The sequence below is a fragment of the Pagrus pagrus genome (assembly GCF_965226575.1).
Source record: "Pagrus pagrus genome assembly, chromosome: 11".
Classification (NCBI taxonomy): domain Eukaryota; kingdom Metazoa; phylum Chordata; class Actinopteri; order Spariformes; family Sparidae; genus Pagrus; species Pagrus pagrus.
The window spans coordinates 18,003,301-18,111,257 of record NC_140195.1 but is presented as its reverse complement, the minus strand read 5'-3'; the positions used below and the strand labels follow the sequence as shown (position 1 = coordinate 18,111,257).

Here is a 107,957-nt window from a genome sequence, read left to right as displayed (position 1 = left end):
CCTATTATTATTGTTATTGTTATTATTATTATTATTATTATTATTACTATTGGAAATAGAAGTAGTAGTAGTAGTAGTAGTAGTAATAGTGGTATTATCCAGTTAGCTGCCAAAAGTACTTTTAGGATAAAGAAATGTGTTAAGAAAAAAAAATGTTTAAAAAAACACATTTTCTAATCAGAAGTAGCCTTTTAACATATAAAAGATATTCATTATATTGTTAGGCCTTTGGCATATTAAGTGTTTCAGTCATATAAAAGAAAATGTAAAACTATTTTCAGAATATTGTGGGATGCAAGTTAGAGCTGCAAGTAAATTGTAAAATGTAAATGTTTTAGTAAGGATAGAGGAAGAGTCGTAATTTTTACAACGGGTTTTTATCTTCAGTTAATCTCAAAAGTTTGGATAATAAATAAATGACTTTACAATCAGGAAAAAAAAACCGCAACATCCGCATAAACTGCATTACCAACATGAAGCCAACTTCGCTCGGCTGCAGCCCGTCAGTAGGGAGGTCCTAATCTAGCATAGCAGCTGGGAGCATTTTACCACGTGACGTGAGAGATGTTAGAGAGCAGCCATCATCATTTCACCTAATTCATGAGCAGCCCGAAATGGTAAAAGGTAAGACGACAAGGAAACTGAAAACTACGATGGAGTAGGTGAAGACTGAATCCTCTCCGGGTCTCATCTTCTGCTTCACCGCCTCACAACTCAACCAGGTCTGTTCATCCCCTTCTCCCCTGTTTTCTGCTCATATGGTGGCTGCCGAAGTGCTTGTTTCGCTTTCTGTGTTTGTCTCTACATCACATTTACATATTTGATACAAAGAAAACAATATAAACAACACCCGTGACGAGGTGTCGTGTCCCAGACGTCCAGTTTAGAAGGAGAAACGAGTTGTTTGGCGCTTGTCTCCGCCGCTCATTAACATTAGCCATGTTTTGGTGCTGTTTAAGCTAACACGGTTTGAGCTGCTTGTTGTGTAACAAACGTTTCGAACGCGGCGGAGCTTCAGGTAAACGCCAACAACGGTCCAAACCAACGGTCACTAACGGGCCATTCACGCGCTGCCGCCGTCTGGGGGTCGCGCGTGGACGTTCCATGAGCCGGGAGCTCGCGGCTGTCTGGCCCACGAGAGCTCCTGTGAAGATCAGGCTGCTTTAACATCAGCTAGCATGACAAGCTATCATGGGTTAACTGACCAGAAGGCCCTCGTACACTTAGGTGTTGCTCATCTTAAACTACTGAACTCTAATAAAGCAGGAAGTCCATCTTACTTCCATATAAGTCAATATAAGTAACGTTTTTGTTTAAATTGTTTTAGCGAGGTGTTGATTTAACTTTCTGGTCATTCGGGAGGCTAAAATGTAGGCTACTATCGACTTGTAGCCCACATTGAGGTGTTTCTAATATTTGGTCTGTCCTCATTGATGTAAATGGGTTGTGCCCAGAAGTCATTTTAATATTTTTGTCCACCCAGTTAATATATTAAAGGTGCACTATGTAGTTTTGGGGATGACATTTTAACCAGAAGAGAGAGATTTTTTTGATTATACCCAAGCAAGCTAAATAAACAAACTCTTCATGACTGAATAAATGGAGTAAACAAACTGACCTTAAGGATAACACCATTTCATACTGTTTAACTTTGTTTATATTTGGCAGACCCTGCCACCTTTCTAGCTTCAAACAGTGTTCTGGGAATCTAATTTTCCCCTGAGAACAGCTGGTTCATTCAGTTATGGAAAAAAACAAATTTCTGAATTTGTATTATTACATCATTTATATTGTATGTCCTCTTCAAATCTACAAAATGCCTCTTTTAAAGATAGACCACAGTTCAGTAGAACTATAAACTGCACCCTTCAACAATCACTGATCATAAAGCCTTTGTGTGAGCTGGATTTATTGCAAAGCTGTTGTTTAGACTGCATAAGTTTCAGTTAGGTGTTCCTAATAAACTGGCAACTGGGTGTAGAGTACTGAATTGCGTCAACGAAAAGAAAAGTGCAAACTACAAAGACAATTCCACTAAACCCCATTTAAAAAAAACAAACTTCTGTTTTAATTTCATCGTAGGTCATAGAGAAGTCGAACACGGGCACTTTTCTACATAACACATGCAAGCTTTGTGTCCATACAATGGATGACTTTGTCTTTGGTAAACCTTGAGCTTTATGTACTCAGCAGGTCAACAAACAGGCTAGGGCTTAAGTTCAGGTGGGCCTGGTCTAAATTGGGCCTTACAATAGAGACAAGTGTTTCCTTGGCTCAGCAAATCCAGCGAGCCCTTCCTCTTGCATTTTAATAAGCTCCAAACCAATCCAGGGGCCCAGGAACCCCAACCAGGCCAGGCCAGGATCCAGCCCAAATATATCCCTCAACAAGCCACCTTTTATACTACTAATGGCTGTGTTTGTTTTGAAGTCCAAGGTAAATGTGGGAAGAACTTTTATTGTTCTGTTAGTTTTGATTCACTTGTGCATGTTGTGTGCATTGCAAGGTGGCCCGTTGCCATGGTGAGAGCGAATGGTAAACTCCTGGCTCGAAGCGTGTGCAAATTAACATGTTTCACTCTCCCTGAATGCTGGACAGGCATTGAAAAAGAGATTGTTTACATTCAGATGCTGGCCACCCGCTGCTAGCTTTTTCTTCCCTCCTGTTTTGCGATCACTGAAGAGACATGACCCATTTAAATGGTTGTTTACTTGCATTAGAAGAAGAGCCAAAGCACTTCTCAATGAACTCTTGTCTACAATTCAATTAGAGTGGCCTTCCCAGCAGCACAGTTTTTCCACATTACACAATGCTCTCTTCAGCCTAGCTGCGACACAGGCAGAAGTACGAAGACCAAAGAGCAACAGTGGTCACACCTGCGGCCACGAAAAGTCACATTATATGTCTTCATTTGGATTGTGGGGTATCAGACCAAATGGGGGTTTCACTATAAAAGAATGGCCTAAGTACGGACCTAAAGTAGTCCCATGGAATGTAAACCTTACCTATATGATGTTGTTTAACAGTTGGATTAAGATTCAGCCTCAGCTGTGGTCTGTTGTAATGAGTCTGCAAGGTAAAGCACAGCAGGTATTCATCAGGCTTTTATTGTCAAGTCTCTGCGTTCCTGAAACTGTTTCTGCCTCAGAGGAGCTGCGGTCCAGCAGTGTCTCCCTGAAACACGACAGAACGTTTTTTATTTCTTTAAGCCAGACGTTTTATTACTGCTTTTCCTGTTGCCCTCTGACTAGACAACCATATAATAAGAAATGGCTGGAGTTTTTTCCCCCCTCTTTTCTTCTCCTATTTTTGGCGATTGTGGGAATAGTAGCTGAGTAAACGTGTCAGCCCATGGGATCTACTTTTGTGCTGCTTAGCCCTGCTTTTCATGTTCATTAGCTTTAAAGAAACCAGCACCATAGAAGGAAATCACTTATAATTATAATATCCTCCTTCAGGTTTTATTTCACCTGTTTATTTTTATGACTTTGCCGTACATGATTAATTATGATTGTGTACACACACCAGGAAAAACAGTTCTCTCCTCTGCCAGGATGCCAAGCACAAATTGGCAAGATAATGTTATCATGAATTCAAGGACTGTGTCCGCTTTAACAAGAAAAGCTGGAGAGGAAGAAATGGGTAAATTCGAGGACAGCTAATCAAATAAGATTTTAATGTCCTTCATGTTTGTGCACCCTTGTCCTAAATGAGTCACGTACCTAAAGGAGGACATAATAACATGAGTGTTTACCATTTACACACGTAGAGCTCTAAACACTGTACAGAAATTAGTCTTTTATAAACTGCATCTTATGTCTAATTTTGATTTCTGTATCCATGGATCAGGTACATTCAAATTAATTTGAAAAGGTATCACTGACATGTTTTACAACCTCTTTCAGGTCTACACGGCAAGACTGGTCTTAACTATTTTTAGTTGCTTACTCGGTATGTCCATTGTCTGGGAGTGCACATCTGTGAAATTATAATCATGCAAATGTAATTTGTCCTGGTTAATTAAAGCTAAGCACAGACAGATCATGGTTTTTACTCTAAGTGCATAGAGTTGGATTACTCAGGAAAACAGAATTAATTCAAACGTAATGCTTTAAAAATAAAAAAATAAAATCATCAAGGCACAGTTCAAAAAATGTTTGTTGTGCCCCTCAGTTGTTAAATTTAAAGATTTAAGCAGGCACTTTCCAAAGGTGTGCTTGCTAACATTGTAAGGCATATGAATGAGCAATGGTGTATTAATAAATTCTCCTATCAAGGTTTACAGTGGGGTCCAAAAGTCTGAGACCATATTGAAAATCTCGTTTTTTTCTAGTTTTGAGAATTCAGAAAGTAAATGAAAGTGTTGTACTTAAAGCTTTCTCAGCGTCAAATCATGACTAGACTAAAGGTTTCTAAGTGTGCATTGCATGTAAATCTAAACATTGTATTTGCAGATCCTGAATCAGTTGTATCAAAGGTACGATCAGACAGATCCAAAGTGACCGCACCATCAGAAAATCAATCCATCAAGCTTAGTTGCTTGAGAGATAGAAAAGTAACGTCATCACACACATGTTGGACTCCAATCGGTAAAAGTCCTGTCAAAAGAAGGCAGTCGTGTGTCTCGGAGGATGAGTAGCAGTTTTCAACACACTTCTCAGTAGGGGAAACAAGGCTAAACAGCAGAAATACACAGTGCATGACTTAAAAAAGTCCTTTTACTGATGTATCCAAGTTTGAGATTTATGGCAGTAACAGAAGACTGTATGTACGGAGATGAACAGGAGAGGGAATCATAAAACGGTATTTCAAACCCACAATGAAACATGGTGGTGGGAATATTCAAGTCTGGGGCTGTTTTGCCGACTCTGGAGTTGGACACCTGCACAGAATTGACTCCATCCTGACAAAGGAGCAGTACCGCTCCATTCATCAGAGACATGCTACGACCTCTGGCTTGTTTCTTTTGTGGAGAAGGATTCTACTGCAGCAGGATAATCACCCCAGACACACCTCAAAGCTTTGACAGAACTACCTGAAGACCAAGAAGACTGACATAGGCTTTCCTCCAGTCACCTGACCGAAACCCCACTGAACATTTATGGAGGCACTTAAGAAGCTTGAGTCATCAACATGAATCATCAGGTTTTACACAAACTTGTGGAGTCCATGCCAGCTCGAGTGCATGCTGTCATTACAGCAAGAGGGCAACATGCCAAATACTCAGTTTTGTTAATTCATGGACATTTTTCAAAGATTCAACTTTTTAACCCAGTTTGTTACACTGATATTATCATTTAAAAATATATATATATTTTAAACATGTGCAAAGTATCTTGACTATTGGTCTCAGATTTTTGGACCCAGTTGACCCACTGTACGATACAATATACTTTACAGTAAGTTACAGTAAAATAAAGTACATAAAACAAAACAGCACCAGGTGTGTCTGTCACAACAATAAATTGCACATAAATATTGCACATACCTCATGGTAAATCACTGTATGTGATTTGATAATGCAGTATTGAGATCTAATACATTTTCAAGAAGGTAGATTGAGGAAATGTCTACAGATCAAATAACCAGACAGGAAGCATGATCTGATATTGCAGTGTTGGGGCTGTTCCTGGAACATCATTATGAATGTTGCTCTGGGGCCGTCATTGAAACCGACCAATCATGTTTTCGTTATGTCATAGCTTGGCAACTTAGGGAAACGGACCAAATGCACAAATGGGGAAGTTGTCCTTACAAACAGCAACAGAAACCTGTAAAGTGAGTCTCATACAGTATATAATCCACTCAACTATGACAATTTGCTTCAGATATGCCTTAAGTCACTGTTTCACAAGTTGAAATGATGTTCCAGGATAAACACCAACATGAGTCACAAAGCTCTGACATCAGAGCAGTGTGATTAGCCAGTTCAAATGATAGTCCTTGAATATTAACTATAATGTTATAGAAACAACATAGCGATATAAGGTACACCGGACAGGAATGTCTGTTTTTGGCTTATCCAGCAAATTCAATACCGGAGGAAAACTATCAAAGTACTTAATCACGTTGATGCAAAAATATTTTCATAGTCAACATTGGCTAAAATTGTCCAATACAACCAGATAAATTACAGCTATGGCTTCCATGGTACAAACAGTGTCTTACACAATCCGAGCTCATCAAATTTCTTTTGTCAAATGGTACATACTGTCTTCCCAACCCTAGTTATCAGTGTGTTTCAAAGTCTGTGTGTACACAGCAGCTAAAACCTGTCAGACGTCTATTCTCTGTAAGTAGTCCAATCCATTATATATATCCTTTCAATCTAGCAAATGGATCTATGATTGTTGGGTGGCAGAAACTTGTTGGTCTTGTCTTTCTTGGTTGACTTGACGTTATAGTGAACTTGCTGGGAGTGAAAACAAGGCCATACAGTCCTGTTTACTGACTGACTGCTTCAGACTTTAGATGAACTTTAGATGATAATGGCTCAAATCAGGCCATGGTCAGCAGATGCATGTTTTCCTGCTGTTGTGCAATGATAATGTTATCAGTGTCAACTGGTATTTAGGTTTACATCTCGGATATCTCAGGTCAAGAGACACTGCCCTCTTTATGTTTTATACACTAAGCATCACATGAGAACAAAGCCACTTTTGAGGTCGCTTAACAGCCCTGCAGCTTATATCAGTTGTTGTCCAATGATCACCTGATGAATAAAGTTAAAACATTTAGGCTGTTTCCCATTAAATGTAAACTAACATTTCCAACAAATGCTGTTTGATGCAATTACAGCTGATGTAGCTTTTGTCACCATCAAAGGGCACTGTGCTATGATAAGGATGGTCTTACAATGGGCCTTTTGTTTAACTTTGTTGGATCTGATGTTCACATTTCCTGGTCCAAACAGAAAGATGGCTAATTAGATTAGTTAATAATGAACTTGTTTGTCTGATCTTCTTTCATCTCCTCTGCTCTCTCCAGGCAGGCCTCAAGCAACACCTGGTCTGACCTTTGCTGTCTGCATCCAGTGACACAGGAGCACAAACCTGCCTCTTTGGTTGCAGGAGCACAGTGGAGGAGAAGGTCTCAAGCTGATCACTCCCCCCATTTGTCTTTGAGGAGGGGGGAGGAGGAAGAAGGAGCTGCCATAACCACCCAGAGCATGGGGCAAAAAGTCCCAGGGGGCATAAAAACCATTGATATGCGGGATCCGGCGTTCAGCCCCCTGAAGCTGGAGCTACAGGCCCTGAGTCACACCAAGCCGTCTCGACTGGATCTGCTGCTGGACATGCCACCTGCCAGCATAGACGTCCAGGTCCAACACTCGTGGAACAACGACGACCGCTCCCTCAACATCTTTGTCAAGGACGACAACAAGCTGGTGTTTCACAGGCACCCCGTGGCGCAGAGCACGGACGCCATCCGGGGGCGTGTTGGCTACACAAGGGGATTGCATGTGTGGGAGATCAGCTGGGCTATGCGTCAGAGGGGCACGCATGCTGTGGTTGGGGTGGCTACGAGTGATGCCCCGCTACACTCGGTGGGCTACACAGCTTTGGTAGGAAGCAACGCTGAGTCCTGGGGCTGGGACTTGTGCAGGAGTAAACTCTACCACGACGGCAAGAATCACCCAGGAAAGAGCTACCCGGCCTTCCTCGAGCCAGACGACACCTTCATAATACCAGACTCCCTCTTAGTCGTCTTGGACATGGACGAGGGGACTCTGGGTTATATAGTGGATGGACATTATCTAGGGGTGGCGTTCAGAGGACTTAAGGGCAGGAAGCTGTACCCAGTGGTGAGCGCCGTGTGGGGACACTGTGAAATACGAATCCGGTACATAAATGGACTTGATCGTAAGTGCAAACTTTAAATACTACCGTCATTCTTTCCTGTTATGAGTGACAGCGTTTTTGTCATATCTTGCGTACAGTTCGTACAAACCAGATGCATTTATTGATGCAATAAATAGGTGTGACAGTTCAGGGTTTGTCATGTTAGTTCAGACAGGGGTTACTGTAGGGCAGCTTTACTGACTCTGACTTACATCAGTGTGGCTACGTCGCTGGTTATTATGTAAAGCAGTACATGTGATGGCATGACAGTATTTGTATTCTTGCCTTGCAGTTCGGATAAGATATACATTAATATTTAACTATCACTGAATAACCTGAGAAGACTCTCACTGTGCCTTTGTTTTTAAACTTGACTGGGGCGCCTTCATTATAGATGTTAATGTTTATAACTTTCAAAACAGCCAAACAAGCTGAATGTTTTTCCCCCAGATGAATGTTAAAACGGATTCCAATTGAATTAATGCCAATTAATCCATGTTGATAGGGTCATGAGCTATAAATCAAGGGAACATAGGTGCTTATCAAAACATGCTGTACTCCCCACATGTCCCAAGTGCTCTGTGCTCATTAGATTTTTATGCTCAGTTCAGAGCCCTCGACCTAGTTTAGGCCTGTGCAAAAGAAGCGAGCTGCAGATGCAGCGATATGCATAAAAGCTAGGTACAGCTGGAAGTAGAGGGGAAATCCCAGATCCTATACACTGACGTTAAAGCCAGTTTGTCTCATATGTAGTTAATCTTGTGGCTGTTTGGATCCAGTATGCAGTGCTGGCACTGAAACTGAAGGATATGGCTAGTAAAATTAAACAGTTTTTTTTTTTTTCCTGCTTTTTCTGACCCAGTTTTTATATTGACATAAAGTCAGCTACTGTTAAGAACCCGGGCTGAACAAAATCTGCCTGTAGCACATATTGAAAACAGTCAAATATAAAAATTAGGCACTGAACACTTCTGAGTCTTGTTTATTCTTTGATCAGATATTTTCTGGTTTAAATTACAAATTTTATGAATGTTGTACAGCATTTAGTTTTTATATAGTGATTTAAATATATGGGTTCTTAAATTCAAAGACATTTTTTACTTTGTTGAATTAAAGAGGGTTTGTAGACAACTTCTATATACCTCTAAGGGTTCAAAAAGCATTGTTTTGGTATAGATAATGAAACTTGGGTATTGTATTTGGTATTGTATTGGTGCTACAGTTAGTGTGTATCTAGTGTATCAATAGTGTACCAAAAAATGATGTAATGTAGAGAACAAACTCCATAGATTACATGGTAGGGTAGGCCTGGGCGATAAACCGAAAATTTACCGATACCGAAATTTACGACGATAACCGACGTCATTTTGCCCATGTCGGTATATTCGGTGTGTAAAAAAAAAAAAAAAAAAAAAAAAAAAAGTCGTTTTTGTCTTGTTTGGCTGTGTGTGTGTAGGTAGGCTACCGGTATATTCATGTGTAACTGTTGCCAAAATGCAACCTCGGCTTATTTTGTGAATGAACACGAGTCAAACCTTTGTGTAAAAAACATAATTACGACGAAAAAGCCACTTTTAAGATTCACCGTAGTTTCGTTTCCAGGTCAAACTCATTTACAATGGAGGTGCACGGGTCAACTTTTCTGTAGCATTAAAATCGCTATTTTTAAAACGCTAAGAAGACTCGACACAACATGAAACTTTGCTCGTAGTATCACCAGGGTCTCTACACATGAACACGAGCATTGAGAACATCGTTTGTGGACACAAAGTTTGCTAAAAAGAAGGTTTTTGAACAACTCACGTTAGCTTAGCCGTCCTGCCAGTCGAGATGCGTCGATCCCCGATGTAACATGGAGCTTTCTCCTTCATGTTACGCCGCACTCAGGGATCGACGCATCGCGACTGGCAGGACTGCTACTGCTAATGCTAACGTGAGTTGTTCAAAAACCTTCTTTTTAGCAAACTTTGTGTCCACAAACGATGTTCTCAATGCTCGTCTTCAGGTGTAGGGACCCTGGTGATACTACGAGCAAAGTTTCATGTTGTGTCGAGTCTTTTTAGTGTTTTAAAAATAGCGATTTTGATGCTACAGAAAAGTTGACCCGTGCACCACCATTGTAAATGAGTTTGACCTGGAAACAGTTTGTGTACTTATCGCTCATTTATCGTTATCGAGGTGAGTTGCTCAATATATCGTGATATTGATTTGAGGCCATATCGCCCAGCCCTATGGTAGGGTAAAACTTCAGGTAAACTACAGACATTTGGAGTCGAAAGGAGAGATCCACTGCCATACCCAGATGTGTTCATACCACCTCTGGGAATTGGAGCCTGACCGATACTTGATTTGTGGAGCCGACGCAGATAACTATATTAGATAGTAAGAAATTCTGATATCGGTATGTCGGCAGATATAAACACATGCATTTTAGGCAAACTGTTGTGACAAAGATAATGGTGGCAGGATCTTTTACAGTTTAACCACAAACCTAATTGTCTAAAATGACACCGGTGTACTGAAACGGTAAACTTCACTGGAAATTAAATTGATATGAATTACCCCAGGTATCATATTCTGCATTATAATCTCTAAAAAATAGTTTTCCTATCAGACAACATATATGCTGATAAGAAATATCTGTGAAAGGCCAATATTGGTCAACAAAAATATATTGCTCAGGCTCTTTTGAGAATTTTTGCCATTTCATTACATCAGAGTGGATTTCACACCAGTATGAAACTCCTCCTTGAATATCCCTCCTGATGGAGCCTGCATACTCTTGATCAAAGCTTTTCACAGTTCTTTCCTATGCTTCACAGCACAAAATGGCCCAAATTTTGAATATTAAATTGACTAATGGCATCATGGATGGAGGCCAAAAGTTGCCAACTCCTGCTCACTGTCTCACTTGCAAAAAAACATTTATTTGCAATGTTTTGGTGCTATACCTTCATCAGGCAAATTGTTTTGTTTTTTATCATGCAAGCCTGCAACCAGTCACACTCCTGACATGAAATATAAAAAGATGGATAACCTCTATGAAAGGGATCATCCCATATATGACATGGAGGCAGAGAAGCAAAAATAACATACACCATATTAAGCATAAATGTAGACATAAAAAGGTAAAACCATATTAAGTGGATGCTGAAAGTCCCAAAATCTGACAAGATATATGACAGACGGCAACAATAGATAAATAATAAACTTAATACTAAATACAAGGTCTGACAAAAAACATGTTTTGTAACAGGATGGTGCCAAAAATGATTTGAGAATATTTTGGTCAACTGTTGTCAGACACATAAAATGACTTGATGGCCCACACACATTATGTTCTCCATAACAATAGAGAATAAAGATTATAAACCTATTTCCATCTTTATAGCAGGTCACTCCCCTCCATGCTCTCTGTATTTTACGCTAGTGTCTGTTCATTTAAGGCCTCTCAGACTTGAGTTAAAGCTTGATATTTACACAGTCCTGTGATGAGATTCAGCCATTGCTCACGCCTCTCCTCCCTCCTGTCTTCCCCTCCAGCTGAACCCCTCTCTCTGATGGACCTGTGTAGGCGTTCGGTGAGAGTGGCGTTAGGAAGAGACCGCCTGAGTGAAATCCATAGACTGCCCCTGCCGGCCTCTCTCAAGAACTACCTGCTCTACCAATGACGGCGCTGACAGTCACAACACACACTCAGCACACCCTCCTCTCTCGCTCTGTCTCTCTCTCACTCTGTCTCTCTCTCTCTCTCTCTTTGTCTCTCTCTCTCATGTTTCTCTGGGATCTTTCTTGGGTTGAACCCGTCTGACAACATTGCTCAAGCCTCCAGGACTGAGTCAGCCTTCAACAAGTATGCTTCTGTGTCAGTGGCTGGACTCCTATTGAGTTTCTTATCCTGTTTTTATGACTCTTTGCAAATTGTACTCTCTAACTTTATAAAATCAGGAATCACTGAGCACTATGCACATGCTGATCCAGACGATGCCCCGACAGTCACCATGTCGGTGTACCTCCTCCAGTTTGTAAGTTAATGTGGTGGCATGTGCGGTCAGTATCTCTGCTGTGACCTCCAGACTCTGTGAATCATGAATTTCTAGCTTGTAGCATTTTAATTTAAAATATTGGTTGCGCTAAAACAAAAGTTTGTGTTCGAAATTAAACTTTGAGCATTGGTGCAGAAGTGCACTGTTAGTATGTGTCCACCAGGTGGCAGCATACACATGTCAAACTGAGAATTATAACACGGCATCCTAGTAGCTTTTAGAAATGAGGTTTTTAAATGGATAATAAATACACAGCACAGACAGGAGATGCTGACCACTCCACAGTGAGCCTGTAGTGCAGTGAGGGTGAATGCACTGTGAGGCAGCTGAAGAGCAGCTCTGATCACTCACTGCACTATCAGGTTTCTCTGCAAGTATGGAAATGCACCCCATTACTTACCATCAAGGCATCCGACAGGAACATCATCAGCAGAAATTTTAATGGAAAGTTAATGTCACTGTGATTATTTGTAGCATGCATCTGCAGGAAATCTTTCTCAATACAATCACAACATCTTTTTTTTTTTTTTTTTTTTTTTAATCTTCGCTGTCACTCCTGCTTTCTGTAGTGCAGTAGTTTTCACCCACATGCTGTCAGGGCCCAAGAGTGCTGTTTTTTTTGTTGTTTGTTTTTAATTCTACCAGTTTCTCCATCAGCTGATTTCACTGGTTTGCACATATTCAGAGAATGGACACTAACCAATGAAACAGCCACTGAAGTGAAAGAAAACCTGCTACTCTTGGGTCTCACTGGCACATAGCTGAGAACCATTGATGTAGTGTTTGTGTTTTATAACATGTAAGGGGGGAAAAAAGGAGGTTCAGCGTTGTGCCTGAATCCGCAAACCTTAGATTAAAGGCACCGTAATGACCGAAAAAGACAATCCACAAAGTGCTGCACAAATGTAATAAAAGAAGGTCAGATTGCCATCGTATTGTCAAATGCCATATCATAGACCTGTCGACTCTAGTATTTTTAAATGTGCAGACGTGGTCCTTAGTCAGCAGGACGCTCTGTGCCACACCTTACTTTTCCTTGCTTGCGGCTTCCATTTTATTTGTATTCCTTGTTGTAGATTTGTTTGTAAGTATCTATTAAAGTTTATTTCAAAGTATATTTTGTGTATTGCTCATTGTACTGTAATCTACTGTGAAAACTGAGTGTTAAAGTACAACTTCAGGTTGAGTCAGTTAAAATAGCTAAATGTTTATTTATGTACTTACAAGGGGAGAATGTAAAACAAAATATATATGATGTTAGATGACAAGTCTGTTCTGTACACTGTTGACTTACAGGAGTTTTCACTTATTTTGCTTGATTGGACCTTTTCTCAGGACGGTGTGGGTGTGTGGACAGATTGTGCTTCACTAACATCTCACTCTGCTGTAAGTCTTCACGCTGAAGACATTTTGACGTGCCACAGTAGCAAAAGACGAGTGTAAAAAAAACTAAAATAATAATGGCTGAAATCCATTTAACTACTGTGGTTCCAGGTCCATGTGTTGGTCTTGCTTGTTTATTGGCTTACGGGGACTTTGAATATACACACAACAAAAATATAAATGCAACACTTTTGTTTTTGCTCCCATTTTTCACAAGTTGAAGTTAAAGATCCAAGACTTTTTTTATGCACACAAAATAATGACTTCTGACAGATTTGAAGCACAATTATATATTTTCTTAATGCAGACTTTTCATCCGCCTGACAGGTGTTGCAAATCAAGATGCTGATTAAATGGAATGATCAGTGCACAGGTGTGTCACAATAAAAGCCCACTCTAATGTGCAGTTTTATCTTGGGAAACATTTATAAGGCATTGCAGTATAGATTATTTTGGCAAACTAGAAGAGCTTAATAACATGGACTTTTAACATTTTTGCTTGAAATTTGAAAAATAATTATTTTTTACCTTAACGTGTGATAAATGGGAGCAAAAACAAAGCTGTTGCTTTTATTGTTTTGTGGAGTGTAACGGGGCCATTGTTAATGATATAAGTAACACCTGTGCATTTCCCACTGTGACATGTCAACATGTCTGCTGTGATAAGGCCAGTTCAGTACATTCAGTTCAAACAGTACATGGAGACTGGTGATCTCACTCAACCTGATCAGAGGTCCGATCAGCTAAAATGATTGATAACACCTGCGTGGATGTTCAGTGCCTTTTAACGTCTCATTGAATGGCAATTCAAAGTGCTTTACAGAAGGAATACAAGGGATTAAGACAATATAAGACATGCTAAAAGGGAAAAATAGATTTAAATGAAATGGAAGATGAACATGCATCATAATAGAATTAAATAATCAGGAAGAGTACAGAATATAATTTAGTGATCTGAATAAATAGTCCTAAATCAAACTGAATTAATCAAAGGCAGGGCCAAGTCATGAGCCTTGATCTGAGAGAACTGAGAGATGGAGCAGATCTCATGTTTTCTGGGAGATGGCTCCATGTTAGTGGAGCATAAATACTGAATACTCTGGGGAGAGAAATCCGCCTTGTCCCTGACGATGTGAGAGCTCTATGTGGTTCATAACAAAGCAAGAGATTAGAAGTAGTATAGAATTAAGAGTTGCCTGAAGAGAGGAGTGAAAGTGAAAACCATGGTAAACCAGGAATCTTCCAGCTGTGGGGGTGAAAGAGGAACCACCCCCACCCCCGCTGCATGAGTCTCCAACTACAGTTTGATACAGAAACTGAGACAAAGGATTAGGGGCTGCAGTGAATGTGAACTGAATGGGCTAATCAGACCATACAGAGTCAATGGAGAATATTAGTAAACAGAAACTCAATGGCCCCTAACTCTCTGTCCATCGATAGCACACGACTCTCTTAATGTTGTTTCAAGAACTACTTCTTCTCTGAAAGTCAGTTTAAGACTGCTGGGAAATGTCATGTGTTATAAATCAGGGGGAGACTACAAAAGTAAGTAAAACATGCAATCACTGTATTTTAAGACGTGTTTATAGTCGTCTAAAATGTGTAAATGTGGCTCATTTAGCGCTTGGCTAAACACAAACACCCTCTGTCACACCATATGTCTTCCTTTAGCTTGCTGCCTCTATTTTATTTGTAGTCTTTATAGTGTTTTTTTAATGTAAATGATACAATTATGATATAGTTATATTGTGCGCACAGTTTAATCAACACCTTAGTATTTTAAAGCCTGTATCTTGCAGGAATATTATGGTGCAGTGAGTTACACTGAGTTGCAAGGAGACAAAAAAAAACAGTTTCAAAGCTTTCAAATTAGCATGAATTTATTTTCAGTGAATGTTGCTACTTCAAAAATACATAAAGATTTGGATCCAGAGCGAATATTATACAAGCAGGTTTAGACTGAAATGCTGTTGTAGGAAAGGCAATCAAGTTTAATGCTCCTGAAATGAAATGAATTTATGTGTACATGAACCAAACACAGGGAAGCCAGTACTGAGGGGGGCAGGGAGTGTTGGGAGGGGCACAGGGAGGATTTCAGCCTGTTTGCATCAGTCTCCAACTACTGAAACAGTTTCACTGATACAAAGACCTTTTAATCCTCGCATCAGTTTATCTTTTTACATAAGGCACAGGATTAGCTTCAGCTATATTTACGTATGTACACATATATACAAGCACACACACACACACACACACACACACATATGTCATGTTCAGCAGCTGATTCAAAGAACCCCAGAGAGACTTCCGACCAAACAACCCCGCTGGGACCTAAACTGCACCTGCAACCTAACAACGGCATCAGTGCGAAAACAAAAACAACACTATAATGACTGAATAACACAAAAAGATGTGAAACAGAGGGACAGGAAATCAGACTAAATACAGCTGATGGAGAGAAAGACAAAAACATGACAGGATGTGTGAATTTCTCGTCCACAGATGCAGATCTGTAAGAAACCGTCCTGCAGCTGTGAGTTTCATGTTTGGTCACTTGGTGTCAGCATTTCCAACTCCTACAGCAGTGAAGGTCATCCAGTCTCATGGTTGAGCACAAAATGAAGCCCAGTGTCACTAACTGAGTAGAAGGAGTTTACAGATCCTTTACTTCAGTAAAAAATACCAATACAACAATGCAGAAATACTCTATTATATTAGTATTATAATATAGTTTTATAAACCAACACTTAAAACTTGAGAAAAAGCTAAAGTATCAAAGTTGTTATTACCAGAGATGTAATGTAACTCAGTACATTTACTCAAGTACTCTACTTAAGTACAAGTTTGAGGTTCTTCTACTTCACTGGATCCAATAATTAAAATATATGTGTAATTTGACTTTTACTTTTGATATTTAAGTACGTTTATTGCCAAAAAAATACTTTTGGTACTTAAGTACATTTAAAAGCAGATACTTTGAGACTTTTACTTGAGTAATATTTTTATGGGTGACTTTCACTTTTACCAAAGTAATATTTAAACACAATATCTTAGCTTCTACTCAAGTATGAGTTTTAGTTAAATATTAACGACATTGGTTCACACTGATGCATCAATGTGTGAGCAGCTGTTGTAGCTGGTCTTGGTGGAGGTAGCGAGTGTCATGAGTTGATTAAAGGGCCAGGAAAGAAGAAGAAACAAAGTTTTGCTACATAAAATTTTATTCATTTTTAAAGAATTTTGCTTATTTTGTTAAAGAACATATTGAATTTAAGTCTTTGAGCCTCAGTTAGGCTATTTAAACGAAACCATTTGAAAAGTTTAGAGGGGAAATATTTCCCTGATTAAACTGCAAACATCTGAATTGTGACAAAGAACTCCAACCAGACACTGTTTTCACTGTTTAGTCTTTAACAATATAGTATATTTTGTAAACTTTCATATATTTTTATGGAAAATCTTAATCTGAGATCAGAGCTATAATGTAAATGAATGTAATGGAGTAAAAAGTACAATATTTCCTGATGAAATGTAATAAATGCTCACGTAAAGTCACTTAAAATAGAACAGCACTTGAGTAAATTCACTTGGTTATTTTTAACCACAGCTGACAATAGTAGAAATGCTTGCAGTTGTTTTGTTGAACTCATCTCAGAGGTCAGTTCAGTTGCAAAAGCTTTAATTAGACCGTTCATGTTGGCAAAAGGAGTCATACAGAGAGATCCAAACTTCGTTATGTAATAATTGACACGCACTCTGCCACTTCAAAGTAAAAAACAAAGTTTTACACCGACTGGAATGAATTAAACTCTTCATGAAAGAACAAAACAAGATGTTCTCCAGCATATTTTGTTGAAGTGTAAACTGTCAACAAGAAAATGGCTTCGGACAGGAGGAAAAGCAGGTTCAGCTGTTTGGAGAGGATGTTTTGACACAATGACACAGACGTTATTGTTCAGACATACAGACAAACAAGGTGCTGTGAAGGTTGTTGAGAAACTTTCAGCGGGTTCAAAGTCAGGATTTTCGCAGGGTGACAGCAGGAGTTACATACCAACTTTTATGACACGCCTCATTGGTTGGTCCCATTGGACAGAACATAGTGTAACATCACATGTCCTCTGCGGCTCAGTTAATAGGTCATGGAGTGATATTTAGTCTCCTGTTCTAACCAAGGTCTTTTTTGTTATGTGATCTATCTGATGAAAAACAGGAAGTAGTTTGTCTGTTTTTATCTCACAATGTCCATTTTTTATCAGTGAGGAAGAAATCCCAGGAGCTACAATCACAGCAAGATATCATAAATATTACATAAATGGTCCGAGATATGCAACAAAATGTGCAACTGTGGAAAGTGATGACTTTTGCAGGATGTTTTTACAACAACATTTGAAAAACAAGCCAGTCAGAGGGATAATTGACCAATCAGACCTCAAAATAAGAAATAAATACTTTATAAAAATGTACGTTTTACTCACTACATTTATTTGATGACTTATATTGCGAATAACTTTGTAGATTGCACGCTACATCAGAGCCAAAGGAGCCCATTTATTTAATTATTCATTATTATTATTATTAATATTATTATCATTAATAGTAGTAGTAGTAGTAGTAGTAGTTATTCTATTTGCAATCAGATGAGAAACAAAAACACCTATCGGGATAACTAAATAATCAGTCAGGCTGTTAATCTGTCGACCTAGTATACCTACAGTATATACATACAGGTAAATATATGTATAATTTAATTTTACGTTGTTTTAAAGTACTATTATTGCCAGAAAACTACTTTTGGTACTTAAGAATATCAGATACTTCAAATACTATTTATATGGATGACTTTCACTTGTATCAAAGTAGTATTTTTTACCCAATGTTTAAAAAATAATATTGTGTTTGGTTTACTTTTGTTTTCTCGCAGGCACTTTTTGTTTTGTTTTGCTTTTCAACAATAAGTGTAGCTCTAGGCATGTTTTTTTTTTATTGCTTTCATGCTTTTATATTCTCACGTATGTGTGCTGCATGGATTACAAACCAAGTGTCGATCTCATACTGAATCCGGTGAGGGTCAGGTGCAGCTCAGGAGTTCAGACTGTTGCTGCCCGGTTGTTTTTGGATCTTTGTTTCTTGTAATAATTGTGCAACAGCACCAAAAGGGGCAAGACGCAAGGTGGCGAGCACATGTTCCTACGTCACAGACAACACCCCCGGCCGGCCCACTGACGTAAATGCGAGCGGCTCTTCAGGTCACCCTGCAGCTCGGCCCACTCCACCGCTGACAGCTCCAACAAGCTGGTAGAGAGACAGAAACACTGCAGCACACTGGGATCATAAACGCGGCGCTCTGCTCTGCTCTTTCTTTCCGTTTTTACAGAGATACAACCCGAGTATGGTGGCTGTTTGAAAAAAGAGAAGGATGGCACAGAAAGACACGCTGCTGCATCTGTTCGCTGGGGGGTAAGTCACATTAATGCCAGCTGGATTAACGTTATTAATAGCCTAAAGGTTAATTTAACACGAAGAGGGCGACACTGGGTTTGTACTTTTGAAAAGCCTGTGTGAAACCTAATAGAATTTACTCGTACGTGTCTTTAGCACTGAGAGCCGCTAGCCCGCATGCTAACGGATATCCAAACGCAAGCTAGCTCGTGTTAGCACAGCATCTTCTTATCTAATATAGTCAGCTAGCTAGACATCTGTTTCTTTCACTGTTTCTCCACCAGCTTATTTGCTGTGATGTGAAATGACAATGTGAACAATATGGCTAACACGTGTAGTAACTTTTTCTGTCTTGAATTATTAACCCAGCTAACGTTGTCGTGGACAATGAGCCACCCGGCAACATCTTTTATATGCACTGAGCGTAGCGTTACATCCGTGCGGAAGTTCGCCCATTAATACCCCAAAAGCTACCGTTAGCTAGTAAGTTATCACTGCTAATTGTTTTAAATCGAAAGGTCGTATTCATACTGCCAGTGACATCGTTTTGTTTTAGATGATACTCTTAAAACTGAACCTATATCGTGTAACCGAACTCGAGACTGTTAGCGGTTAGCTATGTCCCGTGGCGCAGACCCCGGTGTTACGTAACACTGAACCTAACGATGTACCTTGCCAGCAATGATAGCTTCATGCTAGCGATGCCAACCGCTCAATAACCACCTGGCTGACAAAAAAAGACATTTGTAAATATGCAGCACTGTGATATAACGAGCTGAATGCCCCCAACACCCCCAGTTGATGTAAAGGTCACATCTAAACAACACTGGCTTGTTAAAAATGACGCCATTTTACCCTTGAAGTGTCATAATGAGTCTTCAATTTCAATTCTGTTAATCAATTTAGCTCTAAATTAAGATTGTTTTAAATGCTAACTGAGTCAGATGTATGGGGAGTAGGTTGATCACTTAGTTTTTAGTTTAACTCTAGCTTTCTGAGTCGTGACACGCAGGCAGTCTCAAAACATGAGCTATGACCCTATAGAGGGAAGTGTATGTTTACCTCTCCAGTTACTCAGCAAACCAGCTGAGCTTGTATGTCAGCCTTTGTTAGACTGTTACTTAACATACCTGTAATTTTCAGGGGCCAACTCTCTTGTACTCATTGCCCCGGGTTTCTTATCTCTGGTGTCAGTGATCAGTGGTCATGGCCACAACAACTCCAAAGCACATTATTACAACATTGTCCATCAGATGAAATGTGGAAAACTTCATTCAAATACATCCAAGTATATTTTCTTCTGTCACAGACAAACAGGTGAGGTAGGTGACTGATGATCAGTGAACGGACAATTAGGTTGGGTGCTAAATCAGCTAAGATGTTTGACTCTGTCCTCTAGACACGGGACACTACAGAGGCTTAGTATAATCAGTGTTCCAGACTTTTAAGCGCATAGCGGACAAGGTAGTGGATGCAACTAATAAAGGATGTACCAGTGAGAACTAAAGCTATGAATTGCTTTTGCTAAAATTGGAAAAAGTGCATCTTTTTTGGGGGGTGCAATTAGAGCGTCTGGGACAGAGCTGTGCAGCAGATGTGTTGGGTTGACTCCTGAGTATTTTTACTACAGCACAAGAGACCGGTCTTTGACCATAATTGTTCATAGCCTTTGGCCAGTAGCTCCTAAGCTGTGTTATGATGGAAAAATCCCTCTCTACAGTCAAAGGTGATATGAGTAACCTTGCAAAAAATAGAACCACAGTACTCCAAAGAAGTGAGCCTTCTATTGCAGCTTTAAGAACATGTATTTGGTGAGACGTTGCCTTTTCTGTTTGCCCACAATCCTAATTTTTGTGTGATCAATTTGCAGATGTAGTGGCACAGTGGGAGCCATCGTGACCTGCCCCCTGGAGGTGTTGAAGACGCGGTTGCAGTCCTCTGGCGTCACGCTAAGACCCGTCTTCCAGGTTCAGCTCGGCACCCTAAGCGGCACCGGGGTTATCCGACCGGGGACTGTTACACCTGGGCTGCTGCAGGTCCTACGGTAAGATGTGTGTTTATGTGGGCTGTCCTTCAGGGCATCTGTGGTTTTTTTTTAATGCAAAGCAAAAGAACAAAATGTTCCTTACAGATGATGCACAGTTTATCAGACTACCCTGTTGGGAGGGGCATAACTGTCAGTTTGTGGGTTTTGTTCTTACATAATGACAGCCTACAGAGTTTTACTGAAGTGTTGACAGAACAAATTTGTCAAAACAAAATTTTTTGTTAGGAGTAGTTGTATAAAGTCCTGCGCAGTTCTTGTGCTTTAGTCCTTGAAAGTACATCAGCGAGCCTTTCATTTGCATTTTGTCTTCGTAGTCTTGAAATGAATGTCTCTAATCCTGTCTTACATAAAAGCGAGGATTAAGCGCACAGTATCCTGGTGGTATTTAGTGACTTTAACCAGCTGTTTGTGACGACATATAACATGTTTTTCTTCCAGGCTTTATTATATGCATAACATGTTTTGGTGTCTGTAAAAACAGAGCGTGTAAGACTCTGGTTAGGTGAGGGAAGACTACAGGCAGGCTCAGTGTGCCAAAAGGAAGAGAAAGTGTTATGCAACATTGACTGGGGACGCAGACTGGTCTGGACTAGTGTCTGCTGTGTCTTTAAATGAAAACAGTTACACTGCCTGCGGAGAATGTTCTGACATTGGAGAACAATATTTCCTTGTTAATTAAGGTCTTATGCCTGTATTGCAACTTACTTTGGCTGATACAGATAGATGTTTCAGAGCTGCTTGAGAGCTGTCTTTGCATTTACAGGTTTTAAACTAAAATAAATCTTTTCTGGACCTTTTTAAAGGTTGAGTTTGGGTGCTACTTTGACACGAAAAGAGGTCATTCATTCTTGTATTTTTAAACTCATTATTGTATTAGAGGAGGTGTTGGGTATCATTGAGAGAGCAGTGCAATGCCTGAAGACTGCTTGAGAGATGAGGTTTGCATTACAGAAACCAACACAGAATGCAGTTGTACCCTCCCCCCTCTGCTTTGCCCCTGGCAGACCAGACTGTCATCTGGAGAATGGGTTAAAATATTCTGTGGGGATGTGGCTGACGTGACAAGTCATGCACTGCCTTGGCTCAGTGTACACAACTTATGCAAAGCCAAGTCAAGTGAACAAGACTGGTGTAACACCATACTCATTACCCTAATAGACTTGGGGACATCCTACAAAGACCTTTGCTGTAAAATATGTGGACCCAGCTAAACATGTACAATGGTGGTGTACATGAATAAATCTGTAAATTTGTTAGTGTTTTTTTTTTTAAATAATCAATGGCTGTTTTAAATTTTGTTTTAGATCAATCCTTGAAAAAGAGGGACCAAGATCACTTTTCCGTGGCCTGGGGCCGAACCTCGTTGGCGTCGCCCCCTCAAGGTACAGTGAAAACAGTGTGCACATGTTTTAGTGGCTCAGTTGTGTCTATGTTGTCCATCCTCTCATTATCCTAACCCGTAGCAGTTATGCTTAACAAAGTCCTGGATCTATGTTGCAATCTCTGTGTTAATGATACCTCCCTGTTGGTGTACAGGTTAGTGATAACACACAAAGAAATGTCTCTGTATCCAAAAACAATGAACAGAGCAGAGGTCAGGTAGGGATTGATTGCTACGTTTTTTTTTTAAGGGCTGATAAACAAGCCGTAAAAATGAAAATCTTTTTCTCAAAAAATTAATTTCAATCAACCACTGTTTATACTGGAGATCATTCACGGCAGCCCTCATTTACAAACACATTGAGTCTGACAAAACAAAGAAAGAATTACAAGGAGAAATCCTAACAAAGTAAGAAGCCAAAGTAATCCTACTATATTAAAAAAAATATTGTATGTAATATTGTCATGTTACGGTTGAAATAATGTGAATGGTAACACAATACAGTTTTTTTCAATAATTACAACCAGTGATTGAATGTAACTAAGTACAATTTTGAAATACTTGAGTATTTTCATTTTCTGCTGCTTATATTTCCACTCCATGCAAGTATTGTACTTTTTACTCCACTACATTTATTGGATAACTTTGGTTACTAGTTGCTTTGCCAATTCAGATTACTCACTGTTGATAGGCTAATGCTCATGGCAGATGGTATTGTGGGTGGGACATTAAGTGAGAAAGAGAGAGGCTGCTGTAACAGAACCAAGGCAGCACATTTTTACATGTATTTTCTGGCAATCGGACGCAAAATAAACCATTCTGATAATCATAGAAAATGCTAGATATTGATGCCTAGAATTGGCCATACTGAGACGGTCACAAAGTGAAGCAGACTGATGATTTCTCAGGCTACTAACACAGGAGGAGGCTGTGTTTATATTTCACTTTAATGCTTGAAGGCATTAACTTACTGTATAAACAGGAAGCTGTTGTCATTGCAACAACTTCCGAGCGCACCTCCCTAGCCTCAGAGCTTTTTGAGTCGGCTTTTATGTTTTTGTAGACCACAACATTTGTCAACGTGCGCAGGCATCTGTATTTGTGTTTAATTCATTCTTTTCTTAACACAAGACAAATAAAGGAACTGTGTTCATGAGGTTTGAGTTTCAACAGCTTGGTAATAATTGATCTGTTTTATTTGTGTGAAACCTTTAGACCAAGTCATAATGAAAGTTCAGTTTTATCTTGATTTTATGTCAATGTCATCTTGTTCCATTCTTGGTATCAATAAATGATCAGTACTTTGCCCTGTTCCCTCAGGGTGTATAATCTTTGAAGTTAACTCTTCCGTGTAACTGTAAAATGAACAGTACTAATGCTTTTCCCACCAAATGTTGAGTAGACTTTGAGACTGAAAAAGGACACCGGTTGCATTTATTCCCCATGGTTAATGAGTAGCTGCAGCATGATCCTCTGCTCAGTAATTCCGCTGCCCCTCCGTTTCACTGGCCAACTTGGACCGGCTCACATTCAGAGCAGCTCTGTGGGCATCTGTGGTGCTTATTCAGCCCATTCTGGTGCAGTGACAGTTTGTTCCAGAAGCCGAGTGGAGAGAGCAGGGCAGCGGGGAAACAGACTGCTCTGGATACACTGTCAAAGGGCAACACCAGTCCAAATGAATCATTTACATAATTGCCCAGCTGTTATAAAACCACAGTCCCATTTATGCACTTTGTGTCATAATCTTTACACCTGCCTCTGTAGAGTTCTCACCAGTCTGTTCTCTGTGTTTCAGAGCCATTTACTTTGCTGCATACTCGAAATCCAAAGAGATGTTCAATGGGCTGTTTGTCCCTAATTGTGGACTGGTGCACATGTCCTCTGCTGGTGTTGCAGGTGAGCAATCAATCAAGAGCCCTGAAAAAATATGATGTCTTATGATTAGATGTTCTGTCTAACCTGTGGATGAAATAACACAATGCCAACATGAACCTTTTTTGAAGCCTATAAAATGAACATTAAATTCTTCATATAGATCATATTCATTCAATGAAGTAGAAGTATTTTTCAGATGTTTATGCTGTGTGATCCTGCTGTAATTCCTGTCAGTAAATTTGAGTGGAAAAACACTTTAATCCAAGATGTGGTTTGAGTTACATTGAGGGGATGAAATGGATCTTATGTCACTCTAAAGTGTAAAACTGAATGTGCCTCCTCAGCTTTCGTTACTAACTCTCTGATGAACCCCATCTGGATGGTCAAGACCAGGATGCAGCTGGAGAGAAAGTATGTACACTCGTAATTTCACTTGCCTTCTGTGTACTTAGATTTTTTAGTGCAGGACTGACCATAGGATGAGTAGGATTTGTTAAGACAAAGTCGGCCCCTCCTCCTGCCCTCAGCACTGATACGTTATTGGCTCAGGGCTACACACCCACTGCCCAAAGGTCAATGCTCAGAAATGTCTCAAACAGGAAAATAATAAAATAAAATTGTTGTTTTTTCTAATCCTACTCATTCTGCCTTTAAGATATGTGTAAAACAATCTGACTTATTTTAGGGACTTCTAGGGCAGGTGAGAATGTACACCGTATAATATGACCTTTTAACTGAGGCCCCCTTCACGGCACTGTCCTTGGGTTATGCAGTGCGTGAGACTGAGCGTGTGACCTGGCGCCATAAATACACAGTGCTGACGCAGTGTCCCGCGCACGAAAGAAGAGTCTATATTTACATTAGCGAGTACAGAGCAGTAGTATCATGTGGGGTCACAGGAACAAGTCTTTCCACCCCTGTGTTGAACACATATCCTGCAGCAGCACAACATGGTGGCTTTACAAATGAGAGGGAAAAAGATAGTAGTTAATCATCCAACCCTACAAGGAAACTGTAGGATTTTACGCGGTTCCTTACAGGAATGACCGTTCACTATTGCTTAGACAATAAACAGAAAATGAACAGGTTCACAAGTGTGATTTTGTGACTAATGAGCCCCACTTGTTTGACCTTTCAGAGCCCGAGGAGAGAAGAAGATGAATGCACTGCAGTGTGCTCGCTACGTTTACAGAATGGAAGGAGTTCGAGGCTTCTACAGAGGCCTGACTGCATCTTATGCTGGGATCTCGGAGACCATGATCTGCTTCCTCATCTACGAGACACTGAAGAAAAACCTCGCCAAGAACCAGTTCAACTCCCTGAACGGTGAAAATGAGAAAAAAAGAGCTTCGGACTTCCTGAGTCTGATGTTGGCAGCTGCTGTTTCAAAGGGTTGTGCGTCCTGCATAGCCTACCCACACGGTAAACACTTTTCTATTTGTTTGTCTCTTCCAACAAAACAACCTTCTGTCAGGAAAAAGTATTTATTTAAATGAGTAACCCTTTTTTTCTTCTTGTCTTTTCTCCACAGAGGTCATTCGGACGAGGCTGCGCGAGGAGGGCAGCAAGTACAAGTATTTCTTCCAGACAGGGAGGTTAATAGCAGTGGAAGAAGGCTATGCAGCTTTTTATAGAGGACTCATTCCACAGCTAATTAGACAAATCCCTAACACAGCCATCGTCCTCTCCACATATGAACTCATTGTCCATCTGCTGGGAGACTCCAAGTAAAGAAACACTTCAAAGTCAGGATTTTCCTGGCAAACGATGGACACCACAGAAGACCCAGGACACACTGGGCAAAAGACTTTTGAAAATGTAGCACATACATTCACTTAATGTGGTGCCACAGAGACTGTATCGTGGAACTGAAGCAGGTTTTACTGTTATCCAAAGAGCTAAATGCATTATTTTATTTAAGCTTGTCGTTAGGAGTTTATCACAATAACTCAAGAAGCAGTGGAACTTTTATTAAACTCCAAAATCTGTGAAAAAGGTCATCTTCTTGGAGGACTTGTGTTAAGTTATTTTCTGTTTTGTTATTTTATGACAGTGTTTGTTTTCTTTTATCAGTGGTAAATGTACCAACGCACACAGATGACTGTGCAGGTTGACTCATTTAGATAATGATGGGTTAGTGCTGTTCCTTGCAATGTAATGACCACACGGATCATTTTGAGATTTCTGTTTCACAATGTGCTGGTTTTGAAGATTTGAATTACAGAGAGATTTATCATATTTTCATTAATATATATATATATCTAAACATATATATATGATTACAGGCTTATCTGTATGTTTCCTTTGTGAAAAAGACTGTCACCTTTTACAATATAATGAGAACTCGGATGCTTATTTGACCAGTGGCTCAATAAAATGCATCAAGAAATGACATTGGTGGTGGACGTGAACACTAAAAGATGATTCTACTAAAAGAGGAATTTACCTTTACTGGTGTGTAAGCACGAGGTCGTTGCGCTGGAAAGATGGCTCAATAACTGACAAATCAAAGGATATGAAGGATTTCCTGGCAAATATTGCAATGAATTAATTTAATAATGACGTCAGGTGTTTTCTTATTGTTTTCTTCCAGGTGCTTAAAGTTGCTGAGAATGTTACTTTTTTCAGTAATACCTGCTTCACTTAGTCACACAAATCTGGAAACGGGTCTTCCACAGTTGTCTCCACAGATGCCTATAAAACATATTTAACCCTTTGACTTTTTCAACATGGCATCACAGAAATACTCAGCCATGATCACCATGAAGTGAAAGAAAATGTGAACATATTGGCACAGACATAAACTTAAGTAATCACTGTTTTTGTCAGTTTTTAATTGTACAGGCACATTTGGTGGCTCTACAGTCTAGGTTTGTATCAGTTTCACATGTAGACACTGCAATTTGTGCCTGCTCTTGTAAAACTGACCACAGTCATGTGGACTGCGAGTCGACAGTTTTTCCAGTCTTATGACGAATTGTGGATTGGATTGAGGTTTAGACTACAATTTGGCCATTTCCAAGCCTCTGGCTGACATGGAAAAAAACATTTTCTCAGTTTTTGAAGCAGGTTTTCAGGCTATTTTGCTGAATTCATTTAAAGAAAAGAGATAAAATAAGTACAGATAGATAAATATAGAAACTTAGAACTATAGAAACTGTATAAAATAAGAGCAATTAGACACACAAGGCACAATTACAGGCAATAGCAGTAGACATGCAGTGCTCTTTAACTAGAACAGAACAGTACAGTCTCAACAAAAAGTGACAGACTGTTTTCCCAGGCAGCTTCTAAAAGTTGCTCATTTATGTCCATGATAAACCACGAGTCATCGTGGACAAAAATGAGGAACTTTAAATGCAACCACATTTCCTTTCAATTCAAGAAGAAAACCCTGGACCACAGGAAAGTCTAGTCATCTATGACAGGAAAATAATATCCCTAGGAAGTGGTTACTTGATAACTCAGAACTGAATCAGCAAAAATGTGTCCTTTCTGTAGTGGTTTTAGTTGATTCATCCACATTTCCCTCTCCAGCTTCCAAGAACATGACGTAATGGTTCTCAGTGGGAGGAGTGCAGCAGGAGAATCGTGTGGGTGGTAAGTCTGTGAATGGTCTGTGAGGGTATTTGCGTCTACAATAGCGACGGAGTTGCGGGTCCCTTATTGACGCCTGTTCTTCCCACTCACTGCAAAATGTAAAGCCTACAACAGGCTGTAATACATCACCCTCTATAAAAATAGGAATTACTCGTTTTATTGGGGCTTATAAAATCATTTACTAATGCTTTATAGACAAGCTATAAGCATTTAAGAATGACTTGTTTCTCTTCCTTAGAATGGGTCGGCCTACTAGGCCTAAATGTTTTAATATGTCATCATTCCTCAGCTATAAATGTTGATAAAGACATTGATAAAATGTTATTACAGCAATCTATCTGTCTTTTTAGTAGGAAATTCCCTGTGTGTGCTTCCACAGAGTGTTTCCTTTATGATCCACGGGACAGGGATAGTAACAAAGTGTGGTTTTGGTACCAATAAAGCTGTAACCATGTATTGCGTACTATGTATTCAGGCCTTTATGACCCTGATTAACATATTAAAAAAACATTTTATGCCAAATTTAAGCAAAAGTATACTATAAATGTTAACAGAATTATTTATTAATGATTAATGATGACTTTGTTGCTGGTTTGTACATGAGGAAGTGACAAGTAATGCTTTTAATGTACATATGAAATATGATATTGTTCTAAGATAGACTTGAAAATATTATTGATCTTTAAGCATTAGTGAATGATTTATTATCCATCGGTAAAACAAGTGATGCTCTATACAGTTATTGTTGTGGTTCAATACCAACTGGCTCCATATTTGCAGTTGTGATCAGCGTATACTGGTAATCAAAGTGTAATACATTAGATAATGAGCTTGCTACAATATCCTGTGGTGGCCCCTAGTGGAGGAAATTGACAATGGTGGTATTTGAGTTTAATTTTGTGAAATGTTTGAATTAATTGTGTGGAATTTAAAAGATTAGATTAGACTAGATGAGATGTTTTATTGTCATTTGCACATGTACAGGTTAGTACAGGTACATTTGAATTCTTGTGTGTTTCTCTCAGAATCAGCTTGTGACAAGAAGGACAAGAAAAGGAAAGGCAATTGGAGGAGCGCATACACACACAAACGTAGAAAAATATATACATGTTAATAAAGTACACACTGAATTATATAAAAATACAAATAATTAAAAATACACAGTAAAAAATTGCAAAAACTATTAACTAGCTATTTAAAACTATTTCATAATTTTTAGAATATCATTTTTACGAAATTATTTCACTATTCAAATATTACAGAAGAGGATCTGTACGACAGAGATATGGGTGTTCCCGTGGACTAAGAGAGGCTGGGGTAAAAAAATAAAATTATTTTAAAAATTTAAAAATCAAATCAATTATTTGGGTTTGTTTTTAAATCAATATGCTTCACTGTAATTCATATTTTCACGTATAGATATTTACACTTATGGTTAGAATACGACATAATTGATTTAACTTGACTCATGAATGCTTTTCAGCTCTGTTTCTCTAACATAGGAGCACTATGTAGTTTTAAAGAAGAAGTTTAAATCAGAAGAGAAAGATCTCCATTGTCTGTTAATTGTTTATGCCTAAACAAACAAAACAAACAAACTCTCCGCTTTCATGACTGAATAAACAAACTGGCCTTAAAAGACAACATAAAGTTGGTGGACTGTCCCTTTAATTCAGGCATTAGATTCCTAAAGAAGTTGATTTGTGGGATAAATAAAGTGTCATATTTTAAAGTCCACCTCATCCAGTGACTGTAGGACCCAGGAGTTGTAGCTACGCCCCTGTCCCGAGCACTGACCCTCCATAATGGGCTTAAACGCAGCTCTGCGGCTGGTGGTGACCTCTGTCTGCCGCAGGGAGAACGACTCAGTGCCGGCGTACACTCCGGACTACTGACGTGAGTATGGCGGCCTGACGGCATTCCCAAACGCTGTCCCGACCACCCTCATGGACATTGTGACAGACCCCAGGACTCCTCAGCAGCCTCACTGTGTCTCTCATTCATCCATGCATTAACGTTAGCACTGCTCCGCTTTGGACAATGTCTTTAACCGACGTGACGTCACACTCACGCTGTAAGTTTCAGTCTCATCAAAGTTGCCTAGCTTAGCCGCTAGCTGTTACTTTAGTTAGCCGAGCCTTTGTAGCACACAAGCTAGCTAATGTCTTGTGCTGCCATTAGCTTTATCGGCTGTCAGCGTCATCACCACGACAACGGGCGTCCTTCGCACCCGGCCGTCTGATGGAAGGTGAGGGGGAACGATGCTGAGATTCCTCCATATCCTTTTAACAGGTAAGTCCAGGCTGCTATTAACGGGGAGCTAAGCTCGTTTGCCCGCTAACTAGCTTTGAGGCAGGACCAGCGAAGTAGCTTATGGTTCATGCTATTATGCAACGGGATAACTTAACCAGAAATGATTGAAGCTTCACTGGCACTGCTGCATTGGTCAGCTGCTGCGTTTTTCGGACTTCCGAGATGTTCGCTTGTAAAGTTAATTATGCAACAACTTAGCTCGTATGTTACCTCTAACAGTACCACTCAGCTGCCACTGTAGTGGGTTCACCTGGCTAAATAACAACAGTCTAACACAACAGCCCTATAATACTGCTTTCATAAAAGTTATAATGTTCTGTGTTTGTTTTAGAGAGCTATTGATTAAAATGTATTGGATATTTTAAAGGTGCATTATGTAGTTTCTAGAAAGATTTTTTATGCCTAAACGCACTAAATACACAAACTCTCTTTGTTTCTATGATTGAATAAAATGAATAAACTAACTGGCCTTAAAGGACAACACAATTTCATGCTGTTTTACTTTGTTTATATTTGGCGGACCCTGTTCTGGGGACCTTATTTTCTTCTGAGAACAGCTTGTTTATTCAGTTATGGGATATTCTGATATTGGGACATTGTTATTATCGGCTACATATTGGACTGTTGACTTCACAAGCTCAGCATCTACACACTCCAATGAAGTGGTGATATGCACCTTGGAAGTCCACCAATAAACAGAGAAGACTAGAGAGCCAAACATGTCATTCCAGGTGTGGATTTACAATATCAGAGGAAAACTACACAATTGTAATCTTCAACACATTATCCACAAAGGTACAGAGAGGAGGGAGTCTGAGTTTTAACACAAATGATCCATCGTTGCTCACTACATCTTAGCCTACAACAACGTCCTACCGTTTGGTTTGCATAAACAACAGAGTATGAACTTATTTTTTAAAATACAAAAATGTGAACTTATCTGTTATCGGCCATGAGAAGCAGGAAATTATTAGTTTTAGTATCGGCTGAGATCCATAACGTGCACCCCTAGTTTCAGCCAAAACTGCAGGACTGGTGTATTAGACTGCATTCATTTGGCTAGTCTTTGGTGTACCTAATAAATAAGCAGCTGATTGTAATACCTGTTCATTTTGATGGATTTGAATCTGTATTTATAATAATTCCATGTTTGTAATTTCCTCACAGGCCTGTCAGGTGTTCTGTGGGATGGAGTTGCTGCTTTTGGTAAGACTGGCATTGAAACAACCCTGCTGCATCCTCAGCCGTTCCTGCACTTTCTGTCTCTGAGTAGTTTTGTCTCTGATCCACAGGTGGAGTCAGACTAGTGGATGGGGAGAATAAGTGCTCTGGCAGAGTTGAGGTGCTCCGCCACGACCAGTGGGGGACTGTTTGCGACCATGGCTGGGACCTCCGGGAGGCTGACGTGGTGTGCCTGGAGCTGGGCTGCGGCTTAGCCGAAACTGCCCTTCATGGAGCAGTATTCGGTGCAGGCAAAGGAGAGATCTGGTTGCGGCATGTTCAATGCTCCGGACACGAGTCCAGTTTGACACGCTGTGCTGTTGTCCTTCACAGTAACTCCCACTGCACCCATGAGAATGATGCAGGGGTGAAATGCTCAGGTGAGACTGATCTCTGGTGAGGCATTTCATCTACCAAGGACTTCTGTGGGGTTGTTTCATAGAGGCTATTCTTGGTATGGATTAGTAAGACATACTGTTTTTTATTTTCAGGATACTCAAGTAAGCGATGAGTTCATTTGGATAACGCGGACACAAGTCTGTGGTTGATTGGATCTTTCACATTTCATGATTATCCTTTCTTTACTCACAGGTACCCTTTTAACGCCCACCCTCACCCTGCTGTCGCCTCACACTGTGTTCACTCCCGGCGAGGCTGTTCGCTTCAGCTGCAGCGTCCTGCTGGGTCATCACCTCAGTGACTTCCACCTGTACAAGCACGGAGTGTCCACGCCACTGGTTACACAGAGGGCGGACCAGACCCAGACCAGAGTGGAGCTGACGCTGACTGACATTGAGGCGTCTCACCAGGGCAGCTATAGTTGTAGGTACAGGATCAAAGGCGGTTTTCCTGCTGAGCTGCTCAGCTCTCCACCCAGCGACTCCATCAACATTACCGTTGGTGAGTCATAACTGCATTGTCTAACCTCTAATTTACTCTGTTGCAACAATGACGCTTCCCATGGCACATTGTTTTGGTATGTTTTGTTGTGCAATCCAGATTAAACATCTGCCTAAAACTCTGGGTGCTGGGTGTGTACCAATTTTAATTTCTCTGACGACGAGTATGGAAGTTTATTGCATTGTTCTTTTATTTATTAGTCCGTTTACTAGCTTGTCTGAACTGTCGCAGTTACACCTAAGATGACACCTTACACTGTCTCTTTATCATGAATGTTTTAAGAAGAAATTGGATACAGCATCAGTTAAAAAGCCTCATTCATTCACATAAAAGTTGCTTATTGGCGCATAGAGCCAAAACAGTTTGGCTGCCCGGGTATAACATTAACCTGATGTTCTACAGAACTTCCATATTGTAGGGCCTATAGAGCATGCACGTCAGAGACTTCCACTGGCCAGGCCTGCTGACTACAGTTTAACCCTGTGATAACAAGAATAGGGATACAATGGTTTAATTGTGCGGCTTTTCTAGCCTTTCCAAATGTTATCAGTAATATTAGATCAAATTCTGATTGTAAAATGAGTCATTTAGTGGGGGTTGTGATGCTCACAGTTGCTGCCACTTATTTCTCAATATAAGTTTCTAAGGAAAAGTCTTTGAGCCAGTGTGCGTCATATTATCACAATTACACAGTCTGCCAAATTGGCTTCAAAGCCCAGTGCACCTCATGGGAACTTTGTCTCTATGCACAAAGCATTCAGGCACATGATTGTGTGAATGTCACCTGTGTTTTAGCAGCAGTCAAGGCTCAACACACTATCACTGTATAATAGAAAAAAAAAAGGGAAGTGGTACGCTCAATGACTGTCTTTATATTATCAAACTCAAGAAAAACGCAGGTGCTCTTGAAGAAGAGAGTCAGCACATGAGAGTACAGAACAAACTTGGGGCACTCATGCGTGGAGCAGGAACAAAAATACTTGAATTAGGTTTAAAAGCCTTTATTCAAAACAGGGCTACTTACACATCAATCAAACACAACAAGGTCTTCATCAGCGTACAAAATGGTGGACAGAGATCACTGTATCACCGTCATTGTAGTTATGCACGTTAAATGGAAGACAAAATAGAAAGCGTACAAATGCACACTTCATCATGTTTGCCTGTGTAAAGTGGGAGTGAAGACTGAGTGGTTACAGTCTGTAGACATCTGGACTGATTAAAATAGAAACAGATCTGTTGCGCCAAACGTGTGTGACACAGAAGGCTGAAAACACAACTGAAAGGCTTCCTCTGTAGATATTTAATCAGCTGTATTTGCTCCAGAAGACTTATTTATTAATAAAGAAAAATCTAGTCAGCCCGACCACAAAGCCCATTTTATTGTAGAATACTGTGTAAAAAAAATGAATAGATTAATGGTTAGAGGGAAAATTGTAGTTTATGGCTCAGGCACACTAAAACCACATATTTTCAAGTGAGGTTTTCCAAAACTCTCCATCAATGTATAATAACCTATCTAATTCCTCTTTCATCACAGTGGAGCTCCTGACTCCCCAGCACTGGTACAACACGTCCACTGAGGCCCCGGCTGGTTCCGTCCTTAAAGGCCACAGTTTTAACATCACCTGCTCCACCCCGCAGCAGTACCCTGGGGGCTCCTTCCAGCTGCGTCTGATCCGCTCCAACGGCACAGTGCGTCAGTCCCTACCCGCCCTCGCCCCGTCCGTCACTTTCACCTTCCCCAACGCCCAGAGCTCCAATGAGGGCTACTACTACTGCCTGTATCGGGTCCAGCTGGGTGGACGCACCTTTGTCTCCAGAGAAAGCCAGCCCCTGCCTATAGCCATCAGAGGTGAAACAATGTTATAGAGACGGACAATAGATACATTTTCCATCTATGAAACGCCATCCTGTATGTAACTAACAGAAAACTCCTCTCCCCCTCAGATCCAGATCCATTACTGAGTCCAATGGTGATCAGCTGGCTTGTGTCTGGCCTGACATTTGTCGTAGCTGTCATCGTTATAATTATTGTAGCCAAGGTACTGTGTAACAAGGAGAAGAAGCCCACTGAACTGGAGCGAGAGACCAGAACCTGTACGTTTTTTCTTTCCACCAGAAGTGTTTTGAGAAAACAACCTGTATGTGTACCCAGAATAACAGATGTGCTTCTGTCTACAGGTGTGGACAACACTTATGTTGCCTTATCAATTAACAAGCTATGACTGGGTCTGAAGGAAACGGATAACTAAGGTAATGAAGGTCATTATTCTTACACATACAGCACTTATAACAGGATGTATGGTCAGGTATCAGAAACTAAAATGTAATGCTTTTAAAGAGCTTTTCTAGATATTTTAATTTTACGAAGACTTGGTATGAAGCCTTTCATTGGGCGCCTATTTCCCCTCCTCCTTCTGCCAGCTGCATGTATTGTTTCCATAATCCCCTTTGATACATACAACAACCTCCAAACAACAACAACAACAACAACAACAACAACCTCCTAACAACAACAACCTCCAAGCTAGCAAGGCAAGTTACTCTAAAATAACCTGCTTGCAAACTGCACAAATGTAAACAAGCTAGCAGTTGTTACTTTTTTCTTTCGAGAGGATTGAGGCATTTTAATGTCAGGGCTCACCTCCCCACATGCAAACCAAGTGTCCCCTGACACTGTTTTGCATTGGCACCGTCGCTGTTTCCTGAGTTAAGTACCACTTGAAACGATTGTGATTTGTTTAAAGACATGCAAACAAGCCAGAGAGTCTTTCTCCCCTTATACCAAAATGAGGATTGGTGCAGAAAGACCTTTCTCCAGCGCCGACACAGTACTGTGGAGATGGAGAGGTCTGGCTATGCGAGACTAGAGTGAGTTAGGTCCATCTACATTTTGCCAACAGCTAAGTGCATAATGAGATGAAGACCTCACAAATTCATATTTAAGACTACTTAATCATTTTAAGGCCTATTATTTCATTTTATATTTTCTTGTGCTTTCTTTGTGCCTTTCAGCCTTTTTGCTGACTTCTTTGGAGCATTTTCTGGTTGACCTTCTAGATACAGTTGTATTTATACTATAACCGACAGAGCCTCCTTGGCTACGCATAGTTCATTAGAGGTGATGAATATGTACCCAAACATGTACTAGAGATTATTTTGTAGACTAAAGGGTATTTTTTCTGTTAATCTGGGTCAAAAAAAGCCACATTAAATCTACTTGGATTTAATGCTGTGAAAGAATAAAACATGATAGGCACTGTAATATATTATTTATTTATTCTTCAACTGTGCAACTGAAGTGAAGCATTTTTTTTCTTCTTCCTCAAACATATAGAGGGCTCTTGCTGTGTCCATCATGGAATCACTCTACAGAGGATGTAACACAGAACCAAATGGCTCGGTCGGACAAGGCTCCACCTGGACCCAGTTCAGTCCAGTCTGGATAAGGCAGTTTTACAGTTTGGCTTTGAAGCCTTGTATTATGGTGAGATGTAAGGTAACGGCCACAGAAGACTGACAGACACTAAAAAGCTTTTTCCAGTTCAGAGTACTGGTTCAAGCTAGACTTCATTTCTTGGCTCCTGCCATGAGCCCACATGTATGGAGTGAAAACAAAGCTCAACTGGGGAAACTGTGACATGGGTTCCTCAGGTCTCCGTGTACATACATGCAGTTCAAATATATTGTTTTCTATTTATTACCACAGGCCGATCTAGCTTATTATGTACTTGCTTCAACAGATCAATGATCCTTAAAGGATTAGATGTTTTTTTTTGTATTTTAAGTCTAACACTACTATGCATCTTATGTCATTAACAACATGTACATTATTGCACTTAAACGTGTGTAAATATAAGCTGTAGTTGATTAAAATTCTGCTGTTGTTGGAGCTCCTGGGCTCAGTCAGTTTTGTTTGACAATATTACTGCATGTACTGAGGTTGATTTATAGCATTAGATCAAACTTCATAAAGGGAAAAAGCTGTTAAGAAAATGCATAACGTGGTTCATCTGTTTTATACCCTCAATTATTTAAACATTTCAAATCTTGCACTTGAATAAATAACACAAAGCTTCAAATGTTTACATTTTCAAATTCTTTTATAATCTCATTCATGAAACATCAATACAAAACAAACTCTACAGGATGTAAAAGTTGGATTAATGTTGTAAAAAAAAAAGTGATATCTCTGATTTGACTTTGCTGAAACAAAGCATAAACATGGAATTACAGCTTGTATAAACAGTGCAATTTTAGATTTTTACCCCAAGATAAAACGTTCCCCCAACTTCTTATTAAACACTGAAAGAACATGAACAATTTTATCCAAATTATGCCTAAAAAACACTGAGGCACTTGTATTACAGCTGGTCTGAAAACCATCCCAACTGTACTTTAAATTATTTCTGATAACTGAAAAAAGGAAGCATTGTTGTACTCCAAGATTATACAAACTTTAAATATTTGGTGATCTTCATATTAACAAAACAGATGAAATCATAGACAGACAATAGACGAGCTTTTTACCAGGTACTTTAACATTGACAAATTAAAACTTTGGGAAGCTAAATATATCTGTTGCAGTACCTTTTGATACAGGTCGATCAATACACACTGCGCCGTAAGCCTGACTGTCTTTTTTTGAGAGACAATTTTTAAAAAATAAAATCTGGTGAAAAAATAAATTCCTAATGGTTTCTCAAATTTACATTTTTGTTTTATTACACCTCAACAAAAATTTGCGTTGATGTGAAATTCTGTGTATTTTTGAGTGAGTCTTCCTTTTTAAAGCGGCATCATCTATCCTAGCAGTACTAAAACTTTGACATTTGTGTATTTTACATATAAGCAAAAGCAAGCAAAAAACCACAATTATAAACCACACACATATTGCATCAACCACAATTTTAGCAATGTCTTAAATAAAGGCATTAACCAAAATACATTCCTTGAATTAAAATGCATAACAAAGGATAGTGTAAACCCATATAAACTGAGCACAAAAGTAAAAGGATCAATTGATTCCTTTGAAGGATTCATTTGTCTCCATATTGGTAAAAACAATGTAGAGGAAGGCGGCCACCGCCAGGAAGAACACGAACTGAACCCACAGTGGGATGAGGCGAGACGACTTGGGAGTTTTCGGAGCATCTTGACCGGACTTCATGGGAGCTGATCTCAAAGAGTTTTTGTAAGTGGTGGGCGTGTCGTACATGTAGGGCCTGGAAAGGAAGTAAGAGGAATTATGTTACAGCGCATGATTTGAAATCTCAAAATTACTTGTTTTGACCAGTATTTTTTGTCACCAAACTGCTGTCAATACCATAACATATAGGCATATCAGGGACTTAATAAACAGGTAAACAAACAAAACAAATCTGGTTTAAAATTTTCATTTTTGGGTGAATTTATCCTCTGAGAAAAGAACTTGAGCAAATGTTCTTGGTTACATTCCACCACTTAATTCATTGCAGAATAGTTTCTCTAATTGTACTGATTTGATGTAGTTGAATAACACTTTGTTTTATTGGAGGTCTTCTTGTATGTGCAATAAAAGATTCTTAAAAAACACAAACTAACATCAATGTGACACTACTCGACCTTGTATAAACACACTTACTCATCAACCAAATCTTTTCCTCTGTATGCAGGCTTTGAGCTCGAGTAGCTTGAGTAGGACGTCCTGTAGAGAGAGAGATGAAACAGTACACATGAGATGGTTCTGTTTTACCCATCACCAACAACTAGTGCAAAGACTTGACAAATTAAGACTTACTGTTGATCATATTCCCTCTCAGACCAGTCTGGTCTTGACCTCATGTATGTCCCACTAGATAGACAAGAAAAAAGTCATTACTATATTTATGCTTGGTTATTTGATTTACTGAAATAGAAGAAAGGCAATGAATGTTTGGAGTTGATCAAGTTTTTATAAGAGAACTGACCTGTCTCCAGCACCATCACTCCTCACCTGCAAAATGTGAAGCAGTGATAATAAACAGTAAAACTTAAAACATTGCTGATATGAGCATTTCATACCTATTATGCCCAGTGGCTTTTACTGCGGCTGCATTTAATTTACATTTGCACTCAGATTAGAGAACAAATAAGAATTAAACCACATTTCATTCATCATATTATTAGTAGTTCATACAAAATGCCTTTTTTACCAACAGTCTTCATCAAATATTTATGTTTATTTCCTTGCCTTCAGGCAGCTAAGCAAAAATATATTGAAATATATATAAATATATATGGCTGGCATTAAATATGATGTACTATACAACACCCAACAAGTAGCGTAGCCTCAGACACACACATGCATAAGTTTCCTTGTGGAATGATGCCCACAAGACACAAGACTGACATGCATCTACCCCCAATATCATGAATGCTCTAGGTATGTTTACTCACAGAAACTAATTAAATAAAACATTTAAAAAAGCACAAAACACAACAAAGAAAACAGTATGAACGATACTTACAGGTGCTCTGTAAACATATGTGACCTCATCCTCTGAAATGAAAACACAAACAAAAGGCTAAATGTTAAGTAAGCGAACATTACTTTTACAATGTTTCTCACATTCATTCTTAATCTGGCAATAGACAAGTTTCAGTGTATCATTATTAAGTAAATGTTGATTGCAGAATGTAATGGACAGAGTAATTGATCATCTTATTAAATGTTGTGTTTTATGGTGTTTTATTACACTTTATGTTTGTACTGTACTTTACCTATTATGAGTTTTATGTATTTTAAAAGGCATTTGAACGGGCATTGTAAATAAGCTTTGGCCATAAATGCTGTAGTGTGTGGCAGGTCATGCTACATTTGTTTTGCTGGGTTTTATGTATTGATAAATATAATTCATATAACTTCATGATTTGTTTGTAACAATACTCTGGAGACTACTGGCAAAATGTTTTCAGTTATAAATATAGATTTTTAAAGACTTTTCCTCAAAGATGTCACTTTGTGTTGAAAAGCGGTGGGGACATAAGGGCTCAGATGAGAAATAAACATTTAATATAATGAGGGAATCCTTTTTAAAGCAGATTTCAAACTGATTATGCTTTCAAAGGGTGATGAGGTCATTTCAAATAGTGGCAGACATACCCAGCGTCCCTGGTGTAAATGTCATCTATGCCTTTAAAAGGACACTGAACAGATTTTCTATATTAAGATGCATTTCCTTGAAACGAGGAGTATTAACCACCCTGTGGAAACACATTTTAAGTGAACCACTTGTAACTGTAAACTCTGAGTACTGTGAGATTATAAACACTTGATTACACGGGCTGTGCATGCATCTGTCAGAGTCCAGTGTTAGTGTCCACTGTTGATCAGAGTGTGGATAAAAGGCAGGAGTAGAAGTGAAACTGACCCTCTTCTCTGTAGTAGGTCTTGTCAGGCGATGGTTTCACTCTTCTCTCCTTCTTGTCTTTGGCCATGGCCTCTTTCAGCTTCCTCTCATACAGATTTCTGGTGGAGCCTCGGTACAAAAACAGTCACACACAACGTAAATTGGAGAGACAATGAACACAAACAAATAAATAGAAATTCAACCATTACCACCAGTAAACTTGTTAACTCCACACTGGCGGGGGAGGCCTGTGAAGTTAGCTGCCGTGAGCGATGATTCAAAAACGGGCGCAAAGTGACCGTTGAGTCAGACCACTCACCGACTATAGGCCCGTGCTTTATCCCGTACTCATCGAGCAGCTCGCTGATTTCCTCCGGGGACATGCTGCTTAGTGAAGACATTGCTTTGTCTTGATTTAATCCTTGAGCTTTCTGTTTTGTGTTGTGTTGGTGCGGTCTGGCTTCTGCCAAGCTGTAGCGCTAGTTTCAGTTGCCAAAAAAGAAACAACAACCGTAACTCCTCCCACCGAGAGTGGCGTTCGTTTTGTGCAGGGACGTCCCGCTGTGGAGTCAACCAGCAGCTGAGAAGCATTGAGACGTTAAACCCCGCCCTCGGATCTTTGACCAGGTGTCAGGAACATTCGAACCTTCAGTGAAATGGTACATCATTTCCGCTTCCGCTTGCCATGTCCTTCTCTTTCTTTTTTCTTTCTAGAAATAAAGCAGCGCCATCAGCTGGACAATGATTTTAATGGCTAATAGCTGATATTTTACTTAAGTAAGAGTAGTAAGTAACAGTAGAGTATCTTCTCTAAGTGCTATATCGTAGGCAGCTGGATTTTTGTTAAAGAGGTAGAGTATCTATGTAGAAATACTCAACTACAAGTTAAAGTTATGCCATCACAATAGCACTTGAGTAAGTACAAACTCACTTTGCTCACATTATGAGTGTCATATTGTTTTTCATTTTTGAGAGTATTATTACTGATGTATAAACATGTAGCAACATTTAGGTCAATGTTGTACCTGGTCTGTGTACAACTAATTTTAACCACTTTACAGTTTAATCAGTAACCAGTGTTGTAAAAAGTGCCCAAAAGTCCTACTTGAGTAAAAGTAAAGATATTGTTTTAAAATGTTACTTTGATAAGAGTGAAAGTCATCCATAGGAATAGTAACGTTACTTAAAGTCATAAAGTATATGACATTAAATGTACTTTAACATCAAAAACACAAGTAAAAGGTTAATTATACACCATTTACATGTTTGTTGTTGCATGGTCTGGCTAATTATAGTATCTAATATTCAGCGTTTTCTGCCGATGAAGTCACCAATCTATATCATCTATGAAGTAGCAAGTAACTAAAGTTATAGAAAAAAATTTAAGTGGAATAATAAGTTCAATATTTGCGCTATAAGGGTACTGTAGTGGAAGTAAAGAGTAGTAGAAAATGGAAGTACAGTACTTGAGTAAATGTGTCCACAACATTTTAATTACACTTAGACCTATTTAATTTTTTTCTTTTTCTTATCTTTTTAATCTGTGTTTTTAAAAAAACAAAAACAATGGAATCACGACTGATATGGTTTAAACAAATATGTCAGCATCATTGTAAACAAAGATATATATTTATTAAGCACAAAATTGCGTATTACAGTTAACAGTGCACACGGTTGAATGTCCAGCACTTTACACTACATTTTTACACTACAATACTGTCATGTTGAATTTATCTTTTATTATAAGTAAGCAAGTGAACAAGTTTTTAAAGACCAAAACAAGGTTCTGCCCTAAAAGAATGAAGCTGGGCTGAGCCAGCCTGCTTGGTCTGTGGCCAACCAGAACATCAGCAGTCCCATCACCACCACCATACACATCTTCAGGGTCAGCTTCAGCATGTTGAGACACTGCAGGAACAAAGGACAGGACAGAGAGGTCAAATTAACCAAACAATTGAGGAACACATGAACAAAGTGAATGCTGAGTATAGACCAGTGTGTACACACTTTGTGTTTCCTGGTAATGATGTGTGTGTTGCTGAGATCTGGCACATTCTCTGGCACATCCTCTGTTAGCTGAAGATCAGGCAGATTCTCTGGTAGCTGAAGATCTGGCAGATCCTCTGGTAGCTGAAGATCAGGCAGATCCTCTGTTAGCTGAAGATCAGGCATATTCTCTGGTAGCTGAAGACTTGGGGGATCACAAACAGGTGTCATTTGTGTGGTGGCATCAGGCTCCCTCAGTTCCTGGGCAAAAGAAAAGCAATTGATTTAGTGTGAATTTAGGGTGCATGTGTGTTCCCCAGCCCAGTTACCAGAATAAAATGTTGCCATTTTAAGTTTTTGCAATATATAATAACAGATGACTTTTATCTTGAAAGGTGTGATTACAGCTGGGTGAGATGGCTGCCAAACTGGAGACCACTGTTCAAGATGGTGTTTCAACATTTGTAAGCATGAAATCTCTTTTTTGTGGCGCCCTTTTTGTGGTGACAAAACCAGGTATTTTACAGCAAAACACCATCTTTTCCCAACCCTAACCTAGTCTTTTTATGTGGCTAAACCTAACCAGCCCTTAAGCACAGTGTTGTCACAACATAAAATTGAAAAATGAAATGTAAAATGTCAACATATCTTTGGTTTGCAGAAACATACAGTGCCAACATTTACACTCCTACAAACCTCAGATGTTTCTGCAGAGCTCAGGTCCTCCTCCCCGTCTGTGGAGCTGCTCAGTGAATCTCTGTCACTGCTGAGAAAAGCAGACACAGTTATGTTTGGATCCATCACAGCTCAGCTTAAAGCCACTGTTCAAGAAAAAAACCAAAAGTTTGATAAACATTCGGCTTACCTGTCAGTTTCATAGCGAATGACTTGAGACAGTGGATCTGTACAAAACTGAACTTTTATCTGCCTTCCTATAAAGAAATGGAAATGGAGACAGAGTAATTGTGGTTGCATACAACACTGTTAAAGGTGATAACCTTCTCAGTCACTCACCCTCTCTTCCAGTCTCTCCGTCACTGTCATCATAAAACTCGTAGAAAGCCTTGATTCTCTCCTGCTCTTGCTCCCAGTTCCTCTCCTCTTCGTACTCGTCGTCTCCCAGCTGTCCCAGCTCGGAGATCCCAGAGGCTTCCAGTTCAGTGTTGAAGAAGAAGCCGTCATCCAGGGATCCCTGGTTGGAGGGGCTTGTGGCTTTTGCGTCCTCTCTCCGTACCGATGCGTAGGTGTTTTCTTCTTCTTCGGCAGGATGCTGAGTCACACGTGAAAGCAGTGTTTCCGCCTTGTCTGAATCCTCTGTGGTTAACAGCTCTTCAGACAGAAGGGTATCAGTTGTTGACATGTCGAGATTCCAGTTTATGTTGAAGTCTGTGCTGTCCTCAGCTGTGCTCCACCTGGCAAACACATCACTGATATCACCGTCCTCCAGTTGCTTGTTGTTTTCCAGATCTTGCAGACACATATTCTCTAAGGGTTCATCATCGCTCGTCTTTACTTGGACCTCATCCTCCTCACTCGAGCTGTAGGAATCACTCTCACCTGCATCATCACATCTCAATGTGTGCTCGACAATCTCTGTTTTCCCTCTGAACCTATCAGCATCCACCTCTAAATCTACACTGTACAGATACTCATCTCCCACCTCTTCATCGGTGTCCTCCTGCTTTACAATTGACTGGTGATCACTTTCTTGATTCTTTCCTCCATCCTCTAGATACTCATATGAAGAAAAGTCTGAGGGGTAGTCTGCAAAGCTCTCACCGGCCTCTTGGTGCTCCTCCCCTGAGAAATCCTTCATTTTCTCTACAAACTCCTCACTATCAACTTCAGCGATGAGATCCTGCAGGTTTTGATCTGAAATTTCTGGAAACTCCAGACTGGCTTTCGTTGGAGCGTCCCCGTAAGGATTTTCAACCTCCTGCTCCAGAACATTGTCTTCTTGTTCGATTTTCATGCCCTCACACTCAGAGTCAGATGAGTCCTCTTCCTTTTCTTCTTCCCTCTCTCGCTCGTCCTCTTCAATCCCGTCACCTTTTGTCATCATCTCGCTGCCACGTTCAGGGACTCGCTCAAAATAGGACACCTCCTCATCACTCTCGCTCTCACCTTGCTCCTCGTTTCTAACTTGAGTGTGTTCGGCACCCTCTGGGGCCAGAGGTTGTCCCTCAGCAAAGATTCTGTCCTCTTTATTACCATTGCAAAACTCGGCGCCGCAGTGGACCGACTTCAACAATTCCCCTGGTTTCTCTCCTGTTCCCGTATCCTCTTCATCCTCTCCAGAGACAGAACCTTCCTGTTCAGACTCTCCATCTGAGCTTGTGTAATCCTCCTCTGGTATTTTGAACCCACCGCCTTGAAAGTCCTCCTCACCAGACTGCTCGTCATCTACATTTTTAGACATGTATGTGTCTTTACTTTCCATGCTAGACAAAACTGCAGTTTGAGCACTTGCTTCCTGGTGCAGAGCCTCGTCTTCCTTTGTTGGTAAATTTTCATGAGAGAGGCCTAATTTGTCCTCCTCGAGGTTTTCATCAAAATTTAAATTCTCATACTCCAAATCTCCATCCGGGAATGACGGAGCAGTTGTTTCTGCAACAACATCAGCATTTGAAATTGAAATACTTTTGTAAATAGTTTTAAAAAAGTAAAAAAACAATCAACAAGACATAGTTCTTACCTGAAAATGCATCATTAAGTAGATCAGCAAAAGCTTGTTCCATCTTTGCAAACAATTCAAACAACTGCTTATAAAGTAGGAGCTAAATCAACACAGACTTGAATGCATTGCCACAGAACTTGTCTTCGTTCAGAAAGGAAGAGAACGCAGAGTACCTCTCATCTGTTGTCGCTGCGAGTGGCTTCCTGTCAGACAGACGGTGCATAAATTGCACATTAAAACTAAAAACATTTCATTGAACTAAGTGACTAAAGATGTCTGCATTACGTAAACTGACCGTAAAACTGAAGATAATCGAATAAAGGTGTTTAAAATGTGTCTCTAAAAGTAGAAATGACAAAAGTTATGTTTTGTGTTGCTGCAGGAACTTACCTTCTTGAGCTCATGAAATGATGTCAGCTTTGATGTGGTTTTGGTTTCAGATGCACAATAAAAAACTCCCGCAGTCGAACACGCAGTTCCTTCGTGCTGAAACAGCTCATGTTTATTGGTGTTTGAGTGCAGCGGCGCCGTTATAAAAGAACACTTGTTATCAGATAATGTTCTGTTGGGTAATTTGATTTATTTTAACAGCTAAAATTAAATAAAACTACAGTTAAAATCAAGGCACTCTTGTTTGTTGATGGTGGTCCTGAGGGGTCTTACAGCTCATTGCGGAGGAGGTAGCGGTGGTTGGGCTTCAGGTCAACTTCTACAGGAAAGTGATCACTCACCTCAAGAGCCTAAAGTGCCGTCGAGAGAACAGGATTAAAGTTCAGTTTAAAAGGTGAAAATACAGATGACTGGTCAATTTTGAGATGTCTTCTTTCAGACTAGTGATAAAAAACATCCAAAATACACATTAAAGTTCATTTTTACTTCAGATTTTTGTTCTGGACATTTCAGAAATAGAAATGCAAAAATATTGTTTGAATGCAAGTAATCAACTGGGGAAGTTTTATATATATTAGTCAAGATTTTTACCCTAATCACCATTTTCTGTTTAAAAATGTATGTACAATACATGCCATTAAAGGAGTCCCCATCTACTTCAGTTGTTTAGGAGAATGCTGCAACACTGTTTTGCTGTGAACCTCCAGAAACTTTTTGTTGACTACTAAACTTCTCCTGACTCACCATCAGCATGGGGGTGAGTAGATAATGACTGAATTTACATTAACGGTGAACTATTCCTTTAAAGGCTTTTTTCTCAAAACAGAGAGGTTTGTTGATACATCACTCAGAGCCTGATTTGTATAATGTTAGATACTTTTTTTGTACTTTAGAGTGATAAAAAGAGATATATAAAATTCCCTCTGTTGAATCTTTCGAGTTTAATATGTCAACAAAATCAAACAACAGTTCTGAACCTGGTTTCATCCATTGTTCAGATTTCTGCTCATGAAATGTATGCAAATTAGCACACATTTTAATTAGACAATGTCTTGTCTGCATATTTAAACATCTAAGAGTGAAAAATGCCCTATTGACCTGTCGCCCTTGAAACATATAAATGAGCTGAAGAAAGGTTTGTGTGTGACGTGTTCACCTCCTCCTCTGTGAGATGGAAGCTCTCTTTAAAGTTGAACGGTTGCGCTGAACCTGGCACTATGCAGGAGATAATCTCACGTCCATGGACAATGATCCTGTTTGAAAATGTAATAAAGCACTTATAATAATCATATCATGTTATTATAGAAAGTGTAAATGTTAGGTGATGGTTGAGAGCACTGACCTGTCATAGGCGCAGTGTGTCTTCTCACGGACAGTGGTGTCTTGCTCGTCTCCAATCAGCCACTGAAACTTGGGGTCACTCCTCAGGCGCACAGCTTTCCAGCCCTTGATGGTGACGTAGCTGCAGGCGGCGTTCAGGTCCCCCAAGATCATCACATTCTGGGTGAACCGAAAGGAAGCAAAAAAGGGAAGTTTGACGGATCAAAACTACTCATGGCTTCCGTCATAATGTGAAACCAACATGAGATAAATGACCAAAATGAGTAAAAATGGTTGAACCTACATCAGTCTTCCATTTCTTGTGAATTCCCTTGAAGACAGCGTACAGTTGGTCCATCTCCTTCATGGCGTTTCTGGGACACGTGTGCTGCCCGATCAGGACAAAATCCTTCACCACTTCAACGAAAAACAAGAATATATGACACATCCAAAATGAATGTGTTTGCATGCAGACTAGTGTTTTCCTGCCATTGGAACATAGATGCATATCTTTAGTGATATCCAGGTTTCTGTTTGTCCGTGCAAATGTCTCTTTTCTCCCTTCAGATCCACTCAGTGTCTTTCTTACTTGTGATGAACCCAGCTTTGTTTCTGGCTGTCTGACCTCTGCCGTGTTTACCATTCTGCTTGGTTTAGCTTTTTCATCTGATCATCATGTTTTTCAGTTTGAAAAAAGTCCGTATTTACCAAAGAATTCAAATAAATGAGTTTCGGTGTTTATCTGAAGTCCATTAGCCTGATCTAAACTGTGAAACTGCCCTCAGATCATAACTGGGGTACCAGTATGTACTGATGTCTAATTCCACTGATGCCTCATGATGTTTCACCGTACATGTCGTGGGGGAGTGAAAGCGAATGATGAAAGGCTCTCTGGAGAAAACATCTGTATCATTGGTCCCTTCAACGTCTTGTTTAGGATACTGATAGTGCTCTTTGACCCTCAGCACATTGTTCCTGGAGAGGACGAGAGAGGAAAAAGATGACATTAACCTAAGGATGTCGTGTGAATCTGAGCGGAAACAGCAAAGGGGTCATATTTGATTAAGCTACCTGTAAATGTAGACGTACTGCTCCTTGTAGGTTTTCCTCCCGAGCCTTTCGCTCTCCACGTAGGAGTATGAGTTGGATTTGTCATATCTGCTGACAAAGAATATAAGTTTAAATGTTGTTTTATTCCACTGGAGATTCACCAGATCCTTTAAATTTGAACCCATGGAAGCTTGTACCTGTTCAGATCCTTCACCAAAGCTCGTATTGCTTCTCCTTTAGAGTCTCGGACCTCCTGAATCAGACACAAGTCGCACCGAGAGAGAATCTCGGGAGCAAAAGAAGAAGGAAAAAGATCCGTCAGCCGTGTAGTATCACGTGGATGTTGCTCTACTTGTCGTGTTCACAGACATAAAAGTACCTTTAGTAGAATTCCCATGACCTTCTTGTTGTTCGCCTTCGATTCACCGAAGCTCTGAACATTGAAAGCGCAGATCTTCAGGGCAGCTGTGATGTTCAAGACAGACAACCCGACAACAAACAGCAGAACTGCAGTCCTCATCTTTGCAAAGGATTACCACCCTGTAAGGAAAGAAGAGTTTGGCAAGATCCTCTTTGTCACGTTGTGAAACACGCTACAAAGACCTCTTCGCTCCTCCACAGGCTCTTACCTTGAGTGCCAGTTTCACCAGGAGACTGACCCCGGCCCAGCAAAGATCCATCTCTTCAATGACCTGCCGTGTATTTGGGGAACATGCAGGTAAACGTGGGTGAAAGACAGGAGCTGCAGATCTGTGTGCTGGATGTGCTGCGTCAGTGCATGTTGAGAATGGAGCTTTATCTGGAACAGTTAAAATAACCACCGAATACAATGAACAATAGCACCCCACTCAGTGCTGCTCTGAGTGGGTTTTGTCTCTAAGTTTGAGTGTAATCAGACAATAGATGGTGCCATGGGTCATGTCTGTCAGTTTCATGAACATTTGTGCATCATTCTGCCATTTTAGCATCGACATGAGCAGCTGGTAGTTACCACAGAGCACCATCACATCGCTGAGAGAATCAGCGCTGACAGCTGGTGTTAACTGAGATGAGGGTGATTTTCAGAAATCTGCAGCGGAAATCATTTTTATTTATAACTCAGACTACAAAATCATCTTATTGTTTTCTTTTGCTCATGTAATGTTTGTAGACAATACGTTTTCTGTCACGAGCTTCGTAATCGATACAAGACAAACTGAAAAAAGTAATAAAGTGATACTGAAAACTTCTCCGTGGAGACCAGCAGCAGTTTGTCTGAGTCGTTTGTTATCTGATAAATGTTGGCACGCACTGTGAAAGTCTGCTTCGACTACTGTTGTGTCTGTTAAATGTGTCTGTCTCTCAGAGGACATGAACGTTTTTTAAGACAAATCCTGATATAAGCGAACAGAAACTGAAATAAAGGATACATCAAACATCTTTATTTAAAACTGCACAGCTCTTCATTGACACACTTCACAAAAGCGTATCCTGTTATAGTGCAATAACAGAAACAATGTTATGCTTTGTTAGAATGTAATAAAGTGCATTTATTGATTTAAGTACTTTTCTTCAATATTTCTATTTCCTGCTACTTTCTTCCACTCTAGTACGTTTCAGAGACAAATATTAAAGTCAGAACAAAATTCAGTACATTTATTTGACAGCATTTTTTTAAAAACTGAAACATATGATGAAATCTTTCAATATGTTGTGTTTTTTTAAGATTAAATAGTTTAAGCAGTTAAAATGTGTTCCAGCTCAACCAGATACAATATTAAAATGCTGCTTGTGGATAACTGTATGTACATGTGTTGATCAGTAATGATCAAACAATATTGTTTTATACTGATGTCAAACTCTGGAGAATAAGTGTTGGCCAGTGGATGTTGAAGGTAGATCCTCACTAATCAGTGATATCATTGTAAAGGTCAGACAGCAAGTGATGTCATCAGAGTCCCATGTTGTGTTTCCTTGTGTAAGATGCAATAAGATACATCAGAGAAACTGACTTCACTCTGGAGATCTCAGGTGTTTTACACTAAACTGAACCCAAAGCACAATAAAAACCAAGACTATAACCAGTGACACTTTAATTTAAACTGTCTGACCAAGAATTAAAACATGTTTTTCAAGAAAACTCGACAAACAGTATCACGTGTTAAAATAACAACATTTCTTTATTTTTTATAATATAAAACACTAATGGCTCTTTTATTGAGTGCTTAACTGCCAACAGAAAACAACTCACAAATATCTCATAGCACTGACATTAACTCCATTACAACAGCTGAAAATAATACTTTAATAATTTGAGGTGGTGCTTTCAACTAAAAATGCTGTTTACAGTACAAAGAATACTTCCTTTATGTATTATTATTATCAAATCACATTGTCTTAAAATCTCATTAACATCAGCCAACGTGTGAGCTGATAGTGCTTTAAACATGTTTTAAATATTATTTTTTTTACACTTGAACACAACATTAACTCACATCACACACACACTCCCAGAGTTCCTATGAAATGCAAATCTAATACAACATAAATAATATTCCTGATTGTCACATTGGTCTAAAACAGCCTGAATGTAGAGGAGAGGCCATTTCCATGAGATAGTCTTTGATGCGTGTCTCTATGTCTGAGTACAGGTCTTCAGCTTGCTCCCTGAAAGGAGGATACCACAGCCACAACATGGCAACCAGCGCCACGACGAGGAGGAGAAGGAAGAACATCCACACCTTCCACCAGGAGCCACGCGGTGTCTGAACAAGGAGGGGAGAAAGTCTCATTATACAGCTGCTGCAGTGATGTACATACAGGATGAGCAGCGAGTCAGAGTCTGATGATCACTGCAGCAAGAGGTCATAAAGGTGAAACACATAAAGGTACAAAAAGTGTAAAACTACTCATAACAACATCAGGACACCTCAGAGCACTTGAGCAGTGGAAGGTCAGATTCAAATTCCCCATGCAGACACACACACACACACACACACACACACACACACACACACACACACAGCTCACCGGTCTCCGCTGACGATGGCCAGCTTGCCGGAGCTCGTCTCTGCACTGCGACAGCCGGGCCTGGCTGGACTGACACTCCTGCTCCATGGCATGCAGCTCTGTCTGCAACTCCTCGCACTACGCACACACACACGTCCACAACATATGTAAAGAACACAAACTGTATGAAACCTTATTTTATCAAAAATCCATTTCCACTGATGTAAATCTTTAGAAATGCATTTTTTAAAGGTGTGTGTAAAGTCAGATGTGGCAGAATGTCCCTTTATGCCTAAAATGATCTCCAGAAATAAAGGCAGGTAATATTAAAAGCATCACTATGAATATTTCTGTATGTATTTGATAATCAATTAAAATACATTTGCAAAGGTAGAAAGTTGAAGTTGCCTTTAATTAAGATTTTTTGGCCACAAAATGGAGAAATAGATTTTTCCAAAAAATATGCCTGAAACACAAATGATTCACTAAAATATATTTCGACCTTTTGTTCATATTTTTAATGCATCTCTCACTATTTCTGTATATTTGATTTCTTACAATGCATCAGTCTCTGCACAACACGAAGTGAAGTGGGTCTCATCTTTACCAACAATTATTTTCATTGTCAATTAATCTTCTGATTATTTTCCGAATCCCAATGTGACGTCCTCAAATGTCTTGTTTTGTCCACAACAACTTAAAGATATTCAGTTCACTGTCATAAAAGGGGAAAGAAACCAGAAGATATTCACATCTAAGAGGAGAATATTGAATTTTTGTTTTTCTTGGATGAAGGACTAAAGGAAAATAGTTGGTAATTCATTTAATAGCTGATGGTTGATTGATTAATCATCGCAGCTCTAATCATCTTTGGCTTATCTAGTGTGGATTCATGTATATATTATTTTGTGAAACACGTCATTGTAACGATTAAACATGAAGATGTGAGTGTGCTGCAGTGTGCTGTGATAAATCCCCACTCTACCTCTCTCTCTTTGAGTCGGAGCTTCTCCTGAGTGTGACGGAGCTGTTCCTCCACCTGAGAGTCCCTCCTCACCGTCAGCTGTGGCTCTGCCTCCTCTGACACCAGACGCCCCTGCAGGATGAAGTCCTCGCTCTCATTGCTGCCATCTAGGAAACAGGAAGCAATCCGACAATTACTTCACACTGAACCTTTACAGATTCAGGAAAGCAAACCATGACTCTCGGGTCCGAGCGTCTTGCCTCTGAGGTGCTGGATTTCCTCTCTTAACATCTGGTTGTCTTCTTCCAGCAGGCAAGTGTTGTACTGTAGCTCCCTCCTCTCTTGTGTTAATGACACCACCTCCTCCCTCAGCTCAGCCTCTCTGGCATGGGACAGCTGCACAGGACACATATGTTACAAAACTTTTCATTAAAACCTCTGACCATCCAACATGGACACAGGCCTTACTGTACCTCCACTTGGCTGTGCAGCTGCTGCAGCTGTTCGTTGCTGAGGAGCTGGTTCTCCCTGAGTTGTCCAGACCTCAGCTTCAGCTCCTCATAAAGGCTCTGCCATCTCAGTGCCTCCGCCTTTGCTGTAATTAGCGCTTCCTGAAGACAAAAATAGCTTTTTTGGTAAATCAGCAGAAAAAATCTGCCACCAAATAATTCAGTGTTTGCTCCAAAGCTAGATTTCTCACCTTCATTGTCTCAGCCTTGGTGAGCGCCTCAGTTTTTTCCTGTGTAACCTTCTGCAGGGCGACCACAGCCTTCTCCTCATACACCAGCTTCTGCTTCTCCATCTGTATCATCAGCTTCTTCACTCCATCCTTGGGAAACTTCTATGGAGGACAAAACACTGCTGAGTTAGACCTACGAACACTTACCGGGTGAGTCGTTAACCAAAACCACAGTGAGCACACTGCACTATAACTGCCAGACAGGGTGAAAGTGTAGAGCAGGTTGTTTTTAGAAGAAAAACATTTTTGAGTTGTTGCAAAGAAATATAAAATAGACGAGATACTCCTTTAGCAGCAGCTGCTCTTCTTACCTGCAGACAGACTTGCAGCTGCGCCTCCAGAGCCTTTATCTTGTTTCTCAGCAGGTCTTCACTGCACCGAGCCTGTGTGGGTTAGAGAGGAAATGACTGACTGTCACGCTGTAACCTGCAGATGGAAAATGAATGCTTCATGTACCAAAATATGTGTCAGTGTGCTCTTTCACTGCCTGTGCTCACTGGTGCACAGAGGGAACTTGCAGCATGTGTGAGCCTCAAGAAAGAAATCACAATGTCCTGCATATCCGAGTGTGGAAAATAATATACAAGTTGCCAGATGGTAACATACCTGAGTGAGAGAGAATTTTCAGATGATAAGAATAAGATGATTTAAATGATAAGAAGCATTTAAACTTCTAGATCTTCAGCTGTTCAAACCCAAATAAAAAACAGTGTAAAAACAAAAAAAAGGGAAACACCAATATTTCTCTTTCATTCATTACAGCCAGAGAAGCAAAAAGAAAGCTAATGAGGATGCTCAGCACCTTTTACTGCTACTGACAACCACACCCTTCCTGTATAAGAATGGCAACTTGCACTCGTCCTATGCAGTAAAGGCTTGAGCGGAAGCAGGAAGCTTCAAACCACAGGGCCTTCCTGATGTAGCAGCTGCCACACTGCTGTGTTCAAGACTGTGACAGAGACATTTTCTGTTATATCAACCAGGCCACCAAAGCAAAATGAACAGCGCCAACATGACCTTTTAAAATGAGAAATAATGCATTTGGTATTTGGAAGATGTACTGCAAGACACTTGGGGTGTGTTTGATTTAAGTGAACAGCCTGTGCATACAGACGGAGAGTCTTACGGTCCATATTTTGTTGGAGGAGTTCATCAGGTTCGACACGCTCTCCTGGAGGGCTGCCAGCTTCTTCTTCACTGCCTCCTCTCTCCACAGGGCCTCCTGACAGAAAGCAGAGAGAAGAAGGAAGTTAGTTGAGTGTAACTAAAGTTAGACAACATCTTCTGTTGTGGTTTTATACTCACAGTTAAAATAAATGTTGCTCACTACATCAGCTATCATGTCATGCACAGGGTGGAAATGAAACAGTAATTATTTGTGGGTCGAACATCGAAAGGAAGTACATTGATTTCAGGATTTTATAGTTCAGAACATAAAAACTAAGAAGAAAAGTGTCATAAAGTCACAAGCTTACAGTAATGTCAGCCAAACTACGCTAACATTTGCTACCATAAGCTACAGGTCACAGTATCTGCTAGCTTCTTAGCATATGCCTACAAACAAAGCAATTATTAGCCAAAATTGACGATTGTGATTTCAGGATAAATGGTAAATTGCAGTGTAACATTTACACACTGGAGAAGAGTCATAAACTAACTTCAATGATGTCAGTTTGACTACTTAACAAAAGCTAAGTAAAGTTTGCAAACATAAGCCATTTTACTAAGTTACTGGTCAAACCAAACCAGCTTCAGACAAACAAAAGCAAAACTATCCAATTTTGGTCGATAGCAGCCACAAATGACAATTAAAGAATAATGATAAACAGTTAATAGTGTAACACTTACATTAACAGAAGAGTCAAAAGCTTAAAATAATGTCAGCTACACAACAAAATGTATGTAAAAGTATGCTGACATTAGCCATTATAAACTACTGGTCATACCAAACCAAGTAGCTTCAGACAAGCGAAGCAAAACTGTCTAACTAACAGACAAAACATGGCAATTATGGGGTAATGATATATGGTTAAATGTAGTGTAACAGTAGCACATTGGAGAAAAGAGTCATAAACTAACTTCAGTTACACAACAAAATGTAGCTAACGTTTGCTAACAGTGGCTAACATTAGCCACCATACTTGTCATACTGAACTCACTAGCCTCAGACAAACAAAGGAAAAACTTTTTCTTAATAACAGCCACCGATGACAATTATTGGGATAATGATAATTGTTAATTGTAACGTAACAGTATGTCTGCTCCACAACAAAATGTAGCTAACATTTGCCAGCCACCTTAAGCTAATGGACCAAGTAAGGTTGTATCAATATTGGCAGTGTGTTTATCTGGGTAAAGGTGAGTTTTGCTTACTTATTAATTTAAGATAACACTTTATAAAACAGCCTACAAGCAATATAATCAGATTTTCTTCCACTTTATGTACACTCAAGTACCAGTCAGAGTTAATTCACATTTTGATTCATTCACTCTGAAATCTTGGGCTGTATTATAAAGTTTCAACAACTTTCCATTTGTGAAAGGGAGAATGTGTTATTTCATTTATCAAATGTTAACGTGTCAAATAAACAAAAACAAAACTCGGCTCAGGATGGATTCTGATAGGAATCAGTTAGTTTACCTGCAAGCAGTCGGCCAACAGCTGAACATCCTATAATGAGAGAAGAAAATCAGTTTAATTTGGTAAATCTTTTCTTGAAACATGCAAATTGGATATAATACTCCAGGGAATAAATCACACTTACTGACTCCTTGATGGTGACAAGACCAGACCTGCACAGAAGAAGACATCTCATTATAGTAATATGAAACACTGATCCCAGCTGTCTCTGATGAAACATTAGAGATTTGATGTTTTGATCAGGGTTTCAAGGAGATTTAAAATAAACTCACTCTGTCTGCACGCTGGTCTCTCGCATTTTCCTTCTTTGGACAATATTTTCTGTTTGGACGGAGACTTTTTGGTGCATCTTTTCTGTGTGGATGGATGTCTTGATGCTCGTCCTTTGAGCTTTGAGAGGCAGCAAAAAACAACAACAAAGCAAACAAACACCAATTTTAGAATAAAATAGCAAAAATGATGTGACAGTCAAAATGTCATGCAACTGAGAAGAAGTTTACCCTAACCTCTATTCTCTCTTTTCTCTGTGCTCTTCATGTGCTGGTTCGAGGAGGTAGATGCTTGTGTCCCTGCCTGGCCTTTCTCTTGCCTCGTCACTGTCACCTGTTCTGACCATAATGAAGCCTGACGACAGGAGGAGAGAGAAGAAACCGCAGGACGTGAAGAGATGAAACATGGATTTGGTGGATTAACACCCCTATTAATATCAAAGGCTGTGTGTTTACCCAGTTGCTGGTGCTTGGGCCATCAGTAACGCTGCTGCTTGGCGTTAAAATCATCACTGGATGTCCATTAGCTGTGGGAGTATTTTGAATATTTGTATGAAATGTCTCTGACTTGCTGATTGAGCTGTGAGGTTTCATTGAAAATGGCGTCGAAAGTTTTGTCTTCCAAAAACGGTTTGTTGACTTCAAACCACGCTGCTCTGGGCTCACTGATCTCCTCCTCAGAAACTCCTGCTGCCTCTTTTCCTTCAGTTCGTCCTTTATCAGTCTTGTGTTTAACCCTCTCGTAGGGCTGCGACATGAAGTCACGTTGTTACGTCCTCGCAGGTGCTCATGTCTCTCTGCTCTGATCGCCACTATTTGGTCAAAGTCACAGTTTACTGGGTAGAGCTGTATTCCACTGGCGGCCAGGGCAGCCATGACAGTGTGAAGGCCCAGCAGGTGACCAGGTTTGAAGCCTGGTGCACGACTGAAGGACGGGAAGGTAAGAGTAAAGTTTATTCGTGGCAAAAAAGAGGCAAAGTGTGAAGGGTAGCGGGCAGGCAGGGGAAGGTCATTTGATGGGAGTGGTGGTAGAGGAGTAGCTGGATCTGAAATGACAGGAGAGAAGTGGCAAAAACAGAGCAGACACAGGACTGAATGATTAGGAGGTGGACTGAGCATACAAACGACAAAGTATCAGGATATCATAACTATATACTTTCTTTTTCATATTCATGTAAAACATTGTAAGTGATTGAAATATGCTCTCATACTTGTGTCATTCTCAAACACTGATATTTTATTCTCGGGGAAAATAAGCAGATAAAGTTAGTGATTGTGCAAAAGTAAGTGAGCCTAATACACACAAAATGCAAACCTCAAGCGGCATCGCTCACATTTAAGATGCTTCGTGTTGTCGAGACATGCATTTCTCTGTGAACCATGCCGGTGAATTGTAGTAGAAGCAGCAACAGTAGTAGCAGCTCTTGTAATACTAGTATGTTTTTTTTTAGTAGTGGTAATATTATATGCAGAAGTAGATGTTGCAGCAGTGGCATTATTGTTGAATAAAAAAACAACACTTTTAACACTGAGTACCAGAGTTATCGAAGACAGGCTAGGCCCTGGAGGGAAAATGCACAAGATAATGCAAAGACAAAATGTTGCTTAACAAGCAGAAAGTCATAGGAGAGCTTACCTACAACGCCATCTCTTTCAGGAGGGAAAAGTCTTCATGAGGTGCTTGAAGAGGTTATCTATTTTCTTGCCCCTCTGAGGTAGTGCTCCGGGGGTTTTGTCTGTGTTTCACATGTAGCTGTTTCTGTTGAGCATAAATTTTTACAGGAAGTGAAGAGAACGGCCGCGTCATATGTTCCTCTATCTCAGCAGCCACTCGCACCAAACTGATGCCATTCACGGGTGGGCCCCAAGATTACACACAGACACAGCCAATTCCCCTTGCAGTCTGGGATAAAGCACACCAGTTGGGAGAGAGAGTTGTGAGCTGTGTGCTGGTGTGTGGCTGCCTCTTGGAAATTTGAATGTTTTCATAACAGCAGACTCATTTTTCATTAAAATGGGTGAATGTCTGAGCTGATGCAGTTGTATATGACTGCACAACTGCAATTGACAGCTTCATTAGTTGCTGGTGGTGTCTATGTATGTGTTATTTGCATTAAACTAACCGACAGGCTGTGTTCATTTCTTACTTGCTGTCAGATTTAATTTAAATCATGAGCATGTTCAAGATGAATTAACCCCAAAACACTGCATTTTAATATCATGCATAACCTCAAATCCTCTTCATACCTTAACTACCCCAATTAATCCAACATCATCAGTAAACAGCACCATCTAGTGGTCACTTCTTTGAACAACTCTAAAAATCGGAGCGCTGCTCTACTCTCGCGATGTTTCAGCCGGATATCTCGTGGTTCCGCCATACTCACGGCTCTTTGCAGAAGGGCACGAAGAGGCCGAAACAAGGGTGCCCGGTGTAGCAAGAACTTGGCACTTCATCCTACAAACATGCTGTCCAGACTCGTCATTGTCTCAGGTAGGCACTTATTTTACTTTTGACATGATTATTTAAAACCACTTCTGGTGTAAACCAACTGTCAAGCAGGAGAAACAGAATTTTAAAGTGAATGTGAAGCTGAAGGGTAAAGTGAAGGCCGCGGATTGAATGAGAGACATGCTAACGCTAGCTATAGATAGCTACAAGCAAAGTATAATCTCTAAAGCTGTAGCTAGTATTTTACTTAGAGGTTTGTTTCAACAGTCATTGATACTGCTCATGTCTGTGTTGCATTTTCTCTATTTCTAGCAGACATAACTTTCAATACGTTACAGCTAAGTTAACATGACGATAGCTAACGGTTGCAGACCAAAGCTACTTAGCTAGCGTTACCTCTACACGCCTGCAAGTGTCACCTTTTGACAGCTAGCTTTGCTACGTGTTGTGCCCTTTACGCTTTAAATAAGTAAAAACATGACAATGCAGGTAAACCAACAGCGTGATTTTATTTTAATGATTTCATAAGTTGCTCATTTGAAGCCAGTCGAACTGCTACCAGACATTTAGTTGAAATCATGCTGTCATTAGGACATACTGTACCTGGGCTTTTGTTGACTTTTGGCATTGTTTAGCCAAGTTATTTAGCCTTTTTTTAGTTTATCAGTGAAACTTGGCTACCACAACTGTTGTGCAGAAAATCCTGCCTTTTATGAAGGTTATAATGGTCAGAATATGCTAAAGCAGTTTGAGAGAGGTGTGATTAATCAAGAAAACTACCAACAGATTAAACATACTTGAATGAATGAAAACATACATTAGTGCAGCCCTGATTTAATGTCATTGTTTGTCCTCTTTGCAGCCAGCGCCCTGAAAGGCAGCGGCCCCCTTGGAGCTGGGTATGTGTCTCTCAAAGTTATTTTGTTAGATGTATTTGCTATTAACATATGTTTTAACAGCAACAACAACTATAAATCCTATGACGATTGGCCCTTGAAAAGCTTTTAATAATGTTGTCTCCCACAGTCTGGTCCAGGCATCTCGCTCCCTGCACACAACGTCCCAGAGTCTGGCCCCAGTGCCCCCTCTGCCAGAGAAGGCAGGCAAAGTCCGTCATGGCATCATCCCAGAGGAGCTTTTCCAGCTCCTGTACCCCAAAACTGGAGTCACAGGTCAGTGACCAGATGCACGATTTAACATGTGGTCATTTAATTTTGTTGCAAAAAGACAATCTCCTAAGTACAACTTTATCTATTCACTCTTCATTAAATGGTAGCAATTTTACCTTTTACATGCAACTTACAAAACGGTACGGTCGGACTTCTGTCCTTAGTTTAATAATGCAGCACCATACCTGGGATAGGATTGTGTCAACTAAAAGTTATAGATGGTTTCACAAGGCAAGGTTATTTGTACAAACAAGTATAAACAAAGCAGGGAGCACACAAACAGTTGACAGTTCATTTGACAGAATGACAGACACAGCAATGACAGATGAAAGCACACTTGAGTGTAAGTACTGTGTTCTTTGCACTCCCAAAATTTTGAGCTAAGGCTGCGCCAGATATAGGAACAAGAGGGTCACAGTTCAAGACACACCGTAATGGGGATGTAGTATATCCCAATTACTTTTTAAGGGCAGCTGCAGTACATACTGAAAGTAAAAGGAAAGTGCGATTCAAAGTGCGCCCATATTGTCATTAACGAAGACAAACTTCTACATGTTTTCCTGTTCTCACTAGGACCCTACATGCTGGGCACTGGCCTCCTCCTCTACATGCTTTCCAAGGAAATCTACATCATCAACCATGAGACCTTTGCTGCTCTCTCCATGGGCGCCATCATCATCTATGGTGCCAAGAAATTTGGTCCAGGTGTTGCAGCTTTTGCTGACAAACTGAACGATGTAAGCTGGCAACCAAATGGATTTGTGTTTATCTTTTTTGTGGTTAATCATAGGAAATTGCAGTGTGTGGATGCTTATTACTATTATAATCTCTCATCTTATGAATTTATTCACCCGATTTTATTGTCCTGTTTAAAGTAAGATTGATGATTTGTGTACAAGCTGCAGGCTTTCAGTCAAAGATCGGTGGTCTTCTCTTTTTTGCACAACCTTTGTGAGCACCTCTTTGACCCTGTTGTATGTGTTTGTTTGTTTGTTTGTGCGTGTGTTGGCAGGATAAAGTCGCTAAGGCTCAGGAGGTGAAGGATGTCGCTATGACCAGCCTGGCTCAGGCTATTGAGGATGAGAAGAAGGAACAGTGGAGAGCAGAGGGACGATCAATGCTCTTTGATGCTAAGAGGGTAAGCAGCAATTTTAATATCCAATATCTTCACTGTTCGTATTGCCCTACTTCAAATTTAAACATCAGTCCATAGTGGATGCTGGTAGTCGCCCAGCACTCCTTTTACTTTGAGCTCAAGTTAAAGAAGCATCATCATGTGCGCATGGACATTATTGACCTCTGCTGGTGGCAAGTACAAATTGTAAAAACATCAGAGTGGCCAAAAAACCTTGCCATGGTTGTGATGAATGAATGAATGTCTTGGTCTATAAAAAGATAGTTGTCACTGATCGATGCAACACACCAGCTAGCTTTCTCACTGAACTGCAGTGATACATGTACATATGCAACACAGTGTTAAGAGGATGTAAAGAAGGAGTTTAGTCCGTTTAAAATACTTACATTTGCCTACAATTTTACAAGAGTAGACAAGGTGTTTCTACATTGTGGTTACAAGGACTACAAGCGCTCCTCTTTTTCTCTCAGAACAATGTGGCCATGCTGCTGGAGACCAACTACAGAGAGAGACTACACATGGTGACCAATGAGGTAAAGAGGCGCATGGACTACCAGATCGCCCTGCAGGACCTCCACCGCAGAATGGAGCAGGAGCACATGATCAATTGGGTGGAGAAGAGCGTCGTCGGCAGCATCACTCCTCAGCAGGTCAGTTTTTTTCTCTTTTGTCAAACTGTAGAAAGCCTTCAGCTGTTTCTCAGTCATGGTGTTATGTTACTGTTGCAGTTTAAATTTACAACAACTTTGATTCCTGACACATTGTTTTTATGATCAAACATTTCATTTTAATGGCTGCATATTATACCTTAATAGTTTTTTGGTACCAACTAAAAATGTATTCACCGCACAGAGTAACAAAAAGGAGAAGTGTTCCCATCCTTTTGCTGCCTTTCGTCTTGTAAAAGTGAACCATGAAATAATAAATTTGTGTAGCTCACATGCTCACACACTCCGGTCAGGCTTGCGGAAGTGTTCAAAATTACTTTGTTTTTTTTTTTAAATTTTGACTCATCTTGTATTGTCATGATGTAATTTCCTCCATGGCAGCAACACAGTACACACTATAGGTTAAACTGTTTTAATGAAACACTTTTAGGAAAGCTTCTAACGCTAAGAGACACTCTAAACAGACCTGAAGACACTCTTTTGCCAAGCAACATTACGGCTACAAACCACCCATAAATTGACACATTCGTAGGAGCCAGTGTTAAACCAGTACACGCTCCATGTAATATTCCCTAACACATGAACAATGTCAAACATCTAGTCCTTACAAGACGACCCCCACCCCCCACGAAAACACAATTTCCCGAAAAACAAAGTCTTGCATTTGGGCTTATAAGGTTTTCTTTGATCAGATAGTTCCTGATTTAAATCTATGCTTTGCCAATTTTAGATTGCATTTAAAGCGGAAATCATTTTAGACCTTTGGCAAATGGAAAAACAAAAAAAATAAATTGTTGAATAAAGTAAATTGGTATCAGTTTTGTTTCATTGTTGATTTACTGCCAACACGAGAGAAAAGAAAGAACTGTTTAAATAGTTGAAAAAGTTATTAGGTTGACGTTTTGATCCCCTGCTGGTCTTATTCTCTTGTACCCACATCAACAAGGTGTCACTTAATATCTGTGTGTGTTTTGTTTTTCAGGAGAAGGAGAGCATCGCCAAGTGCATCACAGACCTGAAGGCTTTGGCCAAAAACACCCAGGCTCAAGCTACAGCCTAAACTGTCAAGTCTTCAGAGAAGGCGACTCTAACCCTCAACTCATTGTCCCAAGACGAGACGTTCACTTTTCTTTACAGAAATAAACTATTTCCTCTTTATTGTCTCTGTCAATATGATGGGTGTGTACAGTATTTACACGTCAGCTCATGGTGAAATAAATGATTCTCTTATTCAACTTAAACTGGCTTGTTTGTGTTTGTCCACCTCAAGCAATGTTCTTTTCTTTCTTTCAACATTTTGTTTGACCTCTTGTACATTTCCTCCTTGACCTTTTTAAGTGTGAATATTTGGACCATAGCGTCACAGATTTATGGCTCCAATAGATTGCACTTAAGCTTGATAATGCTTAGGAGCTTTTTCCGGGGGGGGGACTTTAGACCTACGAGCACTTGGAAAGAGATACTGAGAGGCATTTGTAAACCTTTGGACTCATAATGAGCCACAGATTTGCTGCCCTCCTCCATTCCTCCAATGTGACAAATCGGGCCAACCCTCCTGATCCGTCATTCCTGTCAAGTCGTTGCACTTTGATCCTGGTACCTTCACGCAGGAAGGCTAGGATAATTCTCAGTTGGCTGTGCCAGGAGCAGGTGCCCTCTGCTAAGAAAATCTTTTTGAAAGAAGGGGACGATGACAGCGGAGCAGAGCTGACGCTGACGGGTAATATAAGATAAAGATGAAGGTTAAATAAATGTCGACTGGTGTTGGTGTCGCATCCTGTTTAGAAAGGGAAATGTGTTTGCTCTAGTAGAAAGTGGGTTGTTTCCTGGTAAGGTCATTTTACAGCCTGTGAAACCTAATTTTCCCTCAGGGATTAATAAAGTTATCTATGTATCTAAATTCAGTCCAGGAGGTATGTGACATTGTAGTTCAACGCTGAAAATCAATCTTATGTACTTGTGGTGTGTTACATGTTGAATCAGAGCAGTTGTTTGTAGAATTTATGTCCTGGTGAAAACGCACCTTTATGCTGACCTGTTTATTCTAATCTAAGTCCAGTCAGGACGTTAACTCTTCAAGATACAGATTAATAATTACCGAAACTTAATTTTAACCTTTTACTTATAACTGTTCCTGTAACTTACTGGGTATTTCCCTTTTTGTTATTGCTTCCTCTCACCTTGAAGTGTAGTTTTAGAGCGAAACTATGTATCTTTTGCTGGATAACGACTAGCTACAAGTAATCACAAAATAGTGGCAATCGAACAATTTAATGTGCAAAACCATATCAGAACCATATCTAATGGTTATCTAGGGGTTCTTAGGGTTATCTAACTCTAACCATTAGCTTTTCCAACACTAGCTAAGATTAGCCACCCTAAAGCACTGATCATACTACTGCAGGCAGGGCTGCTGCAGTAAAACCATTAAAACCCTTCAGTATGTGGAACTGTGAAAGTGTGTTTTTGGTTTGTCAGTTCAAAGTTTGTAAAAGAGGGAATGTGTTTTTTCATCTTTAAACAGTTGAATAGTCTGACTTTGAACTCGTGAGAGGTGGAGGAAAAGTGTTTACAACCATTTGTCCTGGTTGAATATGAAACGGGTGTAATTGTGTCGACTCCTGTTGTAGATTGTCGGCATAAAAAAAAACTTTTCTTTCAGGTTGGACTGGAGTTTTCCTGAGAGATTCCTGCTCATCTCAGCTTTTGGATCTTTAACTCAGTGACAGACGTCGTTTGAAAATGTTTGGACAGTCGAGACCTTTCTCTTATTCTCCAGGGTCAGTAACATTTTTATGTTTATTCTAACTTTACGTGTCACTTTCATTAATTTGAGTTAAAGGTTAAAGCCACTACTAATAACTTTGATATTTTGGAGGCCCCTGTGGACAAAAGTGGTAGTGTTTCCAATATCAAAACCACAAAATATATTGTCAAATATAAAATTATTTATTTATTGCTTCTTTTTAACTGGCTAAAGTACTGCTCACTGTAACTTTGCCTGTGAAAATGCAAACAGGCTATTCCAGTCTGCATGGCAGGCGTCAGGCAAAACTAAATAGAAATAGTTGATCTTCTCGCTGAAGGTCTTGTTTGCTTATTTAGGTCATACAGGGGCATCAGTATTAAATTAAGACTGTTTCATAACCAGTTAAAAACTCCTTGTAGTAGCTAAGACTCAACAATCAAATTCCCTTTTTTTCTTACTGCACCTTTAAACTTTGGAGCACTAATTTCAGATCTCATCACATCCGTTCACACCTTTTTCTAATAAAACTCAACTGTGTTGTGGCAACAGTGCAGCTGCGTCATGGTTTATCTTGAAATCACTGCACCAGTGACGATGATGGTTTTATTGACTTGTGAGGTCGTAAGGCTGGTGACAGTCCACTTCTCCTCTCTGATAATTAGTTTCCTTTTCTTTGCTTCAGGGGTTTCTCACAGGAGGACGTCCATCTGCAGAGACGACCTTACCAACAAGATGACCACAAGGGAGCTCCCCTGCAGAGAAACAACATGTTCAGACCCAGTGGGAAATCAATATACAGTATGTTCAGACATAAAATCACCTCTCATCTAATATTGCTGAGTATTTCTTTTTTTTTTTTAAACAACTACATGTTTTTCATCAGTGCAGAGAAAGGAGTACTCTGAAACGCTGAACAAACCATCAGACAACTTTAACTTCAGAGTGGAGGTAAACAAAATCTGCACCAGCATTGAGACTTACACATGACTAGTAGTACAACCACATAGCTGTCCTCATCCATGACCCTCCACATTGACTCCACTCAGCACCTGTTCACCTGTGACCTGGATGGCCAAGAGCTGAAGACGGTGGATGACTGCGTGGCCAAGCTCAAGAGGCTAGATGCCAAAGGTCGTCTGTGGCCCCAGGACATGATCATGGAGGTTCAGAGAGGTTATGTTCTCCTCAGTGACATTGAGACAAAGGTCAGTAGCTACATGCTCACTACACTCAAAATCAAGCATGCTGCTGTGACAGCCTCGGCTCTCAAGGGGAAGCTTCCCTCTAGATTTTGGGACATGGCTGCAGGGATTTGTTCCTGTTTACCAAATATTGTGAAAGAGTTGTAAACACGTCATTGTCTAAAATATGATTTCAAGCTGTTTCACTGAGATTTCCCTTTTAATTGGAATTAAAGGGCTGAGCCCATATCAAGAAGAGCAGCCTTGAATGAAAAAACAAAAACAAATGGGCAATATGGAAGCACTTTTCAGACAAAAATCCTGTTACTCATCATGAGAAACTTTCTCAAAATATTGACTTAGTATCTTGAAATAATGACAAGTTGTCCCCATAATGACTTTGTTTGAGACTAGAAAATGAAATCACAGGAGTAAACAGTTAGCAAAAATCTTATCAGAGAGCAGTTTGTGTAATTCCTTTCGGTACTGATCATTAACTGTGTATTCACTTTCATAATCTCTTGTGCTCAACATTTGTCCTGTTCGATCTGACTAATAGGCAGAGCTGGAGTTGCTGCCTTTGGGTTGCATCCTTCAAACCTCAGCTGTGCTCGATAGCTGCGCCTACAACTCTCTGCTGACAGTATCTGTGCAGGAACGCAACAAACGCTTTCCTCAGGTCTACATGTTCCAGTGTGAGGAGACCGGGGTGAGTCACATGTTGCCAGAACTTTGACTTCTGAAAGTCATGTAGGGGTGTGATATCTCTGAGACCATTATCTCTATTTCATAACAAGCTGTTTTTGCTGCCGTCACGTAGGAGTTTGATTTAAAGCAGGTCTGTTTTACCAGGCGGAGCTCATCAAGACTGATCTGGATAAGGTCGTCCAAAAAGGAGGTGTTGATGAGGAACCACGCAGAGTGCAGTCTGACATCAGGTACAATGTTGTATCTCATGGACACAATCCAAACAGAGATTAAATCACATTAATGAGAAGGCACAAGAACAACATTTGAGCAGGATGATGCATTCCCTGCTGTCTGGTTCATTATTCAGTAGTTATTTCTTTGGATTATTTTGTTTACAACTTACAGAAAAATGTACTTGTAAATAAGAGATTTTGTTTATGCTGTTGGTCATTGGTGCATTTCTATATATATATATATATATATATATATATGTGTGTGTGTGTGTGTGTGTGTGTGTGTATATATATACATACACACCTATTTTTTTCACATACTTGTGGCCATAATAGTCCTGTCTATTCTCTGCCTTTATTTATTCAGCTTTGTTGTCCCTCTTTGTACTTATTACGTCTATTCCTGTCTAACCACATTGAGAGCAGTGCAAAAAGATGGAGTCAAATTCCTTGTATGTGTACACATACTTGGTCAATAAAGCTGACTGACTTTGATCTGATTCTGTCTGTCGTTGATTGTTCTCAGGATTAATCTTGAGAACATTATCGGGCTAAAAGCTCTGGGAAGTTTCCGGCATCCTGAGCCTCATCGTGTGCCTCATACTGTGCAGCAAGAGAGACCTCCACCACTGCCAGACCACCCGCCACCGCGGATGAGAGAACCAGGTACAGCTTGATCTGAAATTCAATTTTTAATTTCCCCAAAAATCTCAACAGCTTTTGGATGAGTTTTGTGCAAATAAGACTGGCCCAGACATAAACACTACGTCAAGCTGATATTTACGATTAATTTTGTAGTTGAAACTATGACGCCTCCACGGGCCTACACCCCTGAACTGATGATGCTCCCTCCTGATCCTCGTGAATTCCAGAGCAGCCCAGAGGTCCCTGTTTTATCTGAGCGAGCAGACGGACAGAGGAACACGGTCAGTACCGCAATTAAACTGTTAGTTACAGCTATATCAGCTATAAATCATCATAGATCTAATCATCTCAAGGAAAACATGCTCAAACATGAAAGCTCCTACAGGCAGCTGAATGTGTTTTGATTTGTGCTTGTGCTCCTTTTCACAGGAAATTTTAAACCATGTTCTAGATGATATGGAGATCTTCATGGCCAAAGTGACTGCTGCACTTCATGCACCGTCACTGCAAGGGAACATGAGCAGTAACAAAAAGAAGAAAAAGTCCAAGAGAAATGGTAATATCCTCATTAACAGTTTATCTGTCCATGTGCACAAGTAATCACTGGAGGAGTGACCTCCTATAGGTATAGACATACGGCTAACACATATGTTTGTGTCTTATTAACATGTTCTCCTGCAGCACCAGCAGCTAACAGTCTGCCACCCTGGGAGGAATATGTCTCCTGTCTTCAGAAAATCAAATATGGATTCAATCTGCTGGTAAATACTTCTCTTAAATCTTTCCATAGATTGCAAATTAACCAGAGTGTTGTTTTTTTTCAACAATCTGTTAATTGATATTTTTCAAAAGAAAGTGAACAAATGGACAATACAGTTTGGTCAATACAATAATGATAAAGCAAAAGTGCAAGTAGTCAGCAAAAGAAAGAAAGAAAGAAAGGAAGAATACAAAACCAAGACAAGACCAAGAGAGGACAGATGCTACCAACCAAAACAAAACTCGTAACTCAGGACATGAAATGAATAAAGTAAAATAAAAATTATAATTAAATTACATTTTAAGATAAAATAAATAAATAAAAACAGGACAAGACCAGAGCATGTGTACATGACTCGCCGACACTTGGTGGTACGTGTTACACATTGGGTTCACATCCTTGTAAATTCTAGAGAGCCTAATGTTTGTGAGGTGGGTGCGGTGTACAATATTGCACTGTATCAATCCAAGTTTTGCACAGATAGATGACTCGTGTACTTATCAAGGGCATCCTCCCAAAGTTCCTCCGAAATCCCAGCTCCCAAACTAATTCAATGGAATTTAAGGAGTCTTAACGTAGGGAATGAATAAGAATTTAATGAATCAGCCCTTTCAGAGCAGGTACTGGCTTGAGGAATGCGTCCAGTGGTGATCTACCAAAGATGGAGGAAAAACATAATTTTCTGTTACTGGAGCTGATGTTGAATAGGACCATTTTATACCTACACCAAGGATATTTTAGAATGCATTTGTCATGCAGATGTCTATATAATTATATATTTAAATCTTCTCCTGTTTGATTATTATATTTCTTTGTCATTACTGCTTCAATCACCATTTTTATTATCATTTTATTATTTATTTTTATTTTTATTCAGTTTTATCTTATTTATTCTGTACTCAGGTCATGATGTCTTGATCTCAATGTGACTGTATTTACATGCAATTTCTAATGGATATAACACCGAATGAGATAAAAAAAAATAGTTAGACCGGAGGGAGAGATACTGAGAAATTGGACGTAGAGAGGAGAAGATCATCTGCATAAAGAGAAACTCTTTGGTCTGCTCCATTCCTGAAAATACCTGTGATGCGGGGCTGACTGTGAAGTGCAGTTGGCGAGGGGCTTGATGGCTAATGCAAATAAGAGGGGACTCAGGGGACAACCCTGTTGAGTCGAGTGGTAAAGAGGAAAGTATGATGACTGGGTATTATTAGTCTTCACTGAGGGGGAAGAATACAGAAGCTTCACCAATGAAATAAAGTTCTTACCAAGGCCAAATTTCTCTAGGGTTTAAAATAAGATACCTCCACGCCGTGTGATTACAGGCCTAAGGAAACACTCTATTGTGTTGCTGTTAATATGTGTTTGCTGCAGAAAGCAGTGGAGTGTGACAGAAACCTCTTTATATTTCAGGGCCAGCTGGAGGGGGTACTGAACAGCCCCACTGCTCCGGACTACATCCACATCTTCTTCTCTAGTTTGGGGATGGTGAGCTCTTCTAAACTTCTCCTTGACTCATATTTTTCTTAACTTCACCATGAACAGTTAATACTTACTTCCTCCATTTTTCTACAGTTAGTGTCTCAGTATCCTGCAGATGTGCCTCCCACTGTGGTCTCTCCCCTGCTGACAGTGGCTGCCTTGAGGCTGCTCACCAAGGTCGTCGACCCGAATGAGGACAACCTGTGGATGTCCCTAGGAGACAGCTGGAATGTCCCCAGGTAGGGCAGCCTTTAAAACTGCCCACACCCTTACTCATGTCTTTTTATATAGCTTGTTACTGGCTCATATACAGCCACCGATTGTAAGTGCTCCTATACCTGCCCTGGCACGCCCTAACTGGGGGCAGAGTGTGTGTGTTTGCTGATACCACAACAGGTCAGGGATAATGCTGCCTTTATGTCCTATGGAAGACGTGATAAACAGGAGATTTTTTGGATCTGCTGTAATTTCAGTTTTAGGATGATACATTTTACCTGACACTGGTCCCCTCATTCCCAGGCTCATACATTTTTAAGTGTCTACGAGAAACTGTTATTTTTCAAAAATTGCACTATTTTTCTCATACAGTGCATTGCTGCAGCACCTCCATTCACCCTTTGTCTGAATACTCTTGTTTTAGTTCACAAATCCTCCAGAAGGACACTTTAAACAAACAAGATGTAATGTGTTAATTAGTGAGTGAGAATTAGAAAACTGTCACCTTTTGTCAACCTTTGTACAGGCCAGCTGTTTACTCCTACTTCCAGTGTGTATGCTAAGCTAACCTAACCGTCCAGCTTCATATTTAACAATGTCATCAAAGCTTAAGAGCGAAGACGCATCATTACAAAAATGTTGAACTATTCATTTAACTCTTAATCTAGGGTTGTGATCAAAAACTAACCTCTTACTGTGTGTTTTTGTTTGTTGTGTACTTTTGTACTACCTCGCTCACAGTTTTCTGCCCTCCTGTCACCTCACAGGTCTAGATGGCCGGATGAAGTCCCACCTTACATCCCACAGTTTTACGATGGCTGGCAGCCGCCTGCCCCCACACCTTCCCCGCCTCCTTTTCAGAATGGTCAAATGAGCAGGAACAACAGTCAGCGCTTCCCACCTGTCCAACGCCCTCCTGAAGAGGTACAACCTTACTGACATACTCACATTTAACTCTGGTTTTTGTTTCCCACCAGTTTTCATAATATGTTTGGGACCGTGTTAATGCTGGTCTAGCAGAGACAATAGCTACCTGTCACGGCTACACGTTAAGCCATTACTAAATTAATTTACACTACTAGTTTAGTATCATTCATTAGCTGAGTGCTCCATGAAGTATGTTGACACTCTGCATGAGAAGTTAGGAGTATTTTAAATTACATAATCAACTCTGTTAAAAATTTTACCTATATAATATAATCTATAATCCTATCCTATCTGGCAATCATTACATTTTAATATTATGGTTTTCAAAGCCTCATGATACAACTAACCAGTGAAATCCTCATCAACCTTGTATCCATTTAATCATGTTGCATTTAACACCTTTTATAGCCCATGAACAACGGTCCATGGGGTTCAGCACCACCACCACCAATACAGTAGGTGTTACTACACTGCAGTAAATATGGCGTCACGTGCCCACTTGTAAAATACAATCCTGTTACAAAGTGTGTCTGCTGCCATTTCAGGCCCAGAGAGCCACCTCTGTACATGCGCGTCATGTACGACTTCATGGCCAGAAACAACCGAGAGCTGAGCATTATGAAGGGTGAAGTGGTTCAGGTGAGAGGACAAACTGACAGCATGCCCTGATCTTACCCCAAAGTACTAGTATTATGCAGTTATCTATTTCGAGTATATTTACCAATCACAGTCATAGCTGTCATTACTGTCAGTATTTACATTCAGGTGTTTGACGTGTTCGGTTCTTTGGCCTTTTTACAGGTGATTCAAAAATCCAAACAATGGTGGCTTGTTCGCAACAACCGTGAAGAGGAAGGTAACGTTCCTCAGAATGTTCTGGAGGCAATGAGTAGCAACGGGCCCATGGACGATGCACCGGTGAGCAAAGTGACACAAAGATCTGCTGTGTGAGCATTTAGCAGATTTAACATGTGACATTTTATTCCCTTCGCTCTCCCTCACAGCGGGACAATCGGGGTTCAATTAGTCTGGACATGACCTCCACTTCTGCACATGTCAAAGCCTGGCTGGAGTACAAAGGTTTCTCCAGAATGTGAGTGACTATACACACAGAGGATGTGGGAACTCTACGATGTAAATAAGACTTGTAATGCATGTTTAATTTGTTTTGTGCCTCCTTATGTTGCAGCACTGTGAACACCCTCGGGGTGCTGACTGGTAAACTGCTTCTGGGAATGTCCAAGGATGAGATAAGGACTGTGTGTCCAGAAGAAGGAGGAAAGGTCTTCTTCCAGCTTCAGGCCATTAAGTCAGCCATTGCAGTAAGTAATGTGCCACGATACACACACACACACACACAAAAAAAACAAAACTTTTGCACATCAGTAACATTTCATCCCGTTTCCTACAGCTCGCCAGTGAACCTTCAGCTATGTACAATGGTCGCTACTAACGACACGTTCCATCACTTCCTTTTCTGCTGGATTTCCACAGATCAACATCTGGAATTGCTGATGTCTGATTAATTCTGAATGTTATCGATCATTTTGTGCGGATGTCTACACTCAGCATTTGTCAGATAAGGTCCTGTCCACGCGTACAGGGGTATATCTCAAAACAAAAGCTTTTTCTATGCATTTTAGCCTTTCATACACACGTGAACGGTGATTAAGACGACTGGTAACAGATGTTTTGGAAAACTTCTTCCAGGTTGGGGATAGTCAGAAACTCGGTTGTTTACATTTGGACAGGCAGAAACAGATTCTTCGAAAAAAAATCATGCCCACGGTTGTCAGTGTTTGTAGCATTATTGGCAATGTGAATTGGAGTGTGTTATGATATTGGAGTATTTGAGTTTGTATGTTGATGAAATGGATGTTATATTTAACGTTTGATTAAGAAAGACACAAACGGACATTGATAATACATTAATGGAAAAGAGAAGAAAACGGCTGTTTACTATGTTTTGCTGACAAAGTTATCCAAGAAGATTCTGTGAAGTCGTTTTCCTGCCTCTGTCAGTGTATTTTTATGGAACTAGGCAACCGACTCTATATACAATCTGCTTCTCGTTTACAACGGTATGCACGTGCCCAGTGTACGTAAATGGCCATAAGGTGTGCGTTTTCAGATGTGTAAGACTGGATGGAGATAATTCCTGAAATGGACAGAATGTTTTTAAACCCGTTTCCGAAAATACTTGTGTACGTGTGGACTAGGCCGTAGTCAAAGTAAAACAAATAATGAATTCATCAATTGTAAATTACTAAATGATTTAATTTTACTGTAATTTTTTGTTTATCATGTACTTTTAAGCAAATTCTGTATAGTTTTCGCAACTGCGATTACACAAAATAATATGTAACTATACTACAGTAGAATTGATTTGATAACAGTTCAGTGAGTCTCTTCTGCTACATTAACTTATACTCATTATATTTCTTTCAGTTGATTGTAGATGGCATGTATTATACAGACAGTGATTTTAAAACTGAGTCCCAAACAAAGTCCATACAAGATTTATTGTCAAAAACAATCTGTTTCAGATGTAACAAAGAAATTAAGTGCTTTCAATCAAAATAAAGTTTCTACTTGAGTTCAAATTTCCAGTACAAACTTGGACTGCTTTTTTCACAATTCAACTAAAAATGATTTCAGAACTGTAAATATTGTAAGATGTGATCAAAGGATATGAAATCGACACAATCAGCTAGTTAACAGCTTATAAAAAGACAAAGCACAATATTATTGAGTCAGTTGCACTTGTGAACTCTTTTCATTGCTTCTGTAAGGCGTAGATGCATTGTTCTTTACTCTTTCTTGTTTCCCCACTTGGCCATCTTGTTGTTGACAGGAGTCTTCATGAATCTGTCTGACTTCATGTAGGCAGCGATCTTCTCCAGAGCCTGTGTTGACATATTATACCAAGCCATTGTGAGTTAAGCTATTTACATGGCAAGACCTGCACAGAAGCAATCCTGCATATAAATTGTTCACCTACAGCAATCACACTGTGACACAGGAAGACAAAACAGTGCAAGACTTCCCCGTCTTTAACTTTCAGTGTTAAGTGTGCTGTTTGTATCTGTTAATCAAAAAGTTGAGCGTTCTCACCTCAAATCGGTCTAAAAGATCTTTGAGGTTCTTGAACTTGTCCAGGCACGTAGGATGAAACATCCTGTGTTGATCCAACAGCTCATACATGATGAAGTCCACAAAGGTGATCTATTGTAAAGAAAGTTATAAATAAACAAGTTGAAAGCAAATTAAAAGGCTTAAACTAGACTTCAAAGCTGCACTAATCAATAGTTTTATATGAACAATCTGTCAAATCGCTTGCATGTAATGTGAAATGGACTGCTAATAATGTAAAACCCAGAGATTCAGCAAAAAACTCTGTTCTCTTTCAGCTCTGTGAAACTTCGTGATTTGTTTAAGCTCGTGTTTTGGGTTTTTCAACCCACAATTTTACTGCTCGATTTCCAGCAACAGGAGGCAGCTGTTTTCAGCCAAAAAGGCTCGAATTAATCTATTTTATGCTGCTTAGATTTCTCAAAACAACTCAAAATGTGAATGCTAATGTTGCTTTGTCTTTCCTGGGTGTGTAAACATGTAATTGTGTATCAAAGTCACTATATCAACTCCATAAGCCCATATAATATGTCAAAACCGAAGTGATTCAGCTTTAAAAATGACTAACATATGAAGCCTCCCAAGTTTAAGGAGTTACATACCTTGTCACCAGCAAACCACTTCCTGTCTCCCAAGAAGTCTGAGAACTGCTTCAGTGTGACTTGCAGCGCCTCAAGGTAACCTGGCTTCATCTTGTCCTGATGTCAGAGAGGTGATGTTGACATTGTTCGATATGTAAAATGACAAGTTCTATGTTATTAAACCTTAAATTTAGTACTCACAAAATCAGTGTAGCACAGCCTCACAAACCCATTCCTGAAGTCCATTGACTGGTTTTCCATGATGTCCACGCGGACCTTCTCATCCTCCGTCTCTCCGCCTGTGATCACATCAGATAATTGGGACACTCAAGAAATAATGGCCGAGAAGAGTTTTGAAATAAGACATCCAAGGTGGAAACATTATACCCAAGGCAAAATATTCATATGTGGAATAAACACACAATACTTACACATATTGTGCTTACGAGCGATGTATCTCATGATAGCATTGCTCTGCACAATCTTCCTGTCTCCATCCTCCAAGTAGGGCAGCTATGGTGAGATGTTTTTGAGAAATTATTTGTTGATGTTTTAAACTCACCTGCATTACAACTTCAATTTATATTCACACAATTTCTTTCAAAAGGTTAAACTCACTTACATTGGGAAAGTCCATTCCAAGTTTCTGTTTTATATCAAACCAGCAGCTCTTGTCATAGCTTGGAGCTGGTGTGAGAAAAATGTGGGTTGAATGATTAAGTTGGTATGTTGCATGGGCACTTGGGCCACTTACGTGGTTAAAATTATAAATAGTTAGTTAAACAGGTAAGTTACCTTCACCACAGGAGTAAAACTTGTTCTCATACTTGGTGCCGGTGTACTCCAGCAGCAGGCGGGCGGGCTGGGCGAGCTGCAGATGTATCCAAAATACAGGGATGACAGACAAGGTTGGTAAAAATGTTCAGTTCAACAGTTTCTAATAAAAAGCAGATTAATTGCCAGTCAGCTTTTTCCTGCTCCAAAAATATTGCTGTTATATCAGCCTTTAATTACCTCATTCATAAAAAAACAATATCATATATATGAGGGCTTCTCTTCATCTGCTGTTGAATTTTACATAAGTTTATTAATTTAGCTTTCAGGCCATAAAGTTTGAATTATATGTGTGAAGTTTGGCTGTGAAAGGCCCTTTAATTCAGCAAATGTAATTTAAGTAATTGTCAAAGAAGTGATGACACTCGACTGGCATGACATGTTTCATGGACTGAAGGTCCTGGAACTTTCTCTCCTTGACTGGCAGAGCACATGGAAACACTCTTATCCCTGCCATCGGCTCATTTGGCACCTGCACCTTCTGTGGCAGTGGTTCAAACGCAGAGTTCTACGAAAAGGATAGCTTGAAATGGACCTTGCTAAACTGAAGAGCCCACAAATCATGCACAGTCGGATCTGCAGCTTTTTTGATCCATTCAGTTTCAGGAATTCATCATGCTTGAGCACCTTCACATGGTAGGGTGATGGTCTGATTCTTGCAGTCTGGAGTATGATTACATAGTCCCTTGGGGTGAAGATATCCGTAACCATTTTGCGTTCAATGGTACTATGCATGCTGTCACACTCCAGTTGTGTGTGACCTGCAACAAGGTACTTTTGTGTTACTAGTACCCCATGTTCCTGGCAAGCTCAGAGTATACATTCGCCACATTTGCATTGCAGTTCTGATAACCACAGCCATCGCTCCACACTATTATCTCCTTGATCACACCTTCAAAATGGCGATATTGAAGATGCGTATAAAATTACCTAAGTCACTCTGTATGTGGCAAAATAAAACGGCCTAATTAACACTCTTGACATAGGCCTATATAGTACAGGGGTAGGATCGCATGATCTGTTCAACTGAGGATGTAGGTGATTTTACCAGAGGTGGCCAGCATCACGAAGAGCTGACTTAGGCAAAAAAATCATTTTTGTCAAAAATGAATTATTTTAAGAAGGTGACGATATGTAAATTATGTGTATTGTCGTTTAGTTTGCTTAGTTTAATACAATTTTAACCTTGATCAAACAAAATAAGCCTTTACTTTATCTCTCTATAGCTCTGGTGACTTGTAGGGGGAAGTTCACATTATTTTGACATTCCTCGCAAAGAAATAGCTGATTCATTGTAAATGACATACTGAAGTACTTGAAAGCAGTTGTTAGCTGCAGCCTGACCTGTGGGATTATAGTTAACCATTTAGAGACTTGACCTTTGACCCCCCAACATGTTAACTGAACTCTGTGCACAGGTGCCTTCCTGTCAGCTTCAGTATTCTCCACATGTTGCTCTTTTCTGATGCCTTTCTGAATGTAGCTACTTAATTTATGAGCAGATTAAGTGTGCAAATGCATGTCCCACTTACCTGACAGCCCTTTACATCCACTATAAAACATTGCTCTTGAATGGGAGGAGCTCAATTTGTCGGGGCGCAGGATAATTATCGCTCCAACTCATGAAAAGTCGGGTGTGTAAGCTAACATCTTTGGCTAACATTAGCCACAATGTTTGATTCAGTTGCGGAGGTCGTTGCTAACGTTACTGATAATGATATAATTTTGAGCACGTGCACCCGGGTGTTTCGCAGTTACACAACACTTTACCGAGCGAGGCTCTGTTGACACGTACACGAATATAAAACTCTGACATTATGCAGCAAAAAAAAAAAAATCAGTTTAAGAGATTTAGCAGTAGAGACAAAGAGTTTGGACGACGGCGGCACGGTCTGCTGTGTTGCACCGGGCTATAGTGCAGCTCCACCGGCAGCCGACAACCGCCACAGCGCCGCTAACAAAAGAAGTTATATTAGCCATAGCAGCTAACAGCTAAACTCACCCCACGGATATCCCAGTAAGCCAGTTTCATCGTCATTTTGAATCACTTTCCGAGTCCAGACGGTGCTCAGAGACTTCAGCAGCTGCAGCAGATCGCTGGTGAGTGACGGAGGGAGGGAAGGTGAGGAGGACTGGTGTGTATGAGACGGGGGCGGGGTTGAGCCCGGCGGTCCGTCACTCTGTTGATCTGAACCGGTTCTTTTGTTTGCTGTTATGTAACGTTCAGCGGTGTGATGAGTGACAGGAATACACTGATCCGGTGGGTAGAGATGCATTATGCAGCTGCCATAATGCATCATGTAGGTGACAGGTATTGTATATGGAAAGCCTGTGTTATCCCCAGTCATGCACGTTTAATACATGACAAGGATTAATACAGGGACTCACTCATACTAAAGCTAACCTGTGTATAATAGGGTTGTAGATCTTAAGGAGTGGTTTGTTCAAATATTCCCACAGCCAAAGAAAGAGTTCAGTTTGACCTTAGTAGTGGAAAAACAATCATCTCAAGATCTGGTGGCTGGCTTTTTTCTGGAGCTCCTTACTGTGTGAATTTGCTCAGCTGTCTACACAACCAAGCCCAGTTTATAAATTCATACACTCCTTTTCAGTGAAAGTGCAATGTATGAATGTATGAGTGTTGTTGGTTAGCATGCTAACATCAGCAGATATCTCTGCAACACAAGAACAGTCAACATGTACAATCTGTTATTTCTTCTCATTCTGTAGATCATTTTAGTTCATTTTTAAATTTCTTTTCTTTTCAACTAAATCTCTTACATGTTGCGCCTTTAAGAGTGACACAGTTGAAAGCTCTGCAAAGAGCAGGTGACTGGCACTTGAGTTATGATTATTTTGTACCAGTACAATACCATTACTTAGTGTCAGCCATTAACTGTCGAATCATGTTTTGATTGTTGATTTGATTAAAATAATAACAGTTGAACCTAAAGTAGTGATAGATCGGCTATTTAGTCTCACTTATAATGAAAAATATATAAATCACTGCACAAAAAACCCAATCATAATATACTGTTTGCTATACAATATGTATGAGCTAGGATTTTTGTCTTTGCAGGCAAACCTCAAGTCTTTTTTTTTTGAGGTTTACAGAGGATACATGTCTGTAATCAGTCTGAATTCTGTGTGAGCTTCCTGCTCACTTTGACCAGTATTGGAGAGTAATGACCCGAATGTGGACACAAACACACAATGCACTCTTTGTTTCACTTATTTTACTCACTCGCACACATTTCCACACAACCCCTGATTCTGAACAGCTAAAACTCAAGCAGGGCCTTATTTGTCTAAACACGTTATAAATATTTAGATTTTTGTTGTTTTTACTACTTTTGTCACCTGCTGTTTTCATTTTCAGGAGACATGTATCTCCCGTCTGTGATGTACAAACTGCAGCAAGTCCAGCATGCCAGTGTGAACTACATTTATTTTTCTGAGACACAAAAGTCATTAAATAATATTTCACAAACAGCACATATAATTCTCTCGGAGGAACACGCAGTGCTTTTGAATAACAACACATATCTCCACAGATAACATCAGGACCCAAGCTGAAGGCAGGACTTTGAAAAGGGTTTGTCAAGTTCATCAACTTTCATTTCTTTAAAAATATGCTGAGGTCATCATGAATTTGGCACTGGTTGAACTTGGGTGTGGAGTGGAAACTGAGGCAACAGATCATGCATCATTCACTGAACTATGAATCAGAAATGTACGTATTTTATCTGTGTGTAACGGACAGATGGTATCAGACTGTCAGCAGAAACAATGTCACAAAATAAGTTATAATAAGATGACAACTGAGAACCATTACTGCACACCAGAAACAAATATTGATATGCCTTCATGCAACCCTACTGAATCACAGTAAAGACTGTAAAAATAGTAAGAATATGACAGGGACCAGCTGTGGGAAATATGCTGTTATATATAACATCATCACCAGTTGCAGGAATACAGATTTTTCTGGCAGTCTATGAGGTATGTGCAATGAGGTATTGTTCTGTGGGGGATGACGCAGAAAATGTCAACCAAAAAGCCAAATATTCATGCAGTGTTTGTAATTTGACTGTGAATATTCTTGCATCACATGTTAAACACATTTTGTGGCAAAATTTTATATTTGGTAAGTTGTCAGGGCCGTAGCCAGGATTTTAGAGGTACTGAGGTCATCACCCCCCTCAAACACCCAGAAAGTTACTATAGTTTGGATTTTTCACCTATCGTCATTTATATTAAGTTATCATTAAGTTTTATTTGAATGAAGTGGTGATTTCAAGGAAATTCCTCAGCTACACATCAATACTAAGTGTGTGTGTGTAAAGCTGTTCCTGAAGTCTTCGTTCAGTAACAACTAAATAGTTTCAAACTTGTGATTTATTAAGTCAGCTTGCATTATTACATAAAACTTGAGAAATGTTTCAGCTAACTACTTAAGGCTTTAGTAATGTGAAAACCAATTGCTAGGACATGTCCGTAGCAACGTTCAGTCTAGATGGTAACCCTGGACCTGCGAAAGATCTTGTGAGAGTGATCATTTTAACTCAAATCATGATCTTTCCAAACCCTGAACAAACATCTTTGTTCCAAATTAAAACCAGATCTTCAACACAGTGTTATTACATTGTATAACATGATTAGATTGTATAATGTGCACAACAAAGAAACAACACATACAAATTGCACAAGTTTCGCAAATCTAGGGTTACCATCTATTATTGGCCAATCGAAATCATTTGACTACTGTCCATAAACAGGACGTGACTGTTGCATCACGAGCTGTAATATAACTTCCTAAAATGGCAGTTTAGAGTTAGTAGTATCCAGGTAGTTTTTAAGAGTTAACTTTGAAAGTAAGTGCAGTTAGCTAGATAGCAGTCACACCTGACAGCCTGTGTTAGTATTTAGTAACAACTAATCTCTATGTAAGAACTAGTTTGTGTATTGTAACCTGTTTAAAACTTGTGTTATAGCTACGCTTAGTTTAGTTTGAACTTTAGAAAGTCTGGTGCAACCAGCTCCAGAAAACTAAAGTATCTCAGAACATTGCATCTACTTTCCCTTAATTATTACCAGATTATATAGTTAATTCCAAGAAACCTGCGAGGAAAATATTAGAAATATTACAGACCTATATAATAAAGTCTTACTGTTGCATCCCATAGAATTAAGCGGTTTCAAAGTTTTCTCCACGCTGCACATTTGTTCATTTTTTGCACTTAAAGTCAACAAATGTATATAAGTATGCAGATTAGAAATACTGTAATACGCCAAATAAAATACCCACGTCTATGTTTTAACTGTAGAATGTAAACTCCCTCAAGACCACTAAAACCCTCAAATTGCCACAAAAGATATCAGAAACATGACCTCAGTGTCCTCAATGGCAGCTACAGCCCCGCACCTAATTAAAGGTTCTTTAATTTGCAAAATTGTCCAGATTGTCTCTCATTTAGATCCATCAGTGTAGCATCCAGTTAATAAGTTTTATTAATGGGATCAATCTTGAATGTCAGCATTATTCAATGCTTGGTACAGGAAATACAGACTTTGTACAGAAACTCTGACAAAATGTAGTCGCAAACCATGAAAATATAATAATTTTAAAATAAATAGATCAAGAGACATTGTGAAATCACCACGACAAATTACACAAAGAATGACTCTAAAGGAGGGGAACATGTTGGGTACACAGATCAGTCACCGTAGCAACTCTCATAATTTTCTTGAAACAAAGCTTTTCTCTTTTCATACATGTGATATGTTGATATGCAAATCTGTACAAAGTCCTGATATGAAAACAGGGAATGTAGTGAAATCAGTTTGTGTTGTGCCGCATGTTTCACTTCTCTCCCTGCACAGCTCCCATACACAGACTGCCCTCCTCCTCGATGGTCTCCAGCTCATCTGTGCGAATGGCCTGTGTGATTAAATTCAGCTCCTCACACATGGTCTCATATCGGTACGCCACACGGATGTCAGGAACGTTGGTGCGCCTGATGTCGTTCCCCTCCTGCCCCTCCTTGATGTATTTAGGGCCGAGCCAGGAGCTCTTCACCTGATCCAGAAGAAGAAAATTAAACCGTCTGCAGAACAATAGACTGAGGAGGGAGTGGTGTAGTTGTAGACAGTGAAATTGGATAATGTGTATTGTGCTATAAAGATGATTGATACCTTATGAGAGAATCCGCTCATCACCACACTGTTTCTGGCCAGCTCACACATGTCACAGGAGCTCAACTTCCACACCTGAGCAGCAATGCTGTACTCCTCCATCAACGGCTCCTACACAGAGCACGCAACATATATCATGATTATGCAGGAGGGTTTTAAATATGATGTAGCATTCTTTGCTAAATCTAAAGCAACTCGGCTGACTAAGAAGTGAATTTGAACCGTTGTCTTACACAAAATAAATCTACATTTATATAATTTTTAATAATAATTACATGTGAGAGGTTGTTCCTCTCCTCTGCACACTAAAAAAGGTCATCCATGCTTTTATCTTGTCGAGGCTTGAATATTGATGCACTTAATTCTGGTATCAGCAGGTGAAACATCCAGAGGGTGCAGTTGATCCAAAACATTGCTGCCAGGCTTTTACCTCAGAGAGAAGCCGCCACATTACACTAATCCTCGCTGACCTTCACTGGTCACATGAGAGGTTTAGAACTGATTTTAAACCTTTTATTGCTTGTATTTAAACGCTTGAATGTTCTGCTTGAGATCTTCCAGCAGGGCCCTGCTAAAGGCTCCAAGCTTGAATTATTTGCTTTAATTACTGTATGTGTTTTTTGTAAAGCTTTTTGTAACTTTGTTTTTGAAAGGTGTTATGTGAGAAAGTTATTAGTACATGTACAATGGCTCTGCCAAATGTTTAATGATTAACTTTTTGTAGTTTATAGTGGTTGATTTGGCAGCAGGTGAAAGCAGGTGCTTTTTATCGATACGTGCCCAGAGTTATGTTCAAATAAGAATCGATACCAACAAGAAACACCCTTTGAATGGCTACTTTGTCAGAAAACAGAAGACAAACATGCGTATCTTTACTGCACACCAAAACAAACCGTTGGCTGAGAGGATTTATAATCACACATTGTGTTATTAAAGAGATGGTCAACAATGTCGTCCAGGCAATAAAGCTTAACCTTTGATCAAACCTGAGTCAGTAGCTCCACTGTATGATTATATGCAGGCGTTTCTAGTCACAGAATGGTAATCAGTGCTTTACTAAAGGCAGGTGTGCAGAAGTCAGCCAACTAAGCCACCAGACTCAGAGTTAAACTGTAGAGTGTACTGATATTAATTACAATGTAATCACGCAGCATGTGTATCAGCTTCATCTGCCTGGAGAGATGACGTAGAGTGTTTCTGATTAGATCCAAACCATTAGGAGTAAAATAAAAAGTGAAACATTCTATCCCTTCGTGCAATTAGTACAGCATTTTTCCTTTACCATGTTTGTTATTTTAAAATATTAGAGGATAAACAACAAACTGTCAGAAAATCTAATGTTACAACGTTTGATTTGCTGTGTACACTGACCTTGGTGAAGTGAAACTGCAGAGGGTCGTCCGTGGACAGAGAGACCATGAGGCCCCTGGACAGGTACTCTGGCAGAGGGTTGCGATGGTAGCTGAGGAACAGGCTGTTATTACTGAGAGGAGACATGGCGATGCCTATCTGGGCCAAGTAGTACAGATACTGCAGCACTGGAGCCTGGAGGGACACAAGGCATTATTACAATCGATGCACTCAGAGTAGAATAATACTGCAGACCTGATTATCCTTTATTAACTGAAGTACGACTCAGCTCGACAAACAAAAGTCAGATGAGCCGAGGCCTTGTGCAATTTTTTGCTAAATTCATTATGTCCTCACAGACAGTCTGATCAGCTGCTTCATGTTACACACAGAGGAGGGTTTTTATGATATTGAGGTCACACCTTCCTGAGCAGCAGCCCGTGGGAGATGTTCTCTGACAGCATGAAACCAGACACCAGGTGATGGATCGGCCCGGCCTCCCCACAATGGGGACGAAGGACAAGCGTGTGAAACCCCCGCTGCCTGGGATAAAAAAAGACGCAGATGCCAGGACAGTGACTTCAACAGATTAAAGGGAGGTTACACTCAATTTCAGCTTTGTTTGGGGTGTTATGTAGACAACAGTGAATTAAATGTAAAAGAGACGGCAGAGAAAGACCAAAGGATGATTCCCTGAGGATAAGAGGGTATATTCTGGTTTCTTATCCTTTATCCTAAAGTAATACGAAGCTAATATAAATGCAGAAATTTCAAAATGCATGTACATGCATTGACAAACTACTTGTCTCATGGTTTACATTGTTGGTTTAGTCATTTTCGTTTTATTTTGTAGGTTACATCCTTGTGTCATGACATAAATGTGAAAGTATAATAGATGCATACTTCTAATGATCTTGAAATATAAATATACTTCTAGTATTTCTTGTAAACAGCTAAAACATATAATCAGGGAGTGATTGCATTCACAAAAAGCAGATAATTGTAGCCACTTGGACTGAGGTGTAGTCTCGTACCTGCGCAGGTGATTCAGCACCGTCATGTTTGCATACATGTAGTAGAGGTAGTAGGAATAGGGCGGGTTGTCTTCCTCTGTCCAGTTGACTGGCAGTGGACTGTCCAGGTTGAAGATATGTTGCTCTGGTTTTGACTCGTCGTCCACACTGTCGAAACCCACCACCTGTGTGAGAGAGCGACAGAAGATAGATGAAACCCTCTGAAGGCTGGCTAAATGTGAAAAAATATAAAATCATTGACTCCACAGTAAAGAGTTCGCACGTGCTGAAGGAAGAGGTGCAGCTCTGGGTGGCTGCTGGGGTCGACTGTAACCTCGAACAGAGGCATGAAGACATTCGCCAACATTTCTTCAAAGTTACACAGCTGCTTCTTTGTGTGGTAGACGTCACTGAGAGGAAATATGAGACGTCAGTTGTGTGATTATGGTAATGTTATCTCTCTAGTGCACATTCCTTCTTTCAGTATAATACATTAGTAAATGTATTGTCAATCTTGCCACCGCTGGGGTTACTCACAATAGTCGAGGCACTTGCACGAGCCAGCGCACATTTTTGGAGTAGACGCCATGTTTGACGGCCCACTTGGCCAGTTTGTCCCACTCGTCTCTGGAGCGGCCGTAGATCGACAGCCTGAGCTCGACGTTCTGGTACTTGCTCTCCTCCAGGTCGGCCATCACCTCCTGAGAAGCAGTGACACAGGCAGTCAGCAGAGGGCGCCTGCGCCTCACACGGTCATTTTGCAGGTATCAGTGGTAATGACAGTGTTAAAGGTGCAAGTGAGCACCTTAATAATGTGACCGAAGTATTTCCCCTCGATGTAGTTGTCTGTTTTGATGAAGATCTCTCTCAGGATGGACTCCCCGATGGGATTGTATTTGGCGTTGAACTTGTCAAAGCGATGAAAAGTGTTGCGGTCCTGCAAAGAGAGTTGAAACACTGTCACTGTGATTCAAACAATCGCTAATTAACTGGTGCTGAATCACTATTTGTCATTCCAACATCATTAACCGGGCTTGTTAGCTATCCTTCATGGGCGTTACTCACTGCGTGCATGTCCAGTGTGTCCACGCTCAGGTCAAAGGCCGTCAGGTTCATGGTTTCAAACACCTCCATCAGTGTCTGACCGTTGCCTCTTTCCACATGCACAATCTCCTTAGGATACTTCTTCATGGCCCTTTTGATGAAACGCAGGAGGTGCTTCTGGTTCATGCAGGACGAAGCATGAATGTGTGTGTCAACCTGCAAAAAACATTCAGCGAAAAAGGACAGAAAATGACATATAGAGTTTTGCTCTGGATCGTAACAAATAATTGTGATAAGGTTTAAGAGGAGCAGCTCTCAAGTTCACCTTACGGATATTGTAAAAGTCTCGATGTGGGACTTTTTTCTGCGCTGCCAGCTCTTTCATCTCATTCAGCAGGATGTGCATCTGAAACTTGGAGCTAAGATACTGCAGACGACGGTAGCAGAAGGACTTTCTGTGGCAAAGGGAAACAAAGGCTTCGTTCACACTGCAAGCCTGAGAGCTCAGGTCAGATTTTTTTGCTTGGCTGTTCACATTATTTTTCAAATGTGGCAAATGTGAACTGGTCTTGATTCTGAACTGACTCGCATGTGCAAAAGAACGTTGCACGCTGTTGTATGGAAGTAAACATGCAGGCATAGGTGTCATTTACACTGGGGGTGCTGGGGACATGTCAACACCACTTTTTAAAATAGCCGATTTTGTCCCCATAACTTTGTAAAAGCATAATTAGTCAGATCTGATGTAAATATGAACAAAAAAAGATGATCAATCAAAATCAGAAAATCAGATTTATAATGAATGTAATGGGTACTTTTTGATATAGTCTGAAGAAGTAAATGTTTTTGTAAGGATTAAGATGTAGTTAATAAGGTAGCAGAGAAGGGGTAGGATTAAACACGTGTAAACATTTTAGAGCATGTGTGTGTAAACTGTTTTTTTTTTTTTTGAGAATTTCTTTCATTGATTTTGTCGTAAAGATTTCCTGTTCTTTTCATTTTCATTTTGTAACTTGTTTTTTTGGAAAGCTTTTATTATATTATTTGCTTTCTTTCGTTTTTACGTGTTGGCGAAAAAAAGTCAATCAAATCAATCAATATACACTTTTCTGTACTCAGAACTTACACTGGACCGTTGATAATGAGGGCCATCATGACGTTCATATCAGCGATGTACTCCTGCAGGTCTGGATACGGCAGATCCAGCTCTGTGCTCCTGTTAGCGACATCAAAACTTAAATAGGAAACTCTGCTGCCGACAAAATGTTTAAAAACAGACAGGCATCCTTCCACACTGAGGACTACAAGATAAAGCATGCGTGCACTGAGTGATCCATCATACACATCTCACTTTTCCATAGTGTTCCTCGTCGTGTACACATGCATGACACCGTCCACCATCTTGCAGCCGTAACCCATGTCAGGGGGCATGCTGGCAGGGTCCTGGTTCTCATACGGGTGCTTTTCAGAAACAGGTGGGTGCACTGTGGCATCTGAGAGGAGACAGAACGTCACACTGTGTCACGGCTCTGAGCGAGGTGGGAAAGCACATGCAGCTAACATCTGATCTGAACAGCCTGAACGTTGTGGCAGCCGGTTCAGGGGAGTGGGGCAGATGGATTGAGAAGTCTGTGGATGTCTTAATGTGAGAGTAGCACACATGACACTGGACATGACTTATAATACCATGTTAACATAACATTACTGATTCTTTCAGAGTGAGCTGAGGTGGAATAGAATAAGCTGCAAAATACCGTCCTTTTTATACATTTTTATGTTGATGACATTTCGATTTAGAGATTATACTGCTGTTTTCATCATCAGGTTATTTTGCAGCTTGGTCTTAAGCAAGTTATTCTGCCCTCTCTTTCAAGCTTGACAGAGAAAATCTGCTACAAAAATACCACATCTCAAGTTTTTCATAATCATCCAGCCAAAAGAAATCAGCATAAATGGGGGACATGTAAGTATGTTCATGTGTACAGTGTCTATCTGCTGTGGCTGCAGTCTCTGGGATCTCCTCCTCATAGATATCCAGGTCCAGAGGTCTCTCACTCAGCTCCTGCAGGTACCGAGCGGTGGTCCTGCAGAAGCTCTGCAGCGACAGGCCCATGTACTTCTGTCTGATGAACAGAGCCTTAACCACACACTTGGCAGCATCCAACAGATCTGTGAAGGGAACCTGGATGTAAGAACAATAGAATGAAAATGAATGAAAAAAGAGAGAGGAGGTGTTATTTCACTGTGAAAAACAACATAAAAAAAACGTATGCGTGCGGAACTTTTCCTAAGAAATACTTTCTTTTCTAATCCTGTGACTTACCCCACATTGCTCCTCTCCAGAAATAGTGACTCTCTGGTACTCTCTCTCTGGAATCGGCTCTCTCTCCTGCAGGTCAGGAGCTTGGCTCTGCTCCTTCATGTATCTATTGATAGAGTTACAATTATTTTGCATTCTGGTAGTTTGAAATATACACGTGTGTTGATCTTAAAGAAGGTCTAAAGCTGAAGTGTCATCTGAATGAAAAAGACACTTTATTCCTACTTTCAAGTCAACATCCAGTGATCGGTACCTCACTACAACCCCTGGTATGTGTTACTCTTCCATCATGTAGTTTACGATGCACATTGAATGGATAGAGAGCTCACAGCTTGGGGAAACACTCACTCGAGATCTGTGGCGCTGTCAGTCTTCATGAACTCCTGTTTGGCGCGCAAGAGGATGTCGGGTTCGTACCTGAGCACAGAGAGGCTGAGCTTACTTTGGGATCATGATCAGTCACATGTGTTTGTACACCAACCTTACTCTCTGCACTTACTTGACATCCTGGCTGATCTGTCGCTCGAGGCGCTGACGTCTCTCCTCCAGCTGTTCGATGGGGCTGTCCTCTGGAAATTCATAGGGGGCGCTGCGCATCTCACTCTCCGCCAGAGTGCGGGAGAACAGCTCCTTCACACAGACACAGATAAAGCTAAATACATTTTCATTTTTATTGTTAATAACAAGATGCAATCACTGAGCACTAACCTCAGCAATCTCCTTGTACTTCCCGTCCATGGATGTACGCAGGTCAATGGACTGTTTCAAGGCTACTGGGATGCCAGGCAAGGAATGCTGGGAAGTGAGGAGGTGGCGGGGACCACGGAGATCAACTACAGATAAGGAGGGAGAGAAATCCGAAAATGAAGGAGAAAACTATGCATCTTTAGAAGTACTCAAGAAAGGCTTATTTTGACACACCACGGCAACTAATTATCAGTTTTTCTTTTAACAGCTGTATCCTAGCTGTCAATCAGCTGAAAATAGCGTCTCATTTTACCCGGCATGGAAAAAAAGTGGGCTAGACATAAATATGAATCAGCTAAAGTCCTCCTCCTTTATGATTCTTCGTTCCTTCAACATATAATGAATTCACAGTGTTTGAAACCGTCTGCAGAAGCTTGTTGTTCCTCTGTCAGCGGGCCTTCACACAACAGTGGAGGTCTGAGCTCAGCGGCTGTTTGTGCCTCAAGACACAATGGACCATTCAGGTGGAGAGCCCATCAGCACATACACCGGCTAATACCCTCCATTGTTGCCATTGCACAAGACTCAAGTTTTATACAAACCCAGTTGTCATGGAAAGGCAAGAAGGGGAAAACGAAGGGGGATGGTCAATGAAAAAAAGACTTGGGGAAGAGAGTGGCCGTGAGTGGATGCAGAGACTGTGACCATGTCTTCACTGCTGTGTTGCCTCCTCCCCAGGGTGTATATTTAGCACTCTGTCTGCAATGATATTAATCTTTCCCCTCGAAACCACGCACCTGCCACTGAAATATTCATCATCCTGCTGAATATTTCATCCTGTGTGTGTGCTAGAGTGTCAGCGGCCCTGTTGTCTGTCAGTATTTATAAACCATACACACAAGAGGAAGGTCACAGAGGTCTTACTGTGTGATACCTGCACTCTGTGTTGTCTTTGTACCACTACGTCCCATCTAAATTAAGTCTGACTTATTTAACACGGCGTGTCTGAGTCTGTCGGCTCTATGGGGACAGTAAAGAAGACCAGAGAGGCCAATTAACTGGGTCAATTAGGACTTGACAAAAGCTTCATTAATGGCATGAAAACACTTGGTGAGGCAGACAGAGCTGTAGCTATGAGGAGAAAAGATGGTATAATCATTGTCCAGACCACAACTTACAACCACTTGTTAAATGCCTTCAGCTTAACACCGCCCAATCAACACATCCCACTCACCACGCTGAGCAAGTTTGTCTGCACCACAAGGCCACCAACATCAAAACATACACTAGTATCAGGGAGTGAAATACAGAGCGAACACTGAGGGAAACAAACTTCTCCAGTGTGTAAATATTCAATTGGGCTTTGACCTACGAAAGGCTGAAGAGTTGAGCTCCAACAATGAGCTCTGAGTATACATATAATATGGCATTAGTATTAAAGTATATAGCTTAAATAATATATAAATAAATAACAATGGGATTTAACATGCAAGGACCTCACCTCTACCTAAACAATATAAAGGAGGACTTAAAGGAAGAAGTCATTTAAATCAAATTATTAGGAGCCAAAACCATATATAAAATAAGTCATTAAACAATAAAATAAAAGAATCTGATGTGGTGCAAGATTTTGAAACGAATAACTGCGATTATAACAAATATTTTTTAGAAAAGCGAACGCTTTATTAATTATTGCAGTATATGTACCTGCCTTTTCTATGTTGCATTCAAGGGCGAGACCAAGCATGACCTTTTAGGCTACCCCAGGTATGATTGGCTATCAGCTCAGTAAGAGGCAGCCCTTAAGGCCACACCACATCCACATCAAAGAACTAATGGCAACGGAGGTCGGCTGTTGCGTCGCCTTACGTTGGCTGTGTCTCGCCAAAAAGCTGCATTTGAACACACCAAAACGACTGGAGCCAATGGCCAGTTAGCTTGTATACTCTGCGCCTGAGAGTAATTACCTCTCCATACCACCTGTCTATACTTGTCAATCAAAAAAGAAACCGGAAGACTTGGAAATGCAGATATTCAAACCATCACTGTCACTAATACAGCCACTTCAAATTGAGTATATGTCTCATAAAAAGATACAAATGGTACTGGCAGAGAGATGGAGGTAAACAATGAGAAGAAACCGCACTAAATGGGTGAAATCATGGATATTACAGCTACAGGCTCAAGGGTTTCCCTTTCTTTTTCTGTGTATTTTGTAGTGCAGCGATACAAACTGTCAATCAGAGTGATTTCTCTCACTGACAGGGTCCGCCGCCAATTCTACTTGCTCATTCCACCAAAAACCCGCCAACAAGGGCTGACTGGTGCCAACGGTGTGGGACACACCACAACAACTAGGGCCACAGAAACTCATGGCCTCAACACAGGTGTGTCAGGGCCCTCAGACTGACCTTTTGCCTGTAGTCTATCTGTGTAGGTATAATTTGTTTTTGAGGACTTAAAGAATAATAATAACTTTATTACATTTGTACTGTGCCACTTTGTTGCATTGTGATTTGAAGGACTATTTACCCTTTAAATAAAATGTTTTTTAAAAAAAAGACATTTGGTTTAGTTTGAACCATTTTGCAGGAGCACATAAACCAGAGTTAGTAACTTCTTCAATCAAAGAGTCAAATTTAGTACTTGAGTCCTGACTCGAATAACTCTAAGTTATTTTCAGCTACTTAATTGTCAGGATTTGCAGCTTTTCCTTATTGTATCATTGGCAATGTGATATTTGGGGGTTTCGTACTGCTGGTGAGACAAAACAAGACATTTAAAAAAAATCATTTAGTGTGAAATACCACAGCAGACTAATCTACAAGGAAAATAATCGTTATTTGCAAGTCTATTAAAAATTTAAACGCAAACAAAAATTGTGTTATCTACACAATATAATGGAAGAATCTCTGCGGGGCACATTTGTTCACATAAATAAGAAATAAGATCATTGTAAGTAACTCCCCTTTATCCTGGTTCATGCTTGAATCAACAAAAAGAAAATTGCTGTGATGCCAAACAAAGTGGAGCCACAGGCAGATGCTCCTCCGCTGGTAGGAAGGAGCACGTCTGTGTAGCATAGTGGCTGGCTAAGATGTCATCTCTGCTGTCGGTTTGGGGCATATCAGTTTCATCGTGATAAGAGCGGACGCTGGTGTGGAGGGCAGGAGGCGACCAGCGGCAAAGACATCCATGCTGGGCCACAGTAAAGCCGAGCCTAGCCAAGCCTGCCGGGCCGGGAGCTAATCCCCTAATGGCTGCTATATTTGGATCGGTAGCATCTATGGTTACGTAACAACTCATCCCCCCATGCACAGTTGAAGAGCAAACCACTGAGATATTAAACCTCACTTGAACATATACTACATAATCCTGTCGGCTGAAGCTTTTATTGATCTAATGGGTGCCGGAGGGCTTAAGACGACATAAGGTTCTTCAGGCGTCTAATATAAAAACAATCAAAGTCGATCGTTCCACTGAGCCTCAAAACAAGGTCAAATAGTATCATCTTGCTGCGGGACTTCCACTGCATGCATATTTCAACAGCAATAAAGAGTCCTAACTCCAGTCGAACTCAAACCGGATGAAAAGCTCCTCAGGGATGGGATCACAAGTGGAAAGTCATCTGAAGCCGACAGGCCAGAGGGGAGCAAGAGGTCAGAGGTCAAGAGACTTCCTGTGAAACTTTATCTACAGTAGTGCTTATTTGTTTTCTAGCCTTTGTAAGAAAACAAGTCATAAATTCTCAGAAACAGACAGAAATCTGAATCAGAATAAGCTATAAAACTATTGTGAATGATTGCACTTAAATACCAAGAGATTCCCTTCATTTTCTGTTTTCTACCACCAGGCAGGTCATGCATCATCAGCCTCTGTCTACCTGCTCCCATTGACTATGCAGATTTGGTATTCAGCCCACAAGAAATGCCAGTGACTCACAGCCGCTCTGGCAGATGTCTCACAGTGAAAACCATACACACTCATAGCTCACATGTGTCAGTGCTGCTGAGAAAGCAGGAATTTCAGGGAAACAACGAATATAAACAATGGAGAGCTGGAGGTTCAGTCTGATAAGTCTTTAGTCATACCTGGTGTCCTTTGAATTTTTTCAACACTAGTGTTGATACAGCATCTCAGTGTAAATACCAAGGTCATATCTTTTAAAAAGAAAATATATATATATATATACTTAAAAGGAATATGAATCTTTTTCTGCACAACCTCCGTTTTAATTTAACAAAAAAGGCAAATGTCACACATAGCATAAAATAGTCCAAAACTGGCCACATTTTGATTTAATCCAGGAATATATAGAAATCTTAAAAGGCCTTTGAAGCCAGATTTCAATACTGACTGTTTGTTGAAAGGAGACCTTTTATGCTTTTTTGTGTTTTCCTTTCATTCAGTGTTTTGTAGATGTTCTTGTGCAGGTCAGATCTTCAAAGTTAAAAAGGTCAAAGTCCACACCATCAGAAGGGGGGGCTGTCTTAAAGAGACAGGAGCTAAAACAGAGCGTTTCAGACAGAGGGGGAATACAGTGCTGCAGCATGAGAAAACTAATATGTTTTTGAGCATTAAAGCATGTAAACCTATAAACCCAAAATAAAATGATGAACCTGAAAATAAGCCTTATATGTCTCCTTTAAAAAGCTAATATGTTTCGACAACTTCATCAGGGCTCCAAAACTGATTATCTCTGGGTTGTGGACAATAATAAGACATTTGAGGACGTCATCTTAGGCTTTGGGAAACACCAACCAACATTTTTCACCATTTTTGTGCCGGAATATTTTGATCAAAGCAGTTTGGCTTCCACAACAGACAAATCTATAAAACCATATTCATAAAATCAGAAAACTCAACATAAGCGAAGACACAGATATTTTACGCTTATGGGAAGATATGGCAGACACACAGTTTAGTGTAACAACATCATAGAGGGACTCATACATGCACTGCAAGGAGAATGCAAGGAATAGAAAGAAAGTATGTTTCCAGCTTCTCTCACTCACTCTGCATAAAACAGCTACTCAAGATTTGCATTGAAAATCTTTCTATGGACAGAGAGGGTACAGTGTGATGTCTGCAGGCTGATGTTGGTATTCTTGTACTCTGTCCTGTGTTTCCTTTACTGCTGTCAGCCTTCACTTGAACCATAAAGGAGAGAAATGCTAACATAAAAGCAGGATGCCCACTAGCCTTGAAAACAACCCTTTCGATCAAGTTTTGCATGTGTAGTCAACACAATTTATCGATCAACTCCACTTCTTTGTACACAGTTGCACCTTCGCACCATCTCAGAAAGACAAGCGAAAGCTCGTTTGTGGGACAATCAATCGACACACATTCTCCTCAGCACACTGAAGACAGCACTGCTCAGGGCTATTACACAAAGCCATCAAGGGACAGACAGAGGAGAGTGGCAGTGAGTGTGAAAGAGGGAAAAGGGGGGAGGGTTGGAGGGGAAGAGAGGTTGTTTGTGCTTTTGCACAAGATGAGGGAAGTGGAGCGTACCTGTCTCCTCAGAGCCTGCGTTAACCAGCAGCTAGCAGGGCCGAGAGAGGACAGAGAGACAGACAGAGAGACAGAGAGATGCTGTCCTGGCAGGGAGATGGAGCATGCCAAAGAGCAAATGGCCCGGGATGGCGTCTGCTGTCCTTTCTCATGGGTAAAACATGATGGGAGCGAGGGATGGAGAGAAACAAGAGAAGAAACACTTCAAACAATCAGTCTAATGACAAAACTGGCAACAGCACACACACGCTCTCATATGAACACACTCACAGAATCAAATATTCATCTCTTCTACGCCTTAATCTGTCCCTGTCATACATACAAAGAGCTGGTCCAGCAGATCCATGAACTCCCCCTCACATCCCAGTGACTGACCCCCCTCTGCTGTGTGTGCCTCCTGGTTCAGGCCAGCTGTCGCTGCACTCGCTGCCTCTGGAGCTGATCCTCCTCATTTAAATGCCTCTGACATCTATCTGGGACGTACCACGGGAGGGAGAGGAGGCGGGGGGAGACAACGTACATCACAGACGGATGTGGGTACTCCTGCTGCGAGTTTCTCTCACAGCACCCCTGCTCTTGTCTACGTTATCCTTCGTGCTGTGTTTTGCTGAGGAGACCATGTGTTCGGGATGTTTGTGTCGTGAGAATAAAATGGTGCTGCCTCAGCGGTAAGGTTTGAGTTGTCATGGTCTGTGCTTTTTTTTTTTTTTCTCACAGCCAGCTGAATAGCGGCAGTCTGAGGGAGAAGACGGTCTAATAAATGAGACTTTGACTCCATCTCCTCTCACATGAATGAAATTAAAGGGCCAGCACGTTGTCCCCATTACGGCTGCAGCAGTAATTTCTGGAACATGCTTTTCCCATGCTGTAAACACAGACGTTTGTGTGTGCGAAAAATGGTGAAATAACACATTAATGATTGAGTGAACTGATGCAATTTCATGACACGGAACAATAGAGTGCACACAGTCATATCTCTCTTCTTATTATACTGTTGCACTGAATGTAAATTTGCTCTGGAGAACGGTTGAATGCTTGAACTGCAAATAAATGTCCAAAAAAATGTGACTGTTTGTACTGGACTGCCCTTTTTCTCCTGTTTTGTGTCAGAAAACTTTAAATACAAAAAACAAGCTATTTCCTGCTACTAACATGGTTTCTACTTCTTGTTTGGTTACTCTTGATTTTACTGCATTTTATTTTGTTTGATTTCTCACTGATTAACTAGCTTTTAACTGCTCCTATAGGGTATAGTATTGAATTTTGTGAAGCACTGTGTTACTCTGGTTTTAAAGGGCAATATAGATTTTGATTTTTTACCAGTGAATCACGCAAGTTTCCTACCTTTAATTAAGTCAAGAAAGATTTGAAAAAACAAAACAAAAAGCAATGTGGCTAATTGAGCTTTTGAAAGTGTATCAGGCCTTGTAGATAAATCTCTGCTGGTTAAATCTGTTGTGAGCTCAGACTTAAATCCATTAATCTGAGTTTAATTTTACCAGTGAGTAAAAGAGGCCTTTAAGCTCAATCAATCATCAGTTTAATCAATCAAGTGTTTGTGCTGCCTATCTAATCTTCTCTTGCTCAACAATGTCTAGAGTTCAGCTCAAGTTGTCTTCACCTGAAACCCAAAGCTGAGTGAGAAATCTTTATCCTTTCTAACTCTAACACACAATCATATTTGAGCATTTGTGCTGTTTTCAGACACTTTTCTTACAGAATGATAAGACGTCAACATATCTCATTTAAAGACCCAACCAACCATGTGTCTCTCACTGGTTCGGACTAAAGATGTCAATTGTGCTTGTGAAACAAATATATGTTTTTCATTTAAAAAACACTGAATATTTTCCTAAAACAGTTGTGCACTGTAATTTCTAGCAAGTGTTAACAGGAATAAACAGTGAATTGGTTGGTTGGTTTGTTGGTTTCTATCCCCAGCTGCGAATCTGGCGCGCTAGTGAATATTTACAGCAGCAGGACTGCTATTCAAAATAAACTAGAGCTGCCATGTTGATTGTAATGGAGCATGTCAGTGCAACAGTGTGGCTCTTTGATGTGTTTTTAGAAAACAATGGAGCTTTATGAGTAAGAGGAAAAAGCTAAATCAGGATTTGGCTACACAAATGATACTTGATCAATGCATGTTGGTTTTGTTCTGTTCATGGTATCTGATGACAATAAGATCAGGTTATCAATTACACAATCATTTCTGAGGTGTTTTCATCATTTGTTATTAGAAATAGAAATAATGTGCATTTTATTATTTTTCACACACCAAGCATCCGATCAGAATCTGCACACAACCAAACAGATACCTAAACAAACAAATACACTGTCAACCAAAAACATTAGCTATAATCATCCTGAGAGTCAGAACGTCAAACACCACAACAACGCACACGTTTCTCCTCTGCTGAAGCTTCTGGAGAGAGAGCTGCTCTTAAACTGGAGCTATCCAGTTTGGAAAGCACAGCTGACAAACTGGACAGAAAAAAACCTCCATCCAAAGGAGTCAAATGCAACTCGACTACAAACAAATGACCACTCATCCTCTAAAGGTTAAAGTATTGTGTGTGTTTTTTTCAAGGCACTCAAAGCCAATATTGCTCTCAAGAGGGCTAATCAAATCGTTGTGGAAGAGCACAACAGACAAGATTGCTCTTCACTGAGTCATCAGTGTCACTGCATTTATTCAGACCAGGCTCCCTCTGATGGCCGGATGATGCATCACAAACACATCAACACGAGCTCATCATGGTGGAAAGTGTTCAGTCAAAGAAACTCAGGCTGGAAACACTCAGTAATCAAGTGTTCAGTATGCAGAATGGTCCCTTTTAGAAGTTTACTATATATTATTGAATACAAATATTCTATTACTGGACTATGGATAACATGTAAATAGCATTTTGATTTTGTAGCGGGTTGAAAAGGAGCTTATTTGAACTAATTAATGCTTCTGGGCAATTTTATTTATAGCAGTGCTGTATATTTCATAACACCGTGGCATGTGATGACTGACGGTTATTTTAGTGCTTGATTAATTTAGTAGTTAAATGTTTTAAATAATAATAGAAATGGCATTCTTAATTCATGGAGTTCATGGTGATATCTTCAATTTGCTTGTTTTTTTTCCTGTTCATTTAAGTAAAAAGAAAAAAAGATTTTAAGGGAAAAGAAGCAAAAGGTGACACCACATAATATTTGGCATTTTTGCTTTAAAAACTGTTATTAAATGACCTACTAATCATTGTAGCTGAAATTGTATCTGTAATTCGCTACTAACTATAGCTGTCAGATAAATGTATTGCAGTAAAAAATAAAACATTTCCCCCCTGAAATGTAGTGGAACTGAAGTTTAAAGTAGCATCAAATGAATACACCTAACTCAGTACAAGTACCTCGAGCTTGTGCATAAGTACAGTACTTGATTAGTTAAGTGATACACAATATACATCTTGATATTTTAAAATCTCCTCAAAAGCATTTCATAAATGCTAAGACTGGATGGAAAAATTAAATATCACAATATTTTTGACCAAATACCCTGATAACATTATTGTGAAAATATTGTAGGGGTGACTATTACTGATTTCTGATAAATTTTATCAGTAATGTGGATACAGTATAATGACTAAGTGGGTAAAGACAAGTATTAGATCAAGGTTGAACAGTCTGTAAGTTAGAGTAAGAAAATCACATCACTTTACTGTAACGCAGGTTTTAAAACCATGAAAAGACAACACTTACGCCATATCACAATATAAAGATCATAAATCTAAGACGATATATAGTCTGATATAATGATGATGTAATATCGATATATTGTCCAGCCCTCTGACCACACTGAGTTGAAGTACACAATAGAGGAAATATTTCAGCCATATTTGCTTAAATTTAAGATTCTGTCTTTAGTAGCATGCACTGTACCTTTCAAACAAGACCCTAGCTCTCAACAGGTCGACGTGCAACAGATGGCAGCCGGTATCTTTTTATCTACTGCATCACCAAACCATTAAGTATGGGCGACAACGCAGCAAAGAGGTGGTCCCACTCACAGGCCAGATGTCGGCTCATATGAGTGTCGAAAACACAACTAAACACTGTTGTTTCATCAGAGTGACAATCCAGAGTGACTGAAGGTTATCAGATGAAGGTGTGTTTGGGTGGGAGTCATTAAGCGCCCAGGTCAATCATTAATTGCAATTTAAGCTGTTACTTGTACGGATTGCGTCAGCGTGGGGAGTGACAGGGCTTATCATTTAACCTGAAGGGTCCCTCTCTCCTGTAATTACTGTATCTGTGCATGACACAGACCCCGACATGTGTGGGCATGTAACGATGACAAGGTGTGACACAATCAGAGGGGGTGTGAACAGGATGTGGGGGCTAAGTACAATGTGCTCAAAGGTCCGTCATCCGCCTACTGTCCAAATGATTAGAGCAAATTACAGTTATTTCATGTTGTCGTATTTATTTCTTGCAGAGGTGCAAAGTATCTCTAAACTTCTACTTGACGACATTTCAAAGGCAAATAATGTGTTTTTTACTCAATGAACTAAATTTATCTGACAGCCATAGTTATTTGTTGCTTTAAGGAAGAAGGTTTAACTGGGTATCAGTATATAAAGTATATAAAGTATATAAAGCAGCTAAATCAGCTCAACATCGCAATGCTGCTTACACATTAACGCATCAGTAAACACCGACAGGAGCCTCTCTTACAGTATTTGTGTGTGTGTTAAATGTACTACAAGGAACTTTTAACTAGTTATGAAATCTAATTTAATTTAATATTAATTCCTATATGACCGACATAAGCAAAAGAGACCCTCGTAGAAGATTAATTCTGGCCACTGGGTCGGATTCCCTGCAAAATCATAATATTACTGGAGAATATTGATACCTGTAGCTTTCTCAACAAAATTGCAACTACGGAGCAAGAAAATCTGTTAGCTGTAGGCTACGTGTTAGCTAACTTAGGTGTGTAAATGGCATGAAAACAAAGTTTCAGGTTTGTCTTCGACTCGCTTCCAAAACAAATGCACACGCTAGCCAGATCAAGATCTTTACCACGGTATGTGGAGGTACTTATACCGCTTTTGTCCAAAACTATAGGGGATAGTATATCTGCTTAATGCTGCTCACTTGTTACTCTTTGCAGTAGCTGCCGTTAGCAAGTTTAGGTCATACACAGCACAAAGCTTTCATCAGCAAGCAAATGTCTACTGCTCCATAAGTTCTTCTTTACATTTGATTTAAATGGCTCAACAAGCGTAAACCAGCATGAGGCGCAGAGTAGGCTAACTGCTGAGTGGGTGCTGCTCTAATCTCAGAACTACCTTTTTCACAGTCAGAGGAGTGATTCACCCACGGCTGAGTTCACTCTACAAACCCTGCAATAATGTGCTAAATATGGACAACGCCATGCCTCAGCTCTTCACACTGTTAGTGCACAAGAGAAGGCTGTTAGACTCTTATAAGACAGTATAGTATGTGTGTGTCTATAACCTTTAAAGAAAGTCAAGCCGTGAGTGATTGAAACTCATTTAGTGCTGATTACAGCCGCAGCTGTCCACATCTATTCCCCCCTGCTGTGCTGATTGATCGGCACTGAGCTCATTAGATTGGATCGAAAGTTCAGCACTCTTATCAAAACAATCTCATAAGCCGAAGCTCCTCGAGCATGCCACGTGTCAATTTAGACAATCATCAAGCAGAATGAAATCAAACTGTGAGACGACGATATATAATTGATGATCCCGTTATGAGTTCAGCATATTCAAGAATAGCAATCACTTTATTAAAGATTCATTGACACCGGCAATTATTCAAATAGTCTAATACGATCGCAAGATCATGTATCTGCAGCCTGTTTGCACTCTGCACTATTAACACAGACAGTACTGTACAATCTGCCCTAAACTAGATTAGTGCCCTTTTGAAATAAAAAAACAAAAGAAGATGAGTCACCTAAATGTCGTCTTTGCTTACTCAGATGCTTCCCTGAATGCTTTAACAGCATAAAATGTGAATGTTGTCATGATGTGCTTCTGCAGAGACTTCCCAAATCAGATTTCAGAGGTTTCAGAGCAGAATCACACTGCAGATGCACAGTCGGCCAAGACGAAAATCTGTCCCTGTCGAATATAGAGGCCAAGACTGCCCCTCATCATGCCAGCATGTAATTATTCCTCCCAGTCCGACACTCAGACAGAGCTGTAAATGAGGGTAATCACAGAGGGCATCCTAGTTGGAGCAGGGAAGAGCTGTTGTGTTTGTCGCCAGGGTTACAAATCTGTCTCTGACCATCTTGACAGTTATTGTAACGTCACAGCGTGTCACCGTCGGTCGTTGTGTCACAAGTCAAAACATGACCTGGGTGTGGGAGATTTTTAAAGACACAGTACGTTTTCAATGTATTATGTAAATGTAACAAATCTGCCAATAGAGGGAGATTATATCATCTGCTTCCAAGACAAATAAACTTCAAGATATCAAGAAAGAAAGAGATCATAATATTCACAATTGCATATTTTTACTTGCTTAATTAAAGGTGACAGTTTTTTAAGCAAAAAAGGACACTAAGTTCTAATTTCCAACCAAAAACATGGCATGAGGATATTGATGGTTAGTATATCGGCACACGCAAAATTAATATCAACTGAATTTCAGAGAAAGTGTGCTCATATTGACACTGAATGAACAGAGGGAGGGGCGTTTAAATGGATGGTATTTTGGTCATTCTACACTCTTTGTAGCTCGGATGAAAGGCTGATCAGCGTGTGCATACATCAGAGTGGTGGCTAATCCTCTCATTCAGCAGGGGATCATGTCCTGAGGTACCAAAACCAAAACCAAAACCTACATATTCTATCCAGGCCGCGTGCTGAATGAAAAACATCGTCATCACATTCATGTCAGCAATATACGAGTAACAGAAGACATGCTTTTTACGGTTGAGTTTATATCTTTTCACCTCCTGCAACATGTACTGAGAGGGTGTCACAAACCAGCCCCTGGGGGACAATGAAAATTAACAAAGTATGATATTTCACCTGACAACAACAAGTTACGCAACATCTCAGCAGTTGCTCCTGATCCTGCTGAAAATTAACTTGGAGGATGAATGCATGCATGCATACTGTGTCATTTATAACCAATAAGCTTGAATATAAAGAAGGAAAGGAAAGGCTACAACACACTAACATGAAACTGCAGGGTATGAATGCAGAAATCCTCCAGATGCAGAGAGCATCCTCTCCCACACCTCCCTAATCAACAGGTTTGCATTTCCCCAAACTACTCAAAGAGAAAAAGTACTGCACCATTCGTCTTCCTCTGCTCAGAAATGAATCAAAAAGCGACATTTAATTCAAAAAGTGGGAATTCACGACAACACACTAGTCTGGAGCTCCAGTACGACCTCAGGCGCAGTGCATGTCAGTGTCCTCCCTCTGTGTACAGGACCACCACACTCTCCACGTCCTCCCCTCTCCATCCCCCGGCTGCCTCCACTCACCTGTGCTGGCTGTGTACTGCAGGCTGCCGCGCTTCCTGAACGGGGAGGGCGGCTTGCTTTTGGCCGCGGCTCCGGTCCCGGGGGGCAGGTTGGAGGACATGTTCCCAGGTTGAGTGCGGTTCAGCTCGGCGAGGAGAGCTGAGTGAGTCAGAGCTGCGGAGGACGGAGCGAGAGAGTGAGAGAGGAGGAGAAGAAGAAGGAGGAGGAGGAGGAGAGGAGAGATGTAAGCACAGATGCTAGGAGCTTGAGGGGGCTGCAGTCAGCGTACGTTTGTGTCTGTGCATGTGTGCGTGTGTGCGTGTATGTGCTACGTGCCTGCTATGAGCAGGGATTTCCAGTCCGGTTGGTCCAGCGTGGGGCTGCGGAGCATCCCTCTGCAGCGAAACAGGTCCCACCCCCTCCGAAAGACTCTCGTGCCCGAGCTGCTGCATTGACACACACACACACACACACACACACACACACACTCAACACGCACACACATACTCACTCACGCACGCACCCACACTGAGCAGGGAACAAGAACACACAGCAGCGGGCAGTTCTGCTGTTGCCATGACAACCACACGTGAGCAGCGGGGAGGAAAGTTGTTGTTTATAGTAGTTTACGGAGACATTACTTCACTACTAGACATTTTAATTGTTAGATCCATGACGCTACACTACAAACAAATGATTGTGCGCAGATATGCTATAAACACAATGCTGCTTATAAATCGCCCGGTTACAAAAGCCCTGCATCAAGAACTAGCTTAAGAACAATTTGTACTTTCTGGCAAAATTGTATATGTAATTCATCTAAAAATGCATGTTTGATGCTTTATTGTCTCATTACTAACATAACTTTACTAACGGTAGCTTGGAGACTGTATACACCTGTTGGGCCACAGATCAAATAAAATAACAGCTTGAATTTACCCAAAACTAGCTAGCAGTTAGGCTAACGAAGAGATATCAAAGACACTAGCAAAGCAAAACATAACATCAAATAAGTAAAGCAGAAACGCCAGATACCACGTCAGGTGTTTGAATATGTATCTTTAAATGTTACAATTCCGTCTGAAATTTATGATAGAAGTAAACAAGTTTGCCGTTTTCGCATATCTTTGCCAAAACAGCTAGCCTAGTTGTCTACCCGGAAGTGGCTGTTTGTTGTTGGCGCTGCTGGGATGTCCTATGACGTCAGCTTTTGTTAATTAATAGTTATTTATCCAAAAAACACCAAAAGTTGTAAAGTAAATTGAACTAGCATGCAGATGTTAGCATTTAGCACAGAATATTGCTGTGCTGAAGTGTGTTATAACTTCACAGAGCTGTTAGCATGGCTGTAGAATTTTAAATGATTTGATAAAAGACAACAACATTTTAATTATTCTCCTTTTTTTATTATATAGACGTGGAGACAAATTGATGAAAGTTAACTTAAAAATATAGGCTGTAATGAAACGTCAAATAAAGTCAAATTACTTTATAAATTCAAAGGTGAATGTACGAAAAATAGCCAAACACTTTGGCTAATGTTTGTTTTATCCATCATGAAGCTTATATATTTAGGGCAGCAACTAACATTTTAATTATTCATTAATCATTTGGGCTATAACATGTCACAAAGTTGGGAAAAAAACATTTTTTTCACAACCAAAATTTCCCAAAATACAAGTTGACATCTACAAATTGCTTGTTTTGTGCGACTAACACTTAAAACCCAAAACAAATCATTTTATAGTTTAAAAAAGAGCTGTAAATACTCATAGTTGAGAGCCAGAGCCGCAGAATGTTGGTTATAATGAAATACACTTGACGATAACTGTGTTGTTCCATCCCTTTCTGTGGGTCTAGGGTTAGGTTATCACATTTATCTTTACTATTTGATTATTGTGACTTCCACTTGTCAGAAGAGAGGAGAGACAGTGTGGTGACAGAACAGAAGCGACTGAGCATCCTGTGGTGTAAAATATTCTTAGAAAACAACATGCTGGGCTACAAAACCTCAGAGGGGGGAAGCAGACTAAAAGGGTAGAAGAGAGACTGGAATTTAAATCATTTTAATCTAATCAAAGAAGACATTCAGTGAACCAAACTCCACAGTAGATTATTATATGCTGCCAAAACAAACCGAGAAAATTTACTGCGCAATTAAAGGAACTACTGTCAAGAGTGATTCAATGCAGGATGTGTAGAAATTCATTTATCATTCCAGAGACACTATAAATGCAAATCCCTGACAGGACTTATGGGTTTTACATGACAATGCCTCTCTGAATACAGGCTGGGAGCCCCTTGAAAAATATGACAGGATGATGGAAACCACATGTCTTCAGTCTTGATGTAATCATCTGTGCAACCTGCTTTTTTGGCCAGGCAACCTCCTGGTCAAAAAACACATACGCCAGCACCCTCTTGTGGTATTTAAGGGGAAGCACTGAAACACACTGCAGCAGAGCTCCACACTGCAGTCTATACATTTACAGTAGCATGTGACAAGCTGCTCAGTGACATCATTACAATGGTAGCACAGCGTAAACATAAGCATGATTACAACACCAAACACAAATCAGAATTATGCTTGATTTCACATATAAATCCAGGAAGTAATAAGACTACAGTGTGAATGAATAATTTGTATTTTATTTAAAACAGGTCATAGTGTGATATCCATGATGCTCAGAGCAAATTCGCTCTTATGTATGGAATGATGCTCATGCCTATGTTTCATTCAGATCTAAATTATAAATAAGATGTTTCATAAAACAACAACAACAACAACAACAACAACAACAACAACAACAACAACACTGTAGTGGCGCACTGAAGCAGAATTTAACCAGAAGTCTATGTGTCTTTAGGTAATGGGGGAAGTACCATTAGCCATAGAAACAGGCACCTGTACTAGACGCCCCAAAGAGAAAAGACGTTTGTTTACATGAGTCCATGTCATGTTTTATTGTTTATATGATGATTTAATGGCCTATAATGGCTTTAATGGGTCACTTTAAGGTCCAGGGCCTTATGTAAGGCATAGTCAGACTTCAGATAGATGTCCAAATTAATCTGTTGCACAAAGCATCACTGTTTTAAGGATTAATTCTGGGTGAATAGTAAACTTTTTAAAACTAAATTAACATCACAGGACATTTTCACTGGGGATAAGGTGCACAAACAAGTTTTCATGGTCACTTTTTTATTAACACATTTAATAAGAATTTTATAGAAGAAGAAAAACATGATCTGTGTTTTGGGAAGGGCACCTTTTCATGGCGGTGAGCCTGGGCCAATTTAAGGTTTTAAAGTTAGAAGTTATTTTGGGGGAAGCACTTTTATAAGCATGACACTAAAACATGCCATTATTGATTTACCTCTAATGTGATTAGAGAAGGACAACTAATGATTTGCCTCTGATGTTTAAAAAAAGATTACACAGTCATATATTTAATCAAGTTAGTGCTAGCATTAAGACTTGGACTCGGTGACATCATATTGAGGGCGTGGTGTTATATTGTATATTGTATGTTGTTATAATTGAAACAATTCAAGTTATTCTGTGAAAAGGTCTCTGTGTTTCCTGCATGCTCAAAACCAGAATGACAAAAGAAAATGGCTTCAGTCAACACGTTCCAAGGTTTTAATGGAAAATGGAAAAATGTTTATCCAGCTAAAAGCCTGACTCTAAACAATCATGTTATTACGATAAATATACTCTGAATCATTCAACAACATTTGTTTCCAACATATTTGAGGACTCGGTGTCTTCCCTCAGAATATTGTTCTTGTTTCTCTTGGAGATGAAGGAGATTTGTAATGTGACGACATCGTCTCCTGAGGATGTTTTCAGAACAGAGGAGATGGAAATGTGGGGGAACGACTGATCTGAAGTTCACTGTGGTTTCATGTCTCTCAGTGATGGAGGGCTGCAGGGAGCTGAAGAAGCTGCTGAGTGAACAGATGAATGGAGACTCGCAGTCCTTTTCACTTGTTGCCTCTGAAGTTAATCTGTCTGTGGTTAATCCCTCTCTTCAGCTGCTGGAAAATATATGTTGACCTTGGAGACACAGCTTCCTAACAGGGGCTTGAGTATCCCAGTGTGCACAAACAGAAAGAGGAAAGAAAGATGGGCTGAACTGAGCCGTCATAACTCTGTTGTTGTTGTTGTTGTTGTGCAGTTTTGCTAAATGTAGCTGAAGATCTGCATTTTGCACAGGGTGAAAAATAAAGCCACGGCTTTCCACACTAAATCTTTTTATTTGCAATTTGTCTCGTCCCTTCTTCTTCGTCCAGATTTGAACTCAGAAATACTGACGGCGGTGATCTGCAGTTGATTTGATAGTCCTTAATATGCTCAAAATCAAGTTTTTTCTGTATATTTTTAATTTCATATCTTTTAAACCTCATCTGATCTTTGTTTTAGCTAACACATTCTGAGAAAAAATCTGTCAAAACCACATTTGCATAACATAAATAATGTACTCTTAAGAAAATAACAGACATAATATCGATAAAATAAAATAAACTTAGTTTTCGTTCAGTCTTTTTGTGTGTCAAAAAATAACAAAATGGGTGCTTTGTTCTGATTTGTGTTGTCGTTGAAGTGATTATCATGTTGGTGGGTATATATTTGGGAAATTAAAAAATAATGAACAATAATAACCAGAGGCCATCCAGGCACTCCACACAAAAAAGGAAGGAAACATTAAAAAACCTTTATTATTGTGGCTAAATCATTGAAGAGCCAGTCAGTAAAAAAAGCCAACATTTTTTGACCATTAGGTCATCATCTCGAAACAACAAAGACGTAAATGATGTTAGTTAGGTATACAATGAAGTTGTGAGATGATTTGTGTAAGAGGATTGACATCCAGGTAAATGTGACTGTATGGTGTCACAAAGGCTCCCCCATGCGTCACCAGTGGGAGTTCACTTCTTTATTTTGCAGATGTAGAAGAGCTTGTAGATTAAACCACATGAGCTCATCAGCGGGTGGGAACCTCCTGTAACGGAGCCTGCAGAGGATTTAGAGAGTAACATCACCACACATCACACTCGAGAAGGAAAGAGGATTCATTTGAATCTGTCAAATTCATATTAGTCTGTTCCCTTTCAGAGGATTGAATGGAGCTCACTGAGGTTTTTGTGGAATATAATTGATTTAATGGAGATCTTTGATTGTTTATCTGCCTGACGGGTTGGTTTGCAGCAGAATCCGCTTCTTTATGACTGTAATTTGAGGAGTTTAAGATTCATGAATGAGTAAATGCTCACTGAGTTTTACTGATATTGAAGATGAAGAAGAGCCTCAAGCTCAATCTGCTCAAGAAAATAAACATCACATAAAGCTCCATCCTCATTCATCCTCTCTGTACCATGGTGTGTAGTATTATTTTGTTAAAAATCATAATGTTTCCTGCTCTCCATTCATCCACTGACCAAAAAGAAGATGTGTTAAGCCCCTCTGGGTTGATCTGGGGCTCTGTGGGTAATCTCGTCAACAGATCAGAGACGCAGGGACTGAGCACAAAGCGGGGCTACGCCTTCCTCCCCCTAATGGGATTGGCTGCCATCACTAGATGTGCTACTGCGATTAGCCTGCTTGGAAGCGTCCAGGGATTTATGTCTCAAGCACCCTGCTCCGGGCAATTAGCACTACATGCTTAGAAAGAATGACGTAGAGAGTAATGCCCCGTTTCTCAGGACAGAACTGACATGATGCTGAGGAGTATGAAAGGGAAAGTGCTGTTTGGTGACTTGATGCATTGATTGTGGGTGCAGGCTGTGCACTTTATCAACATGTTTTATGACTGGAGTTGTCTTTTTAAATCATTTTTTCCCCTAGATGGGCTGTAATGCTTGTAAGGTTGATCTCACTCTGTAGTCAGATAATATTAAAACGGTTAACAAAGATTTTATGAGGAGGATTTGACATTATTTAGAGGTGTGAAAATTCCTGGATTTTTTTCTACTCTGTTTTCACCATTGCTCACGTGTCTCACTTTTTCTTTTTCAGAGGTTCCAGTCTGTCGATCCTTTAGCTGCCAGTTGAGCCTATTTGACCCTGACGTCACTAAACTGCATCTCGGTCTGTCTGTCTGGCTGAAGGACAAACCCAAGCTCTATTAAACCTGCTCCTCGTAACAAACATATGGGACAAAAGCTTTTTAAATATCCATTAATTCCCATCTAGTGTTGGTTAAACAACCTGCCTTTATTAGACTTTGATTGAACAGCTTTCACTGTGTGATGTAGACAACTTTCCAGTCCAACAACTATACTGGGTGTGGCTCCAAAACTGAAGCCTGATTAACGAACACCCACGTACTGCTGAACACGAAAATAAACACATCTGCAATGGCTCCATTTGGACATGAATCGTCAGTGAAACTTATTTGTATAATGATTTACAGATATTTCAGTAAAGCTTTATGTTTAGGACCTTCTAATAAGTGTTAGTTAATACAAGGCCTTATGAGATCCCCCTTTAATTCAATCAACCCTAATCCAATATCAACCTCGATGGCGCTGTATCACTTTAAACCACACATATCTCCCGAACCATAATTTCAAAGATCACCAGACACCTACAACCCACATCAGATTCCTGAGTCAAAAAAATGCCCTAATGTTAAAAAAAAAATATGAGAACTCATTCCTGGATCCGTCCCTTTATCTGGAGCAACACCAAAAGTTAATGGAGTCTATTCTGGGCTCAGATCCATCCTCCATCATGGAAATCCATTCAATAGGTAGTTTTTGTGTAATCCTGCTGACAAACCAACCAACCAACAGACGTGGGTGAAAACATAATCTTCCTGGTGGAGGAAATAAGACAATATAAGTGATATAAGTAATAGCATGATAAACAAGTGTGAATCTTTCTGCGGTCCTGGCCCTACATGTTTTAGATGTTTCCCCAGCTCAATACACCTGATTCATACGACCAGACTGTCATCAAGTGCTGCTGAATCTGATAATGACCCATTTATTTGAGTCAGATTTGTTGGGGCAGGGAAAACAAGTGTTTTACAATAAGATTACAAGCACATCGAGTTTTACAGACTCACCTATTATGTTACTGTTAAAGCTTTTTAGTCCCTTAATTAAGATTAATATTACTTTTTTATACATTAATTAGCAGTTTACTAGATTCTTTATGGTTTACTTTGCTTCTGCATCCACCGGATCTAAAACAAGAGCAATGCCTTATTAAGGTTAATAAATCTTTAAGTATGGACTTATTATCATTTTTTAAGATTACCTTTTGGACCTTTGCCTTTACAGCTAAAGATAGTCAGGAGGGAGGAGAGAGCAAAGGGGCCTAATGGCTGACATCAAATCCAGTCAGTCAGGCCTGCAGCCCTTTGCAGGACGTCATCCCCTCAACTGTATTATCCCAAGTAGGCAAATGCCCAATTAGTGCATTATAAAGGATTTATTAACCTTATACATTGCTCTCACTTTAGATCCGACAGCTGGTTAACTGTTAAGTGCATAGTTAACTACCAATAAGTGTAAAATAAAGTATGTATTATCTTAATAACCAGACAAAAATGCTTAGTAAGGGCTAACAATTAGCAGTTAGCTACAAAATTGTTGGTTAGACTCAATTAATGTGCTTATAATGCTATTAGAAACAATTATAAGAAGCTCATAAGGTCATGAACAAATGGCACATTTATATTTAAATAAACTTTAGTTAATAGTTATTTGACTTTTAACAAATAATGAAATAGTTTATATAATGTTTATTAAGCAATTGTTTATTGTTAGTTTGTAAATGGTTAATAAATACTGTAGTTCATCTATAAACGTTATTTGGATGGCCATTATATAGTTGCAACTGATGTTTATGAGTAACCATAACTAAAGTTTAATTAACTATGATACCATTTATTAATGACAGTTATTATAGAAGTTTTATTATAAAAGTGCTTATAAACGTCTTATAATCTAACAATAAACAGGTTTATGATGCTATTATTAACACCAATATGGTTTTATCAACACATAATGATGCTAATGAGCATCTTATAAGGACTTAATGGGCTTAATTACATATTAACCAACACTTATCATAGGGACCTATTACCAATGTCTCAACATGCTTGTATAGTAACACAACACACAGGTGGCATTAATATTATATGTTGAAGCCATAAAGACTTAAAGGTGCATTATGTAGTTTTGGGGAAGAAATTTTAATAAGAAGTAAAAAATCTGATTGTCTGATTTTATCTTTGCCTAAACAAACTGAATAAACAAACTGAATAAACAAACTGACCTTAAAGGACAACACAGTTTCATACTGTTTAACTGTGTTTATATGTGGCGGACCCTGCCACCTTTCTAGCTTCAAACAGTGTTCTGGGGACCTTATTTTCCTCTGAGAACAGCTTGTTTATTCAGTTGTGGAAAATAAAAATGTGTATCAGTATCTCATTAATATTGTAAATATTTAGAGTTTGAATTTGTTCTCCAAAGCTACACAATAGTTAAACTACACTTTAACTACCATTCGAAAACTAATGCTCCGAATACAGAATCTGCAAATGTGCCGCCATCTTTTTTTGGGACTCTAAAATTACTAAACTTTCCAAACACTCCGCTGGATTCTGACGCATTTTGCTGGGTACAGTTAGCGACCTGTCATCTGACTGAATTAGTGACCGCAGCTACAGTATCTTAGACTAAGTCCTCCATCACGCAGGGCGGGAACATCAGAGTCCTCAAGACAAGGCCCACTGACCTCCACCCATCACCCCACAGGGTCGACCTGCTCAGAGATCAACTGGTCCAATCCTGACCCTTCCTGTCCTCAACATCACTGTCTCAAAACTTCTGCTCCTGCTGAGAAACAAGATGAATATTTAAATAAAACATTTTTTTCGACCTGATGCAGAAAAAAATTAGGTCATGTTGTTGCTGAAGACCCATCGCACAGCAGAGTGCTGTGACAGTTGCTTTATTTAGCAGGAACCACACCACCTGGGATTTAAAGGTCTTAACTGTAAGAAGTTT

At 40.0% G+C, this 107,957-nt stretch overlaps 11 protein-coding genes and 1 long non-coding RNA gene across 20 annotated transcripts; 6 read left to right on the top strand and 6 right to left on the bottom strand.

The window, feature by feature from the left end:
* The first annotated feature begins 472 nt into the window (after nt 1–472).
* Nucleotides 473–13,002, top strand: spsb1 (splA/ryanodine receptor domain and SOCS box containing 1). Its single transcript, XM_084366245.1, has 3 exons — nt 473–722; nt 6,988–7,862; nt 11,385–13,002. The coding sequence occupies exons 2-3, from the start codon at nt 7,169–7,171 to the stop codon at nt 11,510–11,512; spliced, it is 822 nt and encodes a 273-aa protein (XP_084222371.1). The 5' UTR covers nt 473–722; nt 6,988–7,168; the 3' UTR covers nt 11,513–13,002.
* Nucleotides 13,003–18,235: 5,233 nt separating this feature from the next.
* Nucleotides 18,236–26,407, top strand: slc25a33 (solute carrier family 25 member 33). 3 transcript variants are annotated; one of them, XM_084367301.1, is made up of 8 exons: nt 18,236–18,334; nt 18,648–18,730; nt 20,583–20,756; nt 22,064–22,141; nt 23,936–24,036; nt 24,360–24,426; nt 25,154–25,437; nt 25,547–26,407. In XM_084367301.1, the coding sequence occupies exons 2-8, from the start codon at nt 18,690–18,692 to the stop codon at nt 25,744–25,746; spliced, it is 945 nt and encodes a 314-aa protein (XP_084223427.1). In that variant the 5' UTR covers nt 18,236–18,334; nt 18,648–18,689; the 3' UTR covers nt 25,747–26,407. The 3 variants fall into 3 exon arrangements, with proteins under 3 accessions (XP_084223427.1, XP_084223428.1, XP_084223426.1); XM_084367302.1 differs by lacking the exon at nt 18,236–18,334 and adding an exon at nt 18,359–18,519; XM_084367300.1 differs by lacking the exon at nt 18,236–18,334 and having other exon boundaries at nt 18,526–18,730.
* A 3,005-nt stretch (nt 26,408–29,412) lies between these two features.
* Nucleotides 29,413–35,944, top strand: LOC311265277 (uncharacterized protein). The gene is made up of 9 exons (XM_084366759.1): nt 29,413–29,689; nt 29,797–29,907; nt 31,096–31,134; nt 31,221–31,529; nt 31,741–32,049; nt 33,590–33,904; nt 34,000–34,149; nt 34,234–34,305; nt 35,390–35,944. Exons 2-8 carry the CDS (start codon nt 29,877–29,879, stop codon nt 34,275–34,277), a joined length of 1,197 nt encoding a protein of 398 aa, XP_084222885.1. The 5' UTR covers nt 29,413–29,689; nt 29,797–29,876; the 3' UTR covers nt 34,278–34,305; nt 35,390–35,944.
* Nucleotides 35,945–36,136: 192 nt separating this feature from the next.
* Nucleotides 36,137–39,944, bottom strand: LOC311265278 (uncharacterized protein). Its single transcript, XM_084366760.1, has 7 exons — nt 39,742–39,944; nt 39,444–39,551; nt 38,541–38,572; nt 38,001–38,026; nt 37,832–37,885; nt 37,676–37,738; nt 36,137–37,277 (listed from the first exon to the last, which is right to left on the bottom strand). The coding sequence occupies exons 1-7, from the start codon at nt 39,821–39,823 to the stop codon at nt 37,070–37,072; spliced, it is 573 nt and encodes a 190-aa protein (XP_084222886.1). The 5' UTR covers nt 39,824–39,944; the 3' UTR covers nt 36,137–37,069.
* A 1,101-nt stretch (nt 39,945–41,045) lies between these two features.
* Nucleotides 41,046–44,284, bottom strand: LOC311265008 (uncharacterized protein). 2 transcript variants are annotated; one of them, XM_084366287.1, is made up of 6 exons: nt 44,104–44,284; nt 42,423–44,015; nt 42,274–42,340; nt 42,105–42,174; nt 41,430–41,669; nt 41,046–41,330 (listed from the first exon to the last, which is right to left on the bottom strand). In XM_084366287.1, exons 1-6 carry the CDS (start codon nt 44,144–44,146, stop codon nt 41,214–41,216), a joined length of 2,130 nt encoding a protein of 709 aa, XP_084222413.1. In that variant the 5' UTR covers nt 44,147–44,284; the 3' UTR covers nt 41,046–41,213. The 2 variants fall into 2 exon arrangements, with proteins under 2 accessions (XP_084222413.1, XP_084222414.1); XM_084366288.1 differs by having other exon boundaries at nt 42,105–42,171.
* A 460-nt stretch (nt 44,285–44,744) lies between these two features.
* Nucleotides 44,745–47,365, bottom strand: dnase1l1l (deoxyribonuclease I-like 1-like; the record flags this gene model as incomplete). Its single annotated transcript, XM_084366273.1, has 8 exons — nt 44,745–44,825; nt 45,632–45,728; nt 45,818–45,975; nt 46,100–46,212; nt 46,649–46,770; nt 46,867–46,953; nt 47,043–47,131; nt 47,225–47,365. The coding sequence occupies 8 exons, from the start codon at nt 47,363–47,365 to the stop codon at nt 44,745–44,747; spliced, it is 888 nt and encodes a 295-aa protein (XP_084222399.1).
* A 1,670-nt stretch (nt 47,366–49,035) lies between these two features.
* Nucleotides 49,036–56,682, bottom strand: traf3ip3 (TRAF3 interacting protein 3). Of its 3 annotated transcripts, none has more exons than XM_084366764.1 (14): nt 56,083–56,682; nt 54,903–55,492; nt 54,684–54,801; nt 54,450–54,567; nt 54,302–54,329; nt 54,178–54,207; nt 52,663–52,758; nt 51,848–51,919; nt 51,498–51,638; nt 51,271–51,408; nt 51,058–51,193; nt 50,819–50,964; nt 49,855–49,971; nt 49,036–49,589 (listed from the first exon to the last, which is right to left on the bottom strand). In XM_084366764.1, the coding sequence occupies exons 2-14, from the start codon at nt 55,320–55,322 to the stop codon at nt 49,389–49,391; spliced, it is 1,761 nt and encodes a 586-aa protein (XP_084222890.1). In that variant the 5' UTR covers nt 55,323–55,492; nt 56,083–56,682; the 3' UTR covers nt 49,036–49,388. The 3 variants fall into 3 exon arrangements, with proteins under 3 accessions (XP_084222890.1, XP_084222891.1, XP_084222889.1); XM_084366765.1 differs by having other exon boundaries at nt 56,087–56,682; XM_084366763.1 differs by lacking the exon at nt 56,083–56,682 and having other exon boundaries at nt 54,903–56,068.
* Nucleotides 56,683–56,784: 102 nt separating this feature from the next.
* atp5pb (ATP synthase peripheral stalk-membrane subunit b) lies at nt 56,785–61,111 on the top strand. The gene is made up of 7 exons (XM_084366766.1): nt 56,785–56,940; nt 57,761–57,797; nt 57,925–58,070; nt 58,641–58,804; nt 59,080–59,205; nt 59,673–59,852; nt 60,853–61,111. The coding sequence occupies exons 1-7, from the start codon at nt 56,913–56,915 to the stop codon at nt 60,928–60,930; spliced, it is 759 nt and encodes a 252-aa protein (XP_084222892.1). The 5' UTR covers nt 56,785–56,912; the 3' UTR covers nt 60,931–61,111.
* A 1,461-nt stretch (nt 61,112–62,572) lies between these two features.
* eps8l3b (EPS8 signaling adaptor L3b) lies at nt 62,573–71,166 on the top strand. The gene is made up of 19 exons (XM_084365859.1): nt 62,573–62,650; nt 63,302–63,417; nt 63,503–63,567; nt 63,666–63,824; nt 64,360–64,509; nt 64,653–64,738; nt 65,250–65,389; nt 65,522–65,649; nt 65,798–65,924; nt 66,050–66,129; nt 67,545–67,619; nt 67,707–67,852; nt 68,597–68,753; nt 69,165–69,211; nt 69,302–69,395; nt 69,558–69,674; nt 69,761–69,849; nt 69,946–70,078; nt 70,168–71,166. Exons 1-19 carry the CDS (start codon nt 62,613–62,615, stop codon nt 70,207–70,209), a joined length of 1,989 nt encoding a protein of 662 aa, XP_084221985.1. The 5' UTR covers nt 62,573–62,612; the 3' UTR covers nt 70,210–71,166.
* A 93-nt stretch (nt 71,167–71,259) lies between these two features.
* Nucleotides 71,260–75,483, bottom strand: LOC311265488 (glutathione S-transferase Mu 3-like). Its single transcript, XM_084367179.1, has 8 exons — nt 75,306–75,483; nt 73,265–73,340; nt 73,092–73,156; nt 72,901–72,982; nt 72,671–72,768; nt 72,491–72,586; nt 71,871–71,981; nt 71,260–71,662 (listed from the first exon to the last, which is right to left on the bottom strand). Exons 1-8 carry the CDS (start codon nt 75,339–75,341, stop codon nt 71,567–71,569), a joined length of 660 nt encoding a protein of 219 aa, XP_084223305.1. The 5' UTR covers nt 75,342–75,483; the 3' UTR covers nt 71,260–71,566.
* Nucleotides 75,313–79,276, top strand: LOC311265489. The gene is made up of 3 exons (XR_014623593.1): nt 75,313–75,403; nt 76,858–76,898; nt 79,187–79,276. It is a non-coding gene; the product is annotated as an uncharacterized lncRNA (long non-coding RNA).
* On the bottom strand, nt 78,797–100,061 carry ampd2b (adenosine monophosphate deaminase 2b). Of its 4 annotated transcripts, XM_084367175.1 has the most exons (20): nt 99,966–100,061; nt 99,267–99,376; nt 98,952–99,104; nt 85,934–86,058; nt 85,725–85,855; nt 85,574–85,642; nt 85,229–85,331; nt 84,889–85,087; nt 84,257–84,398; nt 84,032–84,121; nt 83,231–83,360; nt 82,927–83,121; nt 82,667–82,798; nt 82,399–82,562; nt 82,145–82,271; nt 81,883–82,046; nt 81,271–81,391; nt 80,870–81,043; nt 79,499–79,609; nt 78,797–79,382 (listed from the first exon to the last, which is right to left on the bottom strand). In XM_084367175.1, exons 2-20 carry the CDS (start codon nt 99,319–99,321, stop codon nt 79,167–79,169), a joined length of 2,601 nt encoding a protein of 866 aa, XP_084223301.1. In that variant the 5' UTR covers nt 99,322–99,376; nt 99,966–100,061; the 3' UTR covers nt 78,797–79,166. The 4 variants fall into 4 exon arrangements, with proteins under 4 accessions (XP_084223301.1, XP_084223302.1, XP_084223303.1 ...); XM_084367176.1 differs by lacking the exons at nt 98,952–99,104; nt 99,267–99,376; nt 99,966–100,061 and adding exons at nt 91,430–91,576; nt 91,752–91,839; XM_084367177.1 differs by lacking the exons at nt 98,952–99,104; nt 99,267–99,376; nt 99,966–100,061 and adding exons at nt 91,430–91,572; nt 91,752–91,833.
* Nucleotides 100,062–107,957: the final 7,896 nt, after the last annotated feature.

Coding starts and splice junctions, on each gene's coding strand:
- spsb1 (XM_084366245.1), top strand. CDS start 7,169: ATGGGGCAAAAAGTCCCAGGGGGCATAAAAACCATTGATATGCGGGAT. Junction 7,863..11,384: donor GTACATAAATGGACTTGATC/GTAAGTGCAAAC, acceptor CTTCCCCTCCAG/CTGAACCCCTCTCTCTGATG.
- slc25a33 (XM_084367301.1), top strand. CDS start 18,690: ATGGCACAGAAAGACACGCTGCTGCATCTGTTCGCTGGGGG. Junction 18,731..20,582: donor CTGCATCTGTTCGCTGGGGG/GTAAGTCACATT, acceptor ATCAATTTGCAG/ATGTAGTGGCACAGTGGGAG. Junction 20,757..22,063: donor GGGCTGCTGCAGGTCCTACG/GTAAGATGTGTG, acceptor ATTTTGTTTTAG/ATCAATCCTTGAAAAAGAGG.
- LOC311265277 (XM_084366759.1), top strand. CDS start 29,877: ATGCTGAGATTCCTCCATATCCTTTTAACAG. Junction 31,135..31,220: donor GGATGGAGTTGCTGCTTTTG/GTAAGACTGGCA, acceptor TCTGATCCACAG/GTGGAGTCAGACTAGTGGAT. Junction 31,530..31,740: donor TGCAGGGGTGAAATGCTCAG/GTGAGACTGATC, acceptor CTTTACTCACAG/GTACCCTTTTAACGCCCACC.
- LOC311265278 (XM_084366760.1), bottom strand. CDS start 39,823: ATGTCTTCACTAAGCAGCATGTCCCCGGAGGAAATCAGCGAGCTGCTC. Junction 39,552..39,741: donor AAAGCACGGGCCTATAGTCG/GTGAGTGGTCTG, acceptor TTTTGTACCGAG/GCTCCACCAGAAATCTGTAT. Junction 38,027..38,540: donor CATATGTTTACAGAGCACCT/GTAAGTATCGTT, acceptor CACATTTTGCAG/GTGAGGAGTGATGGTGCTGG.
- LOC311265008 (XM_084366287.1), bottom strand. CDS start 44,146: ATGGAACAAGCTTTTGCTGATCTACTTAATGATGCATTTTCAG. Junction 42,341..42,422: donor CGGAGAGACTGGAAGAGAGG/GTGAGTGACTGA, acceptor ATTTCTTTATAG/GAAGGCAGATAAAAGTTCAG. Junction 41,670..42,104: donor GCTCTGCAGAAACATCTGAG/GTTTGTAGGAGT, acceptor TCTTTTGCCCAG/GAACTGAGGGAGCCTGATGC.
- traf3ip3 (XM_084366763.1), bottom strand. CDS start 55,565: ATGCTCAGTCCACCTCCTAATCATTCAGTCCTGTGTCTGCTCTGTTTT. Junction 54,330..54,449: donor GAGACCAGCGTGCAGACAGA/GTGAGTTTATTT, acceptor TCTTCTGTGCAG/GTCTGGTCTTGTCACCATCA. Junction 51,920..52,662: donor CCTCCAACAAAATATGGACC/GTAAGACTCTCC, acceptor TAACCCACACAG/GCTCGGTGCAGTGAAGACCT.
- atp5pb (XM_084366766.1), top strand. CDS start 56,913: ATGCTGTCCAGACTCGTCATTGTCTCAG. Junction 57,798..57,924: donor AGCGGCCCCCTTGGAGCTGG/GTATGTGTCTCT, acceptor TGTCTCCCACAG/TCTGGTCCAGGCATCTCGCT. Junction 58,071..58,640: donor CCCCAAAACTGGAGTCACAG/GTCAGTGACCAG, acceptor TGTTCTCACTAG/GACCCTACATGCTGGGCACT.
- eps8l3b (XM_084365859.1), top strand. CDS start 62,613: ATGTTTGGACAGTCGAGACCTTTCTCTTATTCTCCAGG. Junction 65,390..65,521: donor ACCGCGGATGAGAGAACCAG/GTACAGCTTGAT, acceptor TTAATTTTGTAG/TTGAAACTATGACGCCTCCA. Junction 67,853..68,596: donor GACAGCTGGAATGTCCCCAG/GTAGGGCAGCCT, acceptor GTCACCTCACAG/GTCTAGATGGCCGGATGAAG.
- LOC311265488 (XM_084367179.1), bottom strand. CDS start 75,341: ATGACGATGAAACTGGCTTACTGGGATATCCGTGGG. Junction 72,983..73,091: donor TTGGAATGGACTTTCCCAAT/GTAAGTGAGTTT, acceptor ATCTCACCATAG/CTGCCCTACTTGGAGGATGG. Junction 71,982..72,490: donor AGTGGTTTGCTGGTGACAAG/GTATGTAACTCC, acceptor TCTTTACAATAG/ATCACCTTTGTGGACTTCAT.
- ampd2b (XM_084367175.1), bottom strand. CDS start 99,321: ATGCTCCGCAGCCCCACGCTGGACCAACCGGACTGGAAATCCCTGCTC. Junction 82,799..82,926: donor ACACACTGGACATGCACGCA/GTGAGTAACGCC, acceptor CTCTCTTTGCAG/GACCGCAACACTTTTCATCG. Junction 79,383..79,498: donor TGAGCGGATTCTCTCATAAG/GTATCAATCATC, acceptor CTTCTGGATCAG/GTGAAGAGCTCCTGGCTCGG.